This window comes from Ictalurus furcatus, chromosome 12 (assembly GCF_023375685.1).
Source record: "Ictalurus furcatus strain D&B chromosome 12, Billie_1.0, whole genome shotgun sequence".
Lineage (NCBI taxonomy): Eukaryota > Metazoa > Chordata > Actinopteri > Siluriformes > Ictaluridae > Ictalurus > Ictalurus furcatus.
The window spans coordinates 9,909,801-10,018,665 of record NC_071266.1 but is presented as its reverse complement, the minus strand read 5'-3'; the positions used below and the strand labels follow the sequence as shown (position 1 = coordinate 10,018,665).

Below are 108,865 nucleotides of genomic sequence, written 5' to 3'. Positions count from 1 at the left end.
CTCCTTTAAAAAAAAAAACATTTTCCCATCTTGTCACTTAAGATAAAAAATAGGACAAGTAGCTAACAAAGGCAAAAGTTAGCACAATATAGCATTATTATTATTATTTTTATTCTGTAGCTTGTATAAGTTGTTAGATAGCAAGCACAATAAATAAAATTATCCATCTCAGGTTAATGAATCTTGTTTATTGTAATTTTCTCTCCACTCTCTTCTTTTATCTGTACAGTCATGTTCCTTGATAACAATTTAAATAAATTTGTGCTCACATATTGTGCAAAATACAGGCCAACACTTGGGCGATGTGAAAGGAGTCTTTAAATGATAATCATAACATTCACACACATGCACAGGAAAGCTAAATGAAACGTGATTAGTGAAACAGTATAATGCAGTCATTAAGAGAGAAAATTATGATACAAATCCACCTACTCTCTCTACACACGCACACACACACACACAGACACACACACACACACACACACACACACACACCTTACCTCACCTCACCGCACATCATCAGACTCAGACAATTCATCATATCTCATGAAGTGCATGGAACAGCAAAGCTAAATCTGACAATTACACGACACTCGCTGGCCACTTTAATAGGAACACCTTTATACCTACACATTCATGCAATTATCCAATCAGCCACTCATATGGTATCAGGGCAATGCATGAAATCATGTAGATACAGGTCAAGAGCTTCAGTTAATGTTCACATCAAACACTGGGAAAATATTTGATCTCAGTGACTGGTTGTTGGTTCCAGATGAGCTGGTTTGAGTATTTCAGAAACTGTGATTTCCACAGTCTTTAAAGTTTACACAGAATGGTGTGAAAAACAAACAAACATCCAGTTCTGTGGGCAGAGAGGAGAAATACCAGACTGGATCAAGTTGATGAAGAAGGCTACAGTAGCTATGTTTCCATCTACATATTTATTTATTTATTGCGAATTTTATCATATTGCATAAAAACGCTGGATGGAAACATCAGATGGGAATAAAATCTCCAAAATGCACATAAAAAAAGCTTTTGTGCTCAACTGAGGTGGATAGTTTTTTTTTCATCGATAAGAGGACATGCTCATAAACTACGATGGAAACACACTAGCCGAAAAAATTCCACAAAGCACGTCAAAAAAGTCATGTGACTTTGCCTCAACAAATCATGAATTTCAATAATTGGCTCAGAAATGTAAACATGGTGGAGAGCGAGTTTCCACAGAAGTGACTTTTTTTTTCTCTTGAATACTTGGCATGGAAACGGTGCTTTATGCAAATGTTTTATGCAATATTCCAATTTTTTAATAAGTGAAATTCGCCACTTGGATGGAAACATAGCTAGTAACTCATGAAGCTACTTTATGTGAGTTAATAGGTATGTTTATGTGTCATAGTCTTTACAACTGCGATGAGCAGAAAAGCATCTCAGAATGCACAACCTTGAGGCAAATGGTATACAAAGGCAGAAGATAACATCAGATTCCACAGGTTCACATGACTGGGCAGTTGACGACTGGAAAAAGACCAGACAATGGTTTTGAATGATAAATAAATAAATAAATATCTGTGTACTGTTTTGATCTTGGGAAAAGATCTGGCTGGTCCCCATTGTTAGTGTTAGTGTGTGTGTCTGTGTGTGTGTGTGTGTGAGTGTGGGTAATTTCCAGTGTAATGGACCATTGTGTGCTGTTATATGCTCACATTAAACACAGAGAGAGAGAGAGAAAAAACTTTAAATAGGCCCATCAGACACCCGCAAATGGATAACTGAGTTGTTATTGTTCTCACTCTTTCCCTCTCTTGTGTCTAACATGTGAATTAGTCTTTCTTGTGTATGTGTGTGTTTTATATCTCTCTTGACAATGACATTTCACAAGCCATCATAACATTTCTATCCTCGAAGACCAGTTTACCAAACACGGTTAAAGCCGTTTCATGAAAAATCCCCAATGGCAGTATAGTCCAAGAGTAAACTAATCATCTCTCCCTCTCATATCCATACAACATGACTTACATAACCACACAACTATTTTACAGTGTACAAAGAGCCAAACTCTCCCAGAGCTATAATTACAAATAAGGAAAGAATCATTCTGTTGTTCACTAACATCGGTGTTGTCTGTGGGAGGATGAGGCATGGACGGGCGTCTGCTCAACGTTTTCATTTTGCAGTGTTGTGTTATAACTATTTGATGTTCATGAACGATGCTTGATCAGGTCACGCCTGTGATTCCACGTCACTTCGGTAAGTATAAGCCTGTACAAGGCTGGTTTGTGCAACGTCTTCAAGTATCAAACTTGGAATGATCACTTTTTCTAAAAAGCTATTGACTTGCCAGTTGTAAAAATGGCAGTAGTGATGGTGATTAAAAATACTACGGAGTAAAATGTTGGGATGTACATATCTATAAAACATTCCCCATCCATGACTATGATCTACTTCTGCATACTAAATACAAACTAGTGGAAAGTGCTGAGGTGTTACAGACATTGTGTCTTAAGGCTTAAGGATTATACTTGCTTTATCTACATGTACACATATACAAGATACCTGCCACATGTATCCTGTGGTCATTTGGAGCATCGCTTTTGCACATCCTCAGAAATTAACGCTAAAGCCCTCTTCACACTGGGACGATTCTCGCATCGTGATAAATGGTCCGTTTTTCGTTGTGTTTTTTTTTTTTATGTGTTCACACCCTGGTGTTAAACACGGGCAACGCACTGAACTTTCCATTTCTGACATCTGCTTATCACTGAGAAGAAAAAGAGAGCCGGTATTTACGTCTTTAAGCCGTTCACACACTTTCTGCGAACTGGCTAAAGCACGTATGCACTTTTGTGAAATGTAAGGTATTTGATGATTTGACCGATGCAACAAATACTTCTTTAAAGCCAAATCTTTAAAGTTCTCATTTTAAACAGTATACTCTTTTTCATCCATCCATTGATCCATCTTCTATACCGCTTATCCTTCCTTCGGGGTCACGGGGAAACCTGGAGCCTATCCCAGGGAACCTCTTTTCATGATTTGAATTAATTCAAGGTCACAGCAATAGCATTCACATACTTATGGGAAGACCCAGAGTATCTTATTTTTTAAAAAAAATCTAATTTATTTGGGAGGGGTGGGGGTATAAGGCAACTATTGTTGTGCCCAGAAATGTTAATGTTCCTGCAGATTGATGAAGTGTTGAATATGAATCATCTTTTTTTGTGTTCAATATGATAATACAACGACTCACTAATGGGGCACTTAGATACTTAAATAATCGGTCAAGAATACTTACATACTTATATATACTAGATGCAAAATAAATACAATGGACTATCAATCAGCAGATTATCATCTGCAGAGAAGAGACAAAGAAACAAACAATGCTATTTAGTGTAGAAAACAACACTGAGAGAATTAAATGGATCATTTAGAATATATGCTTGCATTTCAGTGTCATCAAAAAAAAATAGCCACAACATAATAAATACACATAGTATTTAGTGTGTAATTTTGAATCTGGTGCTTTGAAAGGATACCTTGTGTATGTATGTAGGCAGAAGAATTTATTAGCAGTGAGGATTTTATTTCAGGTGTCACTTATGCATTCTCACTAAAATGGTGGGTGCTGGCACCTTCTTGAAGTACGTTTTTTACTTGAGCGCCATCAAGTCGTACTTTTATGTAACTTCAGCGGCTTCGGGCACGTGAACAAAAGTATGAATCTCATTGGTCGGCCAGTTTTTGACGCGACGCCTCAAATAGAATAAAACAACGAACCCCTCGATGTTAAAAAAATTTGCCGCTTTGACGCCACATGTTTTACGCCTGGGAGTACACACTCTCATTGACAGCCATTGGGGCATTAAACTGACCGTTTTCAAAATCGTCCCGGAGTGAACATGGCTTAATGCTGCGATACCAACGTAAATAGTGGTGGCTGTATAGCACCATGGGATGTGGTGTCCACAGCTGACTAAACAAACTAGCGTTGTGTCTGAAATCACATATGTATGTACTACTCTAGGCAGTTATTGAGTACAAACACTAACAGGTTTTCTTGTTACAGTTAGTGTTTCAAAATCTCTCACATAACCTTCATACCCACTGAAGGTTTGTGTACCAGCCTTGTGGATTTTCTAGATTAGTATATATTTTTAAATGTAAAGCCTAGTTTTCAATTTGAGACACAGATCATGACAACAATCACAACGACGGCGGACCGTTTAAGTAGTACTCGTCAATGTGGTTAAGATTGCTCTGCATGAAATCACTAAACATTATATGTTTCGACTTGGACACCTGATGGACAGGGATGGTTTGACTCTGACGTGCCGTTTAGTGGAGGTCACTTTTAATTTTGCTGATGTAGATAAAGTATGTGCTGTAACACTGAGGAAAGCTGTAAAGCAATGAACCAGGAAGTAATATCACATGCCAGAACATTCACTAAAGTCTAGAACATTTCATGAATAAATAAGACCGCAGACTCCCTACTTTCACAGAAAGAGGCCGATTGACTGACCAGGCAGAAGACCAACCATACACCTTTTCTCGTAGTGCGTCGGCAAACATGAGATTAATGTGTGAGTTAACAAAACTAAAGACAGAATTTCACGAAGATTTTTCAGTCCAGTGGTTATATCTTACTTTGAAAAACTCAACAAATCAAAAGAGAGCCAATCACATTGCAACATTCAGCGTTCTGAAGCCTGTGGCCAGAAAAGCATACAAAATATAGCAGAAACTGGGTGACTGAGACTAGCCAGGGATCTAAATTGAAAGGATGTCCTGGATTACAAGATAACATCAGTTATCAGATTATTAGAAGATAAGATTGATAAAAATAAGATTTTTATTATATGATTATTATAAGATTATCAAGAACATTAAAATTATTCTGCCTTTCAGTAATGTTTTTAATGAGGCCCCTATATTGACCTCACATCTTAGGATGTACACAGTTGCGTCACACAAGTTGTCGCACCTTAGGTTGCTAACTTGGTAACTATGTAGCAAAATACAGTACTAAAATATTGTAACGTTTGACTTTTGCGAGGATTTCAAAAATTATCCTCTTTAAATATGAAGTATTTTACGGCTCCTGCTTACATTTAGAAACTACTTCACCCACCGTGCTTGGCTGGTTTGAAGAAACTGTGTCAGACCACAATGCCTTCTGGGTAAATTCCGCTCCTGATGTTGACTCAATCTCTTGGCGCTTCAAGGTCTCATCTAACAAACGTTACTTCAGCTGATAAAGTACTTGAACAGCCCTTAGGATGGCAACAAAGGTTTGATGAGTTGTAAAGTCGAAAATGGGAGCGTTAAAAACAATACTGGAACAAGGCCAAACCTGCACAATGAGAACAGCATGTTGTCATAGCGAGGATATGTGCAGCTTCACAGTAAGGCTAATAAATAAAAAACGAGTATTATCGTTACCTGCGCTTATATGACAGTAAGCTCACAGAATCCTTGTTTTACTTCAACTAATTATTGAGCCTTGTTTTTTTTTTTCTGTTCACCGCTTTGCATGAGAGGTTCGTGTTTAGCATAAATCAGGAATATTTCTGTGCACTGGTGAGCAAAAAAGGTGGCACATGTAGACCTGGTGTCAAGGGGGCATGGAGAACAAAATGGCGGGAGAGAAAGTGTTGAATGAAGGAGGACAATGTGTATCTGCTTGACATTTTGAATTGTTTTTAATGAGTGTTTTATTTGTTAGTGGTGGTGGTATTACAAGCACCCTAATGCATAGCTCTAGAGATATGATTCAAGGAACCCTACAAGTGAGAGTTTCCTTTTCAGACAAATCAGATTTAGGAACCTTATTTATTGAAAAGAAGCCTCGTGAAATCATTTTATGAGTAGAACGATGATGATGACGATGACTAATAACGATCTCCAGACATATCGATCTGATTTACATACTTCCGAAAGAAATCCATTTTCACCTTAAATTTGTTTCAATTATTATGAGCAAGATTACGGACACTAACCCAAAGCTTAACCTGTGCTGAAATTTTGAATGAATTTCTGGCACAGTGACTTAGTGGTTAGCATGTCGCACCTCCAGGGTTGGGGGTTCGAATCCCGACTCCGCCCTGTGTGCATGGAGTTTGCATGTTCTCCCCGTGCTTTGGGGGCTCCCTCTGGGTACTCTGGTTTCCTTCCCAAGTCCAAAGACATGCTCTGTAGTCTGATTGGCATTTCTAAATTGTCTTGATGTGTGTCCATGGTGCCCCCAGGTCCCTGGGATAGGCTTCAGCTTCCCGCAACCCTGTGTAGGATAAGAGGTATGGAAAATGGATGGATGGATGGAATTTTGTAATTTCAGGGTGTCCATCCCCATGTCCATGTGGGTTTCCTCTGGGTTCTTCAGTTTCCTCCAACTTTTAAAAAAAAATATGCAATCTGTTTTGTCTACACTAAATTGCCCTATAGGTGTCAATGTTGTGCCATCCATCCATCCATCCATCCATCTTCTACTGCTTACTCCTTCTTCAGGGTCACGGGGGAACCTGGAGCCAATCCCAGGGAGCATCGGGCACAAGGCGGGGTACACCCTGGACAGGGTGCCAGTCCATCGCAGGGCACACTCACATACACACTCACACACCCATTCATACACTACGGGCACTTTAGACACGCCAATCAGCCTACCATGCATGTCTTTGGACTGGGGGAGGAAACTGGAGTGTGAATGTTGTCCCATCCAGGGTGTATTTCCGTTTCACACCCGGTGTTCCCGGGATTGGCTCTGGATCCATTGTGACTCTGACCAGGATGAAAGGCTTACTGAAGATGAATGAATGTTTTACATTTCACAGAGGCTTTAACACTAACTCTAAATTTTCCTACCTTTTCCTAGTACTCACTCACCTGAATTCCTTAGAAACTGCGTCACAGCCCTGTGTACATGACAAGAGGCACTCCTCACTTCCGCCACCTCCACCCTCAGGTTAGCATCAGAGGAAATGTCAGAAGCTTGTGCAGGCGATGTTAAAGAGAAGCCAGAAAGACTAACTGACATTTTTAGAATGTTGGAAAGGTCAGATAGGTGTAGAGTGTGTAAAACTATTACTGTTTAGTCAGAAAGAATATATATATATATATATATATATATATATATATATATATATATATATATATATATACATATATGACTCCTTACTTCAGGGATGAAAATGTCGTTGGAGGGGAAAAACTTTTTGGTGGTTCACTTGGCTTTTTAAATTTGATTTATATATATATATATATATATATATATATATATATATATATATATATATATATATATATTATTCATGGCAACTAACAGATGATTATATGACACAGACGTGGTATAAAATAGCAGATTTCTATCTGACAACTTCATCTCAAAGTCCCCATGCAAATGAGCCTGGGCTCGGATTGTTAATTAGGGTTTCGGCGGTATTCAGGAGCGCGTGCGGCGCGCCGTTCCATTCTCGCCGGGGCGCGCGCGTGTGTGCCACTACGTGTCGCGCGGCTAGAGAGAGGGAGAGAGAGAGAGAGAGGCTGATATGGCCACGGTGGCCGCCAGGAAGGAGCGCGAGGCCACCGCGGCGGAATACTGATGAGCGCGAGGTGAAGAAGCCACCGGTCCGCCAGGAGGAAGTCAGCCGTTTCCCTCTCCGACTGAAACCGCCGCCGTCTCACAAGACTGACCACAAGAAGCATATTAAACACGAGCATGTCATTCCATCTTTCTCTCTCTCTCTCTCTGCCTGTTTCTGTCTGTCTGTCTCTCTCTCTCTCTCTCTCTCTCTCTCTCTCTTTCTCTCCGCATGTCTGTCTGTCTGTCTGTCTTTCTCCATCCCTCTTTCTCTCTGCCTGCCTGTCTGACTCTCTGTATCTGTCTCTCTCTCTGTATGTCTGTCTCTCTCTCTCTCTGTCTCCCTGTGTGTCTCTCTCACATATTTTTAAGTGTCTTTCTCTCTGTATCTCTCTTTGTTTCTCTGTATCTCCCTATCTGTCTTTCCTTTTCTCTGTCTCTCTTGCTCTGTGTCTGCTCCTGTATGTGCGCTCTCTCTCTCTCTCTCTCTCTCTCTCTCTCTCTCTCTCTCTCACACACACACACACACACACACACACACATACACGCACACACACACACACACACAGAGTTTGATACTGTATGTACAGCAGGTAATAAATCAGGCAGATTGGGTGTTAATAACTTTTTAAAGTGGATGTTAAAGTGATAAGGTGTCCAAACACATTAGTTTGACTGACACACTCCTAAATAAATCCCGTTTCACCCCAGTTTTATAAATTGTAATGAGCAAAGCTTATTTTGTTCTATTATAAATGAATAAAATTTTGAGAGAAGCAACTAAGCCTAACCCATCCCTGTACTTTCACTAAAATGAAAGGTCTAGTCAGCCATTTTCATTCTTCATTATCTCCACCATGTAGCACTTTCCTGCTTCCTCTTTTCCACCTCATCTCGTTTCCTGTTTTTTTCAAACTTCCTGTTCATTTTGACAGTGCCATGTCAAGTACGGCTGCAGATAGCATAAAAAAAGAATAAGGCGGTGCTCAATGCATGCCAGTATTGTGAAGGTATTTCTATAATTATTACAGTTAGAAACCTTTTTCTTCTTCTTCTTCTTCTTTTTTAAAATGACACACTGCAGCTTTAATGTTTTTCATTCTATGGTAGGTTTTGATTCCTGACACCTCGCAGTTCACTGCATCACACTGTGATAAATATGCACACTAGGTCACAGAGTCATGTCTTCGAAGCACATCAGAGTTTTTCAACATCTTCACTGTGTTTTTGAATATCTTGAGCCTCTTGTCGTGTGTGTGTGTGTGTGTGTGTGTGTGCAAGAAGAGGGCAAGAAAAGGTGCAGTGAGGATGGATGGATCAAAAATGAATGCTGAATTAATAAAAAGGAAGGATTAAAGGTTCTTATATGCATGATTGAAGCCTTTTGCAAGAAAGTACACAAAGATGTTCCTGTGCACCAAGTTGCCAGTTTATTAGGTACACCAAACATGTATTTACCTGCACTCACTTTACTGTTATATGTAACATTTTGTAGGTAACATTTTGAAAGTTTATTATGATCGACTGCAGTCCATCTTTTCCATCTCTATGCACAGTGTGTGTTCATCTTCCTCTAACCTTCACCAGTGTGAAATTCCTGAGTCGGGAGAATTTTTCATTGTAGGATTGTTTCAGAGACACTGCTGTGAAGAGGATGAGCCACCACCCAATAAATATCTGCTCAGTAGTGGTCCTACGGTGGTCCCTTTTTGAGTTGAGAGGGTTTACAAAATTGTGCATCGCAGCAGATGGGATACTGTCAGTAATTGTACAAGTCGTAAGCCTTTTTTTTTCCCTGAGTGGCACACGTTAGATCACATTGCGTCAGCGGTTCTATGTAAGCCAACCATGCTCAATTATCATTGTGTCCAAAATCTTCACAGCTTCATGATGTTCTTGGCCCATCCTAAGCCTGGTCATTAACAGCTTGCAAAAACTATAAACTCTGTTTTATTACAGGTGTATGTCTGAGATTTCAGTCTCATCCGATTTGTCGTGTCAGTAATTCTTATGGAAAGAAAGATCATCTCCTGCTGAAAGCAAACTGAAACCAATTAAATTTTAAGAAGCAGAACCTAAAAATATGAATGATATTTAAAAGGATGTGTCTGAGGAGTGCCGCTTCTGGTTTTTTTTTTAAAGGTAAGTTATTGAGTTACTAGTGCAGGTATGGGGTGCACGGTGGCTTAGTGGTTAGAACATTTTCCTCACTCCTCCGGGTTTGGGGGTTCAATTCCGACCTCCGCCCTGTGTGTGCGGAGTTTGCATGTTCTCCCTGTGCTTCGGGTGTTTCCTCTGGGTACTCCGGTTTCCTCCCCCAGCCCAAAGACATTCGCTGTAGGCTGACTGGCATTTCTAAATTGTCCGTAGTGGGTGAACAGGTGTGCGATTGTGCCCTGCGATCGGCTGGCCCCTCACCCAGGGTGTCCCCACCCTTGTGACCTGAGTTCCCTGGGATAGACTCCAGTCTCCCAGCGACCCTGTGTAGGATAAGCAGTACAGAAAATGGATGGATGGATGGATGGATAGTCCAGGTACAGACTACATACATGTGATCGTAAAACTAAACGAATCGTGTTAAAATCAGATGTGAAAACAAATGAATCATGCACAAGAAATCATATGGAAATGAAAGTATCAAGTAAGAATCAGATCTGAATGTGAACGAAGCATGTAAGAAATCACATGAAAAATAAACGAATCGTAAAAAAAAAAATCGCATTAAAATAAATGAATCAAGTAATAATCAGTTAATGAAATTAATGAACCGCATGCAAAATAATCGCATAGGTAAGAAATCACGTGAAAAAATAAATCACGTAAAATAATAAAATCAATCAAGTAAATTAACGAATCATGTGTAAAACAACCACGTGACAGTAAATAAATTGTACAAGAATCATGGGTGAAAATCAATCAAGTGAGAATCAGATCTGAAAGGAAACAAATCATGTGTAAAAACCACATGGAACTAAATAAACTGTGTGAAACAGTCACGTGAAAAATAAAAACACGTCCACTATGTCTGAAAAATGTACGAACCATAACATGTGAAGCGTCTAAAAAGCACACACAAACCATTTTTACCACACAAGACGTCTTTGCTCAAACAGTGACTCGATGACACTAGTACTGAAATACAACAATTCACACTCGCACAAGTTTACAAATATATTAATAACTGGATATGGTGGAGAACTTCAGCTAAGGATAAAAAGGTCGCTCCTGCATTGATTCATGATTTTGTACAAGTCCTCTGGCAATGTCAGATCCCTGTCTCTCTTTCTCTCTTTCTCTCTCTGTGCTTGAGGTCATTTATTGATCGTCTTTCCCTTCCTTTTTTCACTCTTTGCTCCATGAATATGTTTCGTGTTATCCTGAGACTGAATATGTTTTCTATTCTCGACAGAGCGGCGGGAAAAGCAGGGGGAAAATCAAACGATTTGTATACAACCGTGAATAAAAATGAGTAGAAACAATAGAACCCGGGCACAGATAACATGTTTCGCATGCTGTGGTTTGTGACATTAACATCTCACTTGTGTACGTGTGATGTACATGTAAACTAAACAGATTAATATTAGCATGTTAACATTAGCATGCATCAGATGGAATCCCAGTCGCTTCATGTTCATGTTCAGGGCCACTGCAGTACTTTATGAGCTCAACTGAAGTTTGGTCTTTAAGGACAGAATTTACCCAGAAGACAGTGCGATTTGAGGACGTATACTCTTGGAAGTTATGAAGGAAAGTGCATATTACAGGATCACAAACATAGGCTCTAATTTTCACCAGTAGGCTTCGGTGCTTATGTCTATAATGGACCAATGCTGCCACCTAGTGGTCAGATGCAAATAACTAAATAAATAAATTCATACACAAATGGGCCAAGACGCAAAGCCCTTTATATAGTGGTTTTATCAGGAAGAAAATACAAATAACGTAAAAGCTCCACTGGTAGCACACTAATACAATACAGTACAATATTGTTCAGTACTATAGCTATGCAGGGAACAAATGACTAGTGCTATATTAACACCTACAGCACTACTATTAATTAGGAATGAATACTGGGTAATTACTCCGTAAATAATAATAAAATAATAGTTTGGTAGTTTGTTATGAACGTATCTCCTGAGGAACTACTAGCTAACTACAGATTAATGTTGCATTGGGCTTCCCTGCTGAAAAAAACAACAATAGAAACCATCACATACATTCTAATGGTTTCCACTACAAATAGCATTACAAACCATCAGTTAACCATTAAAACTTACCCAATGTCAAAGATGTTCTATTGGTCCTTAATGCTATCCAATAGACACGACATGCCACCAATAGAAGGCAACAAATTACATGTAGAGACCCACAGGGACCATTACAGTTCCCATTAAAACCATTACAAATTCAATGAGGGTTTCTATTTTTTTTTCCAGCAGGGTTACTTTGGATTTGAATTATGCCATTACGTTTGAGCTACAAAGTGGGAAAACAACATGGACACCTCCATGTTTGTCTTTTGTTAGCAACAAACTAGCCAGCTAACTATGATGAGTGATGTATATTCTTTCCTTCAAAACAGTGAACTGTATAGTCAGTGTTATAGATTTAACAAGTAATTATATCTTATGTTAATTGATCAAAAGCAAAGCTTTACAGTATGAACCATTTAAGGAAAGAAGTGCTGCTTTGTTGACTGTTCCTAGCGTGTGCAGTCATGTTGATTTGATATCACTAGTTGAACGTGGAGGACCTCAGAGTTGAGGGATGTTTTCTTTGGTTTTTCCTAGTCAGAGTAGCCTTCTCCAACACTTATATATAATAAATACCATATAAATGTTTAGTCTCTGTATAGTTCCCTGTGAGTTAGTGAACAGTATATTGTAAAGTGTTAGCACTTATTTAGTTACATGAATCAGTTCATGCTGGTGAGCCTTTGATAATGGAGACGAAGAAACAATTCTCTAAACCTGACGTTTAAACATAATACTGCATCCAATATATATATATATATATATATATATATATATATATATATATATATATATATATATATATATATTCAAACTCTAGACTTATATGGTTACTAGTCACCTGTTATAAGAAATGAGTTGGCTACCATTTGTTTTGCCATACCATTTTCATATATATATATATATATATGAAAATGGTATGGCAAAACAAATGGTAGCCAACTCATTTCTTATAACAGGTGACTAGTAACCATATAAGTCTAGAGTTTGAATACTGAGAAACACTCTTGAGTGACATCTTTGATGTGGAATTAAAATTTTGATAGACTACAGTTGCTTTGGAGGTGGGAATGGATGAGCAAACTTCTCTTTTTTCCCATCCTTCTAAATCTCAGGAAAGCTAGAGATTAATGCTACAGGAAGCGGCTAACCTAAAGGATTCCCCACTATTTACCTTTGCTTATTCCATGCTGGGTAACGACCAAATGCAAATGTAAGAACACAAAATCATACATTCTGTCAAATAATCATACATATTCTGCCAAAAAGCCGGCATTTTTGGCTACTTTTATGGGTAATGCTAAAATAATATATAAATTATGTACAGCTCTGTGCCAGATTCAAAAAGATTGGATTGTGAATAAATTTCAATAATAATAATAATATTTTTCTATTCTGGTTCAAGTTCAGCTTCCCGTGTGGAGTTTATTATTTTTATTTTTCCTGGTCAGGATGGTGGGAATACACCCTGGATGTCGAGCATCGCAGTGCACCATGTGCACACACATTCACACTTAGGTTACTGAAGATGAATTAATTATTATAAATTTAATATAAGTAGTTAAGATTAATATTGTGGTCCGTCTTTCATAATAAATACAATAACATTGGCACATGAATAATAATGGCAAAAAAAACCCACAAAGAAAAATATGGTGGAATCAGTAAAACTTGAGTGTATGAACAAAATGTTATAGTTTATTGTTGTGTATGAAATCATCTTCTGGATGGTTGGTTTCTTCTTCTTCTTCTTCTTTTGGGTTTAAACGATACTGCTTGCACACCATCATTACCAGCTCACTATAGCATACTGAGCTTTTATTTCTGTATTCTCTTATTTATAACATGTGTGTAGAATGATTTTGTATCTTGAGGCATTTTGGAGAGAAAACATGTTTTGCTGCATAGAAACCAAACACATTACTGAATCCCGCTTAGAGCAACAACAACAAAAAAAAACAACAAAAAAAAGAAGGAAGGAAGAAAGAAAGAAAGAAAGAAAGAAAGAAAGAAAGAAAAACCATGCCTGCTCTCCAGAATTCAACTCAACTTACATTATCTTCATTTACATTTCAAATACAGCACAGGGGGTACAGCCGAGTGTATCCTTTGGCTATTTTTATAAACCATAAGCACAGAAGAGAGTGGAAAATTGGACTGAATCCTAGAGTGTGAATCTTTTTTTTTTTTGTAAGTGTGTAGCTGTATTACTGCTTACAATAAATAAATAAATCAAATCATGATACAAAATCAGATGCTTGAAATGTTTAATTTATATACAAAACAAAATTATCACCACTTTCATAAATTGTCAAAAACAAAAAAATTTAAGTAATCTACCAAGATTATACCAATTATATAAAGAATACTGTTTAATTTAAAAAAAAAAAAAAAAAATTATACAGAGTGTTCGCCATTAATATTGGTACCCTTGGTAAATATGAGCAAAGGCGGCTTTGAAAGGCTCTGGTCTCATGGATATCAAACAATTGCAAACACAACACAGGTTTATTTAAAAAAAAAAAAAAAAAAAAAAGTCTGTTAAATATAGGTGTGCAACAATTATTGGCACCCCTACGAATTCTTATGAGAAAAATATATTTGACGTATATTCCCATTTATAGTTGGTTGTGTTAGTTAAGGGTGCCAATAATTGTTGCACACCTAACAAAGATTTACATTTTGTGATGAACCGGTGTTTTGTTTGCAATTGTTTGATATCCATGAGAGCAGAGATGAGTTTGTTTTTTTTAAACAAAAGATCAAAAGGTTAAACAAGGAATTTTTCACAACCTTCTTTGCTCATATTTACCAAGGGTGCCAATATTCGTGGAGGGCACTGTAATAATAATAATTTTTTTTAAAAAAAGGCAAAAATCAAATGTAACCAATTAATGATTTAATACAAGCCAGCACTTCTTTAGAGTTCCAAAACAACAAAATGTGATGTGTGAAAGGTTCATCTGAATCCAGATCTTCAAACTGGCTCCAAATTTTTCAACCTGTGGACACAAACATATAACATTATATTCCAATAATATTCATGATTTGACATTTTAATTATTCATTTCCTTATTATTATGAAGTAAATCATCAAAGGTTTCTTAATTTCTGTGAAATGGTGATGTAAACTTATGAGATTACATTGCATTTTTTTTTTTTACGATGTGCCATTTTGCTGTGGTACAAGAGGAATAAAATACTTTGTGATGTGCTGTTATAGGAAAATAATCAGCTTCAGGGTGGCAACAGACTACGTTTACATGGACAGCAGTAATCTAATTATTGACCTTATTCTGAATAAGACAATATTCTGATTCAGGTGTTTACATGAGTTGCTTTTAGAATATTAGTTTCATGTTCACGTTTTAAATGTTATAGAACATAGATCGATTGATGTCACACGTCATTACTTCCCCACGCCATGTCGTCCCTCCAGAATTTCACTTATCGACATACAGTTGGTCTTCGTTATGGTACCGTATACAGTTTTGGGTGGTTTTATTTTTAATTTTACGAAAGCGTTAAGTGCAGTTAATTATTTGTCATGCTATACGTGCTAATAGACGACTGCTTGAAGCCGTGGGCTGTGTCCCAAACCACATCCCAAACTGCATACTTACCTAAATGTGTGTATTTCTCCTACTATACAGTCGGTTAGTACGCGGTTTCGGACGCAGCCGTGCTCTCTCGTTTGCCGTGAAACGGTTGAGCGCTGCCGTGTGTGTACGTGTCCTGTTGCAAAATGCGGTGAAAACTCCCACGCGACATTAATAGTGTGATTAAGGTGTGTACATGTCTGTAATACACTTCGATAATGCGACTAAAACAGGAGTACTCCACGTCTTAATTCGATTCGTGTTTACTTCGAGTATGACTTTGGTTGGATTAAGGTCATCAATAATCGCTGTTTACATGCTAGTTTCTTAATCAGGGTATCGTCTTCATATTGGATTATTGTTGTCCATGTAAACGTACTGAGTGACTGTCACGTCAGGTTGCATCGTGCCAGCCAGTCGCTGATTATTTTCAATTATTTACAACAGCACAACTCCAAGAGTTTAATTTCTTACATGCTCAATAAGTTATGTTACAATAAGTTATTTTTAATGTTCTCTGCCATGTGCGTATGAGCACATGCACTCACGCGCATACACACACTCAGGATATTGACTCTAAAAGCAGTTATACAGGATATGGGATGCCTCAAAGGTGGAGCTTCCTCCTCACATAAACACACAAAAACACACTTCGAGGAAGGAAGTAACCACTTGTATATACAGGACAGAAGTCAAGCTGACACTATTATGAGCATGACATGTCAATCGATATGTTCTTCTGAACACACAAACCCTGCAAAGGACGGAATAAAGCATGCCACGCACGCCGTTTTATAACAGCATGATCATAAGTATTTTAAGCCTCTTATACCACATCAATGTGACAATGTTTACAATTTGTTATTTATTTAAGAATGATGCATCATACTTTCTATCCTTTTATATTCACATTTAAATGTTATACGTAACATTATAGGGTTACGCGAAACCTAACCCTTACGTTATAGCAGCTATAAACAGTCATTGTCTCACCAGCCTCTCTTTTGAAATATATACAGCTTGACACGTTACCATGAAACCACAAAAGGTTCCTGTGTAAGTTGTTACTATAGGAACTAAACTATAAAAGAATACAACAATGTCTTAGAAACACTTTCTCTATACTTTTGGCCACATAAAATGTCCAAATGTTGGCCGCCATATCAATCACACTTTAAAAGGTGTGCTATGCCATTGCTTTTACTGAAAGTGCTAACTGCTTTTGTAACACTCTACCGCATTTTATTGTGGGTAACGCTAGCACCAGAACACCTACACTTTTTCTAGTCACAGATGTTAGTCATAATTAAAGTTACCTTGCAGGTAGGTAGCTAAGTTTATGCTCAGCATGTTATCCTCTTATTGCATATCAGACCGTGATTGGTTTAAACCACTTGGGTGGGCCTACTTTGATTCACAAACAAATGAGTTTGTGATGTCATAAGTTTTTCAATGAAGCATTGTTGAAATAGCCTTGGGTTACAATGATTAATGGAAATTTTAACAAACCTAATTCTAATCTATATAATCAGTTCACCACAACTTCAAACTGTACACAATTCCAGTTAACTCTGCATATATGGAAGTCAAAAAAAGGAGAACGCGTTTACTTACTTTGTGCGTGAAAAGGAACTCCAGGCCTGCCTCCTTGCCCGAGTTGTCATAATGACAGAGGGTGGAGCTGTAAAAGTGGGCAGGGCTTCACTGCAGGAACCTGGAGATGCTGGAATCTTAGAAATGAACTCTTGTGAGATCAGGTTTTGGAAATAGAGCTTTTGAGAGGAAGTGTGTTGGGAACCGACACTTTGGGGATGTGGAGTTGGAGAGCTTGTCCTTCTTGCAGATGGAATTAAAGGAAAGATGTCATTTCCAAGACTCTGAACTCTCTGGGAGACAGCCAAACCAAAGAGAGATGCAGAGTTTGGAGAAGAAAGCTCAAAGCTGGGGTTGAGTTTAGATTTTGAGACATGGGGTAAAGTAGATTGAACGGAATTGGGTTGGTGAGTTTGAGGATTGGACTGGGAAGAGCTTGTGAAAGGTGTGTCGGAGTTGGAGGACTGCTGGTTAGATGAAAGGTTTACATCCCAGTAGGGGTCTTGGGTATATGAGGCATCATATGTAGGGTCATGGTGAGGGTCATATCTGGATGGATTTGGGTTTTGGATAGTGAAAGTGTTTGCTGCTTTGTCTTCCTCAACTTCCTCTTTCCCAAAACTATCAGTTTCCTCTAGATTCTGTGTCTCAGTGTCTTCCTCTTCCCAGCAAACAGAAAGTTGTGGTGGTGGTGGTGGAACATCATCCACCATTTCTTCATCAAACACCTTTGTAGAGGTCTTTAATTTAGCTTCTTTCCCATCATGATCATCATCACCACTTAGAAATCTCATTCTAATTTCTCTGTACTGCTCTATCCAGTCTCTCTCGTCTTGAACTTCCATCTTGTCTCTGTCCTCCGGGAGGTGTTTCTCTGCATCCATATTCAGCTTTAATTTCCCAAATGCTTCTGTGATACCCAGCTCTTTATTTGTTTCCTCTAGATTCTCAGATTCAGCATCTGTTCTCTCAAGCATCACCATCTCCTTGGTACCCATCTCGGTCTTCTCAATCTCTCTCGATTCGGAAATACTTCCCTCCAGATTTTCTCCTGTATCTCCATTAATCTCCATCGTCTCAGAGTTCTCCATTGTGAGGAGAACCTCGTATTGTCTCATGCTTTGCGGTCTTCTCCGGGGCACCACGGTGAAGGTGGTGAGGCAGTCTCTCCGAGAGCCGTTTCTCAGCAGCTCACAGCCAGGCGGCACTACAGGATCGCCATCCAGAGATTCAGACACTGGAGGAAGGGTCGGAGGTGCTAGAGGTGAATGTGTGACAGACCTAAAGAGAGGAGATTATGAAGGGGCCAGATCAATTAAGAACAATCCAGCAGGAGAGCTGTATAATGAAGCAGCTAGAGAAGTTTCGCAAAAGCCTCTCACTGCACAAAGATCACCAGTTAATGGTAAAGCTAGCATTACACTGAACTCTCACGATCACTGTCTCTCAGTGACTATCCAATTTTATATTGGAAACTGTGCCAAATTCAGCAGAGTGACTGCAACTTCCCCAAACTAATGTAAAAAAAAATTTCATTTGGGAGTTTTTTTTTTTGTTTTTTTGTTTTTAAAACACAGGTCAAAGTCAGGTCATGAAGTACGTTCAAATGTATCTTTCAAGACTAAACGTCTCGTTCCTTCTAATCAAATTGTCATCCAAGAGTGCTTTCAATTGTATAACGTGCAATGTGATATTACATTTAGTGCTGAACGACAATTGGGATTAAAATGGTTTGCACTTGGAGCCAAAAGGATGAAAAAATGTGTAGAAATACCAATCAAATGAGACATCATTCTGCTCCATGGTTTTCATTCTGTGTGTAAATTCAGCCAGGACCTCAGCCATTAGAGGGGATGATGGGAAGGACAAACAGGTTGATTTAAAATAGCTGGATTGATTGAAACTGGCTTCAGTAGAGTTGTCCTCTTCAGCATCCTCTAGAAAGGATCCTGTATATGACCTTTCTGATGAGAAAGAACATACGACTTTGTCCTTACAACCTTCCACCCTGTGTCCTACCTCTTTCTCTTTGCATACACACACACTTATTTTACATCATAAGATAATCCATACAGTATAACCCATAGCAAAAATAAATATCCTAAATTGACCAGCTGTATAACTCAATTATTTGCCCATTTTGCTTTTCAAAAAACATTCTATTTCCTTTTTATTGATGTTCATAAAATGAATGTGGTACACAAAAGCAACATAAATGTTTTTTTTTTTTAAATACGAAAAAATTTTTACCACATGGCAAAAGTTTAAAGTACATCACAACAGAGACCACTGCTAGAAAATAGAATACAAATATTTAATTAACAGGAAACAAAACAGAAAAAGCTGATAAATAATTTATTATAATATAACATGGCTCTGCTTTTAAGTGTGAAATAAAGAAGAGGTTACAATGACAAGGTGAAATTGGACCAGAATAGAGGATCAATCAATATTTAATTAAAGTAAAACGTCAATAATTGGCCAAACAGATGCATGTCACGGCTTAATTACTTCTGTTACTAATTAACTGTTGAAAGAAAGATGGTGATATTTAGAAGGCATTTTGAAGGCACTCACTTTATATATTGGATGCACGGACAAAACTTAAAAAAAAAAAGTCATCAGCCCCGTCTTCCCATGAGCCTATTATCTAACATAGTTTCATTGTGGTTAATTAAAAACATTACATTTACTGTTCAGTGCTCACAATAACCAGGCAACTGTTTAAAATGGATCAGGCCTTTAGATACCCTCTTACTTTGTACACTTTGTATCTTCAATCCTACAGATTTATTGAAATTACAAGAAAAAAAAAAGGCATGATCTCAAGATAAGGGACCAAAAATTCTGGAAATTATATAATATTTTATATAGATAATATAGTTTTAAAATTTTTTTAAAAAACAAACAAACAGCATGTCATTCATTTCTTAATTTACTGCGAGGCCCATTTAATTTCTGATTGTTAAAATTAATTGCATATTATAGATGACATATCAAACAGCAACAGCTGTAACATTGCTGATCATCTACGACTAGTTATTCTCCTTTTCGATTCATTCATAATGAGGCCTGGATCAGCTTCTCTGACACACATGAGGCACACAGAGCGACCATGGGATCAATAACATGGATAACACGGACATATACATGACAGAAAGGTGACAAAGCTGACAAAGAGACGCAGAGGCAGAACAGGAGGAGGAGAAGGAAAAGGGAATCTGCCCTTCACCAGTGAGCTGGACAATAAGACAGAAGCAACAATAATGGAGCCATGTTGTCTCCTAAGCGCCCCCTCCTGGCGGGACAGTGTCTGCACACAAGCACAGAGGCAAGCCAACACTTACTGAACATGTCTTCCTGGAGTGCCTGACATTTCCCTTTCTGTCACATCATCTTTTAAAGTAGTTCCTTAAATATACGAGTAATTTATTGCTGTATGAAAATAATAATGGTGTAGCATGTACCTTTATCAGAAGTGTCTGGCAAGGAAGGGCTTGTGCGTGGAGGAGGAGGAGCTCTGCGTTTATTCCTCCTGAGAGACGACTCAGAGGATGAGGCTCGACTCAGAACACCCTGAACACACACACAAAGCATGTTTGATAAAAATATTTGCATCACGTTATTTGCATGATAATTCATAGCCACCTCGAAAGATTTAATGCAGTCAGCCATGTTTTTCCCACCCTAATTTCTTTCCTTATACAAACCCAGATATGATCTGGAATGATATCACGCTGTTAGATCCTGAATTTATTTCCAAGTTACTTATTGTGGCTTATGCAAATATAAAGTTATCGTTCATCCATCACACCTGTGGTTCTTCCCCATACAGTTGCCACAAAGTTCGAAGTACACAGTTGTATGGAATGTCTTTGTATGCTGTAGCTTTACAATTTCCCTTTACTGAAACTTAGAGGCCCAAATGTGTTCCAGCATGACAATGTCCCTGTGTACAAGTAGAAGGACTTGAATGTCCTGCACAGAGCCCTGACCCAGAAAACCCCACTGAACACCTTTGGGATGAACTGGAACACCGACTGCACCCCAGACCTCCTCACCAACAGCAGTGCCTGACCTCACTAATGCTCTTGTAGCTGAATGAACAAAAATCCCCACAACCACGCTCCAAAATCTAGTGGAAAGCCTTCCCGGAAGAGTGGAGCTTATTATAACAGCAAAGGGGGACTAAATCTGGAATAGGATGTTCAACAAGCACGTATGAATGTGAGGGTCAGGTGTGCACAAACTTTTGGTCATATAGCGCATATTTAATTACAATAGTTCAGATTAACCATTCTTCTAATGATTCATACTTCTTTTATTTTAAACATGCGCTGGGTAAAGACAATATGTCCACAACACTGGAGATGCCCAATTTATCTGAGGTCATGAGTTAAGTTTCTCGAGATCTATTTCTTGGCCAGGAAATACTTAACTTTTGCCAACTAGTGTATATTGAAATAAATGAGAAATCGATTTAATGAGATCATTCTGGCCACAGGAACATACACGTGGAGATGACTGATAATATTACACTTTTTTAAAATGGTATTTGGCAGACGCCCTTATCCAGAGCGACTTACATACATCTCATTTATACAACTGAGCAGTTGAGGGTTAAGGGCCTTGCTCAAGGGCCCAACAGTGGTAGCTTAGTGGTGCTGGCATTTGAACTCATGACCTTCTGGTCAGAAGACCAATGTCCTAACCATAGAGCTACCACAATATTGTTTTCATTTTAGAATGACTTTAAAAGACATAACAGTGTCACAAACGGTGCAACATAGATTATACTATTAGGGTTATCCTAAACCAATCATGAGAATGGACTTTTTGCCTGTTTTTCCTGGAGGACATGTATTAAGTGATGTTGTTCCACAACATAGTAAGTCATGGGCTCGAGCTCCATGCTTCCATAGAATCTAGTATCACAAATTAGTATAAGATAATGATTACAACATCATTATAATTTGTGGCTCCATGATACTTAATTTATGGCTTCAAAATATTAACTAGAAGAATCCCTATATTTTTTCGAAGGCCATGCCTTATTAATAAATAAGGTCACCTCAGCTGTAGCTGTCTTTCTAAAATGACCAGCCCTTTGAGTTCAAAAGATTTCAGAAATAGATAGAGAAAAACACCAACACTGCCTATACACTCTTCTAGGCTAAATGTCGAACCTTTAAAAAGTTTCTTTTCCCCCTAGCGAACCAAACAACAGAGGGTTCCCTTATCAGAGAGAATTTAAGGAAGCTATTAACTCTGAACTATCCAAAAATATGCTAATATGCTTTCATGCACCATTGTACATTTCTCCCGATGTCTACGCACCTGGTTTTCATTATCAGTGGACGGCAGTGTGGATTGTTGACTAGAGTTCAGTTCACAAGAGATGCTCCGGGAGCCGAGCATGCTGGGAGGCTGAGGCGCCCGTCTCTTCTTCGTCATTTCTGAAGACGCCGTGGATGAGGCGGAGTTTGCGTTGGAACAGCCCGTATTGTTGGCATGCTGATCTTTCAGCACTAGAGGGGTGGCAGCACTGATGGGGTTGGTGTTGGTAGCAGTCTATTGTCGACAGAGAAAGATAAAGATAAATTAAAAGAACAGGGTGGAACAGGAAACAGGAAGTAGCAGAGGCTAATTAGATGTCTGATGCAGATACAGAAACATCCAAAGGAACAACCAAATTCTGCTTTCATGTCCGTTAAAATAATAGATGATCAAACAGATCTTAAAGCATGTTAAAGCAAGCACTAGGAAAGGCGATATTTACAGTATATCTGGAAGGGAAAACAATCTGTTCTGTATAACTGCGCACATGGTTAAAAAAAAAAGGTGCACATGGGAGGTGACTCATGCAGCAACTGTGATTACCAATTAATAATTCAGTGCAGTGCATGGTGAGCCAGAACATTAAAGTTAAGCTTGAGAATTTAAGAGACAGTAAGATCTAACCGACCTCTTCAGCCGATTTCCTGCTTCTTCTGAACAAGCCGAGTAATCCACTGTTCTCTTCCTCTCCGAGGACTTTCTCCTGCATCGCCAATTTGTCCTTCTTGCAATCTGGACAGACACACAAAAGCAAACACAGTCCATATAATGAAATGTGCATGCAACTGAACAGTGATACATTTTTAATTTTTCGGTATGACTCAAGGTGTGTCGCATATGTACATTTCTATCAAGCGATACACGAAGCAAGCACAAGCATCACGCTCTATTAATTAACTAATGCTGTTGGTATCAGATGTGTGAAGTAATATTAAATCATAATTTTTGCACATTTTATGATCATTCTGAAGCACTAAAGTAGAAACTTGATATGAAAGTTTATCATTAAAACCTGGCAAGTGTATAACTATGTCGTCAAATGGCGGAAAAGGGTCTGCGCAAATCTGCTCTATGGACATGTTTATTAGACGTATTAATGTTAAATTTATATATTTGTATACACAGCAATGTTTCATGTAGAAACACCTCAAATTGCATGCAGAATAGATATGTTTACACACATACACTTTCAGTAAGTCAGGGCCATAGCGCGTTTAAGTACCTTTATTAGTCAGCGTTGCCGAGTCAGTTGGGGAACTTGAAACAGCTGTGAAAAGATAAAAAAAAAAAATAATAAAAATAAAAAATTTGTATTTACAAAAACAAACAAAAAAAAGTCACTTAAGACCAATATGATGAAGCACCAAGATCTAGATCTTCACAGCTAAGGCTACTGGAACGTTCCAATATAGGAACCTTTCCAAGAAACTTTAAATTCATGAAATCAAAATAGGAGTTTTGTGGCTTTTGGGACATGATTTGCCGTAATTGCAAGATAGACTTAAAATATAAAAATTGCACTTTATACATTATATTCGCAGTAAAACAAAAGAAAACACACAGGACTTTGCTGTGTTGCTTCCAATTTGTCAAATGCTAAAAAAAATTTCTAAATGTAGCACATTGCTGTGGCTCAGGTGGTAGAGCGGGTTGTCCACTAATCGTAGGGTTGGCAGTTCGATTCCCGGCCCACGTGACTCCACATGCCGAAGTGTCCTTGGGCAAGACACTGAACCCCAAGTTGCTCCCGATGGCAAGTTAGGGCCTTGCATGGCAGCTCTGCTACCACTGGTGTGATAGTGTGTGAGTGAATGGGTGAATGAGACACAGTGTAAAGCACTTTGGAAAAAAGCGCTATATAAGTGCGCCATTTACCACATTTTGCATCAGTCCTGTTACTTTACATAGTGGAAATGCAAACCAGTTGAGGAACTTTTTTAGCTCCTCCACAGATTCCACAACTTATCTAGAGAATTCCTGTGACAAAAATATGAATAAATAAATACCTTTTGCATACAGGTCTCTGATGCCATAGTCGTTGAGCGTTTTAGTCAGATCCAGAGGCTCTTCTGATTGGCTGTCTCTCAACAACACAGTGATTTTTGGATCCATCTCACACTTGTCACACACAGCTGGCATTAACTCGGCCAGGGGAACCCTGGGACTGACTCGCACTACGGCCTTATGGGACTTCCTGTAGTTTATCAACAGACGCACTGTGGCCTGAGAGTTTAAAATGGTTAGAGAAACAAAGATGGACAACAATTAACTAAGGAATGAAACCCAATGGGACATGCTAGGAAAATAATTAACGATACACAATGTATAGCATGTTCCAAAATACACTCTTTATATTTATTCATTAAACAACATGGCATACTTTATATCCATTTATAGTTATATTTAACGTTATAGAACGTCCATGAAACAAGCTCCTGTTATTGCAGATATAATCTGTTATTTCTCTTTTTTTTCTTTCTAATGAAGTTAATAAGACAAAAAACAATGCAGCTTGTCATTTTGTTCAGAAACCAGAAAGCATAAACTCATCTCAAGACTCCTGTGGCATAAAACCTAAAGTTTTAACCTCTGACTGTTACAATCACTTACACTGGAGACTCCTTCCAAATCTGTCAAATAAGCCTCACTGAAAACTTCACCATATCAATAATTATGTTTTTAATCCCTTTATATCGAGAGTCTGCCAGACAAGACCCTGTGAATGAGTTGTTGCTATAGAAACGATAACGTATTATTCAATTATAAGGAGCGTGTTTAAAATAAACCTCTGGTATTGTTTTTCAATATGTTTTGGCCAATCAGAATTGAGAATTCAACAGCACAGTGGTATAAACGTAAATAAAAGGACATCATCAGTGTGACATACAACATAGCAAGATTAGGAAAGGGGAGACTAGGCAAAGTATTGTTTTGATTCGTCTTCGCTTACCACAGGCATGTTCGGGGGCTTTCTGTTGTCACTTCGTTTAGGTTTAAGCGCAACAAGCTCAGTTTCAAGAGAGCCAATCAGAGAGCTGGGCTTGAATTTGAGCTTATTGTGATTTTTGGAAAAAAGCTCAAGCACATGGTCTGAGGGGTTCAGGTGGTACCGAGCACACAGAATGACCAGCACGTCCATCACTGGTTTACTGAAGGAACACAGACAAACACACATACGTACGTTATGCCACGGTGTCTGCATTCCACTTGAGTTACTCATTAAATTCATCAACACATTCTTTCTCTCTCTTGCTCTTTCTCACTCACCTGCTGTGCACTGTAACTGTTCTTTCGTGTCCCTCTGGGAGCAGCACGGTCAGGGTCAGGTCCCTTTCAATCAGATCCTCCTTCTCCATATTTCAGCCAGTGTTTGGTCACAGGTATCCGGAAATGTCCGCAATGTGTGTCCTATTGAAGTAAAATGTAAATACTTATCATATATAATTGAGTAATACATCAATTATGTATATACAAAGATATTTGATTTGCTAATTATTAATGCAATACTGCCTTGGCAGTACTAATCACAGCACTAATAACATCTGTATTGTGTTTTGTGAGCCCGCTGTTCATTTTTGGAGGTTTAGCGGAAGTTAGTGGCACTTAGCTGAAGCTAGCATTTTTGCAAGTTAAAATATAAACAAACACAGGCTCTCTACTTTCTCTTTGTTTCCTCCAAAGTCACATTAACAAAAACCCATTCATTCATTCAGTCAGCCATCCATTTTCAGTAACTTCTTTATCATGATCAGGGTCATGCTGGATCTGGAGTCTATCATGCAAGCTCTGGGTGTGAGGAGGGATATACAGTCCATAACAGGACACCATGTACACACACATGCACACCTAGGGGTAATTTTTTGGGAGTTGGGTGGAAACTGGAGAACTCTGACACGGCAAGAACATGTGAAACACCACACAGACAGTAAACAGTTATTTACAAGCAACACAACATGCTTATTCGCAAAGCCTCCTTGTCCTTCTTACTTTAGCGCTTGGTGGTCCGCATAATGCATTTTATTTCCCCTCTCCCATTTAAGGAGCCTGGAGTTCCACAGAAATAAGAGATTTTCCTTTGGGCAAATATTTTGTTGAATCTAAAAGAATGTGAAGCCAAAATTCACATAAAATTGTGCTGACTTAAAAATCACTGACCGCACCTTTAATAGTGCCGTTTTCATGATTTATGCAGGTCATTCTCAACCATGAGACATCACAGGTTCTCAAGTTTGCTCTTGTATACTGTTTTTTTGTCCATATTGTACAGTTCCATGTACATTTGTGTACTAAATCTACCCCTAGTAAGCACAGGGACAATAAGCAGAAAGAAACTTTCCACTGTGTCCGGTATTAATGCTCTAATACAGTATTAGCACTCTATAAGAGGGTGGTTTTTCCACTGCATAACAGAGCTACATGACTCACTGGGAATCTTTTAGCACCAAGTGGTGGAATGAAAATTATCTTTCATCCGACTCAGACCCTTCACACATGTATAATATAGGCTACCACTGGGGCTGCATGATGGTATTACGTTTAGGTATTCTTCTGAATATATTAAAAACACACAACGGTGAACCTTTGACATAATTACATACTGCATTATTTTGACTTCAATTATTTCTATTTCTTGGACGTGAATGCTGGGTTTCAGCCAATCACACAGAAGCGAGACAGGCGGAGCTGGCTATAACAGGAATATGATGTGTTTAAGTGTAGAAAAATGGCAAATCAGACCATGTTAAAGTATCGCTGCTCCTACTTTTGCTTTTTGACTTGATTTAAATAACGAGCTTAGGTGTGTGGGTGTGTGTTTTTTTTAAATAACTACTTTAACATTAATGTTGTTATTCTTATTAACTTTTATAATTTTGTTTTTTTTTTCTGTGTACTGCTTATTTTGTGTACAGCACTTTGAGAAGCTGCTTTTAAAGGTGCTCTATAAAATAAACATTATTATTATTATTATTATTATTATTATTATTATTAACAAATGAAAAAATTAAGTCATAATTATTAAATAAATAAAACCACAGATTTTAAAATATATACAAAGAAAAATTCAGTAACGTATTAACCTGCTTAAAATGTATAAATACATTTAACAATTGTTATTGGTTTCCTATTATTTCAAATATGTTTATACTTCTAATAAAAAAGGCACAATAATTAATTAATGCTTCATGATACAGGCCCATGCTTGATCACTGTTGCTTGTATGATATTTTAAGAATTAACCTGTGCATATTTATTTTAATTTTTTTAATACATAGGCCTAACTTAAAAAATAATAATAAAAAGTTAAATAGGCCTATAAACCTGTAACCTACGTGGTTTGCAATAATCCGTATAAATTACAAACTATTTAATAAAAGCGCAAAAAAAATCTTGCATTCGCGTGTTTCTTAAAAATATATATAATAAAGAGAAGATTATTAATAGTTTTGGGTGCGACTCGCGCTGTGGAAGGGTTCCACGGAAGTGACGTCACCGTTATTCCCCTGGAGAGTCTATCACAAGAAACCGTGATCGCTAAGAATTCACACGTTCACATGGGTGTATGTGTGTGTGTTTTCTCGGGTCAGTGGCATCACAGCTGCGCATTTATTTCGTGCCTCGCGGCCACAGAGACACGCACCAGCACGCACCAGCGCGCACACACCGCACACGCCCCGCGCGCGCTCAACGGGTGACGGTGCGCGGAAAAAGCCCAACAAAAAATACAAAACAAAACAAAATAAGACACGCGCACCTGATGCCAATTTAAGCACGCGCGCTAATTACTCGAGTCTTATAGGATAGCGTTTTAAATTTATTTACTTAGTGAGAACGGACACAGTAAGTGTACAGGTCAGTCTTTATAATCAGATTAAAAGTCTAGTAGTTTGTCCGACTTGTGTGTACGACCATTTATTTAGTTTTTATTTATTTATTTATTTATTTATTTATTTATTTTTTTTAACAGATTAGAAACTATATGAATTCTCAAGTTTTCAAGACACAAGTCATGTCGAACTTTCTGGTAGGTTAGTTGCATCAAGGTACAAGATGAATTATAACTATACACAGGAATGCATAAAATAACACTGAACCCAAGCCATGTTTGTGCTTGCTTATACACTTACCTCTCTGCTCGCCTGCACAACGCGTTGTCCTTTCAAACCTCTCCAGTCAAGTAAGTGTGTGTGTGTTTGAGAGAAGAGAGGCATGGTGGGTAATCTGCTTTGCTGACAGCACCTTATGGACCTCCCCAGTCCTGTGACATCAACAGCTCTCTTTCCTGTGTTTTTTTTTTTTTTTTTTGCATACAGCTTTAATTTAGAGAAGAGGGTGTTGTATTCAGAATGAGTTTTGAAAACTTTGGATAAAACAAAGTTATATCCAATTAGGGTGTGAGTTTGTGAAATTTTGTTCATTACATTTTTGCTTGATGCATTTTGTTGATTATATTCCTATTCAGTAGGTTTATATGTGTAAAACACCACATTTAGCTCCTTTTCTCTTTTGCGCATTTACACATTTATCTATTTAATCACGTCTGAGCGTCACCTCTGATATGGTCACTGTAATACTGTGGTATTTTTTAGTGAACACTCAAACGTTCTGGACATTGTGTAGCACAGAAATGTGTGTTAATGTGCCAGATGATGCAGGAAGCTTCAGGAATGTGGCAGCGAGTCACACAAGAGATTAGTAATCAGCTTACCTTTACTTACGGTCTTATCACATACACAGAGTGTGTGTAAGAGGACATTCCATGTTATACTTTTAAATGTCTTTTTATTATCTAAAATACTGTCCAATAGTTTAAAATTGTTAATAATAGCCTACAAATTAACAATGTATTTTTATATGGATCTGGAGTGGTAACTTTTGTACCTTTTTAGTGTGAGTCTTTTACCTGGACAGGTGTATGCATTTCAATGATTTACTCTAAAAGCTAATGAGTGGTGGTCCTTAAGATCCAATTAGGCACTATATACTTTGCGGAGTGCTGTTATAGGAAAAGAATCAACAGTGGAGTGCTGTGATGAAGTGAAGCAGAGTTTCTATCCCTGAAGTTGATTATTTTTCAATATTCTTCAGAAGTCACAGTGTTTTATTCCTCTTATACCACAGCGATGTGCCAACTCTGACACATCATGCTTTTTTAAAAATCCATGCATTTACTGTTGCGGAACATCTGCGAAAAACAAGCTGGCTCCTGTTGTTGCTTTTATTACTTTAATTAAAGCAGCTATATACTATAAAATATAAGGTTCCTACACTGAAACACATGAAGTGCAAAATGTCTGTAAATGGTAAAATACAGGGACTTGTTCCCTTTCAAAAACTGTGGAGTGTGCAAACTTTTGCACTTGACTCTATACACATTGTGACCATTGTGCATATTTAACAATAACAGGATTATTAAATTGCTTCAGATTCTTAGTATCAGTTGAACACACACACACACACACACACACACACACACACACACACACACACTTCATCAAACGGGAAATTCCACTGCATGTATTTGTGTGTAAGTCAATAATATGAGCTCACTTCTTGTCGGTCCAGACACAGTAGACTGTTTACTTTACACATCCTCCAACTAGCTGTGAACTCAACATAGGAAGTACATGGTTTGTGTGTTTACATGCTTGTGTGTGTGCGATTGTGAACATGTTTTTATACCATGAGTGGGTTGTGTGCATGTACATGTGTGCGGTTTGTGTATGATGTGTATGTAAGTGTGAATGGAGTTGAGGGTGGTGTTTATCGTAGTAACTCTAATGAAAACACATGACTGTGCTAATACTCTTTCTCGCTCACTTTGTGTGTGTGAGTGAGTGTAGTAGAGGTTGGCAAAATGTGTCTATACCTGTGTTTAATAAATCTTAAGTAGATTGTTAGGTTGTAAACGGATGTTTGCACTCTGGTTTTTGGTTTAAATTTTTCTGGCCCTGAAATATGCTCGTGTACATCCCCCTTGTGCGGCCAAAACAGCTCTGACCTGTTAAGGCATGGACTCCACAAGACCTCTGAAGGTGTGCTGTGGTATCTGGCACTGAGACGTTAGCAGCAGATCCTTTAAGTCCTGAAAGTTGTGAGGTGGGGCCTCCATGGATCAGACTTGATTGTCCAGCACATCCCACAGATGCTTGATCAGATTGACAGCTGGAGAATTTGGAGGTCAACACCTTGAACTCTTTGTCATATTCCTCAAACCATTCCTGAACAATTTTTGCAGTGTGGCAGAGCACATTATCCTGCTGAAAGAGGACACTGCCATTAGGGAATACCGTTGCCAGGAAGGGATGTACTTGGTCTGCAACAATGTTTAGGTAGGTGGGAGATGTCAAAGTAACATCTACATGAATGCCAGGACCCAAGGTTCACCAGTTGTCCTTCCATGGACCACTTTTGGTAGGTACTAACCACTGCATACCGGGAACACCCCACAAGACCTGCCATTTTGGAGATGCTCTGACCCAGTCATCTAGACATCACAATTGGGCCCTGGTCAGAGTTGCTCAGATCCTTATGCTTGCCCATTTTTCCTACTTCAAACACATCAACTTTGAGAACTGACTGTTCACTTGCTGTGTAATATATCCCACCCCTTGACTGGTGCCACTGTAACAAGATAATCAATGTTATTCACTTCACCTATCAGTGATTTTAATGTTATGGCTGATCAAGGGGGATATTGAGAATATAACATTTTATTCGTTTTACGTTTATTACACTTTTCAGGGTGATTCTAAATATTTAGTTTTGCATGAGTGAAAAAAAGAATTCTGCTTGACTTGTGTGACTTGAAATTAATAATAATAACAATAATAATAGGCTACTATTTAAACTCGTCCAGTTGGTGGGGTGAATCAGCTGGTACTCAGCTGCGTTCAGCTCACTATTCGGTTCACTGAATCTCCGGTAAGCACGAGCACCTGGCAGCTGAACCGCTTAAGGTGCATTCACACATACAGCAATTTTATCACTGCAAGTAGCCAGTCGCTGTATTATGAAGTTGCCAGTAGGCGTTCCTACTACTGGTTGCCATAGTAACATGGGTGGTGCAACTTTTGATAACAAACCAGTTTTCTTGCTGCTAAAATTAAACATTCTGGAGGGAGAGCGATCTTATATAAAGTGTATATATGCATCATATTAGGGCTGCACAATTAATCGAATATCGATCGTGATTACAATTTTGACTGCCCACGATTAAATGAACATGATTGACTGCGATATTAACGTTCAAAATTCATCCTCCGCTAATAGAAAACTCCGCTGCAGATCAAATCAAGCGCTTCCTACACTTACAGCCAATCACCACAGAGCGGCACAGGGATGACGTCATTTTGTAGTGCCAAAACCCCGAAATGGAGTTAGCATTTTAGCCCTCAACCTACCAGCTTTGCTTCAAGCTTTTGCGTGAGGGGAAATCATGACATTAACATGATGCTAAATGGCACTACAGAGGTTGACGGGGACATTAAACATCATCACGCCGAACGGGAAAAAACTTCGCAGATAAACTCAGGGCTTTACAGTGCGACCATTTCACTCGCATTTGTGACTGAAAAGTATTTTGTGCGACTGTGAATAAATATTTATTTGCACCGGTGCGAGTGACCTGTTCGGAGTTGTATACAGTGGTTTTCAAAGTGTGGGTCGCGGCCCCCTTGGGGGCCGCCAGGGGGTGCCCAGGGGACCTCAGCAATTTGATGTGAAAAATAAATAAATACATGATTTTCTCTTTCTCACTCTCAGACAACCACACACACACACAATTAATCCCTAATGTAATCTAATGTAAAGATGTAAGATGTGGCTTCCTGTTCATTTTAGAACTGATTTTAAGATTTTAACTTTAGTATTTAAATTGTTAAATGGACTAGCCCCACGATATATGTCTGATTTAATACAGCCACATGCTCCATCAACAGCACTTAGGTCCTCTGAGGAATTCCTTTTGGTCAAAGAACAGGGGTGACCTTGCTTTTGCAGTTGCAGCCCCAAAACGTTGGAATAATTTGCCTTTACATGTTAGGCAGGGCCAGACACTTTCTGCTTTTAAATCTAGTCTTAAAACTCATTTTTACTCCTTGGTGTTTAACTCAGTATGAGAGCTGTTTTTTTATGATTTTGTTCTTGTTTTATGTTTTGTTGTATGTGTTTACTGTTTTATTCTGATTATGTTTGTACAGCACTTTTTAAAAAAAGTGCTCTATAAATAAACTTTTTCCATGTGGTAGGATGATATTAGATATAATTTTGCGCTACAGTAAGAAAATCTGACAAGGCAGGACAAATGGACAGAAACCTGGTTTAGTGTTATTTTGATAACGCAGTGTTTAACGCACTTTGTGCTTAACTGAAAACTGAAATGAAATGTATGTGTGTGTGTGTGTGTGTGATGCTGAAAGGAAACTGGGTAATTTATCGTTGCTGTCAGACAGTCCGCTCACTCCTGTCTCAGACTCTTCCTCCTGGAGCTGCGGCCCGTGACGTCACATCCACTATTGGCACGCGCTGTTTCTCCCGGAATCAATTAGCCTACTCATTCATGATGGCTTTCTCGAGTATTGTAGCAGTTGTTTCATATTTAAATATATAATTTATTCACATAATATAGTCTTATAATCAAATAGTAAATCATATATAAGTACTGTATGCATACATATAAACGGTGTGTAGACAGATTTTGGTTTTCCATTTTTAATGAATGAATAAAAACTTATATTCATTTATATTAATTAGTATTAATAATAAAAGGGGTATTTTGTACTTTAATTAATCACACACACAGACACATGATTAATTAAAGTGCTATATATATATATATAATTATATTTGATATGTACGTTATGTTCATAAATAATTTTTAGATATTTGTATATTTGTATTATATTTTTTCTCTTGTTTTTTATTCAAATGTTTGTGTTTTTTTCATATACAAATTTTTTTATCAATATAATCCAATGTGTTTATGTAATGTGATTGTGTAATCATAACTTGTTCAATTAAAAAAAAAGGTTGTACATGCTGAACCCAACTTTATTTTGATACTAAATCAGGGTGTGAAGTTGATCCTAAACCATATACTGAGAGGAGTTAGTTTAAAACTAGCTTTTAACATACTTTTTTAATATTTTCACACCACTGTCACTTAAAGCACATTGTAATTAGCAATGCGTAAATAAAATGATGGTAAACTTTGTCGTGCAGAGTGACGAGTTTCACCATCAGCATCCGTCAGAAACAGGAAGTACTACATCTATGATATAGAAGCAGTTAGCTTATGTCTTTCTCAGTGCAATATAATATAATATAATATATAATGTAATATAATATAAAACCACATGTACTGAGAGTCTTACGTCGGTGTGTAATATTGTCGTGTCCATGCTGTTGTTTTAATTTTATACAAACTGCCCTGGAAAAAGACAGGAACTCTGAGGTGTCTGGGTTTTGTGTCTGATCAGAGTTCCCCTTTCCCAAAGCCATATCTTTCAACAATACTTCATCCTCTCATCTTCCTCCATCCTTTTATCCTGCTCTTCTCCATCACATCCTTCTGCATTATTGAAGCACATGGCCATTTGGGAAGCTGCTGCCTGATTCATTCCTGCTTCTTTTACATTTTTATGCTTTTTCTGTCAGCCCTCATTAGTAGATTTGGTGATTACTTTTATGCAGGACATGAAGTTCCAGCCCAGACAGCCATTGATGGGAGAAAGGGAGGAGCATATTGACATGATGCTGGTGGAGAACAGACTTTTCAGGTTTATGCAAAAAAGTATTCAAAAATGTGTTGCCTAAGTTTATTATTTATTTGTAGCTTTTTCCTCAAATACTGTGTGTGTGTGTGTGTGTGTGTGTGTGTGTGTGTGTGTGTGTACGCTAAGTTTAGGACTAAGCCTGCAGCCTCACTGGCTCGCTTCAGAATCAAGCAGGATTTGGTGTGTATTTTGCAACATTATGTCGAAAAACTGTGAAGGAAAAGCACAGGAAAAAACACAAACTACCCACCTGTGCCTTGGTGAATACACTAAAGAGCAATACACACACACACACACACATCTATTCTGTCTGGATTTCATACCTATAACAATTGTGTATGTATGTATACTTTGTGACTCCAGTGTGTTATGCTGAGGACACAAGGCTTCATCCAGGTGGATGCACACGCACACATCGGGAGTTTGTAAGGACACACACTGTTCCATCGTGCTGCAGTTTACACACCAAGCGTGAGAACTTCTGATCAAGATGACACTGTAAATGGATCACACATTCATACAGGTGTCACACTCACCGTCTACTTTATTAGGAACGCCTGTACACCGGCACATTCATGCAGTTATCTAAGCTGTTGACTTGATGTTTTGCACTGCGCTGCTGTCGCATGATTGGCTGATTAGATATGTGCATGAATGTGCACATGTACAGGTGCTCCTAATAAAGTGGACGGTGAGTGTATGTCCTGATTCTAATGAGTGTATGGTAAATGGTTAAAAGCACTTAAAGAGCACTTTTATCCAACTGTGTCTCATTCACCCATTCACACACACACCCACACACCAATGGTAGCAGAGCTGCCATGCAAGGCGATAACTTGCCATTGGGAGCAATTCAGGGTTCAGCGTCTTGCCCAAGGACACTTCGGCATGTGGAGTCACGCGGACCGGGAATCGAACCACCAACCCTACGATTAGTGGACAACCCGCTCTACCACCTGAGCCACAGCCGCCATGCATATGAGTGTATATGTAAGTAGTGTGCATGTGTGTGTGTGTGAGTGTGTGTGCGTGTGTATGTGTGTGTCTCATGTAGCCACCCAGACTTGTCTTTTCCAACCACATCTGAAGGTATGTTTACAGCAGGCGTTCCTACTACTACTGGTTGCCATAGCAACTTTTATCAGTCGGTGGCGCACCTAGCATTCCCCTTTTGACAACAAAACAGTTTTCTTGCTGCTAAAATGAAATATTTTGGAGGGAGAGCATTTGTATATAAAATTCACTAGTTCATATATGCATCATATCCTATGAGATGAAGCAGAAGCAGTATAGTGGAAGCCAGTTGCCGCTGAGAGGCTAAGTAGTGGGAAAAACGATTCCCGCCCGATGACTCAATCAGATGCAATTTATGATGGTTTATTTCACTACAAAATCGTGAATGGTAATATGCATGTAAAGACAGGCAACAGAAAGTGAGAGTCCCATCTTCTCACCCCCTCTCTCTGGCTAGCTGAGCAAACTGTCCTAGTTAAATACTCGCCTATGCCCATGTGTCCAACCCACTACGCGGAAGTGATTTACATTTACTGCACCTACAAGCAGTGTGTGCGCTTTGCCATAACGGCCATCTATCTGTGGCGAAAACGCAAGCGCCAGGCTGTCTGGGTCCACGAAACAATTCGGACTCACAGGCAGCATGGCGGATCACGGATCGTGAATAGCGGTTTGTCAGGGTTGCCTATCTTGAGGCAAATCTGCCATCTGCTGATGACGTATAGTTCAATGTAGACGTCTACAGACTACACACTTAGACAAAATTATTCTTATGGCAACACTAGCACCATGATCCAATATCTCTGTCGTAGATATGCCAGCATATAATTACGTCCACTATGTTCCACGTCATAGTGAATTTGCCGTATTATCTTATAAATCTGTTTTGGAGATATATCTATATTCTTTTATTGCTAATAAAATATAGAAAGCAGACTGACTGCCAGTGTCTCACTATTTCATTTGTATTTGTATTTTGTTCCATTTTGGTACCATGATGGTCAATTATTAGTATTTAAAGATGCACTATTTCGATTTTTTTTTTTTCTCAGTATTTAAAAATGAACGAGCTTTGTTAACAGAATTCTGACCTGGAGCATAAGAAAAGCTGTAAGATGGAGTTGAAGACAGAAAAAGCCATTTCCACACTGAAAAAAAAACCCCAGGTGGATCAGGCCTGCTCTACTGTCTTCACTCCCATTGGTAGTCGTTGCACCAAGTCGATCCAAATTTGCATAAAGTTAAACTTTTCTCAACTTTGTCGCGTCGCTGGACACGCCCACATCTAGTCACAAACGGTCGCCGTCGCTCAAGACGCCAGCTCTCATTGAAAATGAATGATATCCGGTTGCTTTGTTGCTGCGAGTCTCTGTATGTGTGAACGCTTTAAGCAGTGCGCGCGGAATGTCAAAACCGAGACGATGCGTCATGCGTCAAGAGAGGCTCGCGGCGGCTCGAGCTCTTGGGCGAAGTGATCTCTGTAATGCAGTAATGAGCTGCTCTGTGCTGTCTGGGTTTTTGTTGGTTTTTCCTAAAGAGGACAATTGCAAATAAACTCCTTGGTCTTGCACACTGAGTTGCAGACATACCGGGGAAAAAAGCATGCCACATATTTTGCCAAAGAATTTTTGTATCGTATCGTAATTTTTTAGGTTTTGTGCCCATCCACCTTCTGAGTACACGGTGTTCCACAGGGCTGAACACGTGTGTTGCCAGATTGCGCGTTACTCCCCGGTTGTCCTTTTAGGTGGTTAGAATCCATTTGCTTTGACGTATGGACAAAAATAATATATAGAGACACATTTAAACATTCCAAAAACTTATACTACTCTATAAATTATGAAAAATTTTATATTTAATTCATCTATAGTAACCACTTCATCCTAGTCATGGTGGATCCCGAGATTTTCATGGGAATCCTTGGAACAAGATGGGGGTGGGCTACATCCTATGGATGTATTCATATAATTCAAACAGATATTAACCCGAGCTCAGGATTGACCTGGGGTCTCTGGAGCTGTAAGGCAGAAACTTTACCGACTGTAACATGCATCCCAGAATACGCGATCTTCTGGGAACAGCGTCTGAAATTTGCATCCCCACTTCATTTCTAACTAAAAAGAGTGATGCAGTGGCGCTTTAGTCTTTTAGACTGTCCAGCTCTCTCACCTGCTCATCTGTACACTCAGCCTCCAAAGACTCAACATTCATCCTTATACTACATGTCAACGCCATCTTACTAGTCATCTCATATATCGACTATATGTTGCATTATAGCTGCAATGCATTCTGGAAATCCGCATCTCTAGTTCTTCATTGGATTTCTCATTAATATGATTGCTGGACAATGTTGAGTGAGAAAATAAGTTCTTGCTATTTCCTTTTTTCAGAGCTAACAGCAAAACTTGAGCATTATTCTTTATCAGTCCCTCCAGGAGTCTGTGATTTGGCGATAGCAGAAATGAACACAAAATCAAGCAATATTCAGAGGAGCTTGCAGTTTTTCAAAATTACTGCAGATTTGGGCCAAGACAAGTCATGTGACATCATCACAAAGTGCATTCAGCCAAAGCCCTATTTGATTCACGTGCGTCAAACATGAGTACAGCTAAAAGGTCTCATTTACCAACAAACATCACTGCAATTTCGCCAATTCAAGTAGTTTTCCACAAAAAAAAAGCACCAAAAACTCTGCAGGTTGCATCGCAAATTTTAGGAAAAGCCACAGCAATTTTTTTTTTGGCAAAAGCATTTTTGGCCACAACAGTCACAAACAAAAACCCTGCTCAAAATCCTGTACTTAAAAAAATCTTATGTTTAATATTGTTGAAATGATTTTTATTCTATTGAACGCTATTGTACTGTAACTGTGCTAGCAAAAATAACGTCACCCATTGATGTCAGAACCTAAGCAGCACCTAAACTAACAAACTAGCACCAAAATCAATAAACATTTAAAACCATCAAATATTTCAGCATATACATACTGCATTGAATGTGTTTCAGTGGTTTCCTTTAGCATTAACAAAAATGTTTAAAAAAATAAATAAATAAAAATAAAATATAAAATAAAATTAACCTATACTTATTAGGTGCTTTTTTTGTGGAAAACTACTTGAATTGGCGAAATTGCAGTGATGTTTGTTGGTAAATGAGACCTTTTAACTGTACTCATGTTCGACGCACGTGAATCAAAGAGGGATTTGGCTGAATGCGCATTGTGATGACGTCACATGACGCATCTTGGCTCCATAACTAGCAAGTTTTCTAACTATACCAACTACAAACCGTTAAAGCAAGCTAGCAACAGTGCACACAGCATCACCAGCAGGTCTGAGAAATTGTTATTTCTGGAATTTCTGTAGTTCGTGAGTGTGATCAGCAGAGGGCGTTCCTCTCCTTCAGGTCCTGGAGAACCTCATGTCCTGCATATGTTGGTGATTTTCCTGCTCTAACACACAAACCTCAACTCAGGAAAGCTGATAATTACTTGAAACAGAGCAGGAGAACACTAACATGTACAGAACCAATTGTGACCCTGTACAGTAGAGTGCAAAACACCAGATGTGATGTACTAGTTTGACATGTTGTTTGGCAGGATCAGGTTAAGCTTCGTCATGTAGTCTGTGTTTATGGATATGTGACAGCATGGCTCATTAAGAGTGAATCAGGATTATGGGTCATCGCTGTTAGGTGATATGGTGATATGATGTATTGCAAGAACATGAGGCTTACAAAATAAGGATGCGTCACTGATAAAAATATAAAACTCCAGCCTAATGGGAATGTAGTGTCAGTAGGGTTCATTAGAGAATGGGGAAATATATGTCTCACTGTATTAAAACGATGCAATTAAGATGCAGATTATTGGCATAGTTTACGCACAACTAGAGCAATCAGATCCATTTTTATCCCATGGTAATAAGTGAGGGTAATAATGATGCTGATGTAATACAGTTTCACACAGATGCTTGTATTTCCAAGTTGTAAAATGTCTACCTTTAGTCAAGGTAACCAGGATATGCTTATATTTGATCTTTAAAGCAAAAGGTGCTCATATTGTGAGTGAAAAGTTTTACTCCAGACTACTCCAGGTGATAATGGTTCCATGTCAGAAAGTTGCCAAAACAACAACTACTTGAAGGAAAACTCCTCCCTAAAACACACAACATTATATCGCAATACTTGCATCTGTTTGGTGATAATTTGTTATTCGATGTTATATTTCAGTTATTCCTGTGAGAAGTTAGCAGTTGTGTCCTGCACTGATGTCCCAAATGGACATTGTTGTTGCTAGCGTAGTTACAGTGGTGTTCAATAGGCGAAAAGAAATTAACAAATATAAGGGATGATGGTGATGTTGACCGTCATATTACTGAGAGTTGGACTCAAAGTCTTAGAATGCTTTGCAGCTTAAATTTGATGCAGTTATGGGTATTACAGTGAAAACAGACTAGATGGGGATGATGGCATGGTGGCTTAGTGGCTAGTATGTTTGCCTCACACCTGCAGGGTTGGAGGTATGAATCCTGCCTCCCAATGCTCCTTCAGGTGTTTCCTCCCCCTAAGTCCAAAGACACGGGTTGTAGGCTGATTGGGATTGGCAAATTGTCCATAGTAATGAGTCTTTATTGGTCACAGCACAGTGAAATTCTTTTCTTTGCATACCCCAGAATGCCAGGAAGTTGGGGTCAGAGCACAGGGTCAGCCATGATACGGCGCCTCTGGAACAGAAATGGTTAAGGGCCTTGCTCAAGTAGCGTATGAATGGGTGCGTGATTGGGCCCTGCAATAGGTTGGCTCCCCATTCAGGGTGTCCCCTGCCTTGTGTCCCGCGTTCCATGGCATAGGCTCCAGGCTCTCAGTGACTCTGAGTAGGATAAGCAGTACAGAAAATGGATGGACATTGATAAAAGAAGTTTAAACAAAAAAAATAAAAAAATTTTGGTTTGGACTCCATTGAAGATGACATGATGTTTCGTTTTAAAGTTGTGCTTAGACACTTATGACACACTTCATAACCACAGTTCAATCCGTGTAGGCCTTCACTGCTAAAAATATGTGTGTGTGTGTGTGTGTGTGTGTGTGTGTGTAAACAAAGCATTTGCTATTGCTTCTATTGCATAATTGAATATGTCTATCACGTAAATAAAAGCAAGACACGTCCACGTCTCTAGTTATGTCATCCAGCATCTGCCCCGAGTTACACGCGCGGGTGGGGTCCGAGGGGGGGGGGGGGGGGGGGGAGTTAGGTACGCCGGTGCACGCGCGTACAGCAGCCCCTGCGACAACCGGAAGCGCCTACAGGCGACACATGGCAAGACAAACGACGGTCGGGAGAGAGCAGTTTTCATAGGATAAGCAACCAAAAGCGCGCTCCTGTTCTCCATCAGAGCATCACACCGCATGTAAAGAAGATCTGATTTTATATATATGGGAGAAAAAGAGGCACTGGATCATAAATTAATTAATTGCTTTAATAAATAAATAAGAGGAAGGGATTCGGCAGTCACACAGCGGGCTTCGCCATGGTGAGTGTTGGCTAAACAAATCAATGGAGAAACGTCTAGAGAAAAAAAAAAACGCTATTAGATAAATGACATGATGTGTATTGAATCTAGGATGAAGGTTTAGGTTTATTGGTCCTCAGACAGACGAATATTAGGTTGGATAATAATGGCAGAAAGGAGAGGGTCGGTTATAAAATAATAATAATAATAATAATAATAATAATAATAATAATAATAATAATAAACAATCAGTCGACTACAGTGATTACTGAATGTGTTGTGGTTAAAACCCACTGCACAGAGACATGGTTGTGTTCGCGTTCTGAACTTGTAATGCTTTTTATTCATCAATGGAATCCATCCATGGTGTGTTTATTAGTATTGTTATTATTAGTATTTAAAATAATAATAATAATAATAATAATAATAATAATAATGTATTTCTATTAAAATGACAGTTGCTCTTGTGGTGTTTGGCATATGGAGGTTTAAAGGCTCCGTTTTTGAGCCGAATGATAGGATGATCGGATCTAATCTAATCACTTCTGATCTGATTTATTCTTATTCATTAATTAAACAAACAAATATCTCTATCGTATTGCCGTATTGCGTTGGTGGTAAATACAAGGTTAGCTAGACATATTATATATTTTTAAGCTATTTTGTTTTTTTCGTTGGGGGTGGATATAATGAGCGTTATGTCTGGTGTGTGCGTGTAGATTGTCATCAACAGATTGTGATAGTTGTATGATAACACTGTGATGAATGCTTGTGATTTATTATTACATAATAATTTCTAGGCCTAAATCATATGTATTGATGAGGGATGAGGAGTGTCATTGAAAAGGCGCGCAAGCGCGCGCGACACCCTCCATCTCCTCTTCCTCCTCCTCTCTCTCTCTCTTTCTCTCTAATCTCCACACCCACCTCTCGATTGGTGGGGTTTGGGGGGGGGGGGGGGGGTGCTGAAAACCGAGGAATCAGAAAAGTCTAATAGCAAAAAATCAAATAGTGCACACGACATTTAAATATATATATAGCCTTTATATACAATGTATGTATGTATGTATGTATTTATTTTTATGCACAACCTAATCGACCCTCCTCCCCCTGCTCAGTAAGAAGGCACGCCCAGAGACGTTTTCGTTGTCGCCTAGACACCGTTTAACCCTTTCCGGTGCGACTGCTTACATCAATCTCGGTCTCGAGCTCGAGCTCGAAGTGTCGCGAAGCTTGGGGCAGGAGCGAGCGAGAGGCGGATGGTTTCCTATATACCAGATAGGCTGATCCTATATACCAGATAGGCTATAAGATGCTGTTTGGAAAGGAGGAAAACCTGTGACGCGCACGCGCGTGTGGAGGAAGCGGGCTCCTGGTAAAAAAAAAAAAAATAATAATTAAAAAAAAAAACAATAAAAGAAGCGAGGGAACAAAATTCTAGGCTTTTTTTCTCCTCCTGCGCGGTGGAAATGAACAGAGACGTCAACATGGCGACAGCAGCTGCGCTCGTGCGTTCCGACACGAAGCCGTGGCAGTGAAGGTAGGGCCTTACCTGCCTCCTAAACACACGAGAGAGAGAGAGAGAGAGAGAGATATATATGCTGTTCGCGTTTAAACGTGTCAAGTCAACGGCGGGAGAGACCGGATATGTCGTGAGAGGCACGCGCTCATAGGTGACCTTGTCCAGCATCCTTATTGACGACGGATTTTTAGGCATCGATGAAATGACACCCCCTACTTGCTGATGATGAAATTGTGTGTTTGATATTTGGTGCCTTTTTCCTGGCGTCTCTATCCCACTTTCTATATCCTACTTGTTGCTGAAAGCAACCGATCCTCGGTTTATCATTTCAGCATCATCTCTGCAGATCATCCAGTTTATATCTCATTTACATATTCTTTAAAACACGTCATTATAACCAGGAGACCTTATTTTACTACGTTACTGCGACCTTTAGACTTCACGCGCTCACGATGGAGTCTAAATCATCGGCGACGTTTAAAGAAAGGGTGTGTGTGTGTGTGTGTGTGTGTGTGTGTGAACACACACCTCTTATCATTTTATTATCCGTGGCAAACTGCGTCTGATATGAACACAAGCGCACGTCACGTGGCGTTAACGTTAACGACGACCTGCCGGAGGAAGCGCGTGCAGCTCCGTTTCAGCACCGCGGACAGCCGCTGTTTTGACGTTTTCAACTGCACCAGGTTGAGATTAAGGGTTCGGGTGGGTGGGGGACGTCCAGGGAAGAGCCGATTTCATTCCGATTTCAAGGCGTCGCGGTGAGATTTTCACGTGCACGTGAGTATAAATCATTCAAAGTAACAACCAAAAAGTACAACAAGTGAAAAATGTCACGTCAGGTAATATATATATTTTTAAACATTTGGATATTTAAGGGGTAAAAGCTTAGGAAAACACTGAAAGGTTTTGCAAAACCTTTAAGTGCTACTCCAGAGAGAGAGAGAGAGAGAAGTGGAAAAAATGCTGTAGATCTACAATCTTTCAACAATTCATGGGATGTTTTTTTAGTAGATAAATTGCAAAATAACATTGCATTTCCGTGTATTCCATTCAAAAACCAGACTGGACCTTGTCAGCGAAATTCTCTTCTACATAGAACCTTTAAGGGTCCCTTTAGAGAGAAAAGCTGAAGAACCCTTAAGACGCATATACTGTAGATCTGAAGATAAATCACAAAATAGGGTTACGTTTTCTTATTTTCCTTCCAAAAACCATAAGCAATCTTTGACACAACACTACAACGTTCTGTTTTTGGTTTAGACATAGAACCTTTAAGGGCTCCCTCAGAAAGACAAACCCGAAGAACCCTTAAGGCTTCTAAATTTGACCTTTTACCCGAGTGTGCATTTAATGTGTAACTTCTTGTGTTTAAAATAAAAGATAAATTGCAAAACAGGGCTATGTTTTATTTTCTACATTATTTTCCATCCAAAAACCATAAGGAATATTTGATGCAACGCTACAACCCTCTGTTTTTTGGGTTCTACATATAACCTTTAAGAGTTCTCCAGATTACAAGATCTCTTAAGAGACTAGCATCTTTTAAAATCTATTACATGAAAGAATTATTAAGTCAGAGATATAAATCAGGGTACTTTTCCACCGCACAATATGGTTCGACTCCACTCTGCTCGCTTTTTGGGGGTTTTCCACCGTGAATAGTACCTGGTACCTGGTACTTTTTATAGTACCACCTCAGTCGAGGTTCCGAGCGAGCCGAGCTGATACTAGATGTGAGCCACGCACTGAGGGAGTAGGAAATTCTCCTTAACGAGTGGTTCTGTATTGTGCCTGAATAAATTTGTCATTTAGTACACACTTTGCGTATGGTAAAATTTTATTAATTGAAAATGATGTATCATTTATCTCATTATAGATAAAATTACAAGAAAGGTTTCTGTCTTAGATTTTTACATCTTTTTACTGATTTCTGTCGTGGCTGAATCTAACTTAGGCATATCAAGCACTACGTAGGGTCTAGAACGCCGTTAATTTACATCCTTACTAGGGTCCGTGTTCAGTGAGCAGGAAAGGCATTTGGAATACGGCCTGACCGTGTATCTGTACAAGGCTTCGATAATACAACATTATTCCTGTGTGAAGGCGAGTGGAAGACAGCACCCACGTTGAAGTGGCACTAAACTGCAGTGGAAAAGCAAGCTCGGAAAAGTAAAGCTAGTCGAGTCGAGCTGTACTGTGCAGTGAAAACTGGCTTAAGTCAGGAAGCGCTGCCGCCTCACCGCTCCAGGGTCTCCGGTTCGATCCTGAGCACTGTGCATGTCTGTTTGCCGCATGACTATGTCTTTTTTTTCTCTGCGTTCTAACATGTTGATAGGTGAGGTGGACTATTCATATTAAATTGTCCCTAGGTGTGAGTAATTTGTGTATGGATTCACTGTCGGGGCTGAATTCTTTCATCTTGGGTCCAGTGTTCCTGAGATTGGCTCCGGATTCACTGTGACTCTGACCAGGATAAAACGCTAACTGAAGATGAATGAATGAAAGAAAGATATAAATGAATGGTATAATTTTAACCATAAATTAAGATGCTAAATGCTTATTTTATTTTTGTTAAAAGTCTAAATTAGTCATGCACTCATATGGGAATGCTGGTTAGATGTTGAAACAACATTTAAAAGAAAAAATCCACACTGGAATGTTTCATCAGGTGACTAAGGCAAAGGACCTTAGTCACCTGATGCAAGTCAATTGAAACATGGAACATTTTCAAGAAGCCACATTGTGCTTCTTGTGTTGCTTCATGTACAAAAAGGCATTTGTATACAGTAAATGCATGTCATTTATAGTATAATGTAGTATAAAGTATATTATAAAGCGTATAGGTTCCCTTTGTCTAGTTCCTCTCCAGGTTTCTTCCTCATGTCTTCTCAGGGAGTTGTTCCTCGCTGCTGTTTCTTCTGGCTTGTTCTTTAGGGGTCGAAATCTACATCCATATTTCTGTAAAGCTGTTTTGTGACAATGTTTACTGTTGAAAGTGCTATATACAGTCCCTACAGAACTTTGTGGAGTTTTTTTGTGATTGCTGCAGCCAAAAAAGGCTTTTTTTGTGGAAAACTACTTGAATTGGCAAAATCGCAATCGCCCGGGATTGTTTTGCATGGAAGGGTCTTTCGCAGTGATGTTTGTTGGTAAATGAGACCTTCTAGCTGTACTCGATGTTCGACGCACATGTATCGAAGAGGGCTTTAGTTGAATGCCCATTGTGATGACATCTCATGAAGCATCTTGACCCAAATCTGCTGAAAATCTGGAGTAATTTTGAAAAATCGCAAGCTCCTCCGAACATTGCAGCGTTTGCTTGATTTTGCGTTCATTTCTGCGTTCACAAAGTCATGAAATCATGGACGGATTGTATTTCAATAAAATTTACTTAAGATGTGAAGGTTGGAGGGGCGCACGGTGGCTTAGCGGTTAGCACGTTCGCCTCACACCTCCAGGGTCCGGTTTGAGTCCCACCGGGGCCATGTGTGTGTGGAGTTTGCATGTTCTCCTTGTGCTGTGGGGCATGGTAGGCTGATTGGCATGTCTAAAGTGTCTGTAGTGTATGAATGGGTGTGTGTATGTGATTGTGCCCTGCGATGGACTGGCACCCTGTCCAGGGTGTACCCCGCCTTGTGCCCGATGCTCCCTGGGATAGGCTCCAGGTTCCCCGTGACCCTGAAAAGGAGTAAGCGGTAGAAGATGGATGGATGGATGAAGGTTGGATTTACTGGAGGGATTGTTCTGGGATTATTGAGGAGTTTCTAAACGGGATACCTAGAGGAAATTTTTAGTTCTGTCACAGCGACTGGATGGATGTGTTATAATTCTGCCTGTAACTTACATTTACACGCTGGAGGAGTGTAACGGTCTCACTCTCAGACTGTAAGAAATACAAAAATCTGGCAAGTTACTCACGTTGAGTCCAAATCATCTCTGGTATTGGAGTCCATCTTCTCAGTGCAGACAATTTTAATATTTCCTAGTCCACATGCCCATGCCTACACATACACCCACAACCAGACACACACACACACACACGCACGCTCAAATTTGCAGTACTGTGTAAATATGAGATTACCAATGAAAGTCTTATATCTCATAGAAAGTGTTGCTGGTTAAAAAAGTCAGTATTATATGCCATGTTATTACATGTGAAGTTCATAACGTCTGTTCTGCTTTAATGGCTCCTCTGGGTTCCTCAAGGGTTCTTTGGATAGTTAAGGGATCTAAGCTTCCTAAAGAGATGAACAGGGAAACACTGCTGTAGGTTCTACTTAGAACTTTTAAGTGCACCATTCAGTACTTTTTCTTTTCTATAAGAGCGAGCCGATAATTTTACAATTATTATTATTATTATTATTATTATTATTATTATTATTTTATTTATTATTTTTTTTTTTACAATTTATCTACAAAGAAATGGAACATACCAAGAAGGTATGTTCCATTTCTTTGTAGATAAATTGTAAAAATAAAAATAAAAATAAAAGAATAATAATAATTTCTGTTTAAAAACTATAATGGATCTTTGATGGAGAAACTCTCTGTTGCAGGGTTCTGTGTAGAACCTTCAGTAGTTTCCCAGTTGGACAAGTCAAAGAATCATTAAGCAAAATATCAGACTGAGATATACAGTTGCAATCAAAATGATTCAACCCCCATTGCAAATTAGGTTTATTGTCAAAATTTACAGACTTTCAGCTGTTTGCAATGAAGAAATCCAACAAAAGCAATTGAAATAGTTCAACATGACGAACACTTCAAGTGGTTTCCCCAAATTCAACTGAAAATGCAACTTATAATGATTTCTCCAGTCTCAAAATTATTCAACCCCTTCATAGCAAGCATCTTTAGTACTTAGTAGAGCACCCTTTTGTCACCATAAACAAACTCCTCGTTGCATTTCAGCTTTTCTTCATTCATTATTCCTTATATAATTTATACTACATAATTTAATTCACCATTCCCTTGATTTATTTTTCCACATTTCATTTACACCTCTCTAAAATGCGTCCTTGAATTCGGCGAAGCAACCCGTCACAAAACTCCTCCTCCCACCCTCGCGCAAGGAATTGTGGGCAACATCAGCTGGAAAAGTGTCCGCAGATCCACATTTCGAAATTCTATCAGAAATAGTAGACCATCCGGGTAACTTTGTGACACTCATACGATTTGGGTCACTAATTCTAATCTCGGATACTGTTTAGGACGGATAGTAGGAGAATTGAGACGAAGGGATAGTTTTCAATCAATAAAAGTAGTAGTTGTTAGTTGTTGTTGTTTTTTTTTTGTATTTTTTTTTGTATTTGCAACCTCAAGAGAAACTCACAAATAACTATTTCAATAATTAATGAATTCATTTACTGAAAATGTAACCACAAATACACCAATTTCCTCAATTGCCATTTGACTAATTTGCTGTTTAAAACCCAGAATCTACCCGTTAAAGAAGGAAACACACAGCAGCAAAGACACCCACATCAGTGCTACGACAGAAATGCAAACTGAAACATGGTTTTTGGTATTCCCTGATGCCTCTCTCTCTAAGAGGTGTGTTCAGGCCACTGGGAGATGATGTGCAGAGACGTGGCATTCTGTGTAATGGCTCTCCTGAGGTTTGTCTCAGGGTGGGGGGTTGGAGGATATAAAGCTGGTGTGTGACCGAGTTGTTTGTGACTGCGCTCTCAAAAGGGAACATGCTGCACCGTTTGGGTGGCGCTGAGGCGCTGTAGTGGGAGAGAAGAGAGGACAAGAAAGCAAACATACAAACACACACCCTGCATGTTCTATATCTGCTGTGTTAGTGTTAGATGTGAGCATTGTTTTGCTGCGATGTGAAGCAGAACCTGGCAGATCTGTGAGTCAGAGATGTTATAGGAATGACGTAGATCAAAGACATTGACACTCGTCTGCTATTGGTGCGTGATCACAGAAAAATACCAAACACTACGCAGCTGGACACAACCGTATAAAAATGGCATTTGGCATTTCTAGTAGCCTAGCATTTCTGATCTTAAATTGTGATGTGAACAGGGATTATTTCATGAATAATGTTATGTTAATACTAATATTGCAGCATTTAAGCGAACGCTGTTAAGTAAGGAATAAAACACCTGGGGGTGTGCTGTTATAGGAAAAGAATCAATAGTGCGGTGGTGTGATGAAGTGTAGTTACTGCTACCACCCCAAAGTTGATCATTTTCCTATAACAGGACATCCAGAAGTATTTGTTTCCTCTGTCACCGCTAACAATCCTTTTATTTATTATTATACAGTACAACAGTTAGTTCAGGGGCACAGTGGCTTGGTGGTAAGCATGTTTGCCTCGCACCTCCAGGGTTGGGAGTTTGAATCCCGCCCTGTGCTTCAGGGGTTTCCTCCCCTAGTCCAAAGACATTCGCTGTAGACTGATTTCCAAATTTTCCGTAGTGTATAAATGGATGTGTGTGCCATTGTGTCCTGGGATAGGCTCTGGGCTCCCCCCTACACTGTGTTGGAAAAGCGGTATGGAAATGGATGGATGGACAACAGTTAGCTCTGGTCCACTAATCTTATTGGATATGATCTGACTAGAAATCAGAGTACCCAGAGGAAACCCCCGAAGCACAGGGCGAACATGCAAACTCCGCGCATGCAAGGCAGAGGCGGGAATCGAACCCCCAACCCTGGAGATGCGAGGCTAAATTAAAATAGAAAATGATGCAATATAGTAGCATTTTCACTAGTGAAGTTAATGAGACAAAAACAAAGCTTTTTTATCATGTTACAGAGAAAACCGAAATAAACATCATGCAAGAACATGCACATTAACGTATGCTTTGTAGATGCACTACTGGCAGAGCTGCTCTTTTAGAAAATGAATTAACACCACCTGACCAACCAGATTAGAGAACTCACCAGCGCTGTGTTATAAATGATTATAAAAATCAAGCACCACAGAGCTGATTTATCACTGTATCGCCATGGAGTCTTGACCGAAGTTGAATTGTGACCTTCCTATACACTGCCACAGATCCTTTAGAGTTTAGAGTTTATGACTGTGTGTTTTTATTGTTACGGATAAACAGAAGCACTCGTGTGCCGTAAGAAGAGCTGAGCAGGAGTTGGGTTTCCACCAGAGGCTGATCATTTGGGTGTGCCCATTCTATTATGTGTAATAAAAGGCTAAATGAGACTTCGTAATCCACATCAGTCTTTAGAACGACTCCCGCGCTCAATTTTCCCAAGAATCTAGCAGTAATTTAGTGACTTTTCTTTCAGTCAGTCCCTCTCAATCTGTCTCTCTTATCCTTTATCTCTTCCTGCTTGGTTCTGTATCCACTCGCATTAATGCACTCTGTCCGCATGTTCTGAACAAGAGACTGGACTCTCAATCACAAATGAATGTTTTTTGCCTCATCATTCACACACATCATTCCTAGTCTTAAACACACACATGCATGCACACATACACAGTCATGACAAACGATCTTTGTGTGTCTTGTTGGAGAGAGGGTTTTTTTTCTCTTCGAGAACGATGTCCGTGAGGTTTCTGGGGGTTTGCAGACGATATGCCAAGAGATGTTTCATCACCTTGTAATTTTGCTGACCTCGCTGTCTCGGGGGCCGCTGTAGAGTCTCCCATAAATTCTTCATGTCTCATCAGGAGAGATGAGATTTGGAGACGCTTGTCATGCTCAAGAAATCTGTACCGTTCTGGGGGAAAATGTAGGATTGTAAAAATGCTTTAAAACATGAGTGTGTTATTGACAACACATTTTGTGTTCTTGTTAACACAGTTTCTTATCATATTCACACAGACAGGACAACACGAATATCAGTGTTAGTGTCAGATATGCTGTGCCCGTTTGGCCTCAATGCACCAGAACAGGCTTAAAAAAAAACTAGACAACTCGACAAAAGTCAAAATGAAATCAAGATTAAGCCAGTGAAAATTAGCATTGTGTGAAAGTTAAGAAGAAAACACTTCATAATCTGAAGGCCCTGAGCTGCTGTGAGTCACCTGTCAATCCTGTAATAGCAATCAACATTCAGCGCTGTGTTAAGGATGTTGGTCGAAATTGGCAGGAAATCTGTACACATACGTCATAAGCCAGCTCAGATACGTCAAACCTCATCACGCCATAACTTCACACACAAAAGATGTCTCATCACACAATGACAACTATCCAACCAGGAGAAAGAGAGATAGCGAAAGAGTCAGTATAATACTAAAAGATGATAAAAGGATTCAGGAGTGACGGAATTTTAGCATTTGTTATTAAGGCATGGCCGTCAGATGATTTGTCCTTGTTGTGGGCTTTGTATCTTTACCCAGTTGTAAAGTTGTTTTAGTTACAGAACTCATGATAGATGGTAGTGAAGGGAGGTGTTTGTGGGTTTCGGTGTATTTTTGTATCTCAAACTTGGTCGAGATTGAGTCATCAGGAGCGTCTGCTCATCCTCAGTGTGTATATTTATTTCTTTGGGTGTTAGCTAATCTGGTTTGTGCCTAACGTTATGGACCAGCTGGAGAATATAATACAGAGATTAGATAATACAGGGTGTCCCAAAAGTCTCCATACGTGGCGGACTATATTTGCCAGCACCACGTCGTTGTGCCTTCATATATGCTCATGGACGTAACACTTCCGTTTAAAAAAAAATGTAATAAGTTTGTCAAAAGTGTTGTGCGTGATGTGCTTCCCGATCCAGCCATCAGAATGATTTCAATACATTCTTCTTTTGTCAAAGGCACTCTTAAAGGGTATCTGAAAAAAATATATAATATAAACTATGTCTGAAATGCAAGTATGAATTTTGGAAGACATTTTGCTAAAAAGTTCATTTCCCCTATGTATGGAGACTTTTGGGAGACCCTGTGGAATACACGTTGAGCAATGATCAGGTAATAAAAATACACACATTAGAATTAACTAAACATATTGTTTTTGTTCTCTACGTGGTATTTTAGCTAGCTAGCGTTATTGGGTTAGCTTCATTGGCCTCAACTACGGCCTATGACCCCAAAACCTCTTACAATTATTAGCGATCTGTCTACTCACAATCTGTCTAGCATTTTGTGCTGCTTCTTCCATACTAAAGCCTAATACCTAGTGCACATGAAGAAGTCTCATTCACTGATATTGTTTTTATTCCAGCTCCCGGTGTGACCGTAGGCTAGCTGGTCCGGCTCCAGGAGCAGGATGTCAATATGGCTGCCCAGCTGCTCGTTCCTCCCGGACCTGACAGCTTCCAGCCCTTCCTTCCAGAATCACTCGCTGCCATTGAGCAGCGCATTGCTGAGGAGGCGGCCCAACGGTCCAAAGGCGAGAGGCGCACTGATGAAGATGACGAGAACGGACCCAAGCCCAACAGTGACCTGGAGGCAGGGAAATCCCTGCCCTTCATCTACGGGGACATCCCTCCTGGACTGGTGTCCGTACCCCTGGAGGACCTGGACCCCTACTACAGCAACCAGACAGTATGAGAGCAGGGAGGGAGGGAGGGAGGGTTGGAGCAAAAAGAAAGAAGGATGTCCAGGGAAGGAATTGTAGAAGGTGCTTGGAAGAGATTTATGCATGGGAGGAAGGGGGGGTGGGGGGGGTGATGTAAGGCAAAGGCAGGGAAGGATAAAAGGTGGGACGGGTTCAAGGACGAGATTGGAAAGAAGTAGGAAGAGGGCAAAAGATGGGAGGAAAAAGACAAAGTTGACAGGGGCAGAAGGAGAGAGCATGGAAGTGAAAGAGCAAAGGAACAGGGCAGTGATGGATGGATGATGAGGAAGGAACGGAAACATGGGAATAGAAAGAAAAATGGAAGGGAAGTAATGGTCAAGAGTGAGAAAAGGTTACAGGGAAGAAAAGTAGGGGGAAAGGATGGCAAGGGAGTGAAAGGATGGAAGGATACATGGTGGTAAGAAAGGATAGAGAGCAGGGAAAGGAAATGTAGAGCATTTAAGCAAGAAAGACTATAGGATCAAAAGGAGGGAAGGAAAGGAAATCATGAAAGGGAAACTAAGGAATGAAAGAGAGACTACCAAATGTGTAGAAGAAGTGATGGATGGAAGGACAGAAGGAGGAAATATGGAAGGAAAGTAAAGGAGGGATGGAACAGAATGGAGGAAATAGAAAATGGCAGAAAAAGAGGGAGGTGGATTTATGAGGGAAATTTTTTCATGATGAACTGATTCACCAGAACATAAAACTCAGTTCATGCTTCTTTAAAAAAAATGCGTAATTTGATATGACTGAAAATTGACTTTGCAAGATATTTGAACATGTTTTGCCAGAATTCAGCTATTTGAAATTCAGGGTGGAAAAAAAAATCAAGCAGTAGAAAACTGTTAAGTGTTAATTCATCTTGTTAAATACATTTTAAAAAGGGATGCTCGTTGGTTCTTTAGGTAGCTAAGAGTTAACAGCTTTATAGAGGTTTTCTTTGAAATAGGGAAAACGTCGGGGTTATGCATGTAACCCTGTTCCCTGAGAAGGGAACGAGACGTTGCATTTAGCATAACAGTATGGGAAGCGCCTTGCGCACGTGACCGGTATCTGAAGCTTGTGTAAAATCATGCCTCTACTTATAGGCCTGCCATGATCAGGTGACGTGGCAGTTAAGCGTGTCACATGATATATATATGGCACCTGTGAACTACGCCGCCAGCCTCTATTATCTGAAACGAAGACGCAATTCACAGGCCTGTCCTGGTATGACAGAGCTTTCAAAGGGAACTTCGATGTTGCATTCAGCATAACAGTATGGGAACGGGAATACCCACTCCGTCATACCGAGGGTACGGCCTGTTCAAAAAGACCCAAGCCCGAGGGTCACTGCAAGACACTCGAGCCTGGGGTGGAATGAATATCCAGGCTGTAATAACGAATGAATGTGTGTGGCGTAGACCATCCTGCAGCAGCACACACACATCCTGCAAGGATACCCCTTTGGACAAAGCCTTTCGAGGAGGCGACCGCCCTAGTGGAATGAGCTCTTATGCCCAGAGGCGTGGCGAGACCGCGCGCCTCGTAAGCCATAGAGATTGCTTCCACTATCCAATTAGCGATGTGCTGCTTTGACACAGCATCACTTTTACTGTCGCCGCCAAAGCAGACCAGCAGCTGCTCCGACTTACGCCACTGGCCGGAGCGGTGGACGTAAGTACAGAGAACCCTTACTGGACACAGCAGGTGCATCCTCTCTTGTTCCAGTGTGAGGAACAGAGGAGGGCAGAAAGCCTGCAACACCACAGGGTGGGCAGCCGATGTAGGCACTTTAGGAATATAATCCGGCCTAGGATACAGGAAGGCCTTGGCTAATCCAGGGGTAAAGTCAAGGCAGGAAGGGGCAACAGAGAGAGCTTGTAGACTTCCCACTCGCTTGAGAGATGTCAGGGCCAGTAGAAGAACTAACTTTAGAGTCAGAAGCTTCTCAGAGGCTGACTCTAAGGGCTCAAATGGGGCCCCTGACAGACCTTCCAAGACCACAGAAAGGTCCCAGGAAGGTATGTGCGGCCTGCAGATGGGCCTCAGCCATCTGACACCACGCATGAACCTCAAAGTTAGAGAATGTTGCCCCACAGAGGCTCTATCAACCGGGGTGTGGTTGGCCGAAACAGCGGCCATGCAACCCTGATTGTAGAAGGAGCCAACCCTGCTGAGAAACATTCTTGTAAGAACTCCAGGACTATAGCTATTGCGCAGTTCACTGGGTCTAGCTGACGTTCCTCACACCACAAGACAAAAAGCCGCCACTTGAGCGAATACAATTTCCTTGTGGATGGTGCTCTAGCATTTAACATGGTCTCTATGACCTCAGTTGTGAGACCAGAATCTATGAGCTGGTGCCCCTCAGGGGCCAGACCCACAGTTTCCATAGTTCTGGCCGAGGGTGATAAATCAACCCTCCGGCTTGAGACAGTAGATCCCTGTGGGTGGGAATCTCCCAAGGAGTACCGACGAGCAGGGAAATTATCTCCGAGAACCATATTCGAGCTGGCCAATAAGGTGCTACTAGCAGCAGACGTAGACCGTCTTGGCGAACACTCGCTCGAACTTGTGGGAGCAGAGCGATCGGGGGAAAAGCATATAGATGTGACCTTGGCCACAGGTGCACCATGGCGTCCAGCCCCAATGGTGCGGGAGGAGTGAGGGCGAACCAAAGCGGGCAGTGTGTTGCCTCCTCGGAGGCGAACAAATCCACTTCTGCTTGTCCGAACCTCCGCCATGTGGACTCCACCACTTGTGGATGGAGCCTCCAACCCCCAGGCCTCAGCCCCTGCCTCGACAGGATGTCTGCCCCTACATTGCGGCTGCCCGGGAGGGAAAGTTCTTGTCAGTGAGTGCAATGTACATTCCGGCTGCCCGGAATGTACATTGCACTCACTGACAAGAACTTTCCCTCTGCCCAGAGAAGGATTAGTTGCGCCAGCCTGAACAGGGGGAGTTTCAGTGCTAGGAATACGGCCCGCATCTCTAGGCGATTTATATGCCACTCCAGATGAGAGCAGCTCCAAAGACCATGAGCTGGACAGCCATTAAAGACTGCACCCCAACCCGTGAGGGAAGCATCTGTCATTACCGTCTTGTGGTAAGGAGACACCCCTAGAGTGTGTCCCGAGGCTAGAAACTGTGGGCACCTCCAAATACTCAGAGCACGTAGGCCTCGCCGCGTGACACTGATTACTCTCTGAGGTTTCATCCTCGGATGAAGCCCCCGACTTTTCAGCCACCACTGAAACGGTCTCATGTGCAATAGGCCGAACGGTATGACGTTGGCTGCTGCTGCCATAAGGCCCAACAGTCTTCCGTAGGCACTGGAGGGGATGCCAAGACCTAGCTTTATCTTGCTCAAAGTTGTTAGGATCAATCCTACGCGTGTTGGGGATAGAAACGCCCTCATCGTAGTAGAATCCCATATAACCCCTAGAAAAGTTGTCCTCTGCACTGGAGTAAGCATACTTTTCTTGAGGTTCAACCTGAGCCCCAAGCTCCTCATGTGGGCGAGAACAACATCTCGATGTTGAACCACCTGTTCCCTGGATCGTGCTAGAATTAACTAGTCGTCCAGGTAGTTTAGTACACGGATGCCCTGGAGTCACAAGGGAGCCAGAGCAGCATCCATGCACTTTGTGAAGGTGCGAGGGGATAAAGCTAGCCCGAAGGGAAGAACCCGAAATTGGTATGTGTTGTCTCCAAACGCAAACCTCAGGAACTTCCTGTGGCTGGGTGATATTCCTATGTGGAAACATGCATCTTTCAGATCTATCGTCACAAACCAGTCCTCAAACCGAATCTGTGGCTCGATAAGTTTGAGCCTCAGCATCTTGAACCTGTATGTCCGAAGAGTACGGTTCAGATGACGCAGATCTAAAATTGGCCGCATACTCCCATCTTTTTTGCGGACCAGGAAATAACAGCTGTAAGAACCTCCCTCCCTTAGGGAACGTGGTACATGTTCTATGGCCCCTTTGTCCAAAAGGGAACTTACTTCCTGCGCTAACGTCGGGCTCTGGTCTGTGCTGACTACTGTGGTGAGCACACCTCTGAACCGGGGTGGGGGGGTCGAGCTATAAACTGGACGCGGTAACACTTTTCTATGGTAGACAGAACCCATGGAGACACATTTGGCAGTAGTTTCCACGCTGCCCGATGGTCTTTTAGTGACGTTAACTATTCCACATTCTATTGGAGGGAAAGGATCAGATTTTCGTTGCCCTGTGACAGCTCACTGACCAGAGACCACTGAAAACTTGGGGACCGCCTTGGCTAGGGGAGGCCCTACAGTAGCACTGGGGGCTACCTGCCCTAACAACCTCATGTCCCCTGATACATCCCTCCACGGCCCCTCAGGACCGCTCTTCTTTGCCTGCTTGGCCTTTATGACCATTCTCAGATCAGGCCTAGTAGCAGACCGCGACTGTGGCCACCCGGTTCCCCTGGCTATCTGCGGGGGTTGGCGGGCTGCCATACTCACCTTCTGGGTCTCCCTCACACTAGTGCTGGCTCAAGACAACAAGGAAGGAACTGGCTTTTTTTGAATGCCGCCATATGTCGAGCTCACTCAGCAGGTCTGCTTGGTAGGCCTGGAACACTGTCATTGTCTGCAGTGACCCACAAGCAAGACTACTACTGCATAAGCTTGCCCACCAATGCCACGGTGGCCTTACCCGGTGGTTTGGATGGCAAAGCCGGCCCCCCTAATTACCTGCCATCGATGGAGAGAGGTAGCTCGCAAGCGCCTCCTCCACCTTCAGCATAGTTAAATAGCCAAGCCGTTCATTCCCCACAATGGCAGAATAATCCAACATCGTGGGGTTATAAATACGGCTTATGGATGGTTTCCCCCCAGAAGCCTGATATTTTGTCATGCACTTCTGGAAGACAGGGGAGTTTTCTGCAGTGTGAGGGATTTACTTTCACTGGGGAGAAAAAGGCTCATCCAGCTTTAGTAATCACTTCAGGCAGCTCTTTATATGCTGCTCTCAGTTTTTACCACATCCTTCTGGCTCTTCGGAGTCAGAGAGGAATTATTACTATTATTTTTTGTTTTTTTCCACCCCCCCCTCCCCCCCCCCTTTTGGCTTTCCACAGCGGAAGGAGGAGTCGCGACGCGAGCTCCAAAATCCAGCGGAGAGCTGAACCCGGAAGACAGAGCAAGAGATAGAGCAGCGCTTGTCTCCGGCTCCTCTTCCAGATCCATAAGAGATCCCCCGAACCTGAGACGGCTAGCTGCCTCGGCAGCGGCTGGCCCAGATCCGCGAGGCTCTGAAACCCAACTCGCTTCGGCTTCCGAGAAGAGCGCGAGTCGCGAGCCGAGCTGCTTAATGTAGGCGTTACCATGCGCAGCCGCTCGAGGCTGACATCGCATGCTACACTCCTAAACACTTCACCCAGAAAGTGTGCACTATTCCCCATGATGAAACGGGAGCAAAGCGTAACACACTTCCTAAATTCTTTCTCGCTCATTACTTCCCTCTCTTTTCTTTTCTTTTTTTTTCTAAAAAAAGGGATAGGAAAGGTTAGAGATTTTGAGAAAATATAGAGTAGAAATGAAACGTTTTTTTGTCACACAAACAACAACCATGCAGTCTCGCTGGCGGCATGGTTCACAGGTGCCATATATATATATATATCATGCGACGCGCTTAATTGCCACGTCACCTGATCATGGCAGGCCTATAAGTAGAGGCATGATTTTACACAAGCTTCAGATACTGGTCACGCGCGCAAGGGCGCTCCCATACTGTTATGCTAAATGCAACGTCGAAGTTCCCTTTGAAAGAGAACCCCTGCTCTAGAGATCTATATTACAATTTCTTTGTGTTTTCCATAGAGACAAACAAACAAACAAGAAACTATTTAGAGTGCAAGAAAAGCAAACCTTTAAATGTATTTTTGTCTTCAATTGTTGAGATTCAAGCAATATATAAACCATATGACCTCAGAGATGTTTCGTGATTGTCTCATTTACTCTCTCTCTAAATACCTCAGAGATTTTTTTTTTTTTTTTTTTAGGAAATATCCACAAACTTAATTTTCACAACAATTATGAGTGTAAGATGCTTTTATTACACATAATTATAAGATGCTTCTACTGCCTGAAAACTTTTCCCACCCAATGTATTAAAAAATCTACGAATTCAGGTTCTGGTGAAATGACTTTAACTCGATAAATTGTGTTTTATTTTCATTATGTCTATGGAAGAGCTCTGAACCTGGAGCAAGGTTTTAAGCACATTTCTCCTGAATTGCCTTGCTTTTTCCAGACCTTTATAGTATTGAATCGTGGGAAGGCGATATTCCGTTTCAATGCCACGCCTGCCCTCTACATCCTAAGTCCGTTCAACCCTATAAGGAGACTCTCCATTAAAGTGCTGGTGCATTCATATCCTTCAATAGCAGAGCAGAGTGCATGATAGGAACTATGTGTTTTTGGGTGGAAAACTGTTTGTGTGTACTGTACACTCCTTGACTAGTATCCACAATGTTCAGTTTAGTGATCATGTGCACCATTCTGACCAACTGCGCCTTCATGACGCTTAGCAACCCACCAGACTGGGCCAAGAATGTGGAGTAAGTCTGCTGTTTTTGTTTATATATGCATGGGAGTTATTAAAGGTGCAGTTTGTAATGTTTAAAAGTGTTTCTAGACCTGGAATGAACTTTAAATTCAAACGGTACCATGGAAAAAGTGTGATTCGCAATATTAGCATGCAGTGGATTTGTCTAGTTTGGCTAGTTTCTTCATTTCAGATTTCCGTCGTGTTTTTCTGGTCCTAAAATGAACTAGAGGCGGGGCTTTGTCTGCTCTGGCATACATACTGTCAGCAAAGAGGGTGGGGTCAGTTGGAGGAACGTTTTCTTTGCAATTGCAATTTGCTTCTCCAGAGAGAGAACTTTTAAAAAAGTGACAAACTGCCCCTTTAAGTTTAGAGTGCATTAAAATGTTTGTTTGATTGTCTGAGTACATGAATAAGAGCATTTTTGTCCTGCAGGTACACATTCACAGGGATTTACACATTTGAGTCTCTGATTAAGATCCTGGCCCGTGGCTTCTGTGTGGGAAAATTCACATTCCTGCGAGACCCCTGGAACTGGCTGGACTTCAGCGTCATCGTCATGGCGTGCGTGTCATTATTGCGTGTCTCTTGCTGTTACCCATATACTAGTCATTGCTAAACTTATTACTGTCATTAATTCGGCCATAAATCAATTTAACTGCAAATGTCGATCAGCCAAGGCGTGTTTGGTGTGAGAAGTTGGCTTCTTAAGTGTTCCACTGGAGCTACATGTCTAATGTAGCTAACAAGATTAGAATTGTGCTAACTTTCCTCAAAACACAAAGTTGTTTCATTTAAAAATAGACTTGGTGGTTTCTGACACTGTATAACACACTGTAGTCTATAAAAATGGACAAATGTACATTACAGAGTTAAAAACTAAGAAGCTAATGTTCCATTATTTATAGCCATTGAATAATTCATTATAGCCACTGAAGAATTCATTGAAGCCATTGCAGAAATTTTGATGAAAAATATCAATATCAAATTATTAAAACGATCAGACTGGCAAGCTTTAGCTGTTGCTAATAGTAAGTAAGTTAGCTATGTCTCATATAGACTTGTTAATTTTTTTCTGACACTGTATGACACTGTTATCTACAGTCATAACAGCTATCTTGAATTTCTCTTCCAAAACATTCGAAAAGTATTTGCCCCCATCCTGATTTCTTCTGTTTTTGTGTATATCTCATACTAAATAGTTTTAGACCTTCAAATGAAATACAACATAAAACAAATGCAACCTGATTAAACACAATACAGTTTTTATTTATTATTTTTTATTGAAACAAAAAAAAGTTCTCCAACACCTATCATCCATGTGAAAAACTGATTGCCCCCTTAAACTTAAAATCTGGTTGTGCCACCTTTAGCAGCAAAAACTGCAACCAAACGCTTCTGATATCTGGAGATCAGTCTTTCACAGCACTGTGGTGGAATTTTAGCCCACTCCTCTTTGCAGAACTGCTTTAGTTCACCCACACTGGAGGGTTTTTCGTTTAAAATGCCCTTCTAAGGTCCCGCCACACATCTCAATTGGTTGAAGTCAGAACTTCTACTAGGTCACTCCATAACTTTAATTTAGCTTTTTCTCTTGAGCCATTCAGAGGTAGACTTACTCCTATTCTTTGGATCATTGTCTTGCTGCATAATCCAGTTGTGCTTGAGTTTCAACTTACAGACTGAAGCCCGGACATTCTCCTTTAAGATTTTCAAGTAGAAAGCAGGATTCAGGTTTCCCTCAATTACTGCAAGTTGCCCAGGCCCTGAAGCAGCAAAGTATCCCCACACCATCACACTTCCACCACCAGGCTTGACCGTAGGGATGATGTTCTTTTTGTGGAGTTCTGTGTTTGGTTTACGCCAGATGTTACGGACCCCTCTCTTCCAAACAGTTCCACTTTCGACTCATCAATCCACAGAACATTCTCCCTCCAAAAGGTTTGAGAATCATTAAACAAGCCTTAATGTTCTTCTGGGTTAGCACTGGTTTTCGCCTTGTCACTCTTCCATGGATGGCATTTTTGCCCAGTGTTTTTCCGATAGTGGAGTCATGAACAGTGACCTTTATTGATTCAAGAGAGGCCTGTAGGTCCTTTGATTTTGTCCTTGGCTGACTTCCTGGATGAATAGTTGCTGTACTCTTGGAGGAATTTTGGAAGGTCTTTTGAGAAGGTTCTCTTCTGTGCTGTGTTTTTCCATTTGGAGATAATGGCTCTCAATGTGGTTCTTTGGAGTCCCAGAGCATTTGAAATAGCTTTGTAACCCTCCCAGACTGATGTATTTCAATCACCTTTTTCTTCATCATTTCTGGAATTTTTTTCAACTTTGTTTATTACTGGGTAAGATTTTTTAAATGGTAAATGATGTGTACTTTATAACCTTAGTAGTTCTACAAAGTGCTTTACACTGGTTCTCATTCACCCATTCACACACACACTCACACACCAATGGTAGCAGAGTTGCCATTCAAGGCACTAGCCTACCATTGGGAGCAACTTGAGGTTCAGTGTCTTGCCCAAGGACACTTCAGCATGTGGAGGTATGTTGACCTGGAATCAAACTGCCAACCCTACGATTAGCGGACAACCTGTTGAATAGTTGTAGCTTAGCATTGGCTTGTTCACATAGGAAATGAATTAGTTCTGAGTTTTTTCTTTTTGGCTACAATATTTTGTCATGACAGTTTTTTTTTTTAAATGAAATGACCATGGTACATCATCCCGTTTGTTAGCTTGTTAGCTTTGTTAGCTTTAAGACACCAAACATCTTGGCAGATTGACTACATTTTAAAACAATTGTGTGATATTTGAAATTGAACAAAAGTCTTCCTTTGAAAAGTGTTAAGAAAACTGTGCATGCCTGTTGTTTTAGTGATGCCATGTACGACCATGAGTGTGTCTGCGGGATACGTGGTGTGTGTGTGTGTGTGTGTGTGTGTGCTCTGTGGTAACTCTCTATTTGATCCTACAGGTATGTAACTGAGTTTGTAAACCTAGGCAATGTGTCAGCTCTGCGCACTTTCAGAGTGCTCAGAGCGTTGAAAACAATCTCAGTTATCCCAGGTAAGGGATGTAAATGTATGCGTGTGTGTGTGTGTAGGCGTGCGCATGCCTCCTTTTTGCGTGTGCGTGTGTGTGAATGCACATGCACAAGGTGTCAGTCAGGTGTGCGTCCATGTGCAACGTTTCCCTCTTTTGCTCCCTTGTCCTGTCCTAACGTGCGTGTGTGTCTTTGTGTGTGTGTGTGTGTGTGTGTGTGTGTGTGTTTGTGTGATCTCCCTCCCTCTCCTGTCCCTCCCCTCCTTACAGATATGTAACTGAATTTGTGGATCTGGGCAATGTCTCTGCACTGAGAACCTTCAGGGTTCTGCGAGCACTCAAAACTATTTCAGTGATCCCAGGTGAGAGCTAGTTCCCAGCTCCCAGCTCAAGGCCAGAGGCTGCCTCTCTGTCTATCCCAACTTTTGCTCACACCATCCCCCTCCTCTGCTGGCCTCTCGCACTCATTCTGTCGCTCCTAGCGGCTTGAGAAAAGCAGGAATCCATTCACATGGAAACAAAAAAAAAAAGAAAGAGACAAAAGGATTCCAGGCTTTTGTAGAAAACATTCTGTAGTGTTCTTTCCTCCTTCTGTTAGACGTGGCTCTGTTATTTCCCACAGATCTCCACGTCTTGGGGAATAGACAGGCCTTTTTAATTTGTGTTATTGTTTTGCATGAGACATTGCTAAAGGCTACAGTGTGACATTTGGAGGACTTCTCTCTTTTCTCTCCCCTTCTCTCTCCTTCTCTCCTCTCCCCTTCTCTTTTCTTCTCTCACCTTCTCTCCACTTCTCTCACCTTCTCTCCCCTTCTCTCCCATTCTCTTGTCTCCCCTTCTCTCACCTTCTCTCCACTTCTCTCCCATTCTCTTCTCTCTCCTTCTCTCCCCTTCTCTTCTCTTCTATTCTCTTCTCTCTTTTTCTCTTCTTCTCTTCTCTCCCCTTCTCTCCCCTTCTCTTCTCTCCCCTTCTCTTCTCTCCCCTTCTCTCCTCTCCCATGTTCTCCCCTTCTCTTTTCTGCGCTCCCCTTCTCTCCCCTTCTCTTCTCTTCTCTCCCCTTCTCTTCTCTTCTCTTTCCTTCTCTTCTCTCCTCTCCCCTTCTCTCCCCTTTTCTTCTCATCTCTCCCCTTCTCTCCCCTTCTCTTCTCTCCCTTTCTCTCCTCTTCTCTCCCCTTCGCTCCCCTTCTCTTCTCTCCCTTTCTCTCTCCTTCTCTTCTCTTCTTTCACATTCTCTCCCCTTCTCTCCCCTTCTCTCACATTCTCTTCTCTCTCCTTCTCTTCTCTCCCCTTCTCTCCTCTTCTCTCTCCTTCTATTCTCTCCCTTTCTCACCTCTTCTCTCCCCTTCTCTTCTCTTCTTTCACCTTCTCTCCCCTTCTCTCCCCCTCTCTTCGCTTTTCTCTTCACTTCTCTTCTCTTCTCTCTCCTTCTCTTCTCTTCTCTCTCCTTCTCTTCTCTTCTGTTCTCTTGTGTACATCTCCTGTTTGAGTTTTGTGTGCATGCGCTCCGTCACCGGTCTGTTTGATTTCGTGTTGTGTGAGTGTGAACCATGGTAGCTCTTTGCCATGACACACACACACACACACACACACATACACACACACACACACATACGATTCTAATTGTACTGTACAATGCACTGTTGTAAGTATACACTGCATGTTTTAATGTTTTTAACAAGCAATCTCTCAAAGCATGTTCCAATCTGAAATGTGCTACTACTAATGCAATAACATGCTGTCATCACTGGCCAGCATTAAACCTGCTCAGCTAACAACGTACTTTAATGACTCCATGACTACTGCCACAACTCCAGTCATGAAGTGCAGAGTCAGAAGAATGTGATCAGACTCCGGAATATGCATGCTTACATATAACATTCATCAGCTTCATAAACACAAGACAAATCATGTTGCTAAAATGCAGCTATTGCATAGATTAATAAACCCTAAACATAAAGTGTTAAATAAGATGACATCTGAACTTGCTGGCCCATTTAAAAGGATTTATATTTAGATGTGGATAAATATAAATCTGTTGGGATGTAGGAAAGGAAATGAAAGGAATACTCCAATGTTGTTCAACCTAACCTCAGGCCACCATATCTGCAATGTATAAACAATTACCCAGGACATGAATGAAAATTCTCACATATCTGTGTACTGAACAGAGAACAGAGAACTTGTTTAATAAAAACTCACTTCTAATGGAAGTCTAAGGGCAGCTGTTAAACATTTAAAATACATGAGTATGTACAGTGGATGTAAAAAGTCTACACACCCCTGCTAAAATGGCAAGTTTTTGTGATGTAAAAAAAATGAAACAAAGATGAATAATGTCAGAACCTTTTCTACCTTTATTGTGAAATTCTAACCTATTAATTAAAGTGAAAAACAATTATCATTTTAGGGGAAAAATAAAAAAAATGTACAATAACCTGGTTGCATAAGTGTGCACACCCCTAAACTAGTACTTAATTGAAGCACCTTTAGATTTTATCACAGCATTCAATCTTTTTGCGTAAGATTCGATAAGTTTGGCATGTCTTGACTTAGTAATATTTTGCCATTCTTCCTTGCGAACACATTCTAACTCTGTCAAATTGGCAGGGCATCTCCTGTGCACAGCCCTGTTCAGGTCACCCCACAGATTTTTGATGGAATTTAGATCTGGACCCGAAAACTTTAAACTTGTTTTGGTAAAGCCATTCCATTGTTGATTTAGAGGTTTGCTTTGGATCGTTGTCATGCTGAGAAGTAAAATTCCTCTTCATGAAGTGTTTTAGCGGAAGCCCCAAAGTATGATGCTGCCACCACCATGCTTCACTGTGGGGATAGTGTTCTTTTGATAATGAGTCTTTATTAATCACATATACATTACAGTACAGTGAAATTTTTTTCTTCACATACCCCAGTCAGGAAGTTGAGGTCAGAGCGCAGGATCAGCCATGATACAGCGCCCCTGGAACAGAGAGGGTTAAGGGCCTTGCTCAAGGGTCCAACAGTGAAGCTTGGCAATGCTGGGGCTTGAACTTCCGATCAGTAACCCAGAGCCTTAACCATGGCAGTGGCGATGTGCTGTGTTTATTTTTTTGTTGTTGTGCAAAGGTATTATGGCTAAAAAGTTCATCTTTGGTCTCATCAGACCATAACACATTATTCCACACATTTTGGGAGATTGGATATATTTTTATTTATTTATTTTTGGTTAAAAAAGGCTCCTGTCTTGCCACCCTACCCCATAGCCCAGAGATATAAAGAATTTGTGAGATTGTTGTCACATGTAGGGAGCCACCAGTACTTGCCAGAAATTCTTTTAATGATGCTGTAGGCCTCCTGGCAGCCTCCCTGACCAGTTTTCGCCTGATCCTCTAATCAATTTTAGAGGGACGTCCTGTTCTTAGTACTGAAACTGTCATGCCATATTTTCTCCACTTGTTGATTATTGTCTTTACAATGTTCCAGGGTATATCCAATGCCTTGGAAATTTTTTTGCAATCCTCTCCTGATTGATATTTTTCAACAATGAGATCCCGTACCTGTTTTGTAAGCTCTGTGCAACTCATCGCTTTTCTATTTGGATGTTAACAAGAAGATGTCAGGAAAATCCTGTAGGAATATACTTTATTTGGGGTTAATCAGTCACTTTAATTGATAGTGTATACTAATTAGTATTTAACATGAGTGTGAATGTCACTGGTTGATTCTGAACACTGCCACATTCCCAATTATAAAAGGGCATGCACACTTATGCAATTTGAGTATTATATATATTATATATTATATATATTATATATAAGTTTTTTGTTTTTCTTTTTTTTCCCCAAAAAACATTTCTGGGTGTTTTTCATTTTATATTTTTTACGTTGCAATTTCACAACAAAGGTCAAAAAGGTTCTGACATGATTTAACTTAGTTTAATTTTTTTTTACACCATAAAAACCTGCCATTTTAACAGGGGTGTGTAGACTTTTATATTGAGTGTAAATAATTCATATTCAAATCTACAACCTGTACTCTGTCTAATTCCTCTTAATGAAAGAGAGAAAGTCATACTACAAGTGTTTGGATGCAATTTTACAAGCTTATAAAAACTGAAGCAAGAAAAAAAAAGTAAAAAGAAATTCATTAATTATTTACCATTTAAATTACGGCTTTTCTTTTTTCTAAAAAAAAATCACTCATGAATTATTGTAAATTTTGGAGCTTAGTTCACTTTTATACTTTTGATTGAAGAATTCATGAAAGGTTTGCATAATTGTTCATAATCAACAATCAATAATCAATAATCAACTGCCCCAACAACTGCCCCTTAGACTTTATTAGTCTTTAAGTGAATTTTATGTAAACAGTTTGTTCCTTTCTCAGCTTAGAGATCAGAAATCACACACATGCTGTGGATAGACAGAGTATATATATATAAAAAAACACTGGAGTATTCCTTTAATACATGTGTGTGAGGGTTTCTGTGTGTGTGTTTGTGTGTCTGATGCATATCGTGTGTCCCTGCAGGCCTGAAGACCATCGTGGGTGCTTTGATCCAGTCAGTAAAGAAGCTGTCGGACGTGATGATCCTGACCGTCTTCTGCCTAAGTGTGTTTGCGCTAATCGGCCTGCAGCTGTTCATGGGAAACCTGCGGCAGAAGTGTGTGAGGGTACCGCAGTGGAACGACACGCAGAACTCTACCGAGAACAACCTAACAACAATGCTCAACATCAGCACAGGCTTCGAGCTGCTCAACACCACCAACGCTTTCAACTGGACCGAGTACATCAACGACAAGAGTGAGTGGGCTTCAGGGATGGAAGCTGGATGAATACGAATACAGTGCAGATGATGTGTTCTAAGCTGATTTACATATAGTCCACAAGACACAATAATAACTGAATTTACACAAATGAACCAGTTCAAAAGTTTACACACACTTGATTCCTAACACTGTGTGTCATTAAGTGGATGATCAATGACTGTGTTAATGTTTTGTGAGAGTTGTTCATAAGTCCCTTGTTTGTCCTGAGCAGTTAAACTGCCCACTGTTCTTCAGAAAAATCCTCCAGGTCCTGCACATTCTTTACTTTTCCAGCATCTTCTGCATATTTGACCCCTTTCCAACAGTGGCTATATGATGTTGAGATCCATCGTTTCACACTGACGACAACTGAGGGACTTGTACATGACTATTACATAAGGTGCAAACGTTCACTGATGCTCAAGAAGGCAACACGATACATTAAGAGCCAGTGGGGTGTAAACTTTTGAACGGGATAATCAGTGTAAATTGTTATTATTTTGTCTTCTGGAAAACATGAAAATATTTTATGTAGCTTCTGAAGTGCAGTACTAAATGAAAAAAATAGAATCTTTAAACAAATTAATAACAATTTACACCGATCATCCTGTTCAAAAGTTTACACCCCCTTGGCTCTTAATGTAGTGTCTCAACATCATATAGCCACTGTTGGAAAGGGGTGAAATGTGTAAATTCAGTTATTATTGTGTCTTGTGGACTATAGGTAAACATCTGTTATGTGAAATAGTTTATTCAGGGCAGCACTAAATAAACAACAAAATGCATAAATACGTATGACACTACCACGACTATATGTGTGAGATAGATGTTAGATGTGTGATGACATAAGAGGGTCTTTGGGTGATGTAAATCCACCAGTGGTCCAAGTTATATGAGTCACTGTGTGCTCGGAGCATCTGTGTGTGTGTGTGTGTGTGTGTGAGAGAGAGAGAGAGACCTCTCTGCCCCAGGGACAGAGCTCATAACCCATATGGTTCAAAGGTCAAACTTAGTTTAGACACAGATACATTGGCTGTAAGCTAGAGCTTGCAGTCCAAAAATGGAGGCTGCATGTGTGTGTGTGAGAGAGAGAGGGAGAGAGAGAGAGAGAGAGAGAGTGTGAGTGTATTGCCGTTAATTTTCTGTTGTCCTCTTTTTTCAACAGATAATTATTACTATCTTCCCAACCGCAGAGATGCCTTGCTGTGTGGGAATGGCAGTGATGCAGGGTAAAAAAAATCTGTCAATTTGTTAATTTAACATTTTAAATATTTAATATAATAGTGTACAACTGAGTGCAAAGGTTTGTGCCCCCCGGGTTTCTATGTAAAAGGATTTTAAATTGTTCATCTTTGTTAATTGCAGTTGTGTTTTCTATTAAAAGCTTTCAAACTTTTTTCAAAAGTGTGTTTTGGGGTTGTGGTTTTGGAAGAAACAATAAATGGCAAATATAACTGAAGCTAACTTTAGTCAACTTGTGCCAAAATCATTGACTGTACCTTTATGATTTGGAGCGTGTAATTCTCCTTTAATTGATTAAGTAGTGCTTGTACAGTATAATGTATGATTGTTTAAACGTGATGAGTGTGTGTGTGTGTGTCGTCTGCAGGCAGTGTCCTGAAGGATTTTCGTGCATAAAGGCGGGGCGTAACCCTGATTACGGCTACACGAGCTTCGACACGTTCAGCTGGGCCTTCCTCTCCCTCTTCCGTCTCATGACACAGGACTTCTGGGAAAATCTCTATCAGCAGGTGAGAATTCTTTTCTTTTTGAGAAGATACCATTGTGGCTTTGTAAAAAGTTTTTTCAAAAACTCTGTTGGAAACTGATATGAGAAGAGCCAATCAGGTTATAGGATTCAAGATTCTGTAGCTCACAGCCAGAAAAGTGATATCAAAAGACACTAGATAATAATAATAATAATAATAATAATAATAATAATAATAATAATCAGTAATTTACAGGGCGTCTGTAAGGGGTGTAGCACTGCCCTGTTAAAAACTATGTGTTTGTGTGTGTGTGTGTGTGTGTGTGTGTGTTGCAGACCCTGCGTGCCGCTGGAAAGCCCTACATGGTGTTCTTTGTGCTGGTGATCTTCCTGGGATCGTTCTACCTGGTGAACTTGATCCTGGCTGTGGTGGCCATGGCATATGATGAACAGAACCAGGCCACCATCGAGGAGGCACAGCAGAAAGAGGAGGAGTTTCAGGCCATGCTGGAGCAGCTGAAGAGACAGCAGGAGGAGGCGCAGGTAAACACACACACACACACACACATAAACACACATAAAGACACAAAGACAAATGGCCACACCTACAATCAGAAGTATTAACACACACACACACACACACAGAAAGACAAATGGCCACGCCTACAATCTGAAATATTAACACACACACACACACACACATATACACATACACAAATGGCCACACCTACAATGCACATGCATATGCGTATACACAAAAAGCACAGGTGTTTCTCTCTGTCTCTCGCTCTCTCTCATACACACACACACACACACACACACACACACATTTAGTCTATTTATAGATCTGTACTGTTTGAATCTTGCATTTTCCCCTCATCCACATGCATGTTCATTATTTCATCTTTCATTTCTCCTCTTTTTCTGTCAAGTTTCTCTGGTGTGCCTAACATTCCCCTGTTACCATGGAAACCGCAGCAGATAACCCATACAGGGTAACAGAGAGAGAGAGAGAGAGAGAGAGAGAGAGAGAGAGAGAAATGTGAAGGACAGTAAAATGGAGGCTGTGTGTGTGTGTGTGTGTAGAGTGTTTATAAGGTGTACAAAAAGGAATAATGATGGCAGTCTGATAAGTCAATGTGTCTGTGATCGGATTTATCTCCAAATGCGTGACGTCTCATTTTTCTCAGAATGTTTTTAACAGCTTTAATGCGAGACGAGATTATCGGGCTGTGTGTTTATCATACTGTACATTTTCCTCTTGTCTCCTTTTTTGTGAAGCATAATACCTTCCTTCCTCTCTTCCTGTCCTCTCCTCTTTTCCATCTCTCACTCTCTCCTCTCATTCTCCTCCGTCTCTCCCTCCCTTTTAGAGAAAGGTATTTCATGTTCAAGTTCATGACACACATACTATAGGCCTTTAGAGCATTTTGGTTGCCTGAGTGAGAGCCATGATGTCACTTATAATCAAACCATGACTCATGAGTTCGAGAGCATCGTGCTCTAAATGAATCGGCAGCTTTAAACGAACTGTGTAATCAAACACAGGCTTCAGGAATCGCTTCTTTTTGACACTCCTCTTTTCTGTTTGCCGTTTCTCTGTCTGTCCTGCTGAATTTTGTATTTATGTCTTTTTCTTTTTTTTGCATCTGCTCCCACTCTGCCAGCCTAAACTAAGTCTGTCCTCGGTTGTCCCTGACAACAATGTCTGTGCTGTGATTGGTCGGCAGGTTGCCGCGGCAGCAGCGACAGAGAGTGGGGAGTATAGCGGCAGGGGCGGCCTGTCTGAGGAAAGCTCCTCCGGGGGCTCCAGACTCTCCTCGAAGAGCGCCAAGGAGCGACGGAACAGGCGCAAGAAGAGGAAACAGAGAGAGGAGGAGGAGGAGAAAGCCGACCAGGAGAAGTTCCACAAGTCCGAGTCAGAAGACAGCATCCGCCGCTCGGGCTTTCGCTTCTCCATGGACGCCAACAGGCTGTCCTATGAGAAGAAGTGCTCCACCCCGAATCAGGTGACTTCTTGTTCTATCACAGTGGGATTATGGGGCCTGAGGGTACTGACTCAGCATCTCTAATACAATGAGCTAAACAGAAAAAAATGACCAAATCTTTCATATTTTTTCTCTATTTTTGCGTTTTGAACCTCTCCAATCTGCCTCTGTGTTTTATGGTAGTAAATCTTTAACATCTTTTTGTTTTTTACAGTTTTTCAAACCTCAATGAAACCATAGCTTTTCCCAATGCTAACATTTTTTATTATTAACTAAATAAATGTTTACAGTTAATGTTGTGGAACGTCCATGAAACAAGTTCGTTCCTGTTATCGCTTATGTGATAGCAGCTATTAACAGTCATCATGAAGGTAATAAGACAATAAGTGCAGCTTGTCATGAGAAACTGTAAAGCGCCGACACTGGAGACTCCTTCCATAAATCAGCGACGACTATATAAGGTCTTTGTAAAGGCCCTGGGTAAGTTGTTGCTATAGAAACAATAAGGTATTAGAATGAGTGCATTAATAGAAACCTGTGATTTGCATTGTAATCAGAAGTATTGACAGAGCTGCTATTACAAAAAATTAATCAACGCCTTCTGACCAATCAGAATAGAGAGTATAACAGTGCTGTGGTATAAACTGTAATAAAACATAATACATTTTAAATGCCTGACTATGTTAGTTAAAACTATGTTGTAGTTAAAAATGTTTTTTTTTTTTTTTTTTGGATTCCGAACCTGTGTTTATTATTCTATTTAATATTTCTGATTGAATGTTAAAGTCTCTCTCTCTTTCTTCTATCTTTTCTATCTTTTGTTCAGTCTCTCCTCAGTATACGTGGTTCGATCTTCTCTCCGAGAAGGAACAGCCGGGCGAGTTTGTTTAGTTTTCGAGGCCGAGCCCGGGACTTCGGCTCGGAGAACGATTTTGCGGATGATGAGCACAGCACGTTTGAGGACAGCGACAGCCGTCGAGGCTCGCTCTTTGTACCTCGGCGGATCGAGAGGAGGAACTCGACGGTCAGTCAGTGTAGCCTTGCCGCTCCACGGATCATGCTTCCGGCCAATGGGAAGATGCATTGCACTGTCGACTGTAATGGAGTGGTGTCGTTGGTGGGCGGAGCCTCTGTGCCAACTTCACCGATTGGCCGGTTGCTTCCTGAGGTAAAGCTCAGATATATTTACATTAGCGCATGTGACATATTCTCAGAAATGGATTCAAATATGAGAACGTTGGTAATAGCATTTCTTGCCTTTAGTATTATAATAATTATTGCTTTTATTCCCTTTCTTACATTTATTAACACATGCTTTTATACAGTGTCGTTCCACAAATATTACATGTTGCAATAAAAAAAGTTGCAATCAAAATGATTAGCTTTATTGTCGAAATTTACAGACTTTCAGCTGTTTGAACAAATAAAAAAAAGCAATTCAAGTGGTTTCCCCAAATTCAACTGAAAATGCAACTTATAATGACTTCTCTAGTCTCAAAATTATTCAAACCCCTGAATATTATCTCTCACAGCAGCACAAATATGCAAAACAGGTGTTGATCATGCACACCTGATGCAACTAATCAAGGGCTTCATTAGTTGTTTGAGCTGGAACACATACCTGAAATACCTGAACTGGCTAGGGGTTTGTTGAGTGTCACATTTGACTATATGTTAGAAATATGGCTAAGTCAAAAGAATGGTCCAAAACGTTAAGAGAAGAGATGGACGGGTCAGAAAAAGGAAACTATTAATGGCTGAAACCAGATTTCTGAGAAGGCAGGTTGTGAAAAACACTTGAGTGACTGCAAAAGACCTGCAGCAAGACTTGGTGGCAACAGGCAGCTGAAAGTCTGTAAATTTTGACAATAAACCTGATTTGCAGTGGGGGTTGAATTCTATATAATTACGAATTACAGTATATTATCTGCAATACCTTTAATGAAAGGGTTTGGTATGTCCCCCTTTCACTTTAATGAAAAGTTTGTCAGGTTTCCCACAAGTTTGTCGAAAACCTGACGATCCATGTTAGATCAAATCCATCAGAGTGTCATCTGAAGATGTGCTTCGATTGAGAAATTATACTTGTTAAAAAGTTAAAGTACAGATAATGTGTCCAAAAAAAGGTGGAAATATCCCGATCGGAAATATGTACTCAAGCAGTTAAAAAAAAGGAATTTTTTTTAAAAATAAAACGTTTCTACTTAAATATACTCGTGTATTAAAAAGTAACTGATAAGTTTTTAACTGATGATATTAAGTTAATGTCATGTTTTCTAATTGAAAAGTAACTTTTGGAACTTTAAGTGACTGTTAGAAGTGATGAAACTATCATTCAGTCTCTGTAAGCTTGTAATATTTACCATTAGCTAGGATTTGTCTTGCTGCCAAGTCAGTTAGGTTAGCTACTGGAAACAATGCTAGTCTAACCTGGGAATAGCAAACAAAAAAAAATCCCGTAAACAAATCAACAACAACAACAAAAACCCAAGCTAATATGGTTAAATATAGCAAGTTAACATTAAACTAAACTTACCTCAGCATGCTATTTCAAATTAGATGGAGTTCATGCCTTCTAGGGAGGTAATCTTTTTACATGAGATTTTGTATACTGTAACTGACACCAAGATAATACTTATGTATAGTAACAAAGTACAATTACTCAAGTATTTTTTCACTCCAGTTTAACACATTTGTTTAAATAGTGACCCAGATAGTGCAGAATCTTGAATATTGAATAAGTAGGATATTTAAGATATTTTCTTTCTTTTTTCCCTTTCTTGTTTATTTCCAGTTTTAAAATTTTTTTTAAAAAATAATAATAATCCCACATTTTCAGTGTGGTCTGTTGGACTTCCCTGTATAAGGCACATTTTAAGCACCCATTATACACTTACTATTGCTAGAAAACTAAAATAAATAAGAAATCTACTGAAAAGAACATGTGGGATAATGTATGTTATCTGAGCTCATTGTTCTCTCATCCTTGATTTCTTTCTCTTTTTAATTTTCCCTTTCTCCAGGGCACGACAACAGAGTCAGAGGCTCGTAAGAAGCGGTCTGGGTCACACCAGGCCTCTGATTACCTGGATGACGCTGCAGCTCGGAAAAGAGCTATGAGCGTAGCCAGTATTCTCACAAACACTATGGAGGGTATGACGTATACACACACACACACACACACACACACACACACACACTGAACAAAATCAACCTTACAGTGAGAGTACAACTTAGCAGTTACACACACACACACACACACACACATACACACACGGATAATGACATTGTATCTCAATAAAAAAAAAAAATTACCCTGTTATGATGCAACACAATAAAGTCTGTAGTCAGCTCTTCTGCTGTCATGTTTTTGAAGCAGAGCTGGAGGAGTCGAGACAGAAGTGCCCCCCCTGCTGGTACAAATTTGCCAACAGCTTCCTAATCTGGGACTGCTACCCCCAGTGGCTGAAAGTGAAGGAGCTCGTCAACATGGTGGTTATGGACCCATTCGTCGACCTGGCAATCACCATCTGCATCGTCCTCAACACCCTGTTCATGGCCATGGAGCATTACCCCATGACCAAGGAGTTCAACAACGTGCTCTCGGTCGGAAATCTGGTGAGGATTTTGAATTATTGTCTATATATTTATTTGGAACAGCACTAGATACCCTAAAATGCTATGAAAAGTTAGAAATGTGTAGATTCACGCAAATATTGTGTCAAAAAGATGTGAAAGTGTTACGAGCTGAGAGAAAACTATTGATAAAAATTAATAAAGCATGTTTGTATAGTTTTCTTTGAGCACAAGTTTTCTTAAGCAGTGCAGTTTTTCTGGTTTCAGAAGTATTAGCACCTTAAATGTAATATTCAGTGAAGCCTCCCAGGAGTGAATCTCTTTCTGTAATGTCTAATAAAGTTGGAAACACTTATAGAAGGATTTCAGGTTTACAAATGGGTTCGAATCGAAAGACGGAGGTGGCTGTTTTGTGTCCTAAAACCATTTCCCTTGATTTGGATGTCTGTTTTAGGGATTGTTATCTTGGGCTGTATCCTTATGTGTTCTCTTTTGGGCAAATTTAAAAGGTGGAAAGTTTGACTTGTAGTTTACATAAACTTTATTGCTTTGGATAATGTAAACATACTGCTCTGTTAAATACTCCGTTCTGATTGGTCAGAAGGTGCTGACTAATTTGCTATAACTGCATCTCTGACAATAGTTCAGCTGCAAATCCCAGGTTTATGTTAATGCACTCTTACTTTAGAATACTTTATCCTTCCTATAGTAACAACTTCTTAATAAGAACCTTCTTAATAAAACCCATAAATGGGTTTTAAAAATGTGTGTACTAATTGATATGGTGAGGTTTTCTATAAAGTGATTAGCATTTATGGAAGGAGTCTCTAGGGTCAGCGTTTTGTAACAGTCAGTGGTAAAGCTGTAACTGTAAGTTTTCCTGGAATTTTCACTTTTTAGTTTATCACGAAATTGCTTTTTTGTGGTTGTTGTTGTTGCCTACCTTTATTTATTAAATAAATAAATAATTCTAATCGATGGCAAAACTTTCATAAATCATTTTTGGATGTGTGTTATTAGAAAATAATCAACTTTAGGTAAGGGATGGTAACAGTAACTTCATCACATCCCCCTGTCGTTGATTATTTTCCTATAACAGCATGCAACCAAGTGTTTACCAAGACACTGTTTTAAAATATATATATATTTTCTTTATTTCAACCCTTTATTTATGTATATACTCTTTCCTATTTTAGTTTTCTTAGCTCAGATGACGCAGTAACAGCAAACAAGCAAATGACAAATATGAAAATTTTATTTATAGCTTCAATTTACTTTCTCATGACCTATAAGACCTCAAACAAGAAATGTGTGGAGGCAATAAGCTAAAATCTAATTTGTAATTTAAGGTTTACAAAACACCAAGAAAATGACGCAATACTATCACAGCATGATGTTGTTTTGTCGTTAATCTCTATGTAATTTTTATTCTTCACTCTACCCACAATACATTTCCAGTTGCTGAATCTGAATACATAATAAAAAGCAGCTCAATTTATGCCATATTTTATCTGCTTTCTTAAGATCACTTCAGCAAATCAGACCAGTGTTCCATAAAATGTCTATATAAAATATACATATGAACTTGTATATAGATATTTCATAATATCAACTGTAAATAGCATCAGCTTTGACGAAAGCTGAGTGCGTACGCAGAGCTAAATGGAGTGTGTATCTGTGTGTACAGGTATTCACAGGGATCTTCACAGCTGAGATGTGTTTAAAGGTCATTGCCCTGGACCCCTACTACTACTTCCAGGAGGGTTGGAACATCTTTGATGGCATCATCGTGAGTTTAAGCCTGATGGAGCTGGGACTGGCTAATGTGGAGGGGCTCTCTGTGCTCAGGTCTTTCCGATTGGTGAGGAAGCCCTTCATCTTACGCTAAAATATATTTCCATAATGTGAACCTCAAGCATTGCTAAAGATGAAAGGATGGTACTGATGACTAAGACATGATACCTATCTTTTATTCATTGTGAACCATGTGTGTGTTTTCTTTATTACACTGCAAGCTCCATAAAAAGTATGTACAATCTTTTCAGATCTTTTGCTGTTTGTTTGTTGTTTTATTTTTAAAGTTATTTTTCTCTGTGGCCATGCCTTATTGTCTGAGTTTCTTCCATTTCTAAATGAAATTCTTCAATTTCCAATTTCTAAAACTCTCCCTAACCACTTTATCTTTTATTCCTTTCTCCAGCTCAGTAAAAGCTCAATCATTTTTGTTTTAGGTCTTATGACTCTTTACTTGACTTTGAGTTTGAGTCTTTTAATGCCTTAAATACAATTTAACAATGTAAGCATAGGTTCAGTTTTTTTGAACCCTTAATGAGACACATCCAAATAAATGAACTATTGAACGTGTACAGGGATGCAAACTTTTATGGTAATACAGATAACTGCACCATTAAATTATGTTATTGTAGATAAACTGTCAAACCAAGTTAAGGGGGTGTAAACTTTTGCACTCAGCTGTATGATAGACAGCAGTATTGTGTAAATTATTCTCGCCATTCCTCTGTCCCTCAGCTGCGAGTGTTCAAGCTGGCCAAGTCATGGCCCACTCTGAACATGCTGATCAAGATCATTGGGAACTCGGTGGGCGCCCTGGGCAACCTGACCTTAGTCCTGGCCATCATCGTCTTCATATTCGCCGTGGTGGGCATGCAGCTGTTCGGAAAGAGCTACCGCGACAGCGTGTGCAAAATTGCGGAAAGCTGCGCTCTTCCACGCTGGCACATGGTGGACTTCTTCCACTCGTTCCTGATCGTGTTCCGAGTGTTGTGTGGCGAGTGGATCGAGACAATGTGGGACTGCATGGAAGTGGCCGGCCAGAGCATGTGCCTCATCGTCTTCATGATGGTCATGGTGATTGGAAACTTGGTGGTAAGATTCGGTTATTGAACCTTTTGAATCATATTGGCATGCTTGTCACATAGTGTTTCTTTTTATTTTGTAACCTCTGCTCTTCAGAAAGAGGCAACAAGTCACTTCTGAAAGAAATTTTGAAGTTTGGACAATACTTTTAGATACATAGGTTTAATCTAGAACCCTACAACAGAGGCTTTCCATTTTAGAGTTTCCCTTTAAGAAGCGAAGAACTTCTAATAATTTAAAGAACCATTTTTATCATTAAAAGTACTTAAACATGTTAAGTAACGGCTATGTAAACACTTGGAAAAATAACAGGAGGGTCCTGATTATTTTCCAATAACCACTACACAAGAAATAGTTCTTCAGTATATACAGTATCACAGATCCAGTGTTTGCACTTACACTTGCCCTTTGTTTACTATAGCCTGTGTTTGCAGAAATTGATTAGATTTCATTTCAATATTTACATTTGACTATGGACCCATTTCTTTCCCCCAGTTAATTCTTACCAGTTCCCAACAGCCAGCTCTCCCCTATCACATGATGGCTACCAACAGGGGAGGGTGGAGGCTAGCAAGTGCTTCCTCTGTGACACATGAAGGCAGCCGACCACAAGTTTTCAAACTGCTACTTAATGTGTAACAGGAGCATAACACACTTGGAGGAGAAAGCGCTATCCGCCCTCTTCTGCATACATGAGTTAACAGATGAACACGATTGGCTAGTGTTGCTGTGATTGACAGGGGAAAGATTGTACAGAATGTCATCCCTCCTGCCCTGAGAGCATGGCCAATTTTGCTCTCTTGACTCATCCCAGCCATGGATGTCTCTGGCATCAATGGGATTCGAAGTCGTGAGCTCATGTCTGTAGAGCGAATGCTTTTCTGTTGCACCACTCAGTATCCATGCAGCCATGGACTATTTTTAAACTAACCCAAAAAACCATTGAACTTGCTGTTTCGACCCACAAACTCGTTCCAGATCTAGCCCAATTTGGTGTAAAACCTGTGACCTGGGCAACCCTGAGCCCAGGTGAAGGTCAGCCATGCCTTTTATAATTGGAAATTAGCAATTAGGCAAAATTAGAAATATCCTCATACACTACATAATTGTCAGAAGTCCTTTAGAGGATCAACTCCAGTAGAATCAACAGTGGCTGGTAGGATTGAAAGGTTGATGCTATTCAGTACCATTGTTTTTATATTATTTTACCCCCGGTATGCTGTTGTTATAGTAGAATGCTTCTATAGCTGTGTTAGGTCAGAAATCAGGCTCTAGTGTCATGGTAACATTTGCATCCTTTTGTGGTTGCATTGCAGGTGTTGAACCTCTTCCTGGCCTTGCTGCTGAGCTCCTTCAGCGCCGACAACCTGGCCTCGACGGATGACGACAGCGAGATGAACAACCTGCAGATCGCCGTGGGTCGCATCCAGAAGGGCATTGCCTTTGTGAAGTCAGCGCTGAGGCAGTTCCTACAGAGCCTCTTCCTGGCCGGGACCAAACCCGGCGCCCTGGACGAGGAGAAGCCCCTGGATGACCTGCACAGCGACGGCAAGGAGAACTGCCTCTCCAACCACGCCCCCATGGCCGTCGACCTCGGTAAGGACTTTCTCAAGGAAGGATGTGTGTCGCCTAGCAACGGGGTGGAAAGCCACGGGAAGTATGGCATCGAGGAAGGGGACTACATGTCATTTATCCACAACCCCAGCCTCACGGTCACGGTGCCCATTGCCGTGGGCGAGTCAGACTTCGAGAACCTCAACACGGAGGATTTCAGCAGCGAGTCGTCCGACGTGGAGGGAAGCAAAGAGGTAGGGAAGATATCCGAAATCTTAGAAGACCGTATTTGTAGATTTGTTTTGTTATTGTTTTTAAACTTTAATCTGTTTATTGTTTATAGTGAATTAAAATGTCACGTTTTCTCAAGTTGCCTTGAGTCATTTTGTCATTATATCATATTGTGTACTTTACGTATATATTTGTGTGTGTGTGTGTGTGTGTGTGTATGTGTGTGTATGTGTATGTGTGTGTGTTTGTGTGTGTGATAAGCCCCATGATCACATGACCCAGATCATAGCCAGCTACTTAGGACCTTGTGCTGGGTACAGCTGCTGAATTCGTATCAGTACACACACATACACACACACACACACACACACACACACATACATACATACACACACACACGCATGCAGTGCACATAATATGTATTATTTACAACCAGCTGAGCAGGAACAGCATCACTCAGTCCAGATTATGAATGAAGTCAGCTTAATGATGACATTGCTAAATGCAGCATCAATGCCCAGGGTGAAATTGTGCTAAAGTATAAACACATGCATGTTGTGTCTGGTGTGTGTGTGTGTGTGTGTGTGTGTGTGTGTGTGTGTGCGTGCGCACACATATGTAAGTTTGTGTCTTCTCTCCACTGCGTTTAAATGCATACCTCTAAGAAAGTGCTACTATCACAGTTTTCTTAACCTCCTTTCTTCCTCCTTGTAATCTTTTCCTGGTGGTGTGTTGAAGTTGCCGACGTTGTTATCCATGTTTTGTGAAGTGTGTATTTCTCTGTGTGACCTGTTATTGCAGCATAATGAGAGACGAACCCCAGGTTTTCTCTGAGAGACCCCTGTAAGAGTCTTTCCTCTTCCCACACACTAACCAACCAAAACTGCCTCTACCATCTCTTCCCAAACTCTCTCTCTTTCTCTCTCTCTCGCTCTCTCTCTCTCACTCTCTCTCAATTTTTCTTTACATTTTCTTTGTCTTTTGGAACGGATTGCCTTTTTTTTTCATTCTCTTATGCTTGTGCCCGCCCCTATATCCCCCCCTTCCTGTTGAATCCCACTGCACTGGAGAGAGACAGCTGTTCGCGTTTGTTTGTTGTTGTTGTTTTTTTTTTTATTTCACTTCATTTATTTATTTATTTATTTTTTGTTAGAGCACCGGGCTTCTTTGCAGTAACAACAATCATATGGAATGAGCGAGATCATCATTTCCCATTTCATTTCCCTTATAATTCAAGCCATTAAGCATCAGTTTATACTACCTTTTTCTTTTTTGTTTGAACATACATTTTTCCTTTTTAATTTATTTTCGCTGGAACAGCCAGTCAGTCATTGAGCATCCAAAGCTGAATGAACTTACAGCAGAGTTATTGTATAAAAGGGTATGTGTGTATGTGTGTGTGTGTGTGTGTGTGTGTGTGTGTGTGTTAGGTGGTTTTCACACTTGCGTGGTTTTTTATTTTCCGGGACGTTTGGTGAAGTGAGAAGTTTTATTTATTTATGTTATTTTTTCAAAAAAACAAAAACAAATATTAAACACTAGAGAGAAAAAAAACTGAAGAACATTTTACAATTTTAAAGAATAAATACGAATGGTGTAACATCGCATCTGCTGCTTCCAGTCAATTTGTAATTAAGTTACATTTTTTGGTCATTCTAAAAATATATTACAATACACAAAATATCTCGGAAAAGCATATTGTGACTGTGTTTTTAATCACAATACCGATATTTTATCATGTCGCACCGCCTTACCTTATTCATACATAAAACCATGTGTTCATAAGACTGAAGCGCTGTAATTAGCTCACCTTTCTGGTGAGAGTGTTTGCAGAGAAAATCAAAAAAAAAATGTTCTCATACATGCATCGAAAAAGTGCTGTCCTGTATTGCTTGAGTGTTGGCACCAAAGGATATTAAAAAACAGATAAACCTGAGTGACTTGCTGGAATTACGCAGTCGATCAAAAGTTCTTCAAACTTATGCAGATGAGCCCCGCCCCAAAAGCATCGGTCCTGGGTGTTGACTCGAGTATTTGGGCCAAGTATGAAAATGCCTCTACTCTCTGTATGTGAGTGTGAGTGTGCGTGTATGTGAGTGTGTGTGTGTGTGTGTGTGTGTGTGTGTGTGTGTGTGTGTGTGAGCGGGAGAGAAAAAAAGGAATGACGTTGCCTCAGTAGAATTATTCCATGGCTCATATTTGTTTAATTGCATCTTGACATCAGTATTGTTCATAAAGGAATGATGAAAGCTGCTCTACAGCATCGCAGCTCTGTAACCGAACTATCAGCTTGGTATCAACAAGGTTATTTGGGGTTTTTTTAGTTTAATATCTTCATTACAACTCTGAAAGGTTGTTGTATTAAAATTCTGTCATAAGCATCACCACTAGGAGGCAGTATTTCTGCACACACTAATATACAAAGTAGTAACATAATCCAGTAGTATTGCATTGCTTTCTCATTTTAACCCTGAATGAAACCAAGCTAATAGTTAAAAAAGAGATAATGATTTGAGCGCCAATTGATCTTTTCAATTGAAAACCTGTTTATGTTTTTTGTTTTGTTTTGTTTTTGGATGAATTTGCACATATTCCCTAAGCTTGCTCTAACAAGGATGTTTGCTTAAATGATGAAGGCTTAGACGGAGTCACTAATTGGACCAAAGAAAGCAAACAAAAAATACAGGGGGTGCAGGGCGTTTCTGAAATTATGCTACATAAAAAAATAAGATCTTTGTTGACTTTTAAAAAAATATAAAACCCAACCCTGCCTTGAAACCATTTCTGCTTACGCGAAAGGGTCTGTGTAGCATTTTAGCTCTGAGAGAACCCTGAAAGATAACGTAGAACATTCTGAATCTGCACACGGCATGCTTACATCATTCCCCCGCGCCGCATTAGCTGGGTACCACGGCAACCAGCGCTGCCGCTCAGTTTCAGACAGCATTCCCGTGCGCCGCTTTTCACTCCGGTATCGACTCGGCCTGTGAACATACCCACGCTGTAGAAGCCTGCGTTACATCACTGTTTTATACCCACTGTGGCTCAGGCCTCTCGCTTTAATGAGACACTGCTGATACACTTCTAATTAAAACACTAAATCTTTAAAAACCTTCAGTTACGCTATTCAGGGTTTAATAATGACATGGAAACGGACTGTTTTTGTCAAATTTAAGGAGGAGACATTATCTCTCTCTCTCTATGTTTCTCTCTGTCTCTTTCAATCTGTTTCTCTCTCTCAAAGTCAAAAGGTCTCTGTCTCTTTTTATCTGCTTCTCTTGCTCTGTCTGTCTCTCTCTCTGTCTCTCTTTCTTCCTATTTGTCTGTTTCTTCCTTTTCGTTGATCTTTTTCTGTCTCCCTTTCTCTCTCTCTCTCTGTCTGTCTCTCTCACTCCCTCAAAGTCAAAAGGTCTCTGTCTGTTTCTCTCTGCTTCTCTTGCTCAGTCTGTTTGTCAGTCTGCCTCGCTCTCTCTCTCTTTCTTTCTGTTTGTTCGTCTCTCTCTTTCTTTCTGTTTGTCTGTCTGTCTGTCTCTCTCTTTCTTTCTGTCTGTCTCTCTCTCTTTCTTTCTGTCTGTCTGTCTGTCTGTCTCTCTCTCTCTGTTTGTCTGTCTGTCTCTCTCTCTCTGTTTGTCTGTCTCTCTCTTTCTTTCTGTCTGTCTCTCTCTCTCTGTTTGTCTGTCTGTCTCTCTGTCTGTCTGTCTCTCTCTCTCCGTTTGTCTGTCTGTCTCTCTCGCTCTGTTTGTCTGTCTGTCTCTCTCTTTATTTCTTTCTATTTGTCTGTTTCTCTCTCTCTCTCTCTCTCTCTCTCTCCCTCTCTCTCCCTCTCTGCCTCTTTCTGTTTGTCTGGTTCTTTCTTTTTGTTTATCTCTTCTGTCTCCCTTTCTGTGTCTAGTTATCTTTCTTTTCTCTCTCTCTCTCTCTCTCTCTCTCTCTCTCTCTGTCTCTCACCCACATACACACACACAAACTCAGTGATAAAGTTAACCAGGTTACTGATTTATGAGCGTAAATGTTTTATGTATATATTAATAAAACAACATTTATCTTGCTGAAATTTTGGTGGAAGGATGGTTAATGTTTTTGGCTTCGTCTCATTTACAGTAAGAGAAACTCATTTTTAAAAATGTATTTTGTTGTAGTTACAGAAATGTAAAAGTGAATGCTGTCTCAGGCTTGCGTGCACGTCAGGTCCCGGTGTTAGATATGTGCTAATGCGGCTTCCCTCCTCTTCAAACTCTTGACTGGTGGACTGAAGCTTGACCACTGCTTTAACGGAATGGACTTTCCACCCTGTGTTTTCATGTCAATGAAGGGAAAATGGCACCCAGTGGGGAGGGAATATGTCACAATCCAAACATGTTGTAATCTGAATTACTGTCCTCAATCTGTTAAGGATACAATATAATCCAATAGAAAATCATTCGTTTTTTTGGGTTGGGAAGAAAAAGAATAAAAACGGGGGATGGTTGTTTTGCACTGGACATGAAAATACTCGAAGCACTCAACATTTGTTGACGAGATCACTCGAGCTTGGATGAATTCTTATTAAATATGCACCTTGATTAAATAAAAAATCTGCATGAGGAAGGAATGAAGGCCCATCAAACGTACCCACAGCTGACTGTGTGATTACCCGTGAGCCTGTGCTGTAGGCCATCGTGCACGGCTACCAATCGGGACAAAGCAAATCAAATCAATCAATCAATCAATCCACAGGCTTGTAGGTACTTTTGAATGATCTGGTTGAATCTGCATGAAGTAATGGAAGGGCAAGAAGCTGAAGAAACACACAATGCAGAGCTTTAATCATATCTTTTGCATGTGTGTGTGTGTGCTGTCTGCATGCACGTTTGTGTGTGCTTGTGTGTGTGTGTGTGTGTGTGTGTGTGTGTGTGCACGTGTGTGCTTTTAGAAGCTTCCTGTGGACACAGTTCTGAGTTCTTCCGAGGGAAGCACAGTGGACATCAGACCCCCAGGAGAGGGGGCCGAATCGGTAGAGATAGAACCAGAAGAGTCACTGGACCCCGAGGACTGCTTTACTGAAGGTGTGTGTGTGTGTGGGGGGGGGGGGGGGGGGGTGGGTGTGTGACTCGCAACAGCATCTGATCTGAAGTGACATTCGATTCCACAGTACAGTTAGAGGCTATGAGTGCCAGCATTACTTGCTTCAATGGCTAAGAACAAAAATTCTGCCAGATCACCAAGTGTGCCAGATTTATAATTAAAATCTTTATCAAAATTCTATTATTTTCCCTTTAGTTGACTATTTTTCTACAACAGCACATCCTGAAGGGATTATTTTCCTATACCTGCACATCATAGCTTGTCATGTTATATGTCAAGAAACCAGAACACGAGACAGTCCTCCCTGCAGAACCAAAATTCCAGGGGGTGGAGCTGGATCTGATCCAACTCCTCCCATAATCCAAACCCTAATTCTCACAAACCCTAATAACCACAAGAATCATGCTCTACGCTCTACTCCAATCAACTCCACCCAAGTAGGAGGAGCTGGATCTGGTCCAACTCCACCCCCTGGACTTCTGGTTCTGCAGCGCGGGGTACTTAAAATCGCAAACTCCTCTGTTCTGAAGGTTTTTCTACAAAGTTCCGACACCGGAGACTCCTTCCATAAATGTTACGTGAACATCTCTCAGAAGACTTCACTATAATATGATTTATACAACTTCTATAAAGACAAATAAAATATGGCTTGTTGTTGGCAAATTGTTGTGGTAGAAGAGAATTAAAACAGTTCGGGACATCATGATGTCCTTCACACCGTTACTTTCAGCATGTCGCGTTTTATGCTGTATTCAGGTAAAGCCGTGCTTCGTAACTCATAATTTCCAACCTCTGACTTAAACAAAATTCGGAAAGTCAAGAACACCTCCTCAACCCCGAATTCAGCACACGACATTAAATCAACGTGGCCACTCACAGCGTCAACAGTAAACAGAATTCTTTAACTTTAAATGAATTATGCTGTATACACAAGTATTTGCTTTAGCTCAATCCGCATACTCTATAGCACTGACTATACAGTGCACTGTTTTGAGGAGGTAAATAATCATATTTATACATATTTATATATCCTGTATATACTCTTTATATATCCCTTATTGTTCTCCTTACTATCTCGTTTATCTCTTCCCCCCCCCCTATTTTTTTTGGCTGCTGCTGTGACACCCTAATTTCTCCATCTGGGGATTAATAAAGTATTATCTTATCTTATCTTATCTTATCTTCGAATATGACGTGTTTCTGATTTTTTTTCTAACGCAGCATTATATCTTACTTGTGTTTTAAAATGTGCTCTCAGGCGATGCAAAGGTTTGCACTTGAAGCTACACATTACCATTGAAAGAAGATGATGCTTCTTTTGAATCTTTAAAACGAGAAGAGATTTCTCCTCCTTAAGCGCGAGTGAGCTCGTCCACACAGCTATTCATTCCTGTCACTTTATATCGCCTTACTTGATATCCGATGAGTCTTTTCCAGCTTAGAACCCATTCTCTAGCATTCTTCCTCGGTTTTTCACAATGTTTTCGCAACTATCCCTCCTGTCCCAGGCTGCATGATGAGGTTTCAGTGCTGTCAGGTGGACGTGGAGAAGGGACGCTGGAGGAGCTGGTGGACTCTCAGGAAAACCTGCTTTATCATTGTCGAGCACAACTGGTTTGAGTCCTTCATCATTTTCATGATCCTGCTGAGCAGTGGTGCTCTGGTGAGGATCAACACATGCACACACACACACACACACACACACACTAATTTACATGCACACATGTAAATTTTCCATTAGAGTTCAATAAGGCATGAATACTTCTTGGCTTTGATTCAGTTCAAGTGGCAACATAAAAAAGAGGAAAGTGCACAATAATTAGGCCAAGCAGAACAGCATAACGAAGCTCAGGAATAATTTTAGTTGTACACATCTCCCGTTTGATGTCAGGGCTGTTTACGATGCTGCAAACAAATACATACATATTCATACATACTGTAAAAATACAATGGGTTCCATTTATCCCCATGCAGAAGCTGAGAATATGTCTTTTCTCTCTCTCTCGCTCTTTGTGCGTGTGTGTATATGTGTGTGAGAAGGCTTTTGAGGATATCTACATAGAGCAGCGGAAGACGGTCAAGACAGTGCTGGAATACTCGGATAAAGTTTTCACTTACGTCTTCATCTTGGAGATGTTGCTGAAATGGGTGGCTTACGGCTTCGTCAAATATTTCACCAACGCCTGGTGCTGGCTCGACTTCCTCATCGTAGATGTACGTACAACCCTCATTTAACGCTCGGTGCACACTTTGGGATTATCATGTATAAAAGTACTTGCAGTCAGTGCTGGGCGTAATGCGTTATTGTCATTAAATTATGTTTCCCCCAGAAAAAAGTAAAGTAAGGGATGACTCTTCATTTTTAAGAATTTAATTACAGTTACTTATGATGTACTTGCATTACATAGTGTCTAGACTTTCAACAGTTCTGTATAAAACACTATTGAGTTTGATCAGCTAAAGATCACATTTGTGTTCTGATTTAACTCGGTCTCTTTAAATTCGTTAGCTGTAGGATAGCGCACGTGTGAGAGTTCACTCCAGGTCGCTGTGAAGTCGCTCAAGTTCAAGGATGTCAGCAGAAACGAGTGGCTGTTTTGCTAAATGGAAATATTCCCATTACTTCATTTTTTTAGACACATGTAGACAAGAACATCACAGTAATATGTAAGCTTGACTCAAATTTAAAGAACAGAATCACTTCTGTCGTCCACGTGGTCGAGGTCGATACGGATTTTAAGAAGTGATTAATAATGAGTAATGGAATTACTTTTCGGACAGAGTAATTAGTCAGTAGTTTAAATACAGCGTTGACGATGTAATTAGTAATCAGTAATTCATGACTTTTTTGAAGTAACTTACCCAACACTGCTTATAGTCAGAATATAAAAATATCGTTTAACTTCCCTGTATCACAAAGGCAGATTTCCAAATTTACAAAAAAATCCGGCAGGAAAAACAGCCCTTTTCTCAAATGAATCAGTGTAGTGGTTTAATTTGAAGCTTAAATTTAATTCATTGTCTGGCTGGAATAGATGTGGTTTTAATTAGCTTCACTGTTATTACGCTGTGATTAATAGCTGTATCTTTCAAAGTGTTGCTCTGTTAAGTGTCTATGCTTCCTGATTATCCTCTTTGTCCTGTTCTATACTGTTCAAATTAATCTCACTTTACTGTAGGGTGAAGTAAAGCGTCTTGCTAATTGTGACACCGAATAATCCTCAGTTTATAATTTACTGTGTATTTAATCAGTCTGTACAGGATTTCACATAGTTTGTTGTTTTTATTGTTGCGGGCAACAATGCTAGATTTTGCTGCGGCTTTTTAAAAGAAAAAAAAAATTCTGCTTTTTTTTTGTTGTGAAAAACTACTTCAGTTGGCGAAACTGCAATCTTTCGCAGTGATGTTTGCTGGTAAATGAGCTGTACCTTTTAGCCATACTCGTGTTCAGTGCATGTGAATTGATGACGGCTTCGGTTGAATGCGCATCGTGATGACATCACATGGCGTGTCTTGGCCCAAACATGGGAAAATCTGCGGTAATTTGTAAATATCGCAAGCTCCTACGAATATTGTGGACATTTAAAATCGAAGGCAACTGGTAAATCATTGTTTAAGTGCTCTGTGTTATTAGCCTTGATTTCCACTTTTCAGCTGAATGTTAAACTGACGTCAAATATCAAAAGAACAAAGAAGAAAAAGTTCCTTACTCAACTTGCCTTTTTTTGCAACACACATGTACTGTATAGTATATACAGTGTATAGGTCAGAGCTCAGACACCAGCATAATACTGTTCCCCTGGAGCAGATGGAGGTGGTTGTCTGTTTAGCATCTGCTGACTCATCGGTGACTCATTCCCACCTCGTTCTCACACACATGGGCCTGGAATACTGGGACTTTAATTCCCCAGAGGGTGCCAGCTTGTCACAGAGACGCCGGCACCCACTCTCCACCCGACCCTCACTTTATCTTCTCGTTCTGCTGCTCAGTAACGCATCTGTGTAGAAATACACTGAAATGGAGGAATTGACCCGAGTTACTGAGTGACTGTTGCCACTCCAAGGTTGATTCATTTCCTATATCTTGACACCATAAGGTTCTTTATTCAGCCTTCAGCAAGGATTACACTTTTAGTGCTTGCTGAACTTATCGCTAGGAGCATCCATCAAGCAAGACTTTGAATTAGTTCTTACTAATAATATAAACATGTGATCTGAGCTGATGCTAGAGAAATTTTGAAAATCAACACCTGATTTGATGAACAACATCAAAAAAATGTCTCTTTTTTGAACCACATCACAGAATACTCGATTCTGATTCATTTTTAATAACAGCAGCTCTGACAGTAGTATATCGATGCACTGGTTCTAAAATTAAATTAAATTTATTTTGTAACTGCTTACACAGGAACATTTATACACAGATGCTCCACATAGATTAAAAAAACGTGTAGTTGTTAATACGTTTTCTCTGAGGAGACGTTTATTTAGCGTTTATGGAAGGAGTCTCCAGAGTCAGCAAGTGAGTACGTTTACATGGACAGCAATAATCTAATTATTGAGCTTATTCTGAATAAGACATGCCACGCCACGCCGTCCGATGTCCCTCCAGAATTTCACATATCAACATACAGTTTGTCTCCGTTATACAGTATACAGTTTTGGGTGTTTTTATTTTTAATTTTACGAAAGCTTCAAGTGCAGTTAATTATTTGTCATGCTATACGTGCAAATAGACGACTGCTTGAAGCCGTGGGCTGCGTCCCAAACTACATATACATGTATTTCCCCTACTATATAGTAGGTTAGTACGTGGTTTCAGACGCAGCCGTGTTCTCTTGTTTGCCGTGAAATGGTTGAGCGCTGCCGTGTGTGTATGTGTCCTGTCGCAAAATGCGGTGAAAACTCTCACACGATGTTAATAGTGTGATTAAGGTGTGTACATGTCTATAATACACGTCGATAATGCAAATAAAATAGGAATACTCCACGTCTTAATTCGATTTGTGTTTACTTCGAGTATGACTTTAGCCGGATTAAGGTCATCAATAATCACTGTTTACATGCTAGTTTCTTAATCAGAGTATCATCTTAATCGGGTTAATATCGGATTATTGTTGTCCATGTAAACATACTGACTTTTAACGGTGAGCGGTAAAGCTGTAACTTTGTTTCCCAACCACTTTGTGGTTTCTCGGTAACAAGCTGGTTGTTTTTTTTTTGGTGGATTGAACGGTTAAAAATAGTTAATAATAAATATAACTAAATGAGCTGAGGAGCTAAATATTGCGAGTTAAACTTTTAGTAAGAATAAAGTCGTGTGAAAGGTTACGAAAAGTTCAATTCTTCAAATTCTTATCAGTTTCTCATGACATCTCGTTGGTTTGCTCGGAGATGTTATGAGCATGACTACATAGTTTTGATAGAAGCCATGTGGGCGGGGACAAACGAAGTCAGCCTTGTGTTTGGTGAGCATAAAGCTTACCCGAACTTTTATTTATTTTGTATTTATTTATTTGTCTTATTTATGTAAATTTATGACATATTTTAAAGCAATCTTGGGTGTTAGAAATGTGCTAGCTAGCTAGATGTATCAGAAGCCAAATTCATTTGCTGTTGTGTTAAATATGTTTGTTTTTTAACTTGCTTTTTGGTAATCACATTGCTTTCTCCTATGTCTTTGTGTGTGCGTGTGTGTGTGTGTGTGTGTGTGTGTTTTAGGTGTCTCTGATCAGCCTTGTTGCTACTGCTCTGGGTTACTCTGAGCTGAGTGCCATTAAATCACTGAGGACTCTACGTGCTCTGAGACCGCTAAGAGCATTGTCACGCTTCGAGGGCATGAGGGTAAAAACACATACACAAACAAAATAACTTTTACTCGTCACTGTAAATGCAATGGTTTTTATAACTGTGTTATATAATACGATTCAGCTGATGAATAAGTGTACAGGAAGTGATTTTGAATTTCTTTTTTTGCATGGTTGTTTTCGTGTTCTTTGATGACTCTGTGGTGCTTATTGTGATTATTATTATTATTGTTTTTGTTGTGCCTTTGACCTTTAATTTGTCTTTTTGTGTGTTGTGTGTCTCTTTCATTTGCAGTACACAAATGTAGTGACATCATCGTGTTTCAAGCAAGGTTTTTCGTTTCTGTTCTGATTTTGTGTGTCTACCTTCTTGTCAGCCCAGCTATATAAAAAAAAAAAAAAACCAAGCAAAAGAAAGTTTTAATTTAGAAGCAACAGCAGCTGCTGTACGATTTTCTCTGTGCTGTGTAATTATGTGACCGGTTCATCACGAGCCAAAATAAGCCCCTGTGTAGCGTTCATAGTTATTAGTGAACACCCTTTTTCCAAATGATCTTAGTCACTATTTTCCTTCAATAATGCAATAACAGAAGTGTGTGTAATCCCCTGTACCTCACTCAACTAACACCATTAATATACAGAATGTGATAATCCCCGCCCACCGTGCGTGATCATACAGGAAGTGAGAGTTCCAGCGACTAAGATTTGAATGTGTGTGTTACGGCAGGTCGTAGTGAACGCTCTGCTCGGCGCCATCCCCTCCATCATGAATGTGCTGCTTGTGTGTCTGATCTTCTGGCTCATCTTCAGCATCATGGGCGTCAACCTGTTCGCCGGGAAGTACTACCATTGCGTCAACAGCACCACGGACGAGATGTTACCCATCAGCGTGGTGAACAACATGTCCGAGTGCATGGCGCTGGTCAACGAGAGCACGCGCTGGAAAAACGTCAAGATCAACTTCGACAACGTGGGAGCCGGATACCTGGCCCTACTACAAGTGGTGAGGAGCGGTTTCACAATAATAGCTCAAGATCTAACCCCAATTAAGGGTTTCTCTTTAACAAAACCTAGAACCATTAACCATTGAAAGAACCCTATTTCTTAACAATTAAAAGGCATAAACACATTTCTATTAATGTTATTATCAATTTGTGTAAATCTGACATTTTATTCTGGATAAATAGTTCTCCATATCTATATTTAACTCATTTCCTTTCTCTCACCTCAGGCCACTTTTAAAGGCTGGATGGACATCATGTACGCCGCAGTAGACTCTCGCGATGTAAGTCTCTCCAGCAGCGGCACAATACGCTGCTCTTTGTGGGGGTTTTCAAAAATATGCAAGCTACATTTTTGGCTAATAATTGATGCTCTGTGACAGGAACACTGAAGCCTTCCCTGTGGCAGGTCTGGTTAGGTGGGAGTGCGTGAAGCTTATTTTTAGGATTAATTATACCAGTAATATGTACCGATCTCTTTTACTCCCTAAGTGGTACAAGCTCTACACAGTCATGGGTTTACTGCATGACTGAGCAATTAACGTTCTGTGCCAACTCGCAGTGTTGAGGTTAACCATGATGCATTGCCTGTATTTAAAAAATGTGTTGTATAATATACAAGATTACTTAAAGTGGATTTCACATTGATTAACATTGAGCTCTGAGCAAATAATATTGTACTTTCAAATCACTATAAAAGTGCATTCAACTGTTTCATAATAAGTAGTGGCTTTGGAAAACCCTTCATTTTCTACTATATCTTTTGCATTTATCTTAACTGCAAATAAAGATATAGCATTTCAAAATCTGTTTGCCCCTGAAAGTGAAGCAAGTAAAACAATTTATGGTACATAACTATCCCAACAACTTAATCATAATGATGTTCACTGTGTGAGGGGAAAAATCACACTTACTTAGCAAGGTTTTAGACAATTTACCACCAAATTTGTAAACCTGTGTTCACTCTAATGCGAGACAGAGTGATTTTCTACATACGTGCTTGACATGAACCAAGCGACAAAGCGCCAGCACAACAGGCGACAGTTCAATGAAGATTTTCTCAATTCTACGCAAATTTGATATGAAGAATGCAATGAAGTGAAATATTGGAAGGAAATCCTCTCGTTAAATGTGTATAGAAACATTACAAAGAAAAATAATGCATGGAAGGATGGAGCAGAGATGGTTGGTGCCTCTGGTGTGTGTATGTAGCTAGTACAGTTAGCTTGCTTTGAAAGTTAGTACGAAGCATATAATATGGAAATCAAATGACTGGTTTTCACACTAATTAGTGCATTATGTCATTTTTGTTAAACTAGTTAGCTTTAGACATGCTATGTACATGTATATATCTACTACAAGTTCTTATTAGAACTAAAAAAAAAAAGCCCTGGGCAGGCCACGCCCACAATAGAGACTTCAAGCGACATGACTGAATTGTCTCTTGCAAGTGTGAACATAGGGTTAAACTAACACGTTACAAGATGCGATCTTTGCAGGAAGATAGCAGAAGCAGGATTAAAAAGTCAATAAAATCATATATTTATGATTTCTTAAAGGATGTTTCAGACACAGTGACATCCAGTGGGTTTTGCCAGACCTTCACACATATGTAAATAGAGAAGTTAGGTATGCTATATATACAAATAAATAAATAAATAAATAAATAAATTACATTTCATCTTGCAGCTGGAGGAACAACCAGACTATGAAGTGAACCTGTACATGTACCTGTACTTCGTCATCTTCATCATCTTTGGCTCCTTCTTCACACTCAACCTCTTCATTGGTGTCATCATCGATAACTTCAACCAACAGAAGAAAAAGATGAGTGTTTAGAGCGGGTTAAATGGGGAGCGGGTTCCGTAAACACACACAACATCATTTTAAATCCATGCTAGGAGCCACGTGTATGTTTTATCTATTGTTTGTTTCCTAAAAACAGAATCGCATTGAAATTGTATCTGTTGTTTACAGCATAGAGAAATATTTGGTACATAAATCCTCACATGCATTAGCAAAGCAGCTCTGCTTCACTGACATTTATTAGTTCATAGGTGACTAGCGTGCAGTTCTGAGTGCACTGTGATTGGATTACGGATAAGATTCATGCAGATGAGGTTGTAACCAGCCTCTTTCTTTTTGTCCTTTACTTCGGAGGTCAGGATATTTTCATGACAGAAGAGCAGAAAAAGTACTACAACGCCATGAAGAAGCTCGGCTCGAAGAAACCGCAGAAACCCATCCCCAGACCTACAGTACGTACGGCATATTAAACACGTTAAAAATGAGAAAAGGAGTGTGCTTTATGTATGGTCGGATGCAAAAGTTTGCATCCCCCTGGACAATCTGTTGCAATGTTCAGTTTCACAGACGTTTCTTAACAAAATTTTGAAAAATAGTGAAAAATCAACAGGATGTCAGTATCAGAATCTCCCTTCTTGAATGTGGTATAAATTAGAGGTCGACCGTTACTGGATTTTATCGATACCGATAACTAAGTTTTAACAGTACCTGCCGATAAAACCTATAGTTTTTTTAATTAATAGTGAATGAAAACATAACACTCAGAGTAAAATATTATTATTATTATTATTATTATTATTATTATTATTACAAAAAGAAACAGTGCTGACTGTACCATGATAATACACTGCGTTTTTTTTTAAATTAAATTAATGTATAAATATTAATATATATTAACTATTAATAAATATAAATGTAAATAATAGATATACATCAAAACTGAACCAAAAAGTAAGAATCCAAATAAATAAAAATAGAGACATCCAAAATGAATCAAAAAACACTTGTCAGTGTTTTTATTTCACCTCTAGAGGCCGCTATCATACTGTGTAATGACAGCGGCCCCTTCTCAGCCGCTACACAAACTATCGGTGTGGATTTTTGCTGATGATCGATAGCAAAACTGATCAATTGGTCGAGCTCTAGTATAAATATTCTGTAATACAGGGCCATGGTGGCTTAGTGGTTAGCACGTTTGCCTCGCACCTCCGGGGATGGGTCCGAGTCCCTCCTCCACTCAAGTATGCGCAGAGTTTGCATGTTCTCTCTGTGCTTAGGGGGTTTCCTCTGGTTTCCTCCCCAGTCCAAAGATATGCGTTGTAGGCTGATTTGCATTTCCAAATTGTCCATGGTGTGTGAATGTGTGTGCAATTGTGGCCTGTACCCCGTTCAGGGTGGCCCCCGCCTTGTGCCCTGAGTGCCCTGGGATAGGCTCCAAGCTCCCCCCTGACCCCATGTAGGATAAGTGGTATGGAAAATGGATGGATGGATGGATGGATGGACATTCTGTAATTTTCCTGACATATCTTAAAAATTTGACTTCTTTCTTTCGGTTTTGTTTCAAACTATGTTTCTGCTGATTTTGGCTTGCACTCTGGGGAAAAATTGGCCAAACAAAAACTTTAATGTAGCAGTGAATAACAAGCTAACAAACAAATAAAGACTGAAGAAAGATTCAGCATTAAAATGGAATAGCTTTTTTTTATGATGACGTATCGGTAAACTTGCAGACAGTTTTTACACATGGACGTGTCAGTCAGAGTTGGTTCTGTATCCTATAAATGCCTCATGCATGTGATAGACAGGAAGTAATGTTGGGTAAATTAATGTGACGTGGACGTAATTTTGAACGATCTGCAACAGAACTCGTTTCCCCAAAGTGTGTGTTCTGACTTGTTGTATTGTTTATAGCTAAATTGTAAAACTGATCATTTGTACAGGTTAGTGGGGTTTTTTTTCGTAGGGGATACAAACCTTTGCACTCAGCTATAACTAGTGCTGTACATTATTAATATAAAAAGAAAGAAAGTTGTTTAACTGAATTAGTAAGGACATTTTTTTTTTTCATTTTCCAGAACCAACTTCAGGGCCTTGTCTTTGACCTGATCACCAAGCAAGCCTTCGACATCATCATCATGATCCTGATCTGCCTGAACATGGTGACCATGATGGTGGAAACTGATGACCAGACGCAAGACATGGATAACATCCTGTACTGGATCAACCTGGTCTTCATCGTGCTCTTCACCGGCGAGTGTGTGCTGAAGATGTTCTCGCTGAGACACTACTACTTCACGATCGGCTGGAATGTGTTTGACTTTGTGGTTGTGATTCTGTCCATCGTCGGTAAGTCCTGGGAAAGTGTTTGGTAAGAAACGTACTCCTCGAATGTGTTTGCTTCAGAAATTATGTTTCACGTATTCTCATGAATAAAACATAATATGATGTACTTTAATTTGCAGGAATGTTCCTCTCAGAGGTGATCGAGAAGTATTTTGTGTCGCCCACCTTATTCCGAGTCATCCGGCTGGCTAGGATCGGCCGTATCCTCCGTCTCATCAAGGGGGCCAAGGGTATCCGCACCCTCTTGTTCGCCTTAATGATGTCACTTCCTGCCTTGTTCAACATCGGGCTCCTGCTCTTCCTGGTCATGTTCATCTATGCCATTTTTGGCATGTCCAACTTTGCCTATGTCAAACACGAAGCCGGAATTGATGACATGTTCAACTTTGAGACGTTTGGAAACTCCATGCTGTGCCTATTCCAGATCACAACCTCCGCCGGCTGGGACGGGCTTCTGGCGCCCATCCTGAACAAGCGTGAACCTGACTGCGACAGTGAGACTGAGCACCCAGGCAACTCATACCGCGGCGACTGCGGCAACCCATCAGTGGGAATCTTCTTCTTCGTCAGCTACATCATCATCTGCTTCCTGATTGTGGTCAACATGTACATCGCTGTCATCCTGGAGAACTTTAGCGTTGCTACGGAGGAAAGCGCCGAACCGTTAAGTGAGGACGACTTTGAGATGTTCTACGAGGTGTGGGAGCGCTTTGACCCGAACGCTACGCAGTTTGTTGAGTATGACAAGCTGTCAGACTTTGCAGATGTCCTGGACCCACCGTTGCGCATCCCTAAGCCCAACAAGATCCAGCTGATCGCGATGGACCTGCCGATGGTCAGTGGAGACCGGATCCACTGCTTGGACATCCTGTTTGCCTTTACACTGCGTGTGCTGGGTGAGGAGGGTGAGATGGACGCGTTGCGGGGACAGATGGAGGAGCGCTTCATGGCTTCCAATCCATCCAAAGTGTCCTATGAGCCCATCACCACCACCCTGCGGCGCAAGCAGGAGGAAATGTCAGCCATCATCATCCAGCGAGCCTTCCGACACTACCGCATGCGCGTCACGATCAAGAAGGCGTCAGACATGTACCGCCAGCGACTGCAGGATAATGGCGAATCTCTGCCTGTTAAAGAGGTTCTCATGATCGGGAAGTTTCCAGAGAACTCGGCATCAGACAAAACGGACATGACCCCGTCTTCGGCTTCACCGCCCTCGTACAACAGCGTGGCCAAGTCAGAGAAGGACAAATATGAGAAGGAAAGGCGGGAGAAGGAGAACAGTACAAAAGACACACGCGAGAGAAAGAAATGAAATCCTGAGACTGTTCAGAGAGAGAACGAAACGAACGTGATGAAGACTGCTCTTTAAATGAGACACTGTTTACAGATTTTATGGGAACAAAGTTATGGACTTCCTTCGCAAAAGTTTTGGGACTCATGCCAAACTGAGTGTGTGTGTGTGTGTGTGTGTGTATGTGTGTGTGTGTGTCTGAGTGTGTGTGAGAGAGTGTGTGACTGTGTGTATTGATGAGAGACCAACTAGGATGCATGGTGATGAGACATGTTCATGTTCGTGTTGTTCAACGCACAACACACCACACACACTCCAACATACACACGTACACTTCAGAAGAGTGACTGTGACTGTTAAGAAGGATTTGGGTGTGTGTAGAGAGGAGCTGTCGGATGCGTCTTTTCATTCCGAGTGTCGTTCAGCAATCCTGAGGACGCTAGGAAGCTATTACACGGTCATCAGTAGCTAGCACTGCCACTACCACTGGTGTCCTTGTTGTCAAATGGCGTATTATGATATACCTGCACCTGTTTTTCTTACATTCATTCATTTTTTTTTTTTTTTTTAGAATCATGTCGAAATTTTCTACTCGTTCTTTCGATTGTGTAAATTGTTTCATCAAAGCGCAAGTCTGTCGAGGGTGTGGTAATGTAGAACTTTAGTTTTAAAAAAAAAAAAAAAAACAGAGAGAGAGAGAGAGAGAGATTTAACAGGTTATATGTTACCAGTTATGTGAAATAAAATAGGGAGGAAGTATCTGCTCTTTGTGAGCACAGTGTCCATTTAGGGATCAGGATTTTTAAAGCCACTGGGGTAGTGGGAATGTTTTATATAATTCTAATTATAGATAGAGATGTATTGCAGCGCTGCCTTATTCATCAGAACAACAAAACAGACGATCGAGAAAATAAAACAAGCACGGTCAGGGGAAGCTGACTGCAAATCCACGCTTTCTTTCTGATTGGTGCATGATTTGACTTTCTCTCAGAAGCCTGAATGTCCACCCTTGAACAAAATCCCCCCGGAATATCATGCTACGATGGTAACCACATCCACAACTTTTACTGAATGTCTCCACGCCAGAATGCCAGATTTGAAAAGAAAATCTCTTTCTTAGATCTCCTGGTTTCTTGGTTTCAAAAGAGAGACGATGTCTTTCTTCCAAAGCGAACATTCTGTTGCAGGGAAGCTGGCAGACGACTTTGAGCTCGAAGAACAACAATCACGAACCCCTAAACGTATGTGTTCGGGGGGGATGGGGGAGGATATTTGCAGTTACGATCAGTTCTTCTGTTGAAACTTGTGGTGATTCTGTCTGTACATATCAGCACTCTGTATCTCACCTCTGTACTCGACACTGTAGAGGAGCACTTTTACACTGCCATCTGGATGCATATTATCTCCGTGTGTCTGTGTGAATGTGTGTGTGTGAGAGATATATAGTATATATGTGTGAGACAGAGAGCTAGTATATGTGACTGTACTGGGACCAGCATTGATGTGCTTTATTCTCATTCGCTCGTTCAATGTTTATACTGTAAATAGTAGTTTGGATCTCATGTTTCCCTTTTTTTTTTTTTAAACTGATTTATTTTGTTTACATTTTTTTGCAAAGTGCTACAGTATGTGTAAGGGCCAGGTCCTGGTTTTAAATGTACATATAAATTTATGAAGCAATCAGTGGTTGTCATATTTCATTCGTAGTGTTGTAGTAAACTGCATGCACTATACTAACCAACTACATGGTGACATTATTTTAAAAAGCCAAAAGAATAAAGATCATATTTTTTGTACCAAAGTATACTTAATTTCCTCATCATTATAACTGTCACACGATATTCATGACTGTCATGAAGCCCCCACATTGTACCGGAAATTTCTATCTCTATCAACTGAGAAATTTTTTTTGTTACATTGAAATGTATTTTTTTTTCTTTTGTTGAAAATGTGTGTTCAGAATGTGCAAAATGACTTTTATTCCTTTGAATCGGAGCAAAAAGGTTTCTGACGTACACTGTAGTTTTCCAAAATAAAGCATATTTTGGGAAGCCAATACCTTTGAAAGTCTAAGAAATGTGTTTGATTTCTAAAAGCAGAATTTGTGAACGCATGCATCAGTTATACAGAAAATGTATGGGTTTCCATATGTTGGAAATTGTTTTATTATTATTTATAACTAAGTTGGTGAAATTGGAGTTAAGAGGAAGACTAACGCACAGAATCTACTGGATGAATCATTTGCTGATTAGTGAACAATGTTTCATCAGTGAATAATTCTTTTTGAATCGACTCCAGAAGTGTTTGATTCCTCTTAGACCACAGCAATTTGCCAACACTAACAATTTTAAAAATGTATTAAAGAACATGCGTTTTATCCATTTCTAGTTATGTTTAATGCTGTGTAAGAGTAAAGCACTTCAATCTACTTGGTGAATCAATGAATCATGAATGAATCATTCTTTTTGAAACGACTTCTTTATTCCTCCTATACCACTGCAATTTGCCAAGCTAGGATTTTTTTTTTACTTATTACAAATGACATGCCATGCAGTATGTTTTACTCATTTATAGTTACATTTAGTGTTATTCTTTTTTAATTGAGTCTGTTACAACCTAAAACGGATTATTTTACAAATAACACTACGTCTCAAATTGTTTTATTCCTCTTATACTGCAATTTACCTACACTAACCATTTTTTATTTATTAAAGAACGGTGTCCTACTTTTTATCCATTTACAGTTACATTTCATGCTTTGAGTACGAGTAAAGCACGTCTGGATGAATCATTTGCTAACTAGTGATCGATGATTCATGAATACATGAATTGATCTGCATGAATCTGTTTGTTGAAAGTAACACAATCTTGATTAGCTCAGGAGTCACACCACTTCATTAACTATTTTCCCCTAGAATACTATTCCTCTTATACCACAGCAATATTCCTTTCTTTAAACTTTAAAGGAACTGAATCAGTAAATCGAATAAATGAAAATATCTGGATTCAGTCTGTCTCCCACCTGACTGAAACTGACTCTCTGCTTTCTACTGGACTTCTTTTGTTTGGGTACCAACTGTTCTGACTTTCTCTTTACCTCCCACACTGAGGATGTTTGTTGGTATTCTGACAGTTATGGTATTTGGAGGCTTATTAATCTGAATTCTGAGGAGCTGCTCTGACCTGTGCTGTAATGAGGCCACGACCAATACATCTGTGCACATTATAAAGAGGTACGGTCGTGCTTATTTTTCAAATAAGGCTGTTGATTGACTGTTTCAGCTACAGTAAGCATCATTTATTCAAAGCTTAATAAACAGCTCAATTTCTGATCACTATTTAATTGCTTTTAATGGGGCGGTTGTGGCTCAGGTGGTAGAGTGGGTTGTCCACTAATCGTAGGGTTGGAGGTTCGATTCCCGGCCCACATCCCTCCACATGCTGAAGTGTCCTTGGGCAAGACACTGAACCCCAAGTTGCTGGGAAGTTATCGCCTTGCATGGCAGCTCTGCTACCATTGGTGCGTGAATGTGTGTGTGTGTGAATGGGTGAACGAGACACAGTGTAAAGCACTTTAGAACCATTAAGGTTAAAAAAGCACTATATAAATACAGCATTTACCATTTTGATTGTATATTTTTTTTAAACCTAAACATTTATCATGTGACAATATCTTAATCACAAATTAAGTTGTATGTTGTGCTCTGAATTAGAGTGAGAATAAAACAGGAGGAAAATTAAAGCAAGATATAAAGCTGAAAAATAATAATCTGAGCTGAGGGTGATACCACATGTCAACTTTACCTCAGGTTCAACTGCTTTTAACAGCCTGTGTGTTTGTGTGATGGAGAGAGGAAACACTCTGTAATCAGGAGTGACCCTGCTGGAGAGTCTCTCCTCCTGTTGCCTAGCAACCTGACATCACCATACTGCCCAACAGGTTTTTACATGTTTGCCAGATTTTCCCATAATTGTGAGAATACATAACAATTTTGACATTATTTGTTCTTTCATTTGTTTGTTAGATAGTTAGTTCATCCATCCATTCATTTGTTTATTTGTTTGTCCATTTTTTCAGTCACTTGTCCATTGTTTGTTTGCTTATTTATTTGTTTGTTTATTCATTTGTTCATTTGTTTGTTCGTTTATTTATTCACTTGCTTGTTCATTTATTTGCTTGTTTGTTCATTTATTCATACACTTGTTTGTCTATTCATTTGTTCACTTGTCTGTTCTTTGCTTATTTGTTCACTCATCTTTTAATTGATTAATTAATTCGTTTGTTTGCTTGTTTGTCATTCATTCATTCATTCATTTGCTTGTTTGTTGAATTGTTTTCATCCTTTAATTCATTAATTCGTTCATCATTTATTGTTTCTTTGTTTGTTAGTCTGTTCATTCATTAACTTTATCATTTGTTCATTCATCCTTTCTTTTATTCATTTGTTCATTTATTTGTTCATTCATTCAAGAATAGGATGTTACATGTCTTACATGACAAAATATTATTGTTCACATTTAAATAATGTTCATGAAAGAAATGTATTTTACAGTTAAAGCGGTCACTGGCTCCAAAAAGTATGTCCATGCTTTGCCTTTTGTAACTGTTTCCACTTCTTCCTTTTATTTTAATTTAATTTAATTTTGTACCCATAAGTCAGTGAGTCAGTTATGTATGTGTGTGTGTATGTACGTGTTTGTGTAAGTATGTAGGTGTGTGTGTGTGCGTGTGTGTGTGTGTGTGTGTGTATGTATGTGTGTGTTTGTGTTGTGTTTGTGTATGTGTCATATCACAGCCTAACCATGACTCAGTTTCCCAGGAGGCACCTCAAACTACAAACATGGCTGCTGAGGACTACACTTCCCACACACACATGCGTGCACCCTCCCCGGAGTTCTAACCGCACACACCTGCGACCAATCTCACACACACTCACACACAGCATATAAGAGACTTTGGGAACTAAAGGACTTTGCGAAGTAAACATTCAGTAGACGCTCTCTGCCATTATCCAAGCCATTTCATAGTGTATTTTGACAAAGTGACTTTGACCAGTGTTTCCGTCCCCAACCTCGATTTCTGCCCTGCCTTGTTTTGTTTGTTTGACTGCCTGATTTCCTGACCCCAGCCTGTTTCACGACCACAAACTTTGCCTCTCCCTTTGGATTTTACTGCTTTGATTCTGTATATCTGCAACTGCTTCCATCTCCGCCAACGAGGCGTGACAGATTACTTCACCCTCCCTATGGAAGCAGCAGGTAACCCGGATTGGCGTCAAGCCATTGATAGCCATGGGAGAATGATAAGCGACCAGAGCCAGCAGCTAGCCTACCTGACTGCGCAGGTAAATAGGCTGGTTCAGACCGCGCCGGTCGCTACACTGAAGCCTACTCAGTTTCCTCCCGGCACCGGAGAAGTATGCCGGGGATTTGGCACGCTGTAGGGATTTTTTCCTGCAATGCTTCCTGTTTTTCGCGAGCTACCCAGAGATGCCGGAAGCAAGGAGAATCACCAATTTCATGGAGCTGTTAACTGGGGGAGCTCTCCTCTGGGCCACGGCTGAATGGGAGCAGAGAAGCAGTACCATCTCATCCTTGGAGCAGTTGACAGCTCGATTTCGGCTGGTCTTCGATCACTCTCTGGATGACAAAGAGACAGGGGAGGAACTGCTAACCCTAAAGCAAGGTGCACACCGCGTTGCGGATTAAGCCCTCGATTTTTGCACTGTCGCTGCATGGAGTGGATGGAACGAGCCAGCTCTCAAGACTATGTTTCACAAGGGAAAAAACCTGGATGTAGTGACAGAGCTGGCCTGTCGCGATGATCAACTCACCCTCGGCTCACTCATTAACCTGGCTATCTGCCTAGATCACCTGCTACAGAGCCGCCGCACAGTACGCAGCGAGGCTGATGTTGCTGTGCAAGGTGCCCCTGCTGAGTCCATGCAGCTGGGGCGTGCGTGGCTCAATGAGGAGGAGAGAGAGAGTGGCGGCATCGCGAGTTTCGTTGCTTCTACTGCGGTGAGGAGAGGCACCTCATCAGACAGTGCCGTCTCAAGCAGCGTCGCGGCCTAGGAGATAGTGGGACAGCTAAACCACATTAGCCAGGGGTGAGTTTGGGTCCTTCAACCCAGATTGTATCTCAACCTGCATTTGTGCTACCTGTCGTAGTTGAATACTCAGGGTTGTCTTGTATCTTAGAAGCGCTGATTGACTCAGGAGCGGCGGGGAATTTCATTGATCAAAACACCTTACAGCAGTACAACATCCCTGTTCGTCCACTAATTCAACCACGAAAGATCCAGGCCATTGATGGAGCTCCTATTGGGAAGGGGTTCGTCTCCCATTGTACAGAGCCACTCACCCTTCAAACCAGCGCGCTCCATCAGGAGAGCATAGTGTTCTATGTTACACTATGTTACAGTGTCTGCCAGACATCCAGTGATTCTAGGCCTCCCCTGGATGGAACAACACAACCCAGGTATTTCATGGACTAACAAGGAGATCATGCACTGGACCACCCATTGCATAGCACACTACCGACAGACACCAGTGATCTCACTGGCGGCCACCTCCATCGAAAGCCCGAATAAAACCGTTACAGTCCACATTCCACCTGAATATCATAACCTCAGGGAGGCGTTTAGCAAGGAGAGAGCTAGTGGATTACCACCTCATTGACCCTACGACTGTGCCATACATCTGCTTCCGGAAACTACGCCACCCCGAGGAAGGGTGTATCCATTATCACAGACTGAGCAGAGAGCTATGGAGGAGTTTATTCAGGAGGCACTGCAGCAGGGCTACATAAGACCATCTACATCCCCTGCTTCAGCAACACATCCTTTCATCATATTCACAGATCACAAGAACCTAGAGTACCTACATACTGCCAAGCGTTTATCACCTCGTCAAGCCCGCTGGTCACTATTCTTCTCAAGGTTCCAATTCACCCTGTCGTACAGACCCGGGACAAGGAACATTAAGGTGGATGCGCTCTCTCGTCTGGACAACACTGAGGTTCGGAGGAACCACGAAGAATTCATTATCCCCCCATCCTGTATTGTCAGTGCCCTGGAGTGGGAGTTAGACCAAACCTTTGCGAGGTCACAGGTTCCAGAAGCATGCCCCTCAGGAAGACAATTTGTGCCCGAGCTGCACCGACAGGAACTCATTGTCTGGGCCCACACGGCTGTTGCCACAGGTCACCCAGGTGCACACCGCACCTACCATCTGTTGCGGGCTAAGTACTGGTGGCCTAATATGGCAAGGGAGGTACACCGAGTAGTGTCTTCATGCTCATCGTGCGCCCAATGTAAGGTTCCACGGACACTACCGGCCAGCAAGCTCAATCCCCTACCCGTACCGGAATGCCCCTGGTCCCACATCTCCATTGATTTTGTCACAGACCTACCAGAATCATAGGGAAACACGACCATTCAAGTGACGGTGGACCAATTTTCTAAGTCCATAAGGTTCATTCCACTACACACCCTCCCCACCGCCTTCATGACAGCTGAAGTACTCTTTCAGCATGTGTTCAGGTACTTCGGCATCCCAGAGGAAATAGTCAGTGATCGGGGACCTCAATTCATGTCCAGGTTATGGTCCAGCTTCATGGAGAAGATGGGATCACTGTCAAACTCATATCTGGCTACCACCCACAACCTAATGGCCAAGTGGAACGAATGAACCAGGAGATTGGCCGGTTCCTCAGGACATTCTGTGCCTCAAGCCCCGAGGACTGGAGCAGATTCCTCCCCTGGGCCGAATACATACAGAATTCGCTACGTCACTCAGCCACAGGGCTCACACCATTCCAATGTGTGAGCCCTGTGGCTGAGTGACGTAGCGAATTCTGTGTGTATACCAGCCTCCACTGTTCCCCTGGAATGCAAATCCCACCGAATCACCAGCAGTTGGCCAGTGGTTCCAGAGGAGTGAACAGGTTTTGGCCAGCACACATCAGCATCTTGAACAAACTGCACGCGCCTACAAGCCCAAGGCTGACCGTCGACACAGCGAGCAGCCTTAGTACCAGCCCGGAGATAGGGTCTGGTTATCCACTAAGGACTTAGGACAGCCGCATGGATGCAAGAAACTTACCCCAAGGTACACCGGACCATTCAAGGTCGTCAAGCAGATCAGTGAGGTTACCTACCATTTGGAATTACCTCGACACAGTCACATAGCTCCATGTGTCACAACTCAAGCCTGTCATCACGGGACCTCTAGCCACGGATGTGCCCTTCGAAACCCCTCCTGTCCCACTCAAGATCGATGGGCAACCCACCTACCTCATCAAAAATATCCTAAACTCGCGGCATAGGAGGGGCAAGCTGGAGTACTTGATTGAGTGGGAGGGATATGGGCCAGAGGAACTGTGTTGGGTGCCTGTGCAAGACATCCTGGACCCGCAGATATGTAAAGACTTCCACGCATCACACCCTGAACTTCCAGGACCCCGACCCTGGGGGAGAGCCAAAAAGAACTCTGCTCCCAGAGTGAGCCCGTTGGGGGGGCTCTGTCCTATCACAGCCTAACCATGACTCAGTTTCCCAGGAGGCACCGCACACTACAAACATGGCCGCTGAGGACTACACTTCCCACACACGCATGCGTGCACCCTAACCGCACTCACCTGCAAACAACCTCACACACACTCACACACAGCATATAAGAGACTTTGGGAACTGAAGGACTTTGCGAAGTAAACGTCCAGTAGACTTGCTCTCTGTCATTATCCAAGCCGTTTCATAGTGTATTTTTGACAACGTGACTTTGACCAGTGTTTCCAACCCCGACCTCGATTTCTGCCTTGCCTTGCCTTGTTTTGTTTGTTTGCCTGATCGCCTGACCCCAGCCTGTTTCACGACCACGAACTTTACCTTTCCCTTTGGATTTTACTGCTTTGATTCTGTATACCTGCAACTGCTTCCATCTCCGCCAACGAGGCGTGACAGTATGTATGTATGTATGTGTGTGTGTATGTATGTATGTATGTATGTGTTTGTGTTGTGAGTGTGTGTGTGTGTGTGTGTGTGTGTGTGTATGGTATGTTTTGTCAGTGTATGTACACTGATGACCACTAGAGGGAGCTCTTCTCTGCTTTTCTACCCCCAAGTTCACATTTCTTTTAGATTCCTTCTGGAATTTCTTGTGTTCAAAATGTTTTATAAAAGCTATACAGTCTTGCATATGGATATCAAACCATATAAAGACTATCTTCTATTTAACAAGTGTCTACAGAAATAGAAGTTATCGTTTGTGGTAGAGATGACAGATATGACAGATGACAGAGCTCGGCTTCTGTACAGCACAATAAGGCCAAAGTGGTCTTTAAACCGCATGAAAAGGCCTAAATGGTGTGTGTTCCCCCCCCCCCCCCTGAGGCTCTGTGCGGTTTGCTTCTGCACTCTGCTTTGAGTGAATAAGAGCTGCAGAATGAGAGAGACTCACTTTTTCCACTTCAGAAAGAAAAAAAAATCCTGATGACAGGACAAAAAAAACCTACTCATGCCATTATGCCATCTGTGCAAGCGTTTAAGGAAAAGCGCGGGAAGCTTCCCAAGCTAAACAGGCTAACTGTAGTATCCCTGAGGAAAAATAGTTATTATATATATTTTTCTCCGCGTTTTTATTTTCTCTGGGAATTTTCCGTATCCCAAAGAAGAATTTTAATATTTAAAACAGACAGAAGCAAATAATTTACAAAACAGTTAATATTTATTGTTATTTCATATCGACAAAGCCATATTTAGGTCTGATTCCCAAATAGAACTTGACTCTCTTTATAAGTGCACTACATAGAGGATGAAAGCAATGGGCTTTAATGTCTTATCTAGTGCACTAAATGTGCAATATGGGGTAGTTTGGGATTTTTCCATAACCTGGTCTCAGTAGCAGTAGCTTCTCATGGGGCTAAATTTAATCCCTGTAAGTTAAATACAGAGAAATGTGAGCTAAGAATAAATACAATAATAATTTATAATGATTTTCTTTCCAGAAGTTTCACTTTTTACCCACAAATTCAGTCCTATTCGTCCACATTTTCCTCTATTTCATGGTTGGTTAATGTCTTATTATTATTTTATAAATCTTATAAATATTTTATGTTATTTTTTTAATTAGTCCTATTTGTTTTGTATTTCTATTTATTTTGGTATGTACTGTTTTATTTATTTTATAATAGTGTATTTTATACTTACATTCACAGTTAGTGTAATACTTAACTAGTCCTATTTATATAATATTTTGTATTATTTGTATTCTTTTTATTATTTTACTTGTTTTCATCATTATATTTTATATTATTTGTAATTTTCATTTGACTCTTTTTATTTTATTTTAGCATTGTAGTTTAATTAGGATTATTTATATAGTTTTTTGTTTTTTAATATTAGATTCTTATTTACTACTTTTCATTTTACTTATTTTATTGGTTTGTATTTTATTTTTGTATTCATAGTTACTGTAATTTTTTTTAACTCTGTCTATATTGTATTTTTTATCTATTGGTTTATTTATTTTCATATTTCTGCTTTACTATTTATATAATAATAATAACTAATGTTACGCCACGGCCAGCAGAGGGCACTGGCTCAGCTCCGGACGAGTCACGTGACATTGTTTTTGTTCGCTCGCTTCCTGATTGAGCATTTTGTGTTAAGTGACTTTAATTTGCCCCAGGTGTCCATGCTTTGAGTTAATGATGTTCTTTATTTAAATGCCTGGGTGAGTGAGCACTTCGCTCAGTATTATACCGTGTCTTTGGTTGATCCTTGTGAGTGTTGTTTGGATCAGTAGTTGCGTTTGTTTTCCCATGCCTCGAATGTTCTCGTTTCCCGGTGAAGACCGCGTTTACTTTAACCCTGAGCTTGTGTCTAATAAAGACTGTGACCTGCACCTGCATCCGCCTCCAGTCCCGTCTTGTAACAGAATACTGAGCCCAAAATGCGGAAGCAGCAGGTAGCCATGAGCGCCGCCGAAGAGGCCAGGATTTGGGCGCTTTACCGTTCGTCCCTGGAGATGAGCAAACAGCTAGAAGAGGAAATTGCTCAGTGCAAAGCCGAGCTGCGCGCTGCGTCGTCCCTCGCGCCATTTACCCCGTCCCCGCCGCCAAGGAGCAACGCCGTGCAACGCAGCCAGCACAGTGACCTGAGCATCTGGGGCTTCCCACTGCAGGGGAGGTACACCATGCTGCGCAGTCCAGGGGTGAAGGCTGGCCCAGAAATTTTTTTGGGGGGGCAACGAGGACAGCAGAGCTCCAGCCTGAGGCCTACGGGGAGGTCTCAGCTGTGGAGCTCCTACCTGAGGTCAACATGGCGACCTCAGAGCGACAGCTTAAGGCGGCCGAGGAGGCCGTCCCACTGCCCTGCCTGGCCGAGGAGGCCGTCCTGCTGTCCAGCCCAGCCGAGGAGGTTGTCATGCTGCCCTGCACAGCCGAGGAAGCTGTCCTGCTGCCCAGCCCAGCCGAGGAGGTCGTCATGCTGCCCTGCACAGCCGAGGAAGCTGTCCAGCCCAGCCGAGGAGGTAGTCACGCTGTCCTGCACAGCCGAGGAAGCTGTCCTGCTGCCCTGCCTGGCCGAGGACACCGCCCAGCCTGCCAGTCCCGCTGGGGACGCCGCCCAGCCTGCCAGTCCTGCCGGGGGGCGCCGCCCTGCGTTCCAGAGCCGCCGGGGGGCGGTGCCCAGCGTTCCAGAGCCGCCAGGGGGCGGTGCCCTGTGTTCCAGAGCCGGCGCCCAGCGTTCCAGAGCCGCCGGGGGGCGGCCCCCAGAGTTCCATTTCCGGCGCCACCAGGGGCGGCGCTCCGACTTTCAACCCCGGTGGGGGGTTGAAAGTCCCCCCCCTCCAACGGGACCCCCGTTGGAGGGGGGTTCTTGGTGCTCTGGGAGGAGCACCCTTTGGAGGGGGGTTCTGTTACGCACGGCCAGCAGAGGGCACTGGCTCGGCTCCGGACGAGTCACGTGACATTGTTTTTGTTCGCTCGCTTCCTGATTGAGCATTTTGTGTTAAGTGACTTTAATTTGCCCCAGGTGTCCATGCTTTGAGTTAATGATGTTCTTTATTTAAATGCCTGGGTGACTGAGCACTTTGCTCAGTATTATACCGTGTCTTTGGTTGATCCTTGTGAGTGTTGTTTGGATCAGTAGTTGCGTTTGTTTTCCCATGCCTCGAATGTTCTCGTTTCCCGGTGAAGACCGTGTTTACTTTAACCCTGAGCTTGTCTAATAAAGACTGTGACCTGCATCTGCCTCCAGTCCCGTCTTGTAACAACTAATAATAATCACTATTATTATTTTTATTATTTAATATATCCATTATGTTTGTGTCATATTTTATGCTTGTATTCATAGTTAGCATAATAACATTTAACTTATTTATATTTTATTATTTATATTTCTTCTTTTACTTTTTTTCATTCTCTTGTAATAAACCTGAATGTGTTTGAGAACGCTCATGTACAAGGTTGCCAGGTGTACGTGACAAACGAATCGAAATTGAATGTAAATCTCAATTTTTTTCCATTTTTCACATCCTATACAGTCCTACGAATTAACAATGGTAAATTTATTGTAATAGTTACAGTTTTTAAAGTAACAGATGTAACCTCAGCAGTACTAAAAACTCAATTTCCTTAAAGATTCCGGTCACCACGGCGCTAAAACAGCCGTGTATTTTTTTTTACAGATATATTGTCATAAATATTCTCATAGGTAGCATGAGAAATTTTTATAACAATATATAGACCAGTTTACTGATGCACAACACCATGAATACTAATTTTATTTAATATTATGCTGATACGCCAGTCCACCTACTAACTCACAACATTTTAAGCATAACCACAGTACCTGCGTGTGTGATAGCCTAAGCTTTTAGTTTCAGCTAGGTTAGATTAAAAAAACAAAAGCTTTTAAATTCTTGACTTGAAGATGATAAATATGATTCATCTAATGTGTGCAAGACCCATGGGGAAAATCCATTCATGGCAGTAGCTCACAAGTGACTTCTACAGGAAACATACAGACAGCAACAGTGTCTGTGGCAATAAACCTCTCATGAACTGATCTGAGAGGAAGATTTCATGAAGTCATGGGAAGAGACACTTAGCTGTGTCTTTATTGACGATCCAGGCCGAGCAACTGGAGAATTCAATGAATTTCTGAAATGTTATGCTTATCAGGCAGACGAAACAAATTACTACTGCAAATTATGTGTAGGTGAATTGCTCTGTGGTGTGTGTGTGTGTGTGTGTGTAAGTGAGCTGTGTTTCTGTGAGTTGAATAATGCATTCCTCTGATGAACATTTCTCTGCTTACAGCTCTCCGCTTCTCATGACATTAGGATCATGTGCATTAGGATGATTTCTCTCTCTCTCTCTCTCTCTCTCTCTCTCTCTCTCTCTCTCTCTCTCACTCTTTCCAATTTATATTGTGTGAGTAACCCTTCTGGACCTGGCATCTAAAGTCAAGGTCTTTACTAGGCTGTGTGCTCGATAATGCAAACTAACTTGCGTAACAGATGTTAAACAACAAACAGATAAAAAAGTATG

The 108,865-nt window shown here is 40.5% G+C and overlaps 2 protein-coding genes across 2 annotated transcripts; one reads left to right on the top strand and one right to left on the bottom strand.

Moving 5' to 3' along the window:
• Positions 1–12,902: 12,902 nt before the first annotated feature.
• Positions 12,903–28,543, bottom strand: cobll1a (cordon-bleu WH2 repeat protein-like 1a). The gene is made up of 11 exons (XM_053638633.1): positions 28,493–28,543; positions 25,635–25,775; positions 25,318–25,516; positions 24,374–24,590; positions 23,590–23,634; positions 22,996–23,099; positions 22,368–22,601; positions 20,498–20,606; positions 18,805–18,994; positions 17,052–18,311; positions 12,903–14,840 (listed from the first exon to the last, which is right to left on the bottom strand). Exons 2-11 carry the CDS (start codon positions 25,721–25,723, stop codon positions 14,816–14,818), a joined length of 2,472 nt encoding a protein of 823 aa, XP_053494608.1. The 5' UTR covers positions 25,724–25,775; positions 28,493–28,543; the 3' UTR covers positions 12,903–14,815.
• A 12,108-nt stretch (positions 28,544–40,651) lies between these two features.
• scn1lab (sodium channel, voltage-gated, type I like, alpha b) lies at positions 40,652–96,003 on the top strand. Its single transcript, XM_053638643.1, has 27 exons — positions 40,652–40,686; positions 51,334–51,656; positions 57,939–58,057; positions 58,156–58,245; positions 58,668–58,796; positions 61,544–61,635; positions 65,784–66,056; positions 67,227–67,290; positions 67,671–67,812; positions 68,106–68,312; positions 69,500–69,778; positions 70,584–70,925; positions 72,781–72,910; positions 73,137–73,375; positions 75,021–75,194; positions 75,863–76,219; positions 77,527–78,018; positions 82,908–83,040; positions 84,568–84,722; positions 85,100–85,273; positions 88,781–88,903; positions 89,594–89,869; positions 90,098–90,151; positions 91,557–91,694; positions 92,021–92,125; positions 93,749–94,019; positions 94,136–96,003. The coding sequence occupies exons 2-27, from the start codon at positions 51,387–51,389 to the stop codon at positions 95,329–95,331; spliced, it is 6,024 nt and encodes a 2,007-aa protein (XP_053494618.1). The 5' UTR covers positions 40,652–40,686; positions 51,334–51,386; the 3' UTR covers positions 95,332–96,003.
• The last annotated feature ends 12,862 nt before the right edge of the window (positions 96,004–108,865 follow it).

Excerpts from the sequence above, each read along its gene's own strand:
- scn1lab (XM_053638643.1), top strand. The coding sequence starts at position 51,387 with ATGGCTGCCCAGCTGCTCGTTCCTCCCGGACCTGACAGCTTCCAGCCC. Across the intron at positions 51,657-57,938 it reads CCTACTACAGCAACCAGACA|ACCTTTATAGTATTGAATCG; the intron begins GTATGAGAGCAG and ends TGCTTTTTCCAG. Across the intron at positions 68,313-69,499 it reads GACAGCAGGAGGAGGCGCAG|GTTGCCGCGGCAGCAGCGAC; the intron begins GTAAACACACAC and ends ATTGGTCGGCAG.
- cobll1a (XM_053638633.1), bottom strand. The coding sequence starts at position 25,723 with ATGGAGAAGGAGGATCTGATTGAAAGGGACCTGACCCTGACCGTGCTG. Across the intron at positions 18,312-18,804 it reads AATGATGTCTCATTTGATTG|GTCTGTCACACATTCACCTC; the intron begins GTATTTCTACAC and ends TCCTCTCTTTAG. Across the intron at positions 14,841-17,051 it reads AGTTCCTTTTCACGCACAAA|GTTGAAAAATTTGGAGCCAG; the intron begins GTAAGTAAACGC and ends TTGTGTCCACAG.